This window comes from Eschscholzia californica, unplaced genomic scaffold (assembly GCF_041429995.1).
Source record: "Eschscholzia californica isolate CP2 unplaced genomic scaffold, dmEscCali1.0.p SCAF_4, whole genome shotgun sequence".
NCBI classification, from domain to species: domain Eukaryota; kingdom Viridiplantae; phylum Streptophyta; class Magnoliopsida; order Ranunculales; family Papaveraceae; genus Eschscholzia; species Eschscholzia californica.
Window position 1 is genome coordinate 12,145,031 of NW_028238461.1, and position 108,760 is coordinate 12,253,790.

Genomic DNA, 108,760 nt, shown 5'->3' on the forward strand with positions numbered 1-108,760 from the left:
CGGTGGTTAACAACTATTAGTCTATGACCCAAATGCTAATACCGGTACTTTACGTTGACCCTAACCTAAATATCCAAAAAGTAAATTGTAATGCCAAAATAAAAGCATATAAATCAATCTAGCAAAACTATAATGTAATTCAAAATCATAAATATTCATCGAACTTAATATGTCGAACGTAAAGGAAACATGTTTTATTATGCACTTAATGAGCGTCTTCAAATAGTTGGGTCTTTCTGATGTTAAAATATTTGTGCCAGTGCTTCGAAATGTGAGATTTTTTTCCTTACAAATTCTCTGGATCAATCTCTCTTTGTTCTCATGACACTGATCTATCTTAATGTGTAATTCTCTATATATACGTTCCAAATATTTTTCACAAATATCACATGGACTTAATTTTCTTTCCGAGCGTTTGATACAGTTGTCCTATGGCCCTATGGCAATCTTTTAAAGACTATTTCCTTCATACATTGAAGGGGTTTATGTTAAACAGTAGATCCATCGAAATGTGTACACCCCTGAAAGCAACACATCTTTCACCAATTTCCCTTAAGAAGTCCATGTTCCAATGATTAAAAGGTAAAGTTAGCGTTAGGGTCAATGAAAAAGTACCGGTATTAGCATTTGGGTCACAAACTAACGGTTGTTAACGACCGTCTCCAGTCAACTGGGTCAACGGTTAGTCTGTGATCCAGATCCTATAACGGACAAACTCTTAACCCAAATGCTACTATTGGTATTTTTCTTTAACCCTAACGCTAAATGTCCCTACTTTTATAGGCATCGATGACGTTTTTGGGCTTAACCTGTGACAAGAGAAGAAACACACGTGACCGTAAGATCTTTGGGGGACAGCGGGATGGTGCCGACCAAAGAGACTCCGACAATCAAGCCAGTAAGCTTGCAAGAGAGATATAGACACGTGAATATCCATAGAATGTTATCGTCAAGGGGGATGGTCGGAGTACGGCGCGACTCGTAGTGTGGCCCAACCTCTATCTCTACGGGTTAGACTAACTTAAAAAGAGACTATGACAACTTATGAGCTATGTCGTTTAGTGAGGTAGCCCTTGTAAGGCCTGTCTTGACAATAAATTGAAAGGGGTGTTACCATAAATAAAATTGGATGCCTGCCTTAGCGAAGGGTCGCCCTTGTATAGGAAATCACGTGGATGATGAAGAAGTCTGACCTTCTAGCTAAAGTGGGCGTCTCTTGGGAAAGATAAACTAGGTTGCCTCTCTGGAGAGATAAAGTGACCTGCCTCCTTGGAGAGATAAAATTGGCAGCCCCTCTGATAAAGTAGTTGTTTAAGTGAGAGAGAGAAAGGTCGATCTCCTTGGTCGCCCTCTGTTGATAAAACGGTCATCAGGAGAGAGAATGTTGTAGATCGCTTGCCTAAAGTTTGGACGATCGTTGAAAGAGAAAGTAGATAATCAGTTGATTGGCCGAGAATTAGATGTATTCGGTGATAATTCCCTAATAATGTCAGGCGAATATTGGATGTATTAGTCGATAACCATATGTGTTTGTCGATGGTCCGATGCTCTATCATCTTCTTCTCAGTCATTTTATAATGATGCTGGTTGACTGTCACCTGACAGTGAGTTGTCGTCTTTAATGTGGTAGCGCACGGAGTTGTCACCATACATACGGATATCTAAACCCCCTAACGGGTATATTCGAGGTATTGTTATCTTGAATGACCGTAACGTCTCCTCAACAAATATACGAAAGGAGGAACGTATCCTCAACGGATATACAGAGGGAGATCTGCTAAGGAGGCGACGACCGCCCTCTTCATTCATGGCTAGATTTTTCGTGAGTGCTTGTGCACTTTACTATTGTTCCGGGTGTTCGAAAGTAGATGGGTCGGGCCAATCAATCGTTGAATTCTGGACGCGCTCTTGGTGACGGATTTTGACGCATACATACAACGCGTGAAATTTCTTTAAAATGTTGTTTAATGTCTATGCAATGAAATTCGGTCTTTGAAGTGAAAATTTCTTAGGTGAAGTTATGGATCTTGACCAAAAAGTGATTTACATAAATGTTCTGAATTTCGTACTATGGATCCTCAAAATTCAAATGCGATGACACACTAATTTCGTCTTAAATATGGCTTTAATGTCTAAATAATGGAGTTCGGCCTTAAACATGAAAATTAGTCATGGTGAAGCTATGCATCTTGATTGATATGTAAATTTACATAATGTTTAAATCTCGTAAGATGTCAAAATCGGTAAAAATTACTTCAAAATTCAAAGGCTAGCCCACAGCTTTCTTCAAAACGTGGTTTTGAATGTTTAAATTGGAATTAAATATGCGATTTTAATTCAGCCTTAACTTCTTTATAGAAAACCTATGGACGAAAAGTCATTTTACGTGAAGGGAGAGAATTTTCGAGAAAAACGAAATTTCCTTCAAAATTCAAAGGCTATTGCCCACGTATTTTTTAAATGCTGGTTTTAATGTTTGAATAATGGAAGTCAGTTGTGTACATACAACAGATTCCTGCGCTATTTCTGAGCGTTCTCTCTGGAACCTAAGGTTCCTACTCATAAACTTCGATTAAAGGATAATGGAAGAAGGGGAAGACCATAGAAAATCAATGACAGGAAAGGAATATAATTCAATAGTTGCACTGATGGAAAACCTCGTGACAAATAAGAATAATGGAGAAGTGAAGTTCACTAGGAAAGACACCACATCAAGGGATGAATGGAGAAAAAGCCTTGTGATTGGGGGGGGGGGGGGGGGGGGGGGGGGGGTGTAGTGGATCGAGACTTTCACAGACTTTCATAGACAAATTGTCCCGTTGACATTTCAAGACATTTCGGATGACTTATTATAGACAACATGTGTTCATAGACATTTTCAAGACATTGAGAGTTTGTAGACAAAATGTCTTTATAGACATTTCAAGACATTTGATCCATAAACAAAATGTCCTGGGGACATTTTAAGATCTTGAGTCCATTGACAAAATGTGTAATGCATATTATATTTGTGGTAATCAAAAATATATTTTTCGACTTTTGTAGACATCTGTGAATATTTGTGGACATTGATGGATATTTGGTAGATATTTATTATTTTAATATTATTATTATTATTGTTTAATCACATGAAATAATATGTTTATACTAACATTTCAAAAATATATTTTTCGATTTTCGTAGACATCTGTGAATATTTGTGGACATTGATGGACATTTGGTAGATATTTATTATTTTAATATTATTATATTGTTTAATCACATGAAATAATATGTTTATACTAACATTTCAAAAATATATTTTTCGATTTTCGTAGACATCTGTGAATATTTGTGGACATTGATGGACATTTGGTAGATATTTATTATTTTAATATTATTATTATTGTTTAATCACATGAAATAATATGTTTATACTAACATTTCAAAAATATATTTTTCGATTTTCGTAGACATCTGTGAATATTTGTGGACATTTGGTAGATATTTATTATTTTAATATTATTATTATTGTTTAATCACATGAAATAATATGTTTATACTAACATTTCAAAAATATATTTTTCGATTTTCGTAGACATCTGTGAATATTTGTGGACATTGATGGACATTTGGTAGATATTTATTATTTTAATATTATTATATTGTTTAATCACATGAAATAATATGTTTATACTAACATTTCAAATATATATTTTTCGATTTTCGTAGACATCTGTGAATATTTGTGGACATTGATGGACATTTAGTAGACATTTATTATTTTAATATTATTATTATTGTTTAATCACATGAAATAATATATTTATACTAACATTTCAAAAATATATTTTTCGACTTTCGTGGACATCTGTGAATATTTGTGGACATTGATGGACATTTGGTAGACATTTATTATTTTAATATTATTATTATTGGTTAATCACATGATGGACTTCAAATGTCTCTTGTTTTTTGAAAGACATTTTGGCTTCCAAATTTGTCCCAAATCCTTCACAAATCCATCAAACTATGAAGTCCACCAAAGTATGAGACATTTTAGAAGACAAATCGAATGCCTCGGACTTTCATAGACTCTCAAATGTCTGGATTTGAATGCCTCAGACTTTCGTGGACTCTCAAATGTCTGGATTTGAATGCCTCAGACTTTCGTAGACTCTTAAATGTCTGAATTTGAATGCCTCGGACTTTCGCGGACTCTCAAATGTCCGCGAAAGTCCCAATCCAATACCCCCCCTAAGTTGATCTCAGGCAAAACTTTTAGTATTCCTACCTTGAAAGAGATGCTAAAGACGACGTGGAGACCAATTGGCGACATAGCTATCAAAGAATTCTACGAATCAGCCTATGTACTACAGTTCGAGAAGTCAATAGATCAAGATAGAGTACTGGAAAACTCACCATGGTACATTCATGATGATCTAATCCTAATGGAAAAGTGTAGTGAAAACAAAATCCCAAAAGACTATACTCTGGAGAAAGCAGAATTCAATATTCAAATCCATGGCTTACCAATTGAATATCTAACAAAGGCTGCAGTAGAGAAAATTTGTAATACAGTAGGGGTCTTAAGAGAAATTAAAGATGAAGATGTTACAAAATGGGGGAAATATGCAAGGGCAAGAATACAGATTGATATAAATGATCCTATCCCTACAGGGATTACTGCAAATCTTACAGATAATAGGAAGAGCCGGATCGAGTTCAAATACGAAAAGCTTAACAAACTTTGTTACTACTGTGGGAAAATTGGGCATTATTTAAAGAATTGCAAGATTAGATCAGAAATTAGAGATGCTATTTCTGATGAGTGGAATGTCGAAATTCAAAACAAAGCAAAATTACTATTAAAAGCCAGATTTGATGAATCTATAAAGGCTGAATTCCGATCCACTAATAGAGAAGAAGTACAACAAAGAGTTGCCGGCGACAATGATAAAGCAAATCGGAAGTATTCACCGGTACAAAGGGTAGTTCAGGAAGAGTCAAAAAATGATCAAGCACAATCAAGTAAATCAAGAAACAATATAAACCTACTCATTATAGATAGAGAAGAATCGGGGCAATTAGCGGAAGCAATATCAGAGGCCAATAAATCACTGAAAATCGTTAGTGAGAATAAAGATGATTTTGTTGAAGAAATCGGCGAAAATATAGAAGATTTACCAGCCACAAGATTTCCTACCAAAACTAATAAAGTCATGGAAGAAGCTTCCAAAAAAGGGATGGAAGTAGAAGATATGATGGATTTTGTGCTAAATACTACAGGAAAATCGGATGGTGAGAACTCGAATACACCTAAGGGACATGAGATGGAAATAAAATTTCAAGCCCAACAAGACCCACATATTACACTCTCTTTACCCATAATGAAGGTGAGGAATAAGAATCATGAACATACTGTATCATCTCAAACAGAGAATCCATACACTCAAAGTTTGAACTTAACAGGGGAAAACACAAAGAGAAAAGTTGCTTGGAAGATATTAGCTAGAACTCCAAACAATTTAAATTTCGCAAAACCAACTGAAAAGGCAACTAAAACAAAGAGAGGGCGTAATCCTATTAGAGAGATGGAAGAAATCACGATCAAGAAGAAAGCTCGTCCAACCACAGATAATTCTGAAAATACCAGGGCAATGGCGGCCAGCCCATTAAGGCCGCAAACTCAATGATTGTTTTCAGCTGGAATAGTCGAGGTTTGGGGAATATCTCGACTATCCAAACACTAAACTCATTCCTCCGGGCAACAAAGCCATCTATAGTTTTTTTGTCCGAAACAAAATTATCACAAGGCTCTGCAGAGAAATGGTTACAGAAGGTAATCTATAAAAACTCATATATAGTCCCTTCGACAGGTCTGAGTGGTGGGTTATGGCTATTGTGGGATGAAAGTACTCAAATCAAGATAGAAAGTAGCTCTCAAAATCACATACATTGTAGAGTAACGAAAATAAGTAATACTCAAGCATGGAGCTTGTTGGGAGTATATGGTCCACCAAATATACAGGAACGCAACAAATTTTGGGACTTCATGAGACAATTTCACTCACTAACAACTGAGCCATGGTGTGCAATTGGTGATTTTAACTCAGTTCGATTAAGAAGTGAAAAATGGGGGGGGGGGGGGTAATGGACTCAATGTGAGAGCTACAACTGCATTTCAAGATATGATTACTGATTGTGATCTAGCTGATTTAGGGTACTCAGGACCAGCATATACTTGGGCCAATGGAAGGGAGGCAGCATCACACATAAGAGAAAGATTAGATCGAGTTTTAGCAACATCAGATTGGAGGTTGCAGTTTTCGGAGGCGCATGTCAAGCATCTGCCTAGATTTGACAGCGACCACGCTCCAATTATTCTAAAATTGAAGAACAAGAAAGTTCGAGGAAAGCCGCCATTTCGTTTTGAAGCTCATTGGGTACAACATGAACAATTTGATGAATATATGAAACATGAATGGAAGGATATTAGGGGAAATATCAGCGAAAAACTTTCGTTGCTGGCTACACGACTGAAAGAATGGAGCAAAACCACAGTGGGACACTTGTTTCATCAAATTGAGGAGCACAAAAAGAGACTGTTAGAGGTTCAAAGTGAAACACCCACAATTAACTCGATTGAAGAAGAAAGAGTCATACAAGCGAAGTTAACAACTCTTTATCAGATGGAGGAGAAATTTTGGAGTCAAAGAGCAAAGAAACATTGGATTCACGACAATGATAGAAATACTAAATACTTCCATTTATCAGTCCTAAATCGGAGGAAAAAGAATACTATCTTTGCCATAAGAATGGAGAATCAAACTTGGACAGCAGACCCGGTTAAAATTTCTAACAGATTTGTTGACTATTTTTTCAGGTTTACTAGGAAGGAGACAGTTATAGCAATACCATCGAACCTGGTAGTGACGGACAACCCCTTACAAGATGAAGTTAGCGTCAATCTGAGTAAACCACCTTCAAAGGAGGAAATTTATAAAGTCATTAAAGAAATGAAGGCATACAAAGCTCCGGGGCCTGATGGTTTCTCTACCATATTCTACAAAAAGTGCTGGCATATAGTAGGAGATGAGGTAACAGAACAAATACAAAACATATTTGAAAATGGAATTCTACCAAACACTCTGAACCACACCCACATTGCGCTTATTCCGAAGGTTCAAGCACCTGAAAATCCAATTGATTTTAGACCAATAGCTTTATGTAATGTTTTATATAGAGTTATTACTAAAATCATCACAAAACGGATTAGTCCCATTCTTTCAGGCTTGATATCACAGGTTCAGAATGCATTCATTCCGGGGAGGCAGATCACTGATAACATTACAGTTGCACAAGAGTTGTTCCATTTCCTAAAGAATACTGCAGCAAAGCAAGGGGCATTTGCACTCAAAGTAGATATGGCGAAAGCCTACGACAGAGTTGATTGGTCATTTTTAAAGGAGGTATTAAGTAGATTCGGCTTTAACGGGAAGATACAAGACCTAATAATGTGTTGTGTGACAACTACTTCTTATTCGATTTTAATAAATGGAAGACCTCAAGGATCCTTTAGAAGCCAAAGAGGGTTACAACAGGGATGCCCGCTCAGTCCATATTTATTCATATTATGTTCGGAAACACTAACAAGATTGATGAACCAGGCAGAACTAACAGGTTTATATAATGGATTGCGGATAAACAGGTATGCTCCTAGCATTAGCCATCTCATGTTTGCATATGATCTTTTCTTTTTTGGACAGGCAACTGAAAATAATATCAATGAGCTGAAGAGTTTACTAGAACAGTATGCGGCTTTCTCAGGTCAACAAATAAACTATTACAAGTCATCTATTCAATTTAGTAAAAATTGTCCAAGGGAGAGAAGAGAGACATTGATGAAGACTCTAGAGGTAAAAGAGATGGAACTAAATGACAAATACCTAGGGAATTACCTATTGAAGCCAAGGAACAGATGCAAATCATATGACTTTCTCCTACAAAAAATGGCTAGTAAACTGACCGGTTGGAAAAGAAATACGCTCTCTCATGCCGGAAGAACTACTTTATTAAAGAATGAATTGTCGGCGATCCCAGTGTATTTTCTTTCTACCAATTTAGCACCAAAAAAAGCGCTAAATGATATAGAGAAATATCAACGAAATTTCTGGTGGGGGTATGAATTTAACAACAGCAAAATGCACTATATAGGTTGGAAACAACTACAAAGAGATATGAAATTAGGGGGATTGGGAATTCGAAACATGAAGGTGGTTAATATGGCATTGGTGGGGAAATTAGTTTGGCGATTCCTGACTGAAAAGGAGGCTTTATGGGTTCGGCTATTACAAGCGAAATATCTCAAAAATGAAGATTTTTGGTTACACAAAAATAAATCGACGGCAACAAGTACATGAAAAAGTATGCTAGAACTGCGTCAATTTATAGAACCGGGTAGATGTTTTATTATAGGGAATGGAGCTAAAATACGTATTTGGGAGGATCCATGGGTTCCCACAATTAACAATCACAGACCGACTAAGAATCAAGAAGAAATCAACACACCAAGTGTGTATCGGGTACAGGAACTGATTGACACTCATACAAAGAGATGGAACCGGATGTTGATTAACCAAATATTCGACCAAATCTCAGCGAGAGAAGTTTTGAAAATACCTCTAGGGAACTCAGAAATGGAAGACAAGCAGATTTGGATACACACGGAGAGAGGTAATTTTACTTCAAAGTCTTTATACAAATCGATATTGACAGGTATGCCTTCTACCTCTAGATCTAACAGTGAGGAAGTAGAAGATTTTCCTTGGATGAAGCTTTGGCAACAAAATGACATAATGCCAAGAGTTGGGATGTTTATATGGAGGCTTCTAAACGATGCCATTCCAACAAAAATTAAATCATTACGATTTAATGTTGTGGAATCAAGATTATGCCCTATGTGTAACACTTTGGAGGAAGATATCAACCATTTATTTAAAGAATGTCAATTTGCTAAGGAAGTATGGTTTCGCTCACCTCTTGGTTTACGATTCACGGATAACAAGACTTTAAAGGAAATCATTAAGGAATGGTTCATAGAAGATGGTGGAAACAAACGAGTTAAAATGAGTTGTTATATTTTATGGTCTCTGTGGAAGGCTCGTAACAGGAAGATATTTGATAGAATACCTCCTAATTCTATGAACATCATTAATGAAGCTGTTAAGTTGTTTACCGAATTTCATATCCAACTCGATGTGAATGCTGATAGAGGAGTATAAGACAAGGCACTGGTGGTTTTTCAAAATAGATGGGAACCCCCTACAGGTGATACAATAAAGCTAAACATAGATGGAGCCTATAAGAATGGAAAAGGAGCATCTGCCGTTGTAGCCAGAAACTCGAGAGGAGTATGCATACTAGCTATCACTGATCATTATGAAATTAGTAGTGCTATAGAAGCTGAAGCAAAGGCTGCTCTCTTGGCTGTTCAAACAGCAGGCAATTGAATATGACAAAGGTGATTATTGAAGGAGACGCCGTAAATGTTACTGGAGCCTGTTTGAAGGAAGAAGACCAAATTCCATGGAAGATTCGACATATGGTACAAGATATCAAAGATGAGATCCCAAAATTTGAGTCGGTAGTCTTTCAAAATATCTCAAGAACAATAAATGGCGCAGCGCATAAATTGGCGACAAATGCATTAGTCTCTCAGAATAGTTTCAGATGGGAGGATAAAGAACCCCCACCATTCATTGTTAAATTATTAGTTTCAGAACAAACTTTAGTTGTATCCGACAATTTTATTGAATAAATAAGGCCAAAGCCTACTTACATAAAAAAAAAGAATAATGGAAGTCAGCCATAAAAGTTTAAATTCTATGGAAAAGTTACGGATCTTGATCGAAAAATAATTCACATTACAGTATGAGTTATGTCTGATTCCTTGACAGGCGAAAGTTCTTTCAAAAATTGAATGGCTATAGCTCACAAAATTTCTTCAAAATGCGATTTTGAGTGTGTCTAAACCATGAAATTTGGCATTAGTTATGAATATTCCTCATGGCGAAGCAATGGATCTTGCTGAGAAAGTGATTCTACATAAACTCTGATATTCTTGCACTTTCGAGGTCAACAAAATTTCATTCAAAATTGAAAAGCTATAACACAAGAATTTTCTTCAAAATTCCGCAATTGACTTTAACTGGAAAATTGACACTACAAATGTCAGAATTGGACGAAATTCTAAACATTGGTGCGAAACAATGTTTCGCACAATCGTTATTGATAACGCCACAACCGGTTTACTTTGGGTGTCATTCCATCGTTAAGCCTCCACAACCGACTTTTAGTAGTTACTTTTAGTAAGTTTTCTTTTACAAAGTTTTTCTTAGGTAATTTTCTATTTCTTGAGATTGTACCATTTTTGGTAGGCCTTTAAATCCGGATTTGCATGTGCTCGGTTGAGTTAATGTCAAAAATCTGCACCATTGAGTGATTGAGTCCCATAATCTCAGTCCTGGCTTCTGGAGTTAGGGGTGTGGAGATAACATATTAAACCAATTGGTCAATTTTCTTCCAAGAAGCGAATTTCGGATTAATGGCAAGGGTACCATCTAATTAATGTGGAGATATGGCGACTGTTGATCGAACAAAATTGTTGGCGATGGAGGGAGATTTTGATATCGAGATATGGCAATAATTGTTGTGGAAGAAGAACAACTATTAAAGGGATGATCCGCGCAAGATTGTTTCCAACGGAAAGCGGAAAAAAAATCAACCGAAGACCTTTGATTATATAACAAAGCTCAAATACCATAGAAAAATTATAATTGATGGAGGTGACCAATGTGATTCCTCCTCATATGTATATATGTTAACAAAGGTGTTTTACAATATAGAAACTTTTACATGAGATAGAGACATGAAAAGTTATTTACATAAGAAAAATAAAATATACCAGAAGTACGATAAATTATAAGTTACCTAATTCACTTGTGTGGTCGTGTGGGACTCTTTCCCTAGAGTCCCATCGCCATTACTGATTTACTGTTAATAGGAGATTTTCCAACCAAAGTATTACTTGATTAATCTCTGTTCTTTAAAGGGTACAGTTGTCGTTACAAGTTGTTTTTTTTTTTTCTTTTTTGGAATTTTCGTACCACAAATAGGTTTAGATGGCATAATCTTCACAGTTTCTCATTCAATGTAGTGAAAGTTCAGACTTTTTTTGTTCATGAAGTATGTTTGAAATAATCAATTCCAAGGAAAATGGTACAAACTTTATCAACCGTCACAATTGTACGTGTCTAAAATGTGGTTAATTACTTCTTTTTGGTAATGGGTGTGTTAATAACTTCTTTTTGGTAATGAAGTATTTTGCGTAAACTTGATTATTAGATGATACGACTTAAGTTATTCTCGGTATCTTTAAATATCCTTCCGTTCTTTTCTTTCCAAATGCCCCACCATATTGTTGCCCGTAGCACTTGAGTAAGAAATCCCTTTCTTGTATTCTCTTTGAACACTTTCAATCTTCGTAGTTGTCCTTTAATTGAAGTTGCCAAAGAGCTGTGATTATTAGATAAATTTATGCTCCGTTCACCATGTAAATAAGTAAAAAAAAAAATACCCAAATTTCATAAATCTTGCCAGTCCGACGTTTTGATGGTTTTCGAATTGGGAATGAAATTGTGGCGGTGGTTCAACACTAAAATGTAAGTGTAAGTTGAATGAAGTTCAACGACTCTTCTCGTGCATAAAGAAAAGACAGAAATGAAAGCATTATGTCAAAGAAATGGCTGTTCTTTGATGATACTGAATAAAAGGCTTAACCATGCTCTTATTTAATCTATGCAAAAGTATAGGATTCCATCCGAAGGCCCGAGTTAGGTCAATCGCTGCAATGTGATGGCTAGTAGAAGTAGGTGAGGTTCTTGTAGCTCTAAGAGCTTTAAAGTGTGCGTGAGATAACACATGAATATATATAAACCAACTGGAATAGTGTTGGCTTTCGCATTACATATTTGCAACGATTTTGGTTACCAATGCGACAAGTAGTTGCTAACCGTTGCGATTAACTCTTCGGCAGAAACAAATAGCCCCATAAATTGAATACAAAGCTATCAAAACAAACTAAATACCATCTAAACCATAACAAAAAAAATCTAAATTATTTTCTAACAACAAAGCGAAAAAAAAGGAAACAAAGATACTGATCAGTACTTGAAGTCTTGAACATAAACTGAAACCTTGTCAAGCCGAAAACACAACACGGAAGAGAAGGACTCCAAGCAATATCACTTAGGTTCAATCATCGGAATGAACGGATACGCCGATACAAAAGTCTTCTCGTCTCCATTTGACTTAAAACACTCGGGTAACGTGGACCATTTAGGGTTCTTCAGCTCATACATAACTACCCGGTGAGCACAACAAGAGGAAATGCATATCATTATGTGATCTCCATGACCTGCACAATTAATATCAATTCCTCGGGTACATGAAAAGTTAGACATAGACTCTGGCATTGTCGCCCGAAGTTTCCAACTCGGTGCTTCTTCGGTTGGGTCTAATGTCAATATTTTCACACAAACAAAGTCTGGGTCGAAGGGTATGACAACGAGAACGATAACAAAAAGTCGACCTCCACATTCCACTAAGTCAAATGCCAACTCATTCAAATCCGGGAAAAGAGTTGGATAGGAAACGGAAGTACGTTTGTTAGAGTTGTACCCTATTAGTACTCCACTACAACCTATCAACACATACAGCATTGTGTCCCCATTACTTCCAATTGTTGTCACTCCTGCTATCTCCTTCTTTGATTTCCATATGGGCCATATCTCATCAACTCCAAATTCATCATTGTTGTCAAATCCATATATGTCATTAGGGTTGTTTTCTGCCTCACCGTTTCCGTTCTCCTCATCATTTTCGTCACCACCACCCTCATGGTTGTCATCACTCTCGTTATTCGCTTCATTGTCATTATGGTTGTTTTCCTCGTTATATTCATCGTTTTCGTCACCCTCACTGTCATCGATGTGGTTACCCACTTCGTTAATGATGTCACCGGCTAAGATGTCCACGTTGTTTATGAGAGTGCCTTGCCCCACCTTGATAATTGTTGTAGTCCAAGCATTATCATCTGATGAGAATGCAACAATATGAAGAACACCAAGTGATATAAGAACAACCCCAAAAACAGTGAAAGCCCAAGAACCTGTTTTTGAACTCATAAAAACTGTATCAAGATCATTTCTGTTCTCCATCTTAGGTAAAACCCTAGATAAACCAGTTAAGGGATTACAAACCATGAATGAACAACCATCACGTCTAGTGTTACAACATATTAGACTACCAGAAGATGCCACTGGTCTTTCATAGCTATACTCACTAATAGGCGGGAGGCAAATTTTACGCCAATCGGAGATGTCCATATCATATACTACATTAGTAGGAAAACAATAATCCATCATGAAGAACCATGGACGACGATTAATTTCATTGTTTTTTGCGGAGAAGGTAGGAGAACGTATCATGGATTCCCATCTCTTCGATACAAATTGACATCTAAAAGTATCAGCTATAGGAAGTAGAGTAAATATTCTCTCCCATAATTCACTAAAAACTTCCCCCTCATGAGTTTTTTCTTCTTTCTCACTTGATAAGTTTCCTTTGTTAGTGCTTTTCCGTATGCCGCTGATGCCGTTTAGGTCATCCATTGATTAACAGCTGAAAATGAAACAAATGCATTATTGGTTAGGACATCGATTAAGAAACACCAAGAGACAAACAGATAGGTCTTTGTTTTTTTGTCTTTGCTTTACAATCTTTAAGTGATAATCTTTTTTCTCATTTTCGCATTCGGAATCGTCTAAACCAACTGAATCCAGGATCAATCCAAATCAGTCATTCAGACATGACAGATATCATATGTCTTACAAAATAAACAATCTGAAAATATGACTCGGGTCAATTCAAACTAAGGGTTAGGCTTTCAGAAATTGACTTAGAGGATGACGCCCGTGACATCTGCTTGATAACATAGTACTTTCATCAAAAGTTTATAAAAATCTCATTGATTCAAAACCAAAAATAAAATTGAGTCACTGATACATCTAATAAACCTATTGGTCAAATTTTAAGTGATTATAACATTCTCTTATGTAAGACGCCTTTGATTTCATTTTTGCTTAGGGCACAAGAGACCAGATATCAGAACTGATATGATGTTTACATGTCTCAAAAACATAAAGCTGACATTATGGGAAAAAAATTTGGAGGATTTTTAAGGAAAAGAGTTTTCTTCTTCCTTTTTTTTCTTCCTCCTCTCATTCCACTACCACCTTTACCTCCATTTATCTTTCTTTTCTTCTCCTCCTCCTCCTCCTCCTCCTCCTCCTCCTCCTCCTCTCTCCTCTTTTATTTTTCTCCTCAATCCAATCAACGATTGTTTTGGAGGATCTCCCACCCAGATCAGTTTTCTGATGAAAGGGATATCCCCTTGACCGGAATATATAGTGGAGAGAAAGGGGTGAGGAGAGAGACAAGATCGTAGAGAAAGGATGAGGAGAGAGATAAAGAAAAGAGCGAGAGAAAGAGAGAGAAAATGATAGATAAGAGAAAGATAAATGGAGGTAGTGGTGGTGGAAGGAGAGGAGGACGAAAATGGTGATAGTGGTTGGAGTTGGTGGTGGTGACAGGTGGTGGTCGAAGATGAAGAAGATGTTATATGTACTTTTAAAATTTTATACACTAGAAAATTTGATAAAATTCACAAGTCGTCTTTCAAATTTTGTATTAGATTTTTTTTCTAAATTTTTCTTTTTTCGCCAAAGCGCTGCCCTAACATAAACATGAAAAATAAGTCCATCGACCATATGTTTAGAAGGCTTATTCGATGAAACTCATTTTACAAACACAATCAACATGTAAATAACTTACTTCGGCACTAAAGCTAAAATAAATAAAAAAAAATACATAGTTTTCCTACGAAAAATATGGAGCAGAAAGATTTGTTATAAGGGAATTAAATGCTTAACAAGAACGTGTAGTTTGTAATAAATACGCTAATATGAAATTAATAGAAGCGATTTCTACTATTACCTTTTTGAAATCTCCACAAATTTGTCTCTCTGTAATCACTTTGCAAATTCTTTAGTACTATCACGGGCGGATAACGCGCGTTATCACTGTACAATGGAACTACACATTCAACTTATCTCACATTAGGATCACATATACGAGTAATTGAGAGAGAAAATAAGGGCAATGATCAAATGAAGAATTACCAATTAGATGAAGCTTCTCTTGGGCTAAGACTCACAGGACTGAGGAAAACTACCACTCCACAACCAAGGATTGCTCCATATTGACATCTTAAGCTTCTCTTGTGGTCAGTTAAATAGAAAAACTTGGTTCCTAGTCATTGACAACAAATTCCATGATCACTATAGAGTTACTCAAAAATGGAATAGAATCAAGTATATCGGGGAGAATCAAATTCCATCATAATTAGGTTGGATGACATTTGATTTTGGGTTAATTGTGTTTGGCCCCTTATGATCAACTTCCCTGTTTTGACTCTAGTTACGCATTAACTTCCGTTTTGACCCGCAATTATGGCTGGACTTCAATTTGGCCGTCAATTACATTTTTGCTTCCATTTTGGCTCCCTAAAATGATCTCAATTTCCAATTTAACCTTATATCCAGGATAATGAATCAATTCTGGGTGTTTGCCCAATCCCCCTACATTTATTAGTCAAAAGAGGAAATGAATCGATTAATTGGTTAAGATATTGCCTGAGTGAAAATGGACAATATAAGTAAACTAGTAAGAGCAGCTCCAACGTGCATGGGGCTGGGGCTCCCAATTTGAATTTGGGAGCCCCAGCCCCAAGCCTCACCACTCCAACCCGGGAGCCCCGGGGCTGGGCTCCCGGTGGGGCTGGGAGCCCGGGCTGGGGGGCTCCCAGCCCCAAATATGGCCGTTGGGGGTCTCCCAACGGCCATATTTGGGGTGGATCCCCTAAAAAGGGGATCCACCCCACTTATTTAGTTTTTTTTTAATTTTTTTAAATTTTTTTTTTAAACTAAATTTTTTTTCAAAAAATATAAATTGTTTTAAATTTGTTTTTCCAATCATTTGTCTAATTTTTTTCTTTTTTTAATTTTTTTTCATCTTTTCAAAATTCCTTCTCTCTCTAACATAATATTAAATTTCAATTTTATATTTGAAATTAATAATTTATAGTTGAAGATTAAAACACAACCCTCACACACATACACCACACATGTGCATATTTTAGATTTGGGAGCCCCTCTTGGGAGCCCAACGTTGGAGTTGTGAAAAGCCCCGGGGCTCCCAAAATCCAGTGGCTCCCAAAATTGGGAGCCCGAGCCCCACATTGGAGTTGCTCTAAGGCATGATATCTTTAAAAGTAAACAAATGTTATAGTAATCCATATGATTCGGTTTTAATTGAAATATATTCCACATCCAAATCGTATCTAAAACACTTAATGATGGAATAATATTGTGCAATCATCACAAAGGAAACATAGTATTGAAAACTTCTTTTTGTGGGAACATAAGAATGACCACGTACATCAAAATGAACTAAATCAAAAGATTTAAGTAAAACAGACACCCTCTAAATAAATGAAATTTTGCAAGTTCGCAATCAATACAATAACAAATATTACCTGTAAATCTCCTAATGCACCAATAGACACTAAATATTTCAACCGGGATGCTGCAACATGACGAAGACGAGAATATCATAGGTAAAAACTAGAAGAAGAATGACTCGATTGAAAAGATGACAAGTCAAAAGTGGAAGCTGCAACATCAAGTACTTTGAACTCCTCTACAAAATATAATGCCCCCTGCCTACGACTTGTCCCAATCAGCTTTTGAGATTGCACATCTTCCGCATAACAACTGGTGGAAGAAAATAAAACCAAACTTCTGGAATCATGCAACTGATTAATAAAAGCAAGATTTAGAGTAAGTTTGGAACGTGAAGAATATTTTGAAGAGATAGATTAGATGTGACAACAAAGCCAATACCACCTAATGACATTGGTGTGCCATCAACGGTCATGACTAGAAGATTATATATATGTTTTAATAAAACAAAAGATGATAAATTGGGAAACATATGACAAAAGACTCCTGAATCTAAAAGTCAAACTGAAGAAGGCATACTTCAAGAAGAAATAAGAAAAAACAAACCTTCAGAAGAGGAAGGCATGTGATTGCATGACTAATAATATCCGAATCTAATACGAGAGTGAGTCTAATGTGGTAATAGAAGACTTAGGATTTTCAACAAAAAAAAAATAGAAGACTTAGGAGCTAAAGGGCCTCGTGGAGCAGAAGTGGACATAGCATGTGGCCTTCTTATTATATTTCCAGGGTTGTAATTATATTTGTCGATGTCTCTTTTATGTATAAACTTTTTTTTATAGTTATGACCTGGTTAAGTCCCCATTTATTAGTATGTATCTAGTCTTCATCTTATGTTAGTTTCTTTTGTGCAATTAGTTTTACCTCTCTATGTTTTATCTTATATTAGTTTCTTTTCTCTTAGTTTTACCTTTTTGTGTTTTAATAAAATAATAACTTTTTATAGAACAGCAAAAAAGAAAACTAAATGCAAGAGCTAACATGTTTATATTTATCGTTTTGGTAGGGTTGTTAACGGTTTGGGCAAGTGCAGATCCAAGCCAACTTGAGACCTTGGTCCAACTCTGATTGCGTATGAAACCTATCATGTCGTATTTGTTTATCTTTAATTGTAAAGAGTTGAAATGTATTTAGGGATCCTGAAATTAGTTCAGTTTTCCTAAAATTGTTACTCAATTAACAATTATCGGTTACCTACGAAACTTAATTGACATTCTCAATTAGTTTATTAGTTTATTAGTTAATTTAATTTTGTTTGCGTTAACTTGTTGAATCGATGATGATCTTATTTAGTTTGAGTTATCTTGTTAGGGTTTAATATTTTCTGATTCTCAACCAGGGAAAAACAGTAAAGAGCAAAAAAATATTGTGGCTTTTTACTGATTTTCCAATTGTTTTTTCTATTAAAATAACTATTTGTAACGGCTAAATTTCTTCTAAGCCGTTATAAATAGTCATCCATATTTGGTGAGAAAATCTTTTATAACGGCTAACAGTCGTTACAAATGTATTAGCAACGAGGTTTTTTATAACGGCTTATAACAATTTTGAAACGGCTCCAAGCCGTTGCAAGTGACTATTTGTGACGACTTTCCCAGTATTTGTAACGACTTCAGCAGTTACAAATGTGACGTATTTTTGTAGTAGTGTTTTCGCCATCAATCTGTACATTGCTTGTAGTTTATGTGCTGGTTTGTGCGTCTCAACAATCTAATGTAACAAACATGGGTGAGGAAAACATCCTAAAGCTACTTAACCAATCTCACCACACACCTAGGTCTTGTAGCATGATTCCATATATTAACTCAAAAAAAGGCCAAAAAGGAAAATAAACCCTGAAAAGCTAATGAGAGAACATATAATTTATAGAAGATACATTTTAAAACTAACAAAGATGACGTTGAGATATTCTATTATGTCTTCACATTTGATTTCTAAGTGTTTTATATATATGAAGATGAATCTATGTCGTTATACTAAGAGAAAGTAGCCAGGTTTAAGTCACCTTGTTATATAATTAACGTAATAAAATATAGGTTAGTCATGCCTGCGATGATGAACTTGTAGTATGTGACTGCATGAATCTCTTAAATACTTCCATCTCCTAAATCATAGCCTCAAATTCATCCATCTTCACTTTCATAGCCTCAACTTCTGTCATTAATATTTTGTTTTCATCCGTCAAATTCTTAATGACGCTCGGAGATGACTGCCGACCAAATAAATCTTTTGATTTTACCATTGTTAGGCATCGAACACGGCCACCTCACTCACGTCCCATGATGGTGCCAAATACGTTATTCGGACTTGGCAAGCCGTCAAAATCTTCTAGAGTACTCTGGACAAATCTATCTCCTTCTAATTCATCCATTTGTCTCTGCCAAGCAATATAAAGTTGATTAGTGTCCACATATGTCATATAAAGAAACTTATTATTTTTTCAACAGAGTCTTCATTTACAATCCCTTTACCACCTTTAGAAGTTCAAGTGACTTTAAAATTTTTACTCGACTAAAGGTTTTGCCTTCTTCCATTTTGACCTACAAAACGAAAAATACTTAGCAAGTAATAACATTACAATATAACAATAAACCATGACAATAATGTAAATCTGCCAAAGTATTTTAACAAACTTATAGTAAGTGAAAGATGAAGTTTTACCTATGATATAGCTCGTGCAAAAGATTTAGAACCCATGGTGTAAAGAAACATCGCGACCACCCTATTTTTGCTATTTCTTTCAGGAACTATCTATATTTAAACAAAATGATAATACTTTAGACAACACATCAAACTTTTACCTAAATGTGTAAGGAAATACTTTTTTTTTACCTTTGAGTCATCAGTTCCAAAATCTCAGGCAACGATAACCACTGAGTTGCAACACTTCCTTCAGGTACAAATTCACGACATCGATTTTTGACTTCTTTATTTTTGTAATATGTAGTTTTCAAAACAATTTTGTGATCTTTCCATCGCAAATTTCATCTTTCTTTTAAGAATCTATCGCAATTATTAGGAATTTCAAACAACACCTAAATGAAAAAGAAAAATGTCTGAAGTAAGAAAACAAAGAAAGAAAAACACATGTAATGTTCAAACCGTCGGAAAAACTCGTCACAAATAACCCGTCCTTTTGTAGTGTTCCTTAGTGTCATTTTCAAAGTAATATACTTTGATCTTCGATGAAACACTAGATTTGTGGTCATTATAATTTCACTTGCATTATCACATAGTATCTGAGTCAGACTATTAACCTTGAAACCCAACTCTTGAAGAACGATAGTAGTGGTTATGACATTAGTAATAGTGGTGACAATATTCACACGATACTAACCTTCAATACTAGGACAAGATACCGTGGGTTGCGTTATAGCGCGCCAGGCTATTGAAATTGGAGCTTGAAAATACAAAAAATTCAGTAGTTGGGCATGTGTACGAAGACAACTTACCAGCCGCCATCCGTATTAGAAATAATGGCCACTGTTTTGGAGAAAGCATTAAAGTTTCCGGGGAAGACGGTGGAAAACAAAAAAAAATTAAACCAAACACCCCTCTAATGTCGCCGGAAAAGTCGCCGGCCGGATGTTGCCGGCGACTTCACCATCTTCTCTTCTCTTTCTCTCTCTTCTCCCTCTCTTCTCTCTCTCTTCTCCCTCTCATCTCTTTCTCTCTCTTCTCCCTCTCATCTCTTTCTCTCTCTTCTCCCTCTCATCTCTTTCTCTCTCTTCTCCCTCTCTTCTCTCTTTCTTCTCTCTTTCTTCTCTTTCTCTCTCTTTCTTCTCAATGACTCCGGCGAAGGAGAGGAGCCCCTTCGCCGGAGCTCGTCTGGTTTGAACAACCAGACGAGATCTGGTTTGTTCAAACCAGACGTGTCTGGTTGTTCAAACTATAATCTAGAGGTAATTTACCTGTTGACACTCTGGACCAAGGTCTTTGAGGTACCAAAAAAACTTTGTCTTCCTCCCCTCCAGATCTCCCAATCGCTGCTAAGGACTACAAGAGCACCCGAAACCGAACTCCAATGCCCATTGCACAATAAACTAGGATTGAGGAGATGACCGGTGTAGACGTCGTAGCAAATCCTTCACACAACCTGAGCCGATTTTAAGATAATCGGTGCGGGTCTCTTTCCCTAGAGTCGTAGCAAAGGCCTTTGATTGTATAACCTAGTTTTAATACCAGTTATAATTGACTTAGAATTAAAAGTTATCTAATTTGGGTGTGTGAACAGCTAGGTGTGTGTCTTTCCTTTTTGGAATTTTAGTACCACAAATAGATTAAACGAGCGTTATTCTCGTAGTTCCTCATTAGTATGTCTGAAATAATCAATGCAAAGAAATACCGTACGAATTTTCTCAATCGTCACGATTTACATAAATATTTATTGATGCCTTTTATTTATCATATATGAAAAAGTATATAATGGGCATGATGGACTGTGGAGATTTAAACAAATCCAAATTTTTGCCATCTCCCTTGCAATTATTCATGTTCTACTTCCTCACGGTTTACTGCCCTTCTTCTAACCGAACCAAACCATGAGCGAATTGGCTTGGATTGAGTTTTCGAAAAACCAAACTGTTCGGATTGGTTTGTGGATAGGGCTCAAAAGTCTGATACCGAACCAATGTACGACCCTATTTGGTGTAATATATTTGCAACGGCTTTGGCTGCCAAGGCGACAAATAGTTGCTAAAGGGTGCAATTAACTCTTTGGCTGAAAACAGTAACCCTATCAACTGAATATATATAAGCTAACAAAACAAACTAAATACCATTTAAACCATAACAATAAAGTTCATTGAGAAATCCAGAAGCTAAATTATTGTCTAACAACAAAGGGAAAAAAGGAAACAAAAGATACTAATCAATACGTCAAGTCCTGAATACGAACTGATGCACTTCCAAACAGAAAACATAACACAAGAATGAACTCCGAAGCAAAACTACTTAGGTTCAATCATTGGAATGAATGGATAAGCCGCTACGAATGTCTTCTCAACTCCACTGGCATTAAAACAACCGGGAAACATGGACCATTTACGCTTCTTTGGCTCAAACATAACTACCAGGTCCTCACAACAAGAAGAAATGCAGATCATTATGTGGTCTCCATGACCTGCACAATTAATGTCAAACCTTCGGGTACATGAGAAGTCAATCGCTGGCATTGTCGACAGAAGTTTCCAATGCGGGTCTTCTCCGTTTGGGTCTATCGTCACTATTTTCACACAAACAAAGTCTGGGTCGCAGGGTACGACAAGAAGAACGATAAGAAAAAGTCGACCTCCACATTCCACGAAGTCAAATGCTAACGCATTCAAATGTGGGAAAAGAGTTGGATAGGAAACGGAAGTACGTTTGATAGAGTTGTACCCTACTAATATTCCACTACAACCTATCATCACATACAGCATTGTTTCCCCATTACTTCCAATTATTGTCACTCCTGCTATATCTTTCTTTGGTACCCATAACTCATCATCGCTGTCAAATTCATTAATGTGGTTAGGGTTGTTCTCTACCTCACCGTTTTCGTCACCACCACCCCCAAGGTTGTCAACAATCTCGTTGTTCGCTTCATTTTCATTAGGGTTAATGTTGTCCTCGTTGTATTCCTCATTTTCTTCACCCTCCTCATTGCCTCCTAAGACGGCCATGTTGTCAACGATATTACCTTCTGGCACATTGATGGTTGTTGTGGTCCAAGCATTGCCATCTGATGAGAAAGCAACAATCTGAAGAACACTAAGTGACATAGGAACAACCCCAAAAACATTGAAAGTCCAAGAACCTGTTTTTGAACTCATGAAAACTGTATGTAGATCATTTCTGTTCTGTACCTTAGGTAAAACCCTAGTTAAACCAGTTAAGGGATTACAAACCATGAATGAACAACCATCAAGTCTTGTGTTACAACATATTAGACTACCAGAAGATGCCACTGGTAGTTCATAGCTATACTCGCAAACAGGCGGAAGGCAAATTTTACGCCAATCGGAGATGTCCATATCATATACTACATTAGATGGAAAACAATAATCCATCATGAAGAACCATGGGCGACGATTAATTCCATTATTTTTTGCCGAGAAGGTAGGAGAACGTATCATCGATTCCCATCTCCTCGATACAAATTGACATCGAAAAGTATCAGCTATGGGAAGTAGAGAAAATATTTTCTCCCATAATTCGTTAGGAACGTTTCCCTCGTGAGTTCGTTCTTCTTCCTCACTTGATAAGTTTCCATTTTTGGTGTTGTCATTTTGGTAATCCATTGATTAACTGCTGAAAATGAAACAAATGCATAGGTTAGGACATCAATTAAGAAACACCAAGAGACAAACAGATAGGAATTTGTTTTTTGTTTTTGCTTTAAAATCTTAAGTGATAATTTTTTTTTTTCATTTTCTCAATCTGAATCGTCTAAACCAACTGAATCCAAGATCAACCCAAATTAATCATTCAGACAGGACAAATATCATAAGTCTTACAAAATAAACCGTCTGAAAATATGACTCGGATCAATTCAAACCTAATGTTAGGTTTTCAACAATTGACTTAGAGGATGACGTGACATCTTTTTGATAACACAGTACTTTCATCCAAAGTTTTTGAAAATCTGAATGAGTCAGACATAAGATCGGCGTTTTGGGGAATAAAAAAATTTCGAGAGCACAAAATTTTTAAGGGAAAGAAAATATCTATTTCTTTCTTATCTCCGACCACCAAGTCCAATCACCGCCAACTACTCCGGCCATCATCACAATTTTTTTGTCTTTTTTTTCCTTCCTCCTCTCATTCCACCACCACCACCACCACCACTACCTCCATTTATCTTTCTTTTTCTCTCCTCCCCTCTCGGCTCTCTTATTTCTCTCGTCAACCCAATCAAAGATTGTTTTGGTGAGAGATCTTATCTCCGACCACCAAGTCCAATCACCGCCAACTACTCCGGCCATCATCACAATTTTTTGTCTTTTTTTTCCTTCCTCCTCTCATTCCACCACCACCACCTCCATTTATCTTTCTTTTTCTCTCTTCCTCCCCCTCTCGCCTCTCTTATTTCTCTCGTCAACTCAATCAAAGATTGTTTTGGTGAGATCCCCCGCCCAAATCGTTTTTATGGGGAAAGGGATATTCCCTTAGTCAGACTATGTAGAGGAGAGAAAGGGGTGAGAAAGAGAGAAGAGGAGAGAAAGGATGAGGAGAGAGAGAAGAAAGATAAATGGAGATAGTACTCTACAAAACTTGACAAAATTGACAATTTGTCTTTCAACTTTTTTCTAATTTTTTTTTTGCCAAAGCGCCGCCTCAAAATAAATTTGAAAAATAAGTCCATGGATCATATGTTTTATAAGTGTTAATGGATGAAACTCACTTTACAAACACAATCAACTTATGTAAATAACCTACTAATCAACTTATGTAAATAACCTACTTTGACAATGAAGCAAAAATAAAAAAAACAAACAGTTTCTCAGCGCAAAATATGGAACAAAAAAAATTTGTTTTAAGGGAACTAAATGCTTAACAAGAACGTGTAGTTTGTAAATAAATACGCTGATATAAAACTAATAATAGCGATTTATACTATACCTTTGTTAGATTTCCACAAATTTGTCACTTCACAGATTCTTTAATACTTTCGCGGATGGATCACGCGCCTTATCACTGCACAATAGAACTACACAATGCAACTTATCTAACATTAGGATTACATATACGATAGTACGAGTAACTAAGAGAGAAAACAAGGGCAATGATCAGATGAAGAATTACCAATTAGATGAAGCTTTTCTTGAGCTAAAACACAAAGACTGAGGAAAACTACAACTCCACAACCAAGAATTGTTCTATGATATCTTAAGCTTCAATATTGTGCCCACTTAAATAGAAAAATTTGGTTCTCAGTCATTCACAACAAATGCCATAAATCACTATAGATTTACTCAAAAATCTAATACAATCAAATAGATTGTGATGAATCAAATTTGATAATAATGGTTGGATGACATTTTATTTTGGGTTAATTCTGTTTGACTCCCTAATTTGTGACCAACTGTCCTATTTTGTAGAAAAATATAGTGCTCATCCTATAATTTATTATTAGTTAAAATACGAAACCGAATCAATTAATTAGTTAAGATGTTGTCTCAGTTAAAGTGGACAATATAAGTAAACTATTAAGGAATGATTTCCTTTTAACTAAACAAATGTTATTGTAATCCATATGATTGAGTTTTAATTGAAAAGATTGTCTTTCCTCAACATCACACAGTAGGCAAATTAGTTAAACTTTTAATTTACCACAAATATATAACTTTTGAAATTTAGGTCCAAAATTTGACCCCAACTAGGACATATGATCCACCCACAATTAGAAAAAAAAGTGTAAGTCCAAAATAAAACTGAACAATCTGGATCAAGTTTTTTCAAAATACCTAATATAACCTTCTACAAATACATTAACCCCAATAGAAAGCTTTCTTAGAGCAAGTCCAGTGAGTCCCGGTCCCGGGCCCTTAAATTCACCTTTTCATTCAAATTTAAGGGTCCGGGCTCAGACCCTCAAAATCAACTCCAATAGGGAGCGGTCCCGGGCCCTTAAATTTGAAGTTTTAATTTCTCAATTTACTTAAATAATTCGATTAAACAATATCGATTACAAACTTAATATTTGATTAGAAATTTAAATCTACGACAATACGACTAAACAACAATAAAAAAGTTAAAAATAGCTAGAAGGGGTGTGGATTACTACCAAACCAAGCTTCACGCGCCTCCATAAGCAACCGTGCACCATGTTCGTCAAGAGAATTAACATCAATCTTCATTAAGTCTATTCCATATTGTCGGTCCTTCGCTTTTTTATCGGTTTCAAGGAACCTCTTTTGAATTTCTAAAGATTCTTTCATGTGTACCATTTTTTGTTTCCCTTCTTCCATTCTATTTTGCCAATATTCCGACGGAGCATCACTGGCTACTACTTTGTCTTTAGCGGTAGAATTTGTCGAATTTTCTCCGACTCTTGTATTTGTTTTGGCTTGTTTACGACCTATTGGTCTTTCCTCCGATGGATTGGTATTAAAATCTCTTTTCCCAGATGTTGACTCTCCTGGCATGTCAGCCATCCACTTGTTATGCGGCATCAAAACTTTGTAAACATGTTGGAATTTAAACATTTTTCCTTTGTGATTGTTTTTATAAATATCAAGTGCTCTTTGAATCTGAAAAGGATAAAAATTGATTTAAAAGGATATTATGAAATCAAAAGATAAAAATATATAGATTACAAGTAAGAAAAATTACCCGGTCATAGTCGTTCTCTCCGCTTTTTGGAACTTTATTTACTATCCTCAAAGTAGAGATGAAACTTTGACACTCGGTATTTATGTCACTGAAACGAGATTTACAACCCTTTTTCGTGCGTTGAGAGTTTGTAAGTTCATTAAATTCATCGGTTACTTTTTGCCAAAACATAGTAGATTTTTGGTAATTTCTGACAACCGCATCAAATATGAATTTCAAATAAGAATTAGTAAGTATTATATCTTCATTGGTAGTATACGCAACCCGTTTATTAGATTTCTTGGTTGAAGTCGTTCCTTCAAACTCGCAAGAATCATCTAAAATTTCGTCTACCACCGAGGGAACTCGTGAAGAATCATTAAAAATTTCATCACTTTCAAATTGGCTAGATTGATATCCGGGATTTTGAAGGAGATTCATAAATAACTCATTATCATTGAAGGAATCCATTGAAAAAGATTGAAGAAATTAGTAAGAGAGTTGGAGAGATAAAATGAAAGAGAAAAAGTTGAAATAGAGTGAAATGAGAGAGAGATGAAGGATGATTTGGGTTCAACCCCTATTTATAGTTGGAGAGATAAAATGAAAGAGAAAGAGTTGGCTAGAAGATGAGGTGGCAGAGAGAGGTTATGAGATGAAGGAGAGAGAAATGTTGACTGGGTAACGGTGTTATAACGGAATCTTAAAAAGGGGGGCTATATGAGTATTTTGCTAATTTAGGAGGCTAGGCAGGAAGCTGGGGGCCATTTGGGAAATAACCCAAAATTTAACTTGTTCTTTCAACTAAAAAAAAAATTTCAAATTGGTTCTTCGGCCCAAATTCCTGTAACCTTATTTAGTATGGAGTAAATGTAAGTAGTCATAGGTTACTTTCAAGTCCCTAAGTAATAGCAATGACACTTCCTCGCTTACATAAAACATATAGGAATTTTAAAGGCGCCCTTTAGAAGAAGGGGCCTCCCTCGTGGCCAAATTTGGAGGGACGATGGCGCCTATAACACTTCTAGCACTTACAGGGTCCACTTTTGCAACTTTCCAGAAATATATAGTGCCAGTAAACCAAAATAGTCAATTCGTCGGCGTAAAGATAAGGGAAATGCTAAATGTACAAAGAATCTTTGACAAGATTCTTGACAAAATGCTAAATGAACAGTCCCGATCAAAGTCAAACTTTGAAAAACTTTGATTAACTTTTGTTTTTTTAGTGAAAATGAGTCATTAAGTCAAGAATTTTGTCAAAGACTTTGTACATGTAGTCAATTCGTCAGCGTAAAGATAATAATGTGACTAACATCGCGTATTGTTCTTAAGTTGTATCATTAAGAATAACAATAACTGGTATCGTACTATTATTCTTAAGTTGTATCATTACACTTTTATGCGGTCCAAACTGTAGTTGGCAAAACATAGGAGATTATTAATGTGATTTTGCGGCCCACATGGCATTTGCTATGCAAATCACAGTTCTCGGTCTAATCCTAAATGATCTAGAAATGAATTTCACGACGCAAAAAATGTTTCGGTATATGCACCGCCCGGGTATACGTGTGCCACTGAGACATACACGTCTCAATATATGCACGACCCTAAGTACCTAAAGTAGTGGCGTTACACCACTGGACACCCAATATATATGTATATTAACAAATGTGTTTTACAATATGGAAACTTTACATAAGACATGAAAACATATTTAAGAAAAACATAACACATCAGTAGTATGAGAAGTGCAAACTATTTAATTCCGTTTTGTGGTCGCGTGGGACTCTTTCCCTTGAGTCCCACCACCGGCATTACTGTTAACAGGAGATTTTCCAAACCAAAGTATAACTTGATTATTCGGAATTCTTTAAAATGTACAATTTTCCTTACCGGGTGTTTCTTTCTTTTTTGGAACTTTCATACCACTAATAAATTTAACGGGCGTAATCTTCGTAGTTCCTCATTCAATGTACTAAAAGTTCGGATGTAATCAATGCCAAGAATTATTGTACGAACTTTATCAATCGTCGCAATAGACATAACCATGCTCTGAGTTAGTTCAATCACTCCAATGTGATGACTAGTAGAGGTAGTGAGGTTTTTGTAGCTCTGGGAGCTTTAAAGTAGGCTTGAGATAACACATGAAAATACAAAGCCAAGGCAACAAATAGTTGCTAAGAATATAGTTCATTAAGACACTTGAATTGGATAAAAGTTATTAAGACAAACAAATTACAAATTCCATCTAAACCATAACAAGGGCGCCTCTATAGGCGCCTCCCCGAATTGCTATAGGGGCCTCTCATAGCTGTTTGACCAGCAGTCAACACCCGACACCTATAGGCGCCCCCCATTCGGGCAGACCAGTCCGAGGCCCACAACTTTGTCTCGGACTGGCCCAGTCCGAAACAAATCGGAGTGGAGAGTCTGACAACCGTCAACTTCCAAAAACTTGTTTCTAATATCAAAAAGCATTTTGATTCATCACTTTTTTTTACTCTTTCAAAATCAATCAAAATCAAAATCCACATTTTTTTTTACTCTTTCAAATATAGAGATTTGGTTATTTCTTATTGTTGGTTTGATCTTTTTTTATAGATTAATGGATCTTTTTTTGCTTAATTTTTGTTTTAAATCTTCACATTTTTTAAATTGGACAACATATCTAGAGTTTTTTTCACCAAATAGAGAGAGAAAGAAGCCAAAGGACATAGAAAATGGATAAACAATTTGCAGGGTACTTATCCAATTTCTTAGTGTTGGTTAATCTTTTGTGTTTAATCTTTTGTGTTAAATCTGATTGTTGGTTAATCTTCTTCCTCTCTCTATCTTTTGTGTTTAATCTTATTGTTGGTTAATCAGGGTACTTATCCATTTCCTCAACAAAAATGCGAAGATTTAAGTAGAGATAGAAAGAAGCCAAAGGAGATAGAAAATGGATTATCGTTTTGTGTTAAATCTTTTTGAAGATGAATGAGTTTTAGTTGGTTGATTTTCAGATTTGGGATTAATTTTCAGATTGAAAGTAGAGAGAGATGAAGAGAAAAACGAAGAAGAGGAAGAGAAGAGGGAGGTGCTCGGGAGGCCCCTATAGTCGGTTAGGGAGGCACCTACAAAGGGGAGGCCCCTACAGTAGTTTTGGAGGCGCCTATAGACGCACCCCCATAACAATATAGTTGATTAACAAATTTAGAATCTAAATTATTGTCTAACAACAAAGTAGAAAAAAGGAAACATAAGATACTTGAATACAAACTAAAACCCTGCCGAACCGAAAACACAAAAAAAACCCAAAAAGAACTCCCAAGTAAAACTACTTGGGTTCAATCATGGGAACGAACGCATAAGCCGATACAAATGCCTTCATGTTTCCATTGGAATCAAAACACGTGGGCAACACGGACCATGTATGGTTATTCGGCTCGTACATAACTACCCGTATAGCAGAAGCAGAGGAAAGGCATATCATAATGTTGTCTCCGTGACCAGCACAATTAATATCAAATTCTGGGATACCTGAAAAGTTAGAAATAGACGATGGCATTGTCGCCAGAAATTTCCAACGTGCTGCTTCTTCTGTTGGATCTAACACGAATATTTTCACAGAAACAATGGCTGGGAAAGGAAATTTGTGACCCAGAACGACAAGGAAAAGTCGACCTCCAAATTCGACTAAGTCAAATTCAAACTCATTCAAATGTGGTAAAAGAGTTGGATAGGAAACTGCAGTACGTTTGTTAGAGTTGTACCCTATTAGTACTCCACTACAACCTATCATCACATACAGCATTGTGTCCCCATTACTTCCAATTGTTGTCACTCCTGCTATCTCTTTCTTTGATACCCATTCGTCATCATCCCCAGATTCATCATCGCTGTCAAATCCATTAATGTTGTTAGGGTTGTTCTCTGCCTCACCGTTTTCGTCACCACTACCCCCAAGGTTGTCTTCATTGTCATTAGGGTTAATGTTGTCCTCCTCATCACTCCCAGAGTTGTCATTGAAGTCGTTATCGACTTCGTTATTGATATCACCGACTCCTAAGATGGCCATGTTGTTAATGATATTACCTTGTGGCAGATTGATTGTTGTTGTAGTCCAAGCATTATCATCTGATAAGAAAGCAACAATCTGAAGAATACTTTCGGACCTAAGACCAACCACGAAAACAGTGAAAGTCCAAGAACCTGTTTTTGAACTCATGAAAACTCTATCACCATCATTTCTATTCTCCACCTTGGGTAAAACCCTAGTTAAACCAGTCAAGGGATTGCAAACCATGAATGGGCAACCATCAAGTCTAGTTTTACAACATATTAGACTACCAGAAGATGCCACTGGTTTTTCATCATAGCTATTCACATTAATAGTCTGGAGGGGAATCTTACGCCAATCCGAAATGTCCATATCATATACTACATCAGTCGCATAATAAAAATCCATCATGAGGAACCATGGACGACGATTAATTTCATTGTTTTTTGCTGAGAAGGTGGGAGAACGTATCATTGATTCCCATCTCTTCGATACAAATTGACAACGAAAAGTATCAGCTATAGGAAGTAGGGTAAATATTTTCTCCCACAGTTCATTAAAAACGTTTCCCTCGTGAGTTTTTTCTTCTTCCTCAGTTGATAAGTTTTCATTCTCAGTACCCTTCTCTATGTTGGTGTAGTCTTTTACGGCATCCATTGTTTAACTGCTGAAAATGAAACAAATCGATTAATTGTCACATCAATTAAGAAAGACCGTGGACAAACAGATAGATCTTTGTTTTTTGTCCTTGCCTTATTGTCTTAGAAGATATTTTTTTTTCCTTTTTTTTCAATTTGAATAGAAACGGATTGAATACAAGATCAATCCAAATCAGCCAATCGGACAAGACAAATATCACAAGTCTGACAAAATAAACAATAGGAAAATAATACTCGAGTCAACTTGGACCTAGGGTTAGATTTTCCGAAATTGACATAGAGGATGATGTGACATCTTCCTGATTAAATAGTACTTTCATCAAAAGTTTTTTGTAAATCTCATTGATTCAAAATTAAAAATAAAAGTTGAGACACCAATACATCTAAAAGACCTCTTATTGAAACTTAAGTGATTGTAACACTCTCCTATATAAGACGGCTCTTGACATTTCATTTGCTTGGGGCACAAGAGACGAATAAACATGTCTCATAATTTTCTTTTTTTTTGATGAAAAATGCCTCATAAAAATAAATAATGTATTTTGATTAAGGCTAAAGATTTAAGAAAATAAATAGTTTTTAGACAAAAATGCGGAGCAGAAATGTCAATTTAAGGGAATTAACTGATTAAAAGAACACGCAGTATGTAAATAAATACGCTAATCTGAAATTAATAGAAGTGATTTCCACTAATACCTTTTTGTGATTGCCACGAATTTGTCTATCTATAACCTTTTAGTACTTTTAAGTACGGATTACGCGAGTTATCACTGCAAAATAGAATGACACCGTGCAATTTATTTCACATTAGGATCACATATATGAGTAATTGATAGAGAAAAATGGAGGCAATAATCAATTGAAGAAGTACCAACTCGATGAAGCTTCTCTTGCGCTAAAGCTCACAAGAATGAGGAAACTTTTTTTGTTGTTGTTGTTGAAAGCTCACAAGAATGCCCACTTAAATAGAAAATTTTTGTGTAAGGCATTTACATCAAATTATCTGGATCACTACAGACTTACTCAAAAATGGAATACAATCAAAGAGATTTGGGTGAATCCAATTTGATAATAATTAGGTTTGGTGAGATTTTATTTTGGGTAAATTATGTTTATGTCCCTGATTTGTGACCAACTGGGCTGTTTTTACTCCAATTTTGCATGGCCTTTCTTTTGGCCCCAAATTGTGTTTGGACTTCAATTTCGGCTCTCAATTGTGTTTGGACTCGCACTTAGCCCCCTAAAATTATATCAATTTCCAATTTAACCTTTAGGTTGTTGTGATTTTGTTTCTTTTATTTCTTTTCAACATTCTTTCTCTCTTTTATTTCATTCACTCTTTCGCTTAATCTCTTGCCTCCACCTCATATCTCATTCAGCTCATCTTTCCTCGTCTATTTGAACAGTCGACGCCATAGAGTCATCATATTTTAGAGAGAGATTGGAGTGGTGATGGTGGGAGTTGAGAGAGAAAAGGGAGAGGGCAAAATGGAAGAGATAAACAGAAAAAAATCGTCAGCAGAGGGTTGCTAGCTAACGACTCTATGTCACTAAAATGTTCAAATGAAGGAGGAGAGCAAAGGAGATGCGAGAGGAAGAATTTTCAAAAGAAACAAAATAAATTAATTAAATAGAAGTAAACGAAGGAAAAAAAAACTAGAAAATGTCACATAAATTTGGGCCCAAATGGAAGTCCAAACAAAATTAAGAGCCAAAACAAAAACTCAACATAATTGGGAGCCAAATTAGAAATAATATTTTACTAAACTAATATTTTAGATTTATAATTAATATTTTAGGAACAATCTTAAACTAATTGTTAATAGATACATTTTGTACATATAACAAAAGTTTACAGATCTTATCCTCATTAATTATTCAAAAGAGGAAATCAACCAATTAATTAGCTAAAATATTGCCTCAATTAAAATGGAGAATATAAGTAAATTATTAAGCCATGGAATGTTGCAGGATTTCTAAGTAAGATTCGGACTAAAAGTGAGATTTGATAGAAATCAAGATTCTTCGATCTATTTGGCTATCAAGAATTTTAGGACTCTTAAATCTTAAAGATTCCTAAGTCCAAAATTTGTATTGGACCAAAATCTCACCCTACCCTTAAGATTTGTTGGGGTTTTGAATTAATAAACTCAAATATCAACCTTAAAATCAACAAAGAAATATTCCCTTATAACATATTTTTCTACAAAATTATTGTTTTAAAAAATATAACGTTTTTATTTTGAAAAAACTGTTTTTTTTCGAAAATCATTTTTCCAGGAAAACTGATTTTCAAAATCCGTTTTTTTTAGACTGTTGTTTCTAAAAAATCGTTTGTTATTTCTGAAACGGTTCTTTCTCAAACCCGATTTTTTCGACAACCGTTTTTCCCTGAAAATCACTTTTTCCCCAAATAAATTTTTTTCGAAAACGCTTTTTTTCCCGAAAACCAATTTTCGACCCAAAATGTTTTCGAGAAAAAAAATCGTATTTTCGAGAAAAATAACAGTTTTGGAGAAATCGATTTTCGAGAAAAATGGTTTTGGGAAAAAAAACTTTCGGGCAATAACGTTTTCCAGAAAAAAAAAACAATTTTCGGAGAAAACAGTTTTGTAGAAACAAATTTCGAGAATAGATTTCTTCAATTTTTTTAAAGACACGTTAAAAAAATAAATAATAATAAATCATAGGATTCTTGTTTTTATTTTTGAAAATTGACTACGATCAACGATAGTCATTACATTTGGCATTGATACATCAAAGATGTGATAAGCTCGCTCATTCAAACTCTTACAAGACCGGCCTATAGCCCAACTAAATTATGGCCTAAAGCCCAACTACATTATTTATACCTTAATAATCACAATTCAAATAACCAAAAATTTCACCTTCTCTGGGATTCGAACCTGGGACCTCCAGGACTTTCTGGAGTTTATGTCAACACCTTTGAACCACTTGGGCTAGCAACTGTTGACCATAGAATTCTTATTAGTTACCAAACAAACCAAAAAAAAATTACTTGAACTCATGAATCCGTAGAATCATGAATCCGAAGAACTCATGAATCCGAAGGACTCATGAATCCACGGATTCATGTGATTCCGTCATCCAAACACACCATAAGTTCAAAACAAAACTAAAAATGTAGATCAAGTCTAATTTATCATCTCTAGACCTCATTTTTTTGTTCTGCATTCTGCCTCTCATAACCTGCTAGAAACAAAGAAACTCGTCGAATTCCACTTTTGTTCTAAACTGAAATAGGTCGACCCAAACCATTTAATCTTTCATATTCATTCCCTCCTTGTTTTTCGATTTTACAGCAACTCGTTTTCTCGTATCTTCTCTAAAGCTTGTTTTGAAGCTTAACAAGAAACTGCTTCTTTGTGTTTTAGTTTTCATGGTGTTATCATTGTGTTTAAATTTATTTGCATAATTTTTTTCATGCTGATTTTTGTCGTCATGGCGTTCTTTTCAAAAGTTTCAAAATCATAAACTCTAAAATAGATTCTCCTTTTGCCTTCAGCCTTTTGTCTGTTTCATACAAATAGTTCTTCCATAAAAGCAAAAAAAGTGCAAGTTATACTCTTATATCTCGATTTTTCTTTCATAAATCATGTTTTTCAGCATAGTTCGATTTTAGACCACCACACTGCATCGTGAATGAATAATTTTTAGTTTTACCTTTGGTAGTTTACACACAAATACATCGTTTTTAGTTCGACGCAAACATAAACTTACTTGTCCGACACCCATTAGTGCAGTGGTTTGACATTGACTCCAAAAACTCGAAAGTCACAGCTTCGATCCTCATCGGATCCGGAGGTGGAAATCTATGATTTATAGAAACTGTGTTATAAAATAAGGGCTTGCGGGATAGTTTGTATTGTCTTTAGGGTGTATGAGTAGCTGCTTTTATGATAGTTATGAGCATATTCCAATCTTATAAATCCTATTTTTTCTAAGGGAGATGCTAGAGAGCCCAAATTATTTGGGCATTTTAATGCCCAGCTGATGTGGAATCACTAAAAGACAAGGTTTTTTCAAAGTTTGACTACGGTGGGGACCGCTTTTATTTCTAAATGAGGAAATATGTCACCCTCTAAGTACCAATTTCTAAGTCACTCTATCATTTCCCTTTTTCTAAATAAAAAAATAAAATAAAAAACATAAACTTCCTTGCTCAGTGCAGTTTTGTTTTGTTTTACTAACTTAAGCACATATAATAGTTTGGTCTCACAACATACAAAACAAACTCAACTAATCTCGAGGCAAAATAGAACATGCATGTTATAGGAATGCTTAATTTCATATTTTACCTGTAGTTTTGGAGTTACTACTGGAATTCACAAATTATTCCCACTGCAAATAATAATGCATATATATTACTGTATCACATCCTCTTCATATTTGAAAAAATGAAAGATGTGAATAATGGTAAGGAAAAAGTACAAATGATAGACGCAGATTTACGTTGGGTTTTGAAGACTCATAATGGTGTTGTTCCTTGGCGAATCAAGAGCTTGTTGGGGGATATTACGGCTCTTATGTTGGGTTTAAAGAGTGCAGTTGTAACTACACTTATAGGAAGATTAATCATGCTGCTGATTATCTCTCCAAGATGAGGACTACGGGTACAGTGCTCCTTGATGTTTTGCACTTGCCTTCAGAGTTGCTAATCATTCTGAAGGAGGATCGTGAAGGGGTGATTAGATTACGAAGACATTGGCCTAAGGATACTTGATTTCTTTGTAATTTTGTTCTATTGTTTGTGGGATTGTTGCTCCTTTTGGTTGCAGATTGGAACTGTTCTTGGTTTTGTTTAGGGGGGAGGGGCCTTAAATCCCGCTTACCATTGCAAAAAAAAAAAGTAGACGCAAATTTAGAAAGAGAAATATCATGTGTCCAGGGATGTTTGGCAAATGTAAAGAGTAAAATACATATCATTTTGATTTCTCCCCAAGGCAAATTGGAAAGTGCATAAGGATTAATGGTGTTTTTTTTTTTTTGTTGAAATATGGATTAATGGTGTTGGTCTACTTACAGGTTTGTCAAATACAAAGGGATAAGGAATAACATATTGCTTTTGTCACAAAGTAAATTTTTTTTTTCTTTTTTGTTGAACATCACAAAGTAAATTTTAAAATACATAAAGAGAAATGTAAAGGGTGAAGATATTTCCTTCCCCCACAGCAAAATTAAAATGCATGAGCCAAAATGTACTTTATGGTGTGTTTGGTTGCCAGATTCCTAAGTAGGATTCATATTAAAAGTGAGATTTGGTAGTAATCACGAATCTTTAGTTTGTTTGGCTACCAAGAATCCTAAGACTCTTGAATCCTAAAGATTCCTAATTCCAAAATTTGTATTGGACCAAAATCTCACCTGCACCTTAGGATTTGCTAGGATTTTAGATTAATAAACTTAAATTTCAAACTTAAAATCAACAAAAATGATCTCCGTCTACAAAATAATTATTTTTAAAAGTATTTTTTTTTTCAAAAATCATTTTTTTTCAAATATCATTTTTTTCCCGAAAATCATTTTTTTCTTCAAACCTGATTTTTCTCAAAAATCCGATTTTTTCGACAGCCATTTTTTCTAAAGAAGTGTTTAAAAAATACTCAATTAATAATAAATCATAGGATTCTTATGAGTTGTCAAACAAACCAAAAAATATTACTTGGATTCATGAATCCATGGAATCATGAATCCCAAGGACTCATGAATCCACGGATTCATGATTCCGTCATCCAAACACACCATTAATTTATTTGTTTTTTCTACTGGACAAATTGAAAAATGCATAAGAAAAAAAATTGTTCGTCTAATAATATGTTTCTCCAGTGCAAAGAGTAAAATGCATAACATGTTTATTTTAGTAGGGTTATTTCTCAAATGGCCCCCAACTTTGTGACCAGCTTCTTGCATCTGGTCCCCTACTTTAGCAATAATTCTCGTATGACCCCCTTTTTCCGTTATCTTTAACATTCCGTTACTCTCTCTCTCTCTTCCATCTCATTTTCTCTCTCTACCACATCATTTTAGTAAGCCACATCATCATCTTCACCGGCAGGGTCGCCAGTCGGCCAAATTTCTGGCCAGCGACCTTCAAATTTTTTTCTCTCTCTCTCAAATTTTTTTTTTATTTAAATTCTCTTTCTCTCTCTCTCAAAAAAATTTTATTTAAATCCCTTCGCCGGAGTTTAGAGAGAGAGAGGAGACGATTTAAAAAAAAATTAGAAAGAGAGAGATAACAAAAAAATTTTAGGTCGCCGGTCGACGACCCTGCCGGTGAAGATGATGATGTGGCAGAGAGAGAAAATGAGATGGAAGAGAGAGAGAGTAACAAAATGTTAAGATAACGGAAAAAGAGGGTCATACGGAAATTATTGCTAAAGTAGGGGGCCAGACAGGAAGCTGGTCACAAAATTAGGGGCCATTTAGGAAATCCTACTAGGTAAACTGAAAGATACATTAGCCAGAAAGTAATTTGTTAATATTTTGGTAAATGAAAATGGTAAAAGTCTAAACATCTAACTTTTCCACAAGTTAAATTAGATATCACATAACTTAAAATATTATTTGTTGGTTATTGTGTTTGTCAATGCAATGTATAAAATATGAATACATTATTTTTTTACAAGATTAATCAGGAAATACACAAACAAAAATGTTGTGTGTCTGTCACTGTTTTGTCAAATGCAGAGAGTACAATGCAAAATATATTTCTTTTTCCACAATGCAAATTTGAGAGGTCGATGTTTTTGGTAAACAAGAAAAATTTTGAAGGCACAAAATTTCATAGGATGGGAAAATTAAAATTTCTTCCAGAAACATTTTTCTTCTCATGTCTCCGCCAAGGAGACGTCGGTTTGCGACCTCTCTTTATTGGGTTATAGTGTCACCTAGTGTTACTAATTAACGGAATCTCAGACATTAGTTCCGCCCTAATGTCTAACACTAGTATTGCCCAGGATCTCATGCTTAAGCTAATAATTATAACTAAGTTAACTAGTTTGATGATTACCTTAATCGCTGGTTTTCCCTTGAACCTTTCCAATCGAATGCGAAGCCCAAGAGCTTCAATTGTTGCTCCTCTACTCAAGACACCTGAATGATCAACTTGATCTCCCACCTTATTGCTAGTTAAAACACCAATGGTGGTTTGGTTAGAAGAACACTTCTTCTTTAAGACTAAATAGATAGTTGGGAATAATCTCTCTTTCTTTCTCTACTTGATGTTGTAGAGAAGAAAGCTCCTTGAGAATTCTTCCACACCTTATTCAAGTCCCTAAGAGACATTATATAGAATCCTAATCCCTTTTGAATAAGATTAAGGAAATAGTCGAAAACAGAAAGTAGTTTCTATTTTCTATTCCGTTGCTCTTGGTCGGCCATATCAAGCCCATCTTGGGCAGATCTGGCCGGCCCCTATAGGTAGGTCGGCCAAGCGCCGACCCCCATGATGGCCCTAAAACCTCTTTTAAGCCTCGACCCCAATTCCCCTCTTTTAGGCATTTTGCACTATCTTTGCCTAAACTTCTTTTAGACCTATGGGACATATTTATGGGACTCTCCCATGTTTATACGTCTCATCCCACTATTCATATCATCCGATCAAATAGACATTCTTTTGTGCAACCCGATGTAGGATCCGGTCGAAGTTAGCCGCGAATTACTTAGTAATTCGACGATCGTAGTTGGTTTCTAGCTAAACACTACGATCCCTAAATCGTCTGGACTTGATGATCTTCTTCATCAATTGTCATATCCGATAAATTGCTCGCATTGCATCTTTGGTCGAAGGACATCTCCTTCATTCTCATTCTCATCTCTTGCTTTCTCTCTCTCTCTCTCGCTCTCTCCCCCTTCTCCCCTTTTTCTCGCCCTCTCTCTCTCGAATCTCTCTATTTGATCTTACTCGCGCTTTCATATCTCTCATTGTCTCCCTCTTGAATCTTTCTCTCCCTCTCGACTGAAATTCTAAGGTTCCATTCGAGATACAGCAAGAGAGAAATAAAGAGATTAACCCGAGAGAGAAATCGAACAGAGATAGATTAGATATAAAGGAAAAAATGATGGTTCTTCTGGTGAAAGGTGGTGGCAAGAGTTGGCGGTGGATGGAGGAAGAAAGAACTGGAAAAAAATATTAAGTGTAGGTTGTGTTTGGAGGAAACAAATGATTGCAAAGTTTTTTTTATTTCCACCGAAAACTTTGTGATTCTGAGAAAGGAAAATTTTCCTTTAAAACTCAAAAGCTATATCACACTAATTTTCTTCAAAGTGCGGTTTTGAATATATAATAACGGAAATCAACCATTGAAGTTAAGATTATTCATGGTAAAGTTAGGGATCTTGATCGAAAAGTAATTATATCAGATGTCATAACGAATGGATTTTTTTCAAAATGCGACTTGAATATATACACAATGGATATTGGACTTAAAGCTGAAATTCCTCATGGTAACGTTATCGATCTATACCGAAAAGTGATTTTACCTAAACGGTTTTAAATTTATTATAATTTCGAGATCGATAAAATTGTTTTCGAAATTAATAGGCTAGCACATGAATTTTCAATTTTGAATGTCTATACAATGGATTTCAGTCTTAAGACTTAAACATTTTTTGGGAAAACTATATTAGACTTCTGCATTTCGATTTTGTAAATTGTAAATCGTTTCATGAGAATTATCTGAAAATTGTTTTTAATTTGCTTGCTATTTAACTTTGTAAATTTAATTAAGTGTTATACATGTGAGTAAACATGAAGATGTGGTTTTTCTTATTTACAAATGCATTGAATATATCGATACGATGTCATAAACACGAATGCATGAATCACGATAACGATCGAATTACTAGTAACCTAAAACCCGACGAAATTAAATGGTCTGAAGCCGACTAACTAAATAGTCTAAACACATTTTGTCAATGAATGTCCCTCAAAATCTCTATATCCACTTTCCCTATAATATTTGGGTAAAAAAATAGAGCACGCGCGCGTCATATTTTGTTTACAGATATAGACGTCTATGGTTAAGAATCAAACTTTCGATATTTTTCCTCCGTTTTTTGTTTCTCTGTTATTATCAAATTATCTCACTTAAACGAGTGGAGCTCAATTGGATTCCTTCTATTTTTCCACTCAAATTCCAACTCTCAATCTGAACAAAAATTAGGGTTAACAATGAATGTTCAAGCATCAATTTACAGTATTGGCATCCCAACTACCTTCAATGCTCCACAGAAACGAATCACCCATGTAATCCGAGCAAAAGGTAAAACAATCTAGGGTTCTTTAGATCTGTATCTGTTTGATTTATTTCCAATTTTGACACTAACCCTAATTTCTGAACCATTCATTTATTTGAGTTTGAGCTTTTATGGGTAGTTTTGATTCATAAAAATTTAGTTTGAGGTAGTTAAAATTTGATATTAGTAGAATGTTTATCAAGTATCTTCAGTTCAGTGAAGAATTTGCCCTAACCCTCTAATTTGTATAAGAGTAGAAACATATGTTGGGGAAGTACCAATTTGTATTAGAACAGCTCACTGGAACCTCAAAACATAAACTTTTGATGTAATTGTAACAAAATTTTCCAATTTCGTAGTTATGGTAAAGAAATTTGCAGTAGTTGGGGATATAGTAGCTATCCCGAGCTTTCTTTGAATCAGTAGATTGTGAGGAAGATTGAAGAACATTGGATTTACAGAAAATCCAACTTCATTTCGAAAGAGAAATTATGTTGATCAAAGGCCTTCCAAGTTCCAAAGGTTGAAATGGGAAGGCAATGCAGATCGTAGAATATTGGGGTAGATAAACACTATGGTGAATTCTGGAGTAGGGGAGTTTAAGAATTCAAGTGTTCTCATATTAGGGACCTCTCTTAGCAAGATTTGTGAAAGTTCATTTTTCTTTTCCCAGGCGATTAATGACTCCTTCGTTCTCTTTGGTCCTTTAACTTGTAAGTGTTGATTGGAGCACAATCGATCTGGTCTGAAGGAATTTCTGATTTTGTCTACTATAATACGAGATTCCGAGATATACTATTCTTTTGATAACAAAGTTTCTTTAGTCTGTGAAGCCCATTTCATTAGGGTGGTAACATGTGTTGTTGTCCACAATGTTGAGCGAGGTTCGATCCTTGAAAATGAGGTTCTTGGTCCTCTTTGAGAATCATGCTGACCTTTAACGAAAAACGAAGTTAATTTTTCAACTCTTTCTTGTCAGAGATAAAAGAGAAAAATGACCTATTGGCTGCTCATTCTGTAGTTCTTTCTATAAAGTTGTTTGTCACATTTGTTCTATGAACATGATTACTCAAATATATTATTTTTGGTCTTTTTCAGTGGAACCTTCAGAGAAATCTGTAGAAATAATGAGGAAGTTCTCTGAGCAGTATGCTCGTCGCTCAGGAACATATTTCTGCGTTGATAAGGGAGTCACCTCCGTCGTCATCAAGGTAGAATTAGTTGTGCATTCAAATAATTTTGGTAATAGTCTTTACGTGAATCGGTTACCTTGTTTCTTGGTTCGCTTTGACTTTGATATTCCACCATCTAATGTACGCTTTTACCAGATTTGTAAATCTTTAACTTTCCTCTATTAGTTCCTCTTTCTCTAATTCTGCAAATTTTAATCGATATTACTAACTTGTCGAACTACTGTGAGATTGGCAAGGATCATATGTTGACATTGTTACACTGTGCCATCATGCTCATATACATTATTGCAACATATTTGGGATTCCCAACTAAAACAGTGGTATCCCAAACCTGAGCATCAGTCGAAACAATAACAAGATACTTTCAGTGGAGTATCTCTAACAATCCTTAAAGAAATATAAGCCATGTTTCTTACAATGCCGAGAACTTTTGGGCTCAGAAAATTATGAAGGCTAAGGTTCAAGAGTGACCCATCAGGTGATGCCACATTCCTATTTATTGGACTTCCCTGGAACATGAGACAGGATTCCTAAACAGACGGATCTCGTGATTTTTTCTGTTTTCCTTACCAGTCTTCCCTTTTCGTGCTACTTAAGATCATCAAAAGAAAATTTTATCACCGTAATGAAGCTAAATGCAATGTCATATATCCTATAGTGGAATCCTTAAGTTTGATTATTCTTAAACTTCTCGATGTAGTTGTAGTTGTTTATTCTTATACATTAAGATCTGGAAACCGACTAATGAAATGAAGACCACTATACATCTCACCTAGCATTTCATTACCATTATGCATAGAACAGTAAAAAAGGTTACCTTTGTTTTCTTCTGCTTGATTTGAGTTTTCTTTCCTAGAGACCTATGCAGGTTACATTAACACTGTAGATTTTAGGTTTTTTGTGTTTCACATCAAACCGAAGCATGGGAGTACCGAGTTGGTTAAGCGGAGAGCTTCTCAAGAAAAATATTTAGAAACTAGTAAACTACCATTTACAGTTGAATATACAATATGGAGCTCATTTCACCAAAAACAGACATAAATCACTCTTAGCTCCCACTTGATGATATGAAAATGCATTAGATAATTTTCATTCTTGAGCGCTATAGTTTATATTAATGTTTTGATTGGATATGGATTTAGAAAAATTTGATAGCCAACACCTTCTGGATTTCGACAGAATCTTCCCTGTTATCATTGAGTATGTAATCAGGATAGTTTATATACGAGCAATTCACTCTGCAATTCTAACAGGGATTAGCAGATCATAAAGATTCACTGGGAGCTCCACTTTGCCCTTGCAGGTATATCTATTTTCTCAAAACCTTAGTTCGTTTGTTATGAAATAAAGAAATTATGCCCGTTTATTTTAAAGCCTTGTTGTAGTGTTTATATTATAACTGCAATTTCCTGCACCCTTTATTCCAGACATTACGATGACAAAGCTGCCGAGGCAGGGCAGGGATTTTGGAACTGTCCATGTGTCCCCATGAGAGAAAGGTAGACATTCGGGTTGCTTAATTTGGCTCCTCCCCAAATCAGAAGAATAAACATATTCTGAATTTTATCCTCCTTTTTAGTGAAAAATGTAGTTTGGGATGTGAGTATAGACTTTTCCTTTTAGTTTATAACTACAACTTCAAAACCCTTGGGCAAATTCCAGCTTGTTGTATACTATCAACTCTGTGGTAATTACTGACTAGCTAGCTTGATATTTTAATGAAACTTAGTTCACCCGTTTTTCGTTGAGTAAGCTTTCGTGCAATGTGGGTGTCTAAACTCTTAAATGGCTAGTATACTGAAATTCTCTTTCTCGACGTTGATGTCCATGTAAAAGGAGACCTTTTTGCTTATCGTTTAATTAATTAATCTTTTCAAGAAAATGTAAAATAAAATGATTTAATCCTTTATTGCTTGCTATAAGTAGTCATGGTTTAATCCAACCTTCTCTTAACAGGAAGGAATGTCACTGCATGCTTTTTCTCACTCCCGATAATGATTTTGCCGGTCAAGATCAGGTAATATCCTTAATCATAAAAGGTCTTGTATTATCCTAATTCTGACAAATCAATGTTCCAACATGTTATTTTGTTTTCTCAAATGGTGGTAGTGCCTTCCAAAATTTGAACATTTCCCTCACCGTCGATCTAGTTAGCAAGTTAAATACATATGGTGTAATCACATGACCAAGAGTGGGTCAGCCCGAGTTCTGATCCACGTAAAATCGTGCATATTTAGCATCATTGCCCTTGAGATTATGCACAAGGAATATGTGAAAATATAAACCAGTAAAGTGCAAGCCACTCAGCACTCGTGTCTGTGAAGATGAGGACTACCCGCACCTGGATAAAGAACCCTATGAAGCTTTACTGTTCGCTTGGATTGGCTTTGGGCCCTCGCTCAGCAGCTTAGGTGGAGGGTGACTAAGAAACCGCTCGGAAGAGCTAGAATTTGAACCTTGTACGAACTTGGACCGAATTAAATTTACGTTCTATGGTAGTATCTTTTTCATACACTAGATATATCAAGTAAGGTTTTTATATATCACTATACGCATTTCATCACTACAATTCACATAAGCTATTGAAGACACTGAATTGAGGTTAACCTGTTCCAAATCAAAGGTAGTAACAAAAATTTCAGAGCACAAGAAAGTTTTGTTCTTACTAGTTGCAATACCTTCACTGCAAATTGGGTTATGATGCTTACGATAATCGTTTCTCTATTACTGCAGCAAATCACCTTGGAGGAAATCAGAGAATCAACGTCAAATATGTAACTCTAGTGTGGCTAGATTTATTTCGTTGAACAAATCTTACTTGTAAGCATGTTAATATCCTAGTCATTCGAACGTATATTTTTGTTGGTTCCTGCAATTTCTGTTGTATTATCTCTTTCACCGGGCGGTCGGTTGTTATGTGACTAATTCAGATAGCTTGCAAATAAAAGTTAAATATGATGGGCTCTCTCTTTTATTAATAGTAGTGGTGAATAGGTGAAGAACAGATTGAAGATTACAGACTTGGTTTTTTCAAATTTTACCATTTTAAGTTTAATAAGCTTCTAGCTTGTCCCATCAACAACCCTTAACATTGCTTGCTGCCAGAGCAATAAGATCAAATATTGTTTTGTGGTGCTTAACTTTTGGATAATGAGATAGTAAAAGAGAAAGTTCAACAAAAAAAAAAAAAAAAAAAAAAAAGATAGTAAAAGATAATGATAAAAAATATAAAAACAAAAAGTTTAGCTAAAGGTTGCTTTTCATTTTTTGAGTGGGAAAGGAAAATTGCAAGTATAGGTGGTCCATAAAACTGAAAAGTAAACCCCATTCTAAACCAATCATGGAGTAGTAGATAGAAGATTGAGTGAAAAAAGACAACTTAGGAACTAAGTAAAGATGCCTCATGGTCATTCATGTTCAAGTGATTGTTTCCTCTTTGTTGAAAAATGTTCAAGTGATTGTTGTTGTCAAAGATATGTTTTTGTGGGTCTTCACCATGACATATCATTATCATCAATCTAATTAGACAAGTCTAACTAGATCTAGGATTTCTTTCATGGGCGGATGATAAACAAAAATAACTCATTATTCTAGGCATAATAATAAATAAAATATTTTGTTTAAGTTGCATTTCTCGTCTGAAAAGAGTTACTCCAGCATTTAGGAGAACAATACATTATATAGCTTGAAGAAAGAATTCTGAAAATTGCCCGTTCTTATAAGAAAAAAATGATGACGTCTGAAAGTGATATCCCGAGATCTTCCTCGTGATCAATTTTTTTTAATCTCAATTATGAATGTTCTCGTTGGCCTGGTTGAACTCAAGAGGAAGAAGAGCCTGCAAAAAAGAGTAAAGAAACTCAGACACACATGTCACTAAGGTATATTTGCAGTTTAAGGACATAATACGAGTGAAAGTGAAGAATATGACCTTCGATTGCTTTGTATGGCGGACCTACGCTTATATAGGTTTGGAGAGTTGTGGCGATGCACAGTTGAGATGATGTTCTGGTAAAGCACTAGTTTTGGTTATGACTATGATTGTATTGTCGTCTGTAGATTAATATAGGGTTAATTCCGTTTTGGCCCCCGATTTGTGACCAACTGGCCGTTTTGGCCCCCATAAGTGTCCGGCAGTTCGTTTTGGCCCCAAAAAATTCCTAAATGGCCCCAAATTTTTTCAACCTCCCAATTTTACCCCTATGGCATTTCTGTAATTATCTTTTTTTTCTTTTTCTTTGTCCACCTCATCTAACAATCACCACATCACCTGTCCACCTCACCCTTCTTCTCCGGCGAAAGGTTGCCGGCCGGAATAAAAAATTCCGGCCGGCCACCTTTACCCAAAAAAAAAAAAAAAAAATTTTTTTTTCTTCATCTTCTTCATTTCTCTCTCTTCTTCATCTCCTTCTTTCTCTCTCTTCTTCTTCTCCTTCTTTCTCTCTCTTCTTCTTCTTTCTCTCTTCTTCCTCTTTCTCTCTAACCCCTCTCTCTTCTCTCTCTATAACTCCGGCGAAGGGGCGGAGCCCCTTCGCCGGAGAACCAGACCTTGAAGGTCTGGTTGTAGAAACCAGACCTTCAAGGTCTGGTTGTAGAACCAGACCGAGTCTGGTTCTACAACCAGTCCCGGTCTGGTTGGAAACCAGATCGGGATCTGGTTTCTAAAACCAGATCCCGATCTGGTTTCCAACCAGACCGGGACTGGTTGTAGAACCAGACTCGGTCTGGTTCTACAACCAGACCTTGAAGGTCTGGTTTCTACAACCAGACCTTCAAGGTCTGGTTCTCCGGCAAAGGGGCTCCGCCCCTTCGCCGGAGTTATAGAGAGAGAAGAGAGAGGGGTTAGAGAGAAAGAGGAAGAAGAGAGAAAGAAGAAGAAGAGAGAAAGAAGAAGAAGAGAGAAAGAAGAAGAAGAGAGAGAAAGAAGGAGATGAAGAAGAGAGAGAAATGAAGAAGATGAAGAAAAAAATTTTTTTTTTTTTTTTTTTTTTTTGGGTAAAGGTGGCCGGCCGGAATTTTTTATTCCGGCCGGCAACCTTTCGCCGGAGAAGAAGGGTGAGGTGGACAGGTGATGTGGTGATTGTTAGATGAGGTGGACAAAGAAAAAGAAAAAAAAGATAATTACAGAAATGCCATGGGGGTAAAATTGGGAGGTTGAAAAAATTTGGGGCCATTTAGGAATTTTTTGGGGCCAAAACGAACTGCCGGACACTTATGGGGGCCAAAACGGCCAGTTGGTCACAAATCGGGGGCCAAAACGGAATTAACCCATTAATATATGTTCAGTGTCTATCTTCTGACACTGACAGATCTTCTAACACATAACGGCTTGTGTCTGAAAAGTGGATCTTCGACTCTATATGGTCTTATGTGTTATTGATGTTCTCTTCATGCAAATCTGAGATCGGGGGATCGAGTTTTCTCTACTTTAGGTCTCTGACTGGAGCAAAGCTTAGGTTACGGAGTTGACTCAGATACACTTTTTTTCTTGCATCGAGGTCGAGTAGGACTCAAGGTGCCGAGCTAACCTCTGCAAGCCTCCCTCAATTGTTCAGTGACCAAAGCAGAACTCTTGCCAGATTTGGTTCGGATTCACCTCTTCGCTTGTCTCCGATTCAGTGTGTGATTCAAGTGTTTGGGACACTTGTACTGACGTTCCGTGTCAAGGCTCGAGTGGGAGAGTTCCGTCGGATCCACCTACTTACGAAGGTATGCTAACGTACCATCCCAGTCAATGTGTTGACTTCTTGACTTAGGTCAAAGCTAATCAACATTTGGATATGCAAAACCTAACAAATTTTGAATAGGAACAAAAAAAAAAATCGTCTCACTCAAATTAAGGTAAAACCTAATTCATTTAATAAACAAATCCCATAATATATGACAAATCAGTTCCCGCGACTGACAGTTGGCTAGTTCGGTCAGACCCAACGAATAAAAGTAACAGATTCTCAAACCTATCTATCCTTCCTTTTTCTTCTCAATCTGGATTTCTGGAAGATTGTAACAGACCTAGAGAGAGAAACTAAAAGACTAGGTCTTCTTCTCCCAGCCATTAGGTAAACCTAAAGAACAATCTCCTCTCTTACTCTGTTTTCGTACATGATCAATTAGAGAGAGAGAGAGATTCAGTGTTGGTGATGGTAGAGAGAGAAAGAAAGGGTTGAAGAGAAATATGGGTAGTAGGAAAAACAGATGGAAAATCTTTCTTCGCCGATCTTCATTAAAATCAGAAACTAAACAACCACCAAAAGAATTCATTTGTCCAATTTATGGGTCTTTAATGGCGGATCCAGTTATTGTTTCTTCTGGTCAAACTTTCGAAAGGAATTGTGTTATTATCTGTCAAAATCTAGGTTTTCAACCTATCATTTCAGATGGCTCAACACCAGATTTTTCAACTGTTATACCAAATTTCGCCATTAAATCAACTATTCATAACTGGTGTGATAATCATGGGATCGAAAAACCTAAACCCATTGATTATTTCGTTGCTGAGAAGTTTCTCCGTTCATTAATGGCGTCCCAAGAAGAAAAAAACCCTAAAAAAGTTGAAGAATCGGTGACGACTCAGTCAAATCAACGACCGAGTCAGCCGAGTCATTGTTATACGAGTTCCGAAGAATCGGTAATAACAACGATTTCAACTACACTTTTACCAGTATCAACTCAACCAGCTCGTTCTTCTTCTTCTTGTTCTTCGTCATCAGAAATCGAAACCCTAAACCCTAATTTATCTGAAGATGAAATAGATGAAATTGTGATTAAACTAAGAAGCTCTCAAGTAATTGATCAAGAAGAAGCTGTAATCTCACTACGAAGAATCACAAAAACTAGGGTTTCGATTAGGGTTTCAATTTGTTCATCTCGATTACTCTCAGCCCTTCGTCCGCTTTTGATTTCCCGGTACAATTTAGTTCAAATAAACGCGGTAGCAGCGTTGGTGAATCTCTCGCTAGAGAAGATCAACAAGGTGAAGATCGTACGGTCAGGATTTATTCCTTTATTAATTGAAGTTTTAAAGGGAGGATACCCTGAGTCGCAGGAGCACGCAACTAGTGCACTATTCAGTTTAGCCCTAGATGATGAAAATAAAACGGCAATCGGTGTTTTAGGTGGGTTGACTCCACTTCTTCATATGCTCCGATCCGGAAGTGAACGAACTCGGAACGATTCATTACTCGCCTTATATCATCTTTCACTTGTTCAAAGTAACCGATTCAAAATGGTGAAACTCGGAGCGATTCCAATGTTATTAACAATGGCGAAATCAAGGGATTTGGGGAGTAAAGCTTTACTAATTCTGTGTAATTTAGCTTCTTGTAGTGAGGGTCGTGGAGCGATTCTTGATTCAAATGGAGTTGAGTGTTTTGTGAGGATGTTGAGAGAGAAAGAGATGGAATCGGAGTTGACTCGGGATCATTGTGTAACGATTTTGTATGCACTGAGTTATGGGAGTTTGAGGTTTAAAGGGTTGGCAAAGGAGGCAGGTGCAGTTGAGGTGTTGAGAGAAATTGTAGAGAGAGAAAGTGGGAAGAGGAGAGAGAAAGCTAAGATTATATTGGAGATGATAAGAGGAAGAAGAAGAAATGATAGAGGAGAAGTGGAGATAGATTGGGAGAGCATGTTGGACTAAATTGTGATGTTTTTATATCTTTAGGTATGTGTTTCTTAGTCTTTTGGTAGAAATTGACTTGAGTTAGATTTTACGACGTTCATTTTTGTTCAATTTGTGATATTCTTTAGTTAGAGAATGACGGATAGGAATTAATTACTAATTTATATCAATCAAACGAGTCAGATTCAAACAATTAAACGAAATTATTATCCTTCGAATTATATTCTGAAGGAGAAAGTACAATGAAGATCAGATTATATAATTAAAAAAAAAAAAAATTATGAGATAATTAAAATAGAAGCTCTATTTGTAAATCTTTTTCTTCGTGAAATTACTTATAGATACACAAAAATTACATTTTTGGTACCACCATACTCGTAAGAATGAAAAAAGAAATGAAAGAGGTAGAAATTTGAGCTAATCCGATTTTAATCTGACATAAACACTAAGGATTTTTAGTTGTCTTCAAATAATTATAACTTTTTTTTTGTTGAAGAAAATAATTATATCTTGGGAAGTTAAGTTTGCATACCATTTATATCCAACAACAAAAAAGAAAGTTTGCATACCATTTTCTAATATGACCTATATGAAATTCTTATGGTGCCTTTGGTGGGTTGGGTTATTAACAAGTCAATGGTGCCCATAGCTTGGTTCTTGTAAAGAATATTTTTTAGGCACCACCTATTGGGGTCCATGTTAAAGTCCCTTATTCTTTGGAGTCTCCAGCTACTGCAACCTCTATCTCACCCCACCTATTTTTTTTTTTTTTTGGAAGTCGACTATGATCTACGTATGTCGTTACATTTGGCACTTGATACATCATAGATGTGATAAGCTCGATAACTGCCAACTCAAACACTAACAGAACCGGGCCTATAGCCCAACAAGACGTGGCCTAAAGCCCACCTATTTTTGTGCAAGTTGATATTCCATCAAGAAAATTGACAACTATCAGAAGTCTAAATAGGAATCAATTGTCTGATTTCGTATAAGTCTGGAAGATTTTGACATGTAGACTCTTGGAGCATTGCTCTTCCGTCATTGAATGACAAACAAAAAGAAAAACACAATCCATGAGCAGAATCTTAACTGACAACATATAGAACCCTTTGAGCTCCATGGAAGGCAAGACTAGAAGATCGTTCAAATACTCGCCCTCTACAGTAGACCTGAAAATGAACAAGATGAAGCTTTTTTTTTTAATTGTTCGGCATGCCTCGAACCTTGATTTGTAAGGAGGAAGAATAAATCTCTTACCACTCCAACCAAGGGTTATTGGCGACAAAATGAAGTTAGAGAAGTTGAGAAAGCAATACTCAATACATCAACTAGAAAAGAATAACTATTCAAAAGACACTCGAACTATGAACAAATTCTTCTACAGTTTTAGCTACCAAGTAGAAACATTTTGAATTAGACAACCAAAGAGCTCGACCAACTTTCGGGACATTTGACCCGTAAAGTAAATTAGAAATTAAAATAAACTTTGGATAAGGCAAAGTTTGAGAATAGTCCCACATGGGAGAATGAGTAACTAGCAACCAAGAATATAAAGTATAGGTCCTCTCCACTCATTGCCAATTGGTTTTGAGTTAGATAGCCACAAACTTAACAAAAGTTGTTCGTTCATGTTCACCTAAAATCCAAAAAATGTTTTCCTTATCACACCTATACCCATGAATCACATTTCTATTAACACAAACAAAATGTAGGTCAAATCTTAACTCAACCCGAAGGACAAAGACAAGAAACAAACAATACCAGCCTTTAACTATTCTAAACTTCAAAGGGAGATTTTAAAAGGCCTCCCCGTTTTTGTTAAAAGGCCTCCCCATAGTTTCGTTGACTTGGTAAAACACGTTTGACTTGGCTTGGTTAAAGGGCCCCCTCTTTGAATGGGTGAAAAAAACCCCCTTTAAGGGTGTATTTCACCCACATCATTTGACCACGCCACATCATCACCTTCTCCGGCAAGGTCGCCGGCCGGCCAAATTTCCGGCCGGCGACCTTCAAACCAAAATTTTTTTTTTTTTTTTCTTTCTCTCTCTCTCTCTCTCTAAGAACTCCGGCGAAGGGTTCCTTCGCCGGAGTTCTTAGAGAGAGAGAGAGGAGAGAAAGAAAAAAAAAAAAAAAAAAAAAATTTGAAGGTTTGGCCGGCCGGCGACCCTGCCGGAGAAGATGATGATGTGGCGTGGTCCACATCACCGGTCTTGGGTTAAGTTTGACCTAACGGCGTTAACTTTGCCGTTAGGTCAAATATTGATGAAGGAGGTGCTCTTTTGTAGAGGGGGCCCTATAACCAAATGGGTTATAATGAGAGGCGCTTTTAGCGGGGAGGCCTTTTAACAAAAACGGGGGGGCCTTTTAAAATTTCCCAACTTCAAATTACTATTTTTTTTTGAAACCATTGAAACCCTTTTCATTCATAAGTGAATAAATCACTGATTTACATGGCAAATTGTAATTCCTCTCTGTTCAGCGACATGAGAGTTACATAAGTAAATTCTAAGAACTTCGAATGTAAAGTACCTCATGAGGTGAGAGAACTTGGACTAGACTCTGACGAAAAAGATAGAAAAAGATGAAAGGATCCTAAAGATCACGAATAAAAGGACCCTAAAGGTCAACAAAATATTAAATAATACAAAATAAGAAAATACTAATTTAAATCCCCGTCGCTTTCACCGGAAAACCGCTATTTTCGCCGGAAACCGTCGCCTGAAAACCGCTGTCATCATCGGAAAACCGTTACCACCATAGAAAAAACCGCCGTCATCATCGGAAGACATAATTAACTCAGCAAGTCTCAACGAGTCAATCCCTTCTTCTTTGTTACTGATGAAAGCGATTCCTTGTTCTTTCAACCCAGATCTGGAGGAGTTAGGGTGGCACTAGGAGAAGGGACTTTGACCGAGGCTTGTTTGCAAAGATTGGTACCAACAGAGACAGCACAATGTTTAGGAAGTTCAAGGGCTCGGGTAACATTAATACCCATAGATGATAATAAATTTGGATAGGTGTAAAGTTTGCATAAACATGGAAGTTGTTTTTCTACTGTTTCTCTAAGCGGTTTACAACATGACTGGTGGTTTAGTTGAGTTCAAAAAAGTTGCACAAGGTATCAAACCAGAAGTACAATCTCCTTGTGCTCGTGTTTTTTCCACCATAGAAATACCCAATACCACCGTCATCATCATCATCAAAACACTAATCCTTGAAAAACCCATGTTTCTATTCTCTCTCTAGAACTGATTTCTCTCTTTCTCTCTCTAGAACTGATTTCTCCAAAGACTAAGATTTTATGGTATGAAACTTTTCAAGAAAAGAAATACAGTTATTCTTTTTAGACGCCTATAAGCGCCCGAAAATTTTGTCACATGTCCACTCTCTCTATTAGGGCTAATCGGGCTGGGCCTGTTCTGGGTTGGGTTTGAACAAGCTGGACTCAGGTCGGTACGATTGTTGTCTGATTACTCTTTTGAAGGCTACGGATTGCTCAGTTCTGGGCTCACATGAAGTGTGAAGAAAAAGACGACGCTATAGCAAAATAACTATTTAAGTCTCTTTCTCATTTAAATTTTGTTTCCTACCAAATAACTAGTCTTTTAGTAACAACACTAGTTTAATTGAGTCGATGTTGAAATAGTATTTGTTTGCTATTTAAATAACAATTTGTTTTATATCGCAAAATTTTAATTAGCTAAACATTTGATTAAACAAAAAGAAAATCAATATTGACATCATAAAATAAAATGCATACTTAAGCATTTTCCAATTTAAAGACCACATCATAGTTAAAGTCAAAGGCCTAAATCTCGTGTTTTCGTATTTACTGGTTATTTCAAAAATAGTTCTTTAAAACCCTAACTTTCTCCTTAAAGTGGTGAACATTATTCAACTCATAACCACCTTAGCCCACCAAAATCTATTTTGAGATCTCTCATCTATTACTTTCATTTATATATATTGTTTTCAAGATTGCCCAAGAAACTTGTTAAGTGTGTTTTGTGTTCAAATGGTGCATAAAAATTTAAGACGAAGGTATCAGTTTTTCACCATCAACATGATACTTTAAAAGACAGTTTTATAGACTAAACAAAGTTGATAGAGGTTTCGATCGTTTTTTTTTGTCTGAATCTGATTCATCGTAGATACTCCCTTCTGCTTTGGGTCTTCGAATAGACAAAATAACCCTTAAGATCACCTGAAATTTGGCAAAAATATTCTGAGTAAGATGTTTTAGAATGCAATTGACGAATAGGGAATTGAAGAAAAAATAAAGAACTACTCAGGTGTCGAATTAGACCCAAGTCAAATTTCAAAATTCAGATGAAGAAAAGAACACCTGATGAAATTTAAAAAATAATACCAAAATGATTAAAGACAAACAAAGAAGATCTTGTAATGAACAACCCTATCCTTAATCAGATTACCTTTGTTCAGCACTAATTAGAAAATAAACTAATGGGGGTTCTAATCTAATTATCTCTTCAAGTCAACTATTTGGCCTTATAAAGTCAATGTTGTCATTCTTAGGTATTTGGTTGGTTTCTTTTTTTGTAGTGTCTAAATTGGAAAAACACAAAAAGGAGGAAAAGATTAGAGTTCAGGTTTATGATTAACCCAATTTTAGGGTCCTGTTTTGATTCTCCACCATCTAATAGAAATGCTTAAAAGATTAAATCAATTGACTAACCGACCCACTTGCACACCTTAAATAACCTAATTCTTACATGTGCTACTTTCAATTTCGCATACAACTCTCTTAACATGAGTAAGCTGCATGCAGGTTGCATCCTAGGAGACCCGCCTACAACCGTCTAATCTAACAGGGTTGTATGTACAGAGAGCTACCCTTTTGTAAACACAATAGCTCCAATATATACTTGTCACTTGGAAATGGCTTAATAAAGTCTAAGAATAGAAAGTTGTCTTTGACGACATAAACACAATATATCTTCAACCAACCGACACTCAACTCAATGACCTAGTTTCTTCCTAGATAGGTTAAATTCACATGTTTTCATAAATGGTGAATGCTTCATGACTTGGCAAGCAAACTCAAATGGGAATTCTCCCCATTAACCCAAGTGTAAAAAATAAGACAATATAAAAGTAATTGCAAGGAAAAAAGGCTAAAAAGGTGGGAACTCAAATGGAAAGTGAGGAAATGGGGTATTGGTAAAAAGAAGTCTTACCATTGGAAGATTTAGTGAGAGAAAATGGAATAACAACATAATCCAATAGTGTTTCAAAAATGTCTCCATAGTTATAAGAAATGGGAAGATGGTCCAATAAAAGAACAACTGTCCAACACAAAAATTCCATTTCCCATGTCTATCAAAACATTAAAAATGCTTTGTTTATATCAATAATAGAAGATGATGACTTCATTCTTCTCTAAATCTAAGCTTTTAGGGCATAAAATATAAGACTTAAACGGCTCTAAAAAGATATGCTTAGATCTCATCTGTAAGACCCTTATCAGTATATATGCTTACATCATATTCCACTTCTAGTATTCCTTTTTAAATCTTTGCTCTCTCTAGCTCTCTCTCTCTCTAGCTCTCTCTGTCTCTCTCTAAAATTATCAAAAGAAAAAATGTCAAATCTCTAATGTTTTCTATAATTTTTTGTTTAGGTTAAAGAAGGGGAGGTTATAAAGCAACTTATTCTAATGTGACAGATAACCACATTACTATAGAAATATTATAATCATAACAAATATAATTATACTAAGTTGTTCCAATTGAATGAACCTTTTTTTTTTTTTTTTGTTGAAAGGAATGAACCTAGACTATGACCTTTGGATACCCACAGAGCACAGACTCAAAGATGTGATATTTTATAGCTTTCATATATTTTATCATAAACTAAGTTGCAAGAAGATGCATACTCACTGGTTCATGAGTTGGGTCAAGCATAATAGTTTATACTAATCTTAATTTAAAACATAATTAATAAACAAATCTTGAGTTATATTATAGTTTATTTATTTGGAGGGATCTTTCCTCCCAGGTGATTGCATACCCATCTCTTTTTGACTTTTATTTTGGTTATTTTTTGTTTTGAGATTATCATAAAGTTTCCACTATCATGCTCTTCATCTTTTAAGCATGGAATATTTGTTTTAAATTCCAATTTGTACTAGTAGTTGCCAATACAGTTCCCTGAAACTAAAATATAAGAATCCAAGTGCACATAGATTATGAAGTTTATTTTCATTTTTATAAACAGACTGAATCCTCTTTGATGGGTAAAGTTTAAATCGTATCTAATATAATAAGCTAAAGTTATAATCTAATGCTGCATGACGGCTCCTTCGGTCTTGACTTTTTAAATTTTTTCGGTTTTTATTTTGTGTCTACTTGGGTATCTCTACTCTGTTCATGAATATAAAACTAAAGTATTTGTTTAAGGTGCAATTCATAGTTGGACTCAAGTTTCGATTTCTATATAAGGAAGAGAAACAAACATAACTAGTAATGTGAATTAGTTTTTTATAGATATTCTTTACTGACCTCTGGGATAGAAATGGATATGGATGAGGTTGAAAAAGCAATGGCTGCTTCTGATCTCCTCTCGCCGAGATGGAGCGGAAATAACGGTGTTCTCGATAAGAAAATCCATGGTAAAGAGAAGAAACTCCGACTGTTTGGATTTGAGGTGGATCCTTATACGAATAACGGAAGGTCTTTAAGAGAGGATGGAGATGGAAGTGTGAGTTCTTCAAATACAGTTTCCATTCAAAAGGAGAAACCTGCAAAAGAGAAGAGTTTAGTGTGTGATGTGGATGATAAGAAATATGAATGTCAATTCTGTTTCAAAGAGTTCGGGAATTCACAAGCACTTGGTGGTCATCAAAATGCTCATAAGAAGGAAAGACTGAAGAAGAAAAGATTGCAGCTTCAAGCAAGGAAAGCAAGTATAAATCATTACCTGCAACCATTCCAAAGTCCTCATAGTTTCGGATTCTATGGTTCTCCTTCGCCAACTTTTTACGAACATGCTTCTTATGTTCCAGAGTTCGCTTCTTTCGGAGAGGGCCAAATTAGTTTCAACCCTTACGATCAAAATGCTTACCTTAATGGCTACATGAACGGGCCTCTTGTCTCTAAGTTATACCCTGTGCCTTCTCATGTGCCTGTACAACAAAATCATTGCAAGTTCAACCTGATAAAAACTCATGGTTCCCATGGAAACAAACCTGCCGTTATTAAGCCTTCACCTGTGCCGGTTCCCAACCAAAGCTATAAAGGTTTGGATCTTCAGTTAGGCCTTAACCCGCAGTCTAGCCGTTCCTCTAGAAACGGATTATGACATATTTTGATAAATATAGACACAGATCATCTTCACTATATTTACATTCTTGATTGCAGAAATATATTATTGTGTAATAGAAGCAGTAAATAGAAATGTAATACATTTAAAATCAAAACAGAGTACTAGTCTAAATTCAAATTTGATATCGGAAGTTTCTCATGTACTCCACCAGGCTTCTTTTCATACTAATAGAAATATAGGTTATACTGCTAGCTAGTCTTGAAGTAGATCTCGAGCCAGTTACTGTATGGAATTAGTATAGGTTGAACTAATAGTGGTCAACGTGAACAAGATTTCAGGCTACCCATGAGTTTCGCGTTGCTATCAGTAATATTTTTTTTTCACAGATTGACGTTCGTGAAAGATTGTGTCAGTGACTTTTTTATCAAGCTAAAACCGAATTAAGAATTAATCACACTTATCACACATTAAACTAAACAAAAAGAATTGTTGAATTTCTAAGCTTTATTTTTAGTGAATTTCTTATGGATTTTTAGTGAAAGGACACCGTCTGCTACTCTGCTCGACCCTTTAGCAAACCTTTTCTTGCCTGCAATTGCATTTCAAATCAAATATATCAACATCTCGTGCCATCTAGAATAAAGCAAGTTCGGCTAACAAGTTAGGGTTGGAATTAACAAGGAACGAGCAGAAAGTGGAAAGTTCTAGTAGTTCGAAGCATATAATATGGGAAACCCGTCTTAAATTTATTTTCTCAATTTATGTTTAGTGTTGCGAACTAAATTACAGTTTTAACAGTAATAATTTGATCGAATTACACACTAACAATTAACAAAAAGCCAAGTTTTCGTGATACCGATATGAGCAACCGGTGTCACAACTTGAATGCCCGAGGAAGCCTCCCACAACTGCTCTGGACTCTCAAAATCTCCTTTGCGAACTCTTGGTTCCCAGTAATCAAGAGCCCATTCAAGATACGGTTAAAGGTGAACTTTCGAGGCATAAACCCTTTATCCACCATTTCCATTAACAACTTCCCAGCTACCACCAAATCATCTGACTTCTTCCTCACAAACATTGCACTTATCAAAACATTATAAGTATCCAAATTAGGCAAACAAGCTCCACCATCCATTTTATCAAAAATCTCCAGTGCCTTCTCAATTTCACCATCATCACAATAATACCTAATTACAACATTAAAAGTCTGCACATTTGGTTCGCACTCATCGTTCTTCATCCGCCCCATAAATTCTACCGCTTTATCCATCTGCCCATCATGACATAACCCTCGAATCAAAACATTATAAGTCGTCAAATTTGGCACATACCCTTTACTAAGCATCTCATCAAACACAACAAGAGCATTCTCGACATTATCTTTCTTACACAAAACCTGAATTAAAGCATTATAAGTTGCCACAGAAGGAAGACAACCTTCTTTAACCATCTGATTAAAGACTTTCCTAGCTTTATCTATCTCACCCACAACCCCAAATCCATGAACAACAGTAGTATAAGTAATCACATCAATTTCACAACCCCTTTTCTTCATCTGCAAGAAAAATTCCCAAGCTTTTTGAATCTGCCCAGACCTAAAAAACCCTTTGAGCAAAATATTATAAGTAGTAAGTGTTGGTTCAATTCCTCTCTCTACCATTTCCTTTAAAACCCTTAAAGCTTCTGGTGTTCTTTTAATCAAACACCAACCATTAGCAATTATATTATAACTAATAACATCAGCTTTAAATTTACCTCTAATAGCTTTAAAGATATTTGAAGCTTTTTCGACTCGATTCGACTTACAGAGAATATCAAGCATGGTATTGAAAGAATGTAAATCTTGAAGGCATCCATGTTCATGCATTGATAAGAAAATTTTCTCAGCTCGATCAGGTTTACCAGCAGATACATACCGTTCAACAATGATTGCAAAAGTTTTAGGGTTTGGACCAATTCGTCGTTGACGCATTCGATTGACGAATCTCCATAGGGTTTTGTAGTCTTTTAATCGACCTGCTATGTCAATTGCATGATCAAAGGAAGATGATGAGTGTTGGTATGTCGGGTGGTGATCGAGAACTCGGAAAAAGTTTAGGGCTTTTGGTCCGTCGTTCCAGAGGCGTTTGAGGATTCGATCAACGAGTTCGGGAGACCATGAAATTGGGTATTTTTCTAGGATTAGGTTTAGGGTTTCTAAGTTGTTTGTTTTTAAGACGATATCAGCTATAATGGAGTCTTCTGGTTGCGGCGGCGGCGGCGGCGGTGGTGAAGGGTTTAAGGGAGGTTTAGTGTGGTAAGATGAGGGTTTGATTGGCAATTTGAGCAATTGGAGATGATGAAGAAGAAGAAAACGGTTGATCAGGGAGGAGGTTGGTTTGAATTGAAGGAACATTTGAACTGACTCTGTTTCCAGTCATTTTCGCCATTTTGTGTTAAAGAATCGGATCAGACCACTGAGTTGACTCGAACGAGTGACGAGCTAAGACGACTTCGACTCAACTAGGGGAGGGAATATGCGGTATGGATGCCCACAGGTAGACTAGCTTGGGGCTCGGACTGGTCGGGTAGATTAGGTGCTTGGCCATTAGGGCAGCCGGGTGAATCGAGCGGGCACTTTTCAAAATTCTCTTACGGTCTTACCTACAGCCCCCTTCCCACACCCACAAATATAGTCGGGTCATCGAGGTTCTGACAAATCGGACATCGGGAATCTATATATATATATACACAACCCGAACCTGGGCTATAGAAGTGATGCACACTTCATTCTCATAGTTGGGTTCGAGCAATTTAGCTTGATTGAAGTGGTACACCTCCTACCATTTATAAAGCTTTGAACTAGACTCACTTGTATTCGGACAACGTGAGACACTGAGACTATGTGAAATCAATGTGGAACTAGACTCTCACTAGCAAAGGGACAATGTGGAACTAGACTCTCACTTGTAAAGGACATAGTCTAACATTGGCAACACATAGGAAATGTTCCATGGAGATAGAGTTATAAAGCCAACACTCGACTCTTGACTTAATTTGAGGTCTACGGTAGTGGGCTAGCTAATGAGTGTTGGGATTTAATCTTAGTGGGGTTATTGAAGCCCAGTTTCATTATGCCGAGATCAAATAAGACATATCCAACACTAAATTTTGCGGGCGCTCGATGGGCAATATGATGCGGGTTCGGTTGTGGGCGGGGACGCGGGTAAGCCCTTACACCCGAGTCCACCCACTATTTCTCGTCGAGACGGGCTCGGTTGGGACGCGGGTAAGCCCTTACACCCGAGTCCGCCCACAATTTCTCGTCGAGACGGGCGGGATATGCCCGTCTCGGGCATGGGCGCCCATGGACTATTTCGGACCCAGACGCCCGTAGTGGGCAGCCAGGTAAAAATCCCACCCCTTGACTCAACTACTCCCAAATTGGTGTCGAAGTCTCTCACAGACTCAGGGCTCAACATTTATCTGTGTTGTCTTTGGTTTAAATAATAAGAGTCAAAGTCTAACGAGTACACAATTTTGTTCCAAGCGAGAACTCTACCAGCAAGTATTGAACTTTTTCAGCTTAAATTTGCCTGTATAGTTCAAATTTTGCATGCTTGCCCAAATGACGTGAGAATATCGAAGAAGAAGAAAGAGTAAAGTACTTTCAATGACGAAATTTGAGATCTATCTAGTGGTTTAAACTTCTCCACATATATTCTTTGGAGCTAGCCAAAGGTCAGGAAATTGAGACTCTTCAAATGCACCATCTTTCTCAGCTAAGTTGGGTGTACTTTTTTTTATTGATATGTTGTGTTGCTCAGTAAGTTTTTGTATGTCTATTTGAATTCAATATAGAGAAAAGTGGCGCTAGTTTTAGATAAGTAGTATAAATTCTCGTATATCTGAAAACAAAGTCTCAAAATGTAACGTGTCAATTATCATAGTGTACCGAATTTTACGAAAAAAGAAATTGCAGCACACTAAGTTTTTTATGAAGAAAATATATGCTGAAATTGAGACAAATAGAAGTAGATATTAGAGCAACTCCAATGTGCTAGGGGTTGGGCTCCCGGTGGGGCTGGGAGCCCGGGCTGGGGTTTCACAGTCCCAAAAATATGGTTGTTCGGGTTCCAACGACCATATTTTGGGTTGGATCCCCTAAAAAGGGGATCCTCCCCACTTCTATACTTTTTTTTTTAATTATTTTTTAAAAGAATTTTTTGATTGATTATTTTTAATCTTCTTAAAATGTTTCGAACTACTTCTTTTTTATTTTTCCTCTTTTTTTTTGTGTTTATGTTTTTGAAATTATTTCTCTTGAATAATATCACACTTTAATTCATAGTTGAAATTTGAAACACAAATCTCACACAATACTTCTCACACGTACATTATTTTGATATGGGCGCCCGATGTTGGAATTGAGAAAAGTCTTAGGGCTTCCAAAATTCAAGGGCTCCGCCCGAGCCCCACATTAGAGTTGCCCTTAGTCTACAAACAACTTTGTTTGACTTCAAACCTCTAATCTTACTTCTCACTTTCTCAAGAGTTATCGTATAATCTGATCTCAAATGTCCAACCTCAAATGTCCAATAAATCTCCACCCTTGCAAAGTCACAGTACTCACTACTTCACTAGAGAAAAACCATTGTGATGTAGACGCAGCGGAAATATAAAAACGATAAATAAAGTAAAGGAAGAACGGTAAAATAACTGAATAAACTTAATAAACTATAAACTTTGATTTGGTTTTCTCTTCAATCTGAATAATAAAATAGACTAAACCTCCTTTTATAGGATAACAAACTTTCCTAGATAGACTCAAACTAGGATTCCTAAAATAATAAAATACTCAAAACATAGAAACTTCAAAATAAAGAAATATCAAATTAAAGTAACTTCCTAATCCTATACTAATTAAAACTACTATTATGGCCGAATAGGATGTGGGCACGCGTGGACGTGGGCCCACATGTTATGCGCCTGCATCAGCACCCTGTTCCCCAAAAGGTTCGTCCCGAACCGATTGATTAAGGAAAGTTGGATGTATCTACATAAGATGAATACCAACAAGGCGATTCGTAACGTCCACTTTGCACGAAAGGTGTAAGAAAACCAAAAGACACCAACATGGACTATATCCGTAGCTTCAATCTCATAGTTCAAGGAATCTCGAAATATCGATGGTGGGAAATAATCCTTCAACAAATTTCTACATCTCCCGTCATCTAGTAATTTGAAGAAGAAGATTACATTCAACGCAATCGAAAAACCCAAGTCAATTAATATTCCCATGTTTGGCCTCCCGTGTGGTAAGGTGAAGCTCCATCCACCTCCTTTCATTAATGCTATGTTTCTCAAGTAAAGACTTTCATGTGATGAAGTCATTGAAGATGATGATGATTCTCCGTCAATTACTTTGTATGTAGGCATGTTTGTAATAGTTTCAGTTGATTTTTCCCCCCTCTCCACTGAATTTACAATTGACTTCATAGTAATATATTGTGATGAAGAAATTGTTGATGGAGAAGATAACAAAACATAACTATCATTGGCATCAGTGTTAGTAATAAGATCTTTGAGCAGGAAACATTTCGTCTTCATCCAGTAATCTTCAGACGACGATGATGTTGATAGATTGCCTTCATGATGATTTTGATTGAATTTAAACTGTCTACTTGAGAAGATTTCATTAGGATAAATATGAAATACAAAAGCGAATTTAAAGTCAACATCGAAAGTGGGATGATCTTCAATCTTTGTGTTATGATCACTCGATGAAGGATCATAACGAAATTCTTCATTATCTGTTAACATCTCAAGCCAAATTAGTTGAGTTTCTGCATATAGTTGAACTCCCCAATACCTGTTATCTGTTGAAATTTTGCTTTTAAACCTCGTAGAAGTGGTAGCATTATCAAGTTGTGATCGTTTATTTGAAGACCATGGGGTACTTCTGATATTTGAATTCGAAATAGGTTTCTCCCGTGATAATGAATGAAGGTTTGTTTGATCATGGGGAGTCGAAATTGTCAAAGCTCCTGGATCCCAAATAAAATCAAAATTATCTTCTTCGAGAGAAAAGTCGTGGTCTTCCATGAGCAAAGGAATGCCTTCATAAGGCCAACCCCAAAATATAAACCTCATAAGAGAAACATCGTACGTTTGAGTTGGATCAGTGCCGACTGCTTCCCTAATGTTTTTGACTATTGATCGATTCTCAAAGTCAGCTTCTTTGAGAGTCTCAATTAACTGGTCTTTTCCACACGATTCGAGAAGCTTCCTCTCATCAGCTTTTCTTCCTTTCACTTTGACCTTTTCTTCTTCTATTGCTGAGGAAGATTCATCATCATCTTCTTCAGTTTCAAGGGAGTTTGGCAGATGGTAGGATTGGGGTCGGTTTATTGGGTTATCGTTTTGGTTAAGTTGTGGTGAGAAGTTGGTATGTTCCATGTGGACGGTATTAGAGTATGGATTGGGTACTGTTTGTGGTGGTGTATTAATTGTAGGGTTGGTTACTGTGGGGTATAAGTATGGTGTGGTAAGGGGTAGGTAGGGTAAAGATTGGTGATTGATGATTGGAGGGCTTATATTGTAGTTGGCAGAACTGTGGTAGGGTATAGGAGGTAAATTATTTAGTGGTAAACTAGTGTTGTTAGGCCCTATTATGGTTGGGTGAATAGTTACTTGATTAGGCTTATGGGTTTGGTGAGAATAATCAGTATAGGAAGGGTGGAGGATATGGCCGAGTGGGGAGATGGTGGTATGGCCAGTTAGGGTTTGGGTACTAGGTTCTGTTTGGCTAGTGTGGAGGAAAAAGTTTCTTTGATTTTCTAAAGAAAGAGAAGTATTCGATGGAGTGGCGGTGGTGGTAGAACTTTGTAACGAAGATGGTGTAGTGGGTTGATGTGAAGAAGTGTGATTGAAGATAGTGGATGGTTGGGTTGTTGTAGAAATAGGAGACGAGTTTCGACACATACCTTCGATTTTGACTGATAAATTCTTGATGGAATCATTGATTTGTTCAAAGCGACGATCGATATTGTCGAATTTTTCCATATTTTCCTTCTTGTAATTTTCGAAAGCTTCTTCCAATTTTGTAACCGAGGATAACTTCTTGTTGATGTTGTCCCATTCGGAGACAAAAGTTGGTGTCCTCTCTTTAATTGTTGTAGCAGGAACGGTAGTATTAACCATTGTGATTGGTTAAAAAAAATGGCTCTGAATACCACTTGATGTAGACGCAGCGGAAATATAAAAACGATAAATAAAGTAAAGGAAGAACGGTAAAATAATTGAATAAACTTAATAAACTATAAACTTTGATTTGGTTTTCTCTTCAATGTGAATAATAAAATAGACTAGACCTCCTTTTATAGGATAACAAACTTTCCTAGATAGACTCAAACTAGGATTCCTAAAATAATAAAATACTCAAAACATAGAAACTTCAAAATAAAAAAATATCAAATTAAAGTAACTTCCTAATCCTATACTAATTAAAACTACTATTATAGCCCAATAGGATGTGGGCACGCGTGGACGTGGGCCCACATGTTATGCGCCTGCATCACATTGTGTGCCATATAGAATGAAAAAATGAATTTTGATGTACCCATCAAAATTTAGCCTCCCATCCCTCATTATACAAATTTGATGTATCCACTTAGACTTTTTAACATAAAAAGAAAGGACAACACACAAATAATGGCAATAGACCCTACCTACATATATAGTGAGGGGAAGAACCAAAGAAGAAGGCAAGTCAGTGTGGAGATGAGATGTCTCTTTCTTTTTCTATGTTGATACCAAATTATTCACATGAGACAATCTCTCTTACCTTATTGAAGCTGTCTAGTCTCTTTCTTAGCACTTTATCTGAACTTATTTCAGACAAATCACAAACCCCATATGCTTTTCCATCCTTCAATGTCCCTTTCATCCATCAAGTGAGAGGTTAGATGTAGGAACCCACCCCATGACATTTATGTTGTTCAAGACATACATGCATCGAGCATAAACGATCTAGAGATTCTTTGGCTAAAGTATCAAAATTCGTACGCTACTTCTTTTCTCATGCTGGAAAGTCTAGAATTCGAAAAAAGAAAGTATTGATGGATGATAATCTCTCTTACCTTATTCTTAAACATCTAGATCTCAACAAAAAGAAAATCACATCTAAAAGATCTTGAATAGCTTGTAAAGTGATCACAAGTTTTATGGTAACAACATTCATTTTGTACGTTATGATGTGTAATTTGTGGAGTGACAAACTATACAACTAGTAACATAAAAATATTACCAAGCAAGCATGCCTAAAACTTACATAAAAATAATCATATTACAAATAAAAGGAGAATGAAATTTTATAAATAACAGTGTCCAATGAATTTCAATATCTTATACTATTTATTTATGTTCTACAAATGAAAAAAAAAATCTACAACAACGTTGTGTCTTGTCATGGATCCTAATATATTACGTTACTTTGAGAAGACGCTCAGATAACTCCATCAATTGTAAGATTCCATCGAATCATTTATATAATCATGTAGATAGAGATTTATGTTGAAATATCTTTCTATATGTTAAAATATCCCATAAGATTTTCTTTACTCACCCGTTAAACTCTAAAGTTTCACATGATATTGCATCTTTCTAATCACATAGTGATTTTGATTCTTCTTTCCCACTTTTTTATTTGTCTCTTTCTAATATTTGAACTTTGAAGTGGTCTTATAATACGCCTATTTCTCTTGTAAATGCTATCGTGCGCACCAAATTCTCAATTTGAGAGTGTTTACCCTCCATTTTCCTCTTCTCTTCTTCCCCTTTCTCCCTCTTTTCTTTCTCTACTTTCTAGAGTTCTAATTTTCAAACAGATTAATTAAATGGGTGTCTCTTAAAAATACTAAATTTTTTAGTAGACTCCATTTGGGAGCTCATATTCAAGGAGAGATTTTTGAAGTACCTGCAAAAAAATCACTTTCTTCCCTTTTTTTTCAGTTTAATCAGAGTAAAGATGCCAACTAATGGATTTTCAGCAAACCCAGAGAAGAATGAAGCATCAAAACAGCAAGTGAGAGACCCTTATGAAGTTCTTGGTGTATCTAAGTCTTCATCAGATCAAGAAATTAAAAGTGCTTATAGAAAATTAGCACTTAAGTAAGCTAATTTTCAACTCAAGCTATATAACTTTTTGAATTTATGCAGTTGTGAAGTTTGAAACTCAATCTTACCCTCAAAAGATTCAAATTGATTTTCATTTAGGTTGATATCTAGATTGTTCATCAATATACTATACTTGTTAGCTTGGATGTTGTATAGTACATTGTTTTTGCTTTTTTAGGAAGGATTTCTTGTGTTTTTGCTTTTTCTGTAGACCCTGTTCAAAACTTAAGATAAGAAAAGACTACCACAAATGATACTCTTCTTGCTTGTGTCTCTGCTGAAAGCTTGAAACTTTTGTGTCTAAGACTTCAAGTTTCGGGCTAAATATGATTCGTTGAGCTCGAGCTCCCAGAATAAGGTTCGAGCTCTTCTTAATTTACCTTGGGTTTCACAAGATATGGTAGAAATTTCCCGTATCCGCTATATCATGTCATGATTTATGGCTATTAGGTCGTGTGAGCTAGAGCTAGAGCTCGTCCCGGAGCTAGAGCTCGTGTTGGAACATTTTTTCGACTTGTCATTCATAAACGGATAATAATTAGGAAAAATCTAACTCATCAAACATGTTAAGCCAGTGATTAGTGTCGACAATTATCATTATTTTCAAATCTTTTTGTCATAATATCACTCTCATGCCTCTATAACTTTAGTGATCCTTGATCAATTGGATCATATATAGTAGAATGGATTGGATCATATATAGTAGAATGGAAGGTATAGTTAACAATGTTGAATACTAGAACTAATGATTTTTCTAGGCATTTTCATACTAATAAAAACATGGTAGTTTTGATGATTGCATATGGAAGTGAACTTGGCAATACAGAATCATTTAACTACTATTATGTGGTTAACTTATTACTTCCTATTGTTAATATTTTCAGGTATCATCCAGATAAAAACGCAAATGATCCTAAAGCAACTGATATGTTTAAAGAAGTTACATTTTCATATAACATTTTGTCCAACCCAGAGAAACGACGTCAGTATGACACCGCTGGTTTTGAGGTACAGTAGATAGGCAAGCATGTAAATAGTATGTCTAGATTTTACTTCTCACCTTCGAGTTCACCCAGAGGTCTAGATTCCTACTACATGCTGAGATTCACCAAATTTATATGTTAGCTACAAGTTATTCGTATTCCACATTTGATTGATCTAAGTTGCTTTCGAATTTTCCTTTTAACTTTGAAAGTTGATACTAGACATCAATATAAATGGCTTCAGGCTGTCGAAGCTGTAGGCCAAGAAATGGAGCTAGATCTTTCAAGTTTGAGTGCCGTGAATACCATGTTCGCAGCTCTTTTTAGGTAAGCCCGTCTTGTGATTCTCCATTATATATATATGTATATATATATATATATATATATCCATTGAGCCTCTAAATGATCTACGCCATTCTGTTTCATGTGTAACGATATAGTAAACTTGGCGTGCCCATTAAGACTACTGTCTCGCCGACTGTGTTGGAGGAGGCGTTAAATGGTATCGTAAATATTGATTCACTTCAACTTGGGAAACCTTTGGTTAATAAGGTCAATTATCTAAACTCTCAGTTTCCCCTTAAGCTATTATTATCCTAAATCTAGTAGGCGAAATTGAAAATAGAATGGTCTTATCTTTCTACAGGTTGAAAAACAATGTGCTCACTTCTATTCTGTAACATTAACAGAACATGAAGCTAAAGAAGGATTAGTGTGTCGCGTGCAATCACCAGATAAAAGCAAGTTCAAGGTTTGTGTGGTGTACTGGTCTTTGGACACAAGTTTTGTACGGCATTAATCACACTTTCGAACCTTCTACTAGCTAGTTGAAGTATACTTTCCCTTTGCTTATTTCGAGGAACACCATAATGTCGTTCCCATTATTAAGGGTGTTTTCCAATATGATTCAAATTTACGCCATTGTCCCTGACAAGTTATTGCCGAAGTTCTCTGGTTTTGGCTATCCTCTTATCATTCAAACACTCTTTGCTTTTTGACGGTAGAAATCAAGATAAGTGAATTTACAAGCTGGTAGCTTAAACTTGGAATATCTCATTTCATGTGTTTTAGTTGCACCTCATTAGCCTAAAGCTACTAGTCCTCCCGATTTCACTAGCTTTTTCCGTGTTTATACAATAATTCGATTAACTCGGCATTTTGCTCTATCTTGCTAAACTAAAGAAATGAACTCGTTTTTGTGTAGCTATTGTACTTTGAGCAGGACGAGAATGGTGGACTAGACCTCACACTACAGGTTTGTAGCATTCTCAGAAAAGGTGTTCATCTTTGTCATCATCACCAAATTATCTTCTTGAGTAAACTGCGACAATGACTACTAATAATCCATACCAATTGCATAACTATATATAGATATGAGCAAAGCTATTATTGTATCACGATTTAACTATATATGGATAATCCACATATTTGTGGCTTTTAAGCAAATGGGTTAGAGTTATCTCTTCGTTTTAAAAATTCGAAGTGGGATTTTTCAATTGGTTACCAATTACCATTTGGGTTGGATATTGAAGTACCAAATTTATGTCTATTGGATGTCTAACCTAACATTTTATTTTGTAGGAGAATAGCGTAAAAACAGGAAAAATTACCTCTGCTGGGATGTATTTTCTTGGCTTCCCTGTCTACCGGTTGGAGCAAGCAGTCCATTCAGTGAGTTATCGGTGCTCTAACTAATATACATATATATGATATGTATACATACAATTTGCTCAATCTTCGACTTCATTCCTTACACACTTCTGTATGGATCTAGATGACAGCTTCCAAGGATCCTCATGGTACCTTCTTCAAGAGGCTGGATGGATTTCAGCCATGTGAAATAACTGAGCTAAAAGCCGGCACCCATATATTTGCCGTTTATGGTTAGTTTCACGACTTCATATGACATCACGAATCTAATTAGCGAAAACCCACTACTTGATTTTGCATTGTTGTTTGTCTATAAGCTGAGACATTATTACAGGTGACAACTTTTTCAAAAGTGCAACCTACAAAATTGAAGCTATTTGTGCCAAAGCTTTTTCAGAACAAAAGGAAAAACTAAAGTCCGTCGAAGCAAAAATATTGACTAAGAGGGCAGAACTCTCTGAGTTCGAGAGCAAGTATAGAGAGGTTTGGAGATTTGTGTACAAACATTTGGTTTATATAGTTACGCTTTAAGTTCACCACGATTTGAAATTGACAGGTTCTGGCACAATTCACAGAGATGACCAATAGATATACAACGGAAATGCAGACCGTGAGTTCCTTCAAACCTTATCTGTTTATCTACTATTTTTGCAAAAACTTGAAAGCTAAGACGAACCCATTTTCGCCTAATATTTGAAATCAAACTTTTAGTCTAAATGTTCCTGCAGATATTTTCCCGTTTCGTCAAAGGGAAGTGTATTATCTATCATTCATTCAATGAACTTTAAGGTTACATAACTCTAGCCTGAATTGAAGCAGACAAAAAACAATCTTGATTACTTCATCTTTTTTTGTATATAGATTGATAACCTTCTTGAGCAAAGAAATGAAATCCATGCCTCATACTCGAATTTTCCACCTCCGAAAAGGAGTAGTAGGAAGATCAGAAGTTCGTTCAAGGAGTCTAAAAGTGAAGAAGAGCATCAAACGAGATCCAAGAAGGCGGGTTCAAGAGATAAATCAAAGAAAAAGAGATGGTTTAATATTCGGTCGAAGGTAGAGAGGGGAAAGCCCTGCTAAGACCGATAAGCTAATATTACACGCGTTCAAGTTCATCGACTTTTTTTATTCTATTATGTCTGAAGGATTACAGGATGCATCAAAAAGCTCAAACTAGCAACCCTATAATGGTAGATCCTTATTGTACTACTAGAATTTCTTTTTCAGTCTTCTTGTATGTAAAAAGATTGAACAATTCAAATCAGCTAAGATTATAAAAAAAAAATATCCTCTTTTATATGCATATTTGGCTTATCTAGTTAAAGAACTCCATGAGGTTTCACACCAAATCATTTCTCTTTCAACACATTCACTAGATCTGACAGATTTCATGATCAAGAACTCCATAAAAAGTACCACCAAATGAAACAAAGGACCTAAATCTTCACTTTTGCTTTATGGGGTTTTTCTCTTTTATCTTTTGACCCACCCAAAAGGGCAACTGATTTCAAATCATATTTACTCTATATCATCTCTCTCTCTCTCTCTCTCTCTCTCATCCATACATGTGTGAATCTCATAATACTTTCATGTTGTTTTTGGCTGAAATTGTCACAAGATTGTGCAGGAAAAAGGCTTGCAAAGTATCCTTGTTAAAATCAAGTCCACGACCAAGACATTCAAAAACGGCACTACCGTAGGTTCTATCGGATCCCCCTATTTTGGTTCAAGAGTACAACCTACCAAAGGAAGACCTTACTTTTTCAATTTATCTCTCTCAACTTAGATAACCATGATTCATGAACCAGACATTCGAAAGTTTTAACATAAGCTAGAGGAATTGACAGATCTATTTTCGAGACGTAGAATTCGTAGCGCTTTGAATATTAATACATGGGTCAACAAGAACTCAAGAAGAATCTGTAGAAAAACAAACCAAGGGTTAAAAATCAACCATCCCCTTTGTAATTAATGCTGAGTTGCAAATTGCAACTAATTAATCACTCATTAATTTCATATACAACATAAACAAACATCAAGAACCATCAATAAATGCACAAACAGAGGAAACCCATGGAGAGAGATAGATAGAGAGAGAGAAACACAAGAGAGAGAGAGAGTAATTGAAAATTGAGAACCATGGCCATTGTTTCAAAATAAGAACAACAACAATAACAAACTACATTCTTCCTCACAATATTGATAGATTTTACAAATACCCAATTCTCTAAAATATGTATATAATTATACTTATCTTCTTCTTCTTCATAATCATCATAATAATTTCACTTTCTCTTTAGTCAAAACCCATCAACCATTGAAAATCTCAAACCAAAGAATTAATAACACAACCCACTTTCATCTCTTATCTTGATTATTAGATCAAATCATTCAATAATGAATGATTTATCTCTAAGTCTTAATGTTATTAAATTGATCACATCTTCGACGAATCTCACCATTTCTTCCAACCTTCACTTCTACCCTACTAAGCTTCTCCATTGCATAAGCAAAAGCTTCAAAAAATGCAGTTTGATTTGCTGCAAATCTCTCAACAAATGGTCTAGTTCTTAAATCCCCAAATAACCCTGAATCAGATGATAATAACCCTAACCCTCTTGGTAAATTTTTATAATACAAGTTATCAAAATTCCCTGGTGTCATAATATCATTAAAAGCAGACATTGTTGGATCTTTCTTGTAATTAGCACAAGCTTTCTGTAATCCATTAGCATATCTAGGGTTTAATGTTGGATCAACTTTTGATTTCTTACTAAACCCATAAATTCTATTAGCAAATTCTTTACAATGTGAAAACCCTATAGTATGAGCACCAGATAGAGCTACCATTTCTTCAACATTAAACCCTTTTTTAGCAAAAAGATAGATCATTTGAGACATACTCATTGTGGGTAATGGAAGATTTCCTTCAACATTTGAAGCTTTTGATAAAAACCCATCTTTTCTACCTAATCTAACATCATAATAAGGACCACCCACCATTACAACAAGATCACGAGTAGCAGCAGATATAATATCAGAACAAGAAACAATACCTGGGCATTTGAGTTCAAGTGCAGTTTTAGCCCTAATAATGACATCAAACCCATCACCAGGAAGAGATAGATTTAAATCAGCATCTCTCTCTGCTTTATTGAAACTGTTTGAAGTGATGAGAATGGAAGCATCACAACCATTAACAATACAATCATGGAAGAACAAACGAAGGGTAGCTGCAGCTGTTGTTGGACTTTTGATTTGTTTATCAGTAATGGTTTCTTGAATGATTTTGGAAAAATCTGGGCATGATTTGTCATAGTAGTCTGTTTTGAGCTTTGATTGTGAAGGTACAAAAGTAAGAGAGAAGATTAAGATGATAACAAGTAAATGATGAGACATGGCTAAACTGACCTCCCTCCTTCAAATGAGAGAGAGAGAGAGAAAGAGGTAGAGAGGTAGAGAGAGAGAGAGAGAGAGAGAGAGAGAAGGGTAAACTGTGGTGGTGGGTTTTGTTAGTAGAGAGAGAAAGTGAGAGAGTGAGAAGAAGGAAAGGTGAAGAAAGGTTCTCTGTTTTTGGTGATTTCAAGTAGATTACTTTATGTTGTTGGAAGTGGTGAGTTTGATGTGTTATAGAGATAGCAAATTTGATGTCTTGGTGATTAGAAGAAGTGGGGTTCCAAATCTGGTCAAAGGTCATGGAGTAGATTATAGGGATTAGGAAGAGCATTGCTAATGCAAACCCTAAAATTTGAGTTCTCAAATTACTAGATATATACTTTAAAAGGAGAGTCCAAAGAGAAAAATGTGAATGAACAATATTAGGGAATAAAAAACCATGCAAATTCTATTGAGAAATCTTGTGTGTGTTCACCTTAATTTGTGTTTCTTTTTTTATAATTTTGATCTATTAAACCACGAATTCTTGTTTTCTCAAAACACCGCGAAAACAATACGAAGGAGGTTTATAGAGATTTTTCTTAGATATAAGGAGCTCTTTACCTATTTATATATTTTATTTTATTTTTTAACAGTGCTAAAATTCAAATTCTGGTCTCTTGTGGAGTGATATACATATGATCACTCAACTAAAGTGATTTCTGCCGGAAATTTAGATATGTATTTTTCATATTTAAATGCCTCACATAAATCAACCTACAAATATCTGTCGAAGAAGGGCCTTCGTAATTCATGAGATGTAACAACTTCTGAAAACCCAAAGGTGAAGTTACAGTGAAAATATCTTGCCATCTCCATCTCTTATGACCCTCTCTATCTTTTCCTCTCACTCTCGTCGTAAGAAAAAATATGAATAGAAAACTCCTTTTATCTGTGGTTCAAATTCCAACGAAGAGGTATCTTTTTTCCTCAACATAAAATTCTAGCAAATTGAATAAAAAAATAAAAGAAATTAGATATTATTTTGCTCTTCAAATTTTTATCCTACTTTCTAAATTGATCAATAGACTATGCGTCATCGTGAGAAATGCTATTTGGCTTGAAAAAAATGGACTAACCTTAGACCGATAACAATATTATCAGCCCCTAAAAGTGAGTTTTTGTTTCTCTAATCGTTCAATTAGAGTCGGTCACATCATGTAACGCCCCAAGCCTTAGCAGTTGCCGATATTGTCCCCGCTTTAACCACCCAGGCCCAAGCCCACACGGGTACGGGGTTTTGTTCTTGGCGAAGGCACCACAAGCCTACCCAAAAGGCCTCGGTATGGGCGACGACACACGATTCGCCCGACCATCAGAGTACGCAGCGACACCGTGGACCCCCCACAACGATTTTGTCCTCACTTAGTCACCGCTCACCGTGGTGTGAGGTTTTGTCTTGGCGAAGGCACCACGACCCTCCCAAGAGGCCTCGGCACTTACTAAGCTTGAGCTTACACATATAGCCCAGTCTCTGGACACTCTTGTGAGCAATGTGGGACTATTACAAATCATCTTTGACTTGTAGATACCTCTTTTTATCAGTTTTGGTGGGACCATAGCTAAATGATGGGGGAGAGAGAACGGAGCGTGGATTGAGGCGTTTCTCTTGTGAGAATGGTGAATAGCACATGCAACAAAAAGAAAATGGAGCGTGTTGTTCAAACGAGAAAAATAATTTAAAAGTAGAGAGAGAGAGAGGGAGAAGATGTGAGTTTTTCAAATGGGGATTGAAAAACTGAAAGGGAAAGCTATGAATCCAAGTGTGACGATTGTTACTAAATGTGGCCAGAGAAGACATAACCGTTAAGCTGTCATATTTCCATCACAAACTCACTCTCGTGAACTTCTTTAACCCAACTAACCTAATTTGGCCTTTTGCTTATCCCTTCTAATGTTAAACGGTCCACATAAAAGGGTTTGTCCATGAGGACTACCAATTGCCGTTTGTTTCTTCATATGAACAACATTGTTAGAGTGTCCATAAAAAAAAAAAAAAAACATTGTTAGAGTCACTTCTTACTCAAGGACGGATCCAAAGAGTGCAGCCGCATCCCCTCATCCTCCCAAAAAAAAACACAGATTTGAAGGGTTTTCTTATGACCCACAGTCGTAGTAAACGAACAAAAATCCGTAGCAAATAGACTTTGGGCTACAGGTAGTTCATAATTAAAACACAAGCTCTTTGGTTATGTCTACCGAGTAGTACACACTAAGCTTTTTTGTTAGTTTCTGTTTTTTACAACAATCTAATATTTGTGTATTATGTATTAGTGTCGAGAAAGATAGTTGTTGTTTGTTGTTAACGTGTCAAGTGGTTGCATGTGTACGGAACAAATTTTTCAGAACTGTCTCTTTTTTTGTTCTAAACTTGGTTACGATAACCAAAGAAAAGTTTTTCATAAAATAGAAGCGAGATAAAGTGAGTCTTATAAGACCTATCTAAATTTCGTTATCCGCTTTAATATACAATGGACACGCTTTGGAATGTATAAATGGAAGCCTTTGGGACGTATAGAATGGAAGCTTTTGGAATGTATAGAATAGACTTGTCTTGAAATAAATTTGTAACGAGACGGATCAAATTATAGTGGATGTTACGGCTTTATTATATTCATGGGTACTACCCATAAATAGCTGGTGAGATGTGTTTTTCTTCAGTTCTGTTGGGGATCGCTTATGATCCACATATGCTCCAATTTTCATTTATCATTTGTGCGTTCTCTGCACAGTGATCAATATGTTAGCACTTGGGAGAAAACATCTTTTAATGAAGAAAGTCATTTATCAACACTTTTTTGAATTTTTTCAACCACAACAAGAACAAATATTTTAAGTTATAAATCTTTTACTCACTCTTCCACGTAATCTCGTAGAACAATAACACTTCCCTTGGCATTAGAACTTTTTTTTTTGTTGAAATTAATGGGGTTAGAACTAGTATTAGCATAACAAGTTGGGGGCACGTCTATAAGCAATCAAGGTGGCACCATAATTGACCAAGTAGGATAGGTGGCATTGACAGGACCGACCATGTGATAGTTTTAACCAAATACATAGGTTTTGTTTAATTAGATATAGAAAATGTGTTTGGTTATCATTTAAGAAAATTGATACAAAAAAATAGAATTAAAACTTAAGTATTTTTATCATTTCTCTTTTTTGTAGTAACCCCATCTCCATATCTACTAATCTGCTTATTAGTGATTGAGAAACACGAGCTTTCTACTTACAGTCGTCGTGAACTTATTTTTATCTGATACATGTTGAAGATTTAACACATTTTTTTTTTTATATATAGAAACCATCCAACTCAAAATAGAATTGGGAGGAGTATCATCAAGTACATTTATGAATTCATACTAAACTCACCCAAAAAAAATGAATTGCCTAAGTGTGGGCGGAGTTACCATTTTCAACTTTGTATATTGTGTGGAAGGACAGAACTTTGTGATAGAGATCATGATTCTATTTTTAAATAAGAAAGGTAAATTCTTGGGGATATACAAACAAAAACTTAAATATTAAAAATTTGCATATTTTTCAGAAAAAGGATTAGTCCAACCATTAATTTGATTCTCTAACAGATAAAAGAAGATTAAATTAAACCAAGTTATTCTATGTGTTTATTTTACAACTTCTATGAATGTCACATGCTCCTCTATTTCATGAAAATGAATAAATTTTAGATAAATGTCAAAGAGAAGATTACAAGAGTTTTCAACGGAAGAGAACAAGCACATTCAGCATTTTTATTTGTATGGTTAGACGTATAATAAAAGTTGTTATTTTCTATAATAGAAGAATTTTAACAACTCTACTTCATTCATTTCTGTACTTCGGAGTTTGTTAAGCCATAGTACGCATATTCTGAAAATCCAAAGATCACATATTTTACTTTTGGTGGAGGTGATTATTTGTTGGGGATTTTATTAAAAATATTAAACAAGAGTTTGTAGAGTAATTTGTATGACTTTTAAGGGGTTAGAGTTCAAAAGCAGTTATGAACATATTTTTACGGTTTCAAAGTCGAAGTATCATTGTTCATTCTACTGATGCAATTTGTTTAAACATCTCATTCATCTTTGATAATAAAATTTGCGACTCATTATTGCTGTTTTCTCTTTTTCTATACATATTTTATTCTGTACATATTCCCTTATCCTATATATAAGAGTCAAAGTAGAAAAAAATGTCCCTAAGCAAAATTAAAAGTTTTAAATATTACTAAAAGAATTTATTTGCGTGATTAAAATATTCTGAAATAAGATGATTCAACATCCACAACCGTTATGTAGAATACATTTAAATCTTGTTAGTATCGTTCACTTTTCAACCAAATTGTCATTTTCTTGATATGAATTCGAACTTTAGTAATGTTTCACTATCGTAAAACAAATATCAAAGTAGAAAAGGCAAAAAATAACAGAAATGCAATAATTTATATAAAAAGCATATCTTGATTATTATCATCTAAACATGATTGAAACTAGAAGTTGAAAATAATTGTAAAATAATGAAATTTGAAAAAGGAGAAATCATAATAGAAGGATTTGGGAATACAAAAGCATGTGAGATCTGGTCCCGCCAAACGCGGTGTTAATAAGTGGTGACTTGTTACAGCTCATGCCTTTCAATCCGGCTTATACATCAACTCCCCCCAATTGTGGGTTTAGATTGATAGCACTTCCTTTGACATAATATCACTTTTTTTTTATGTTGAGAAGACATAATATCGCATACATGATATTCAAAAAGTTCTTAAAGGGTCACATAAATAAACAATCACCATCAAGAAAAAATGGATAGATTTAGACATAAAATTTTGTAGTTTGGTGTGAAGGTGTGATTCATGATCCAGTACATCAGTATAATTGCAAATAGGAATCACATCAAACTATATAAAATTTCTATTCTGAATCCACTTAATTTTTCTTGATTCGTAACATATTCAATTAATATTCACAAGAACATCTTGACTTGGTCGACAACCCACAATACCGTTACAAGATTAATGTGGATGCGGCATTAAAATCTATTAAGTAGGACTTTTGTGTGGGCCTCATCATCCATGATCACGTTTCAAAATTTATTCAAACTCATAGCGAAGGAAGTAAACAACGAATAAACAACGAAGAAAGAAAAGTAATATGAATCCTCTAACGAATGCAGTAGGTAAAATCCTTCAATAATGAAGGGGATAGTGAGACAATCATCCATTATTTTCAATGGAAGCACACTAATAGTCACTAGGATCCTCTCTTCACTCTCACGAAAACCGAAGACATGAAAAGTATTTATGTTATTGTCCTAGGAATCCATATAGGCAAGCTCATAAATAAGCTAAGGAAGCTTGTAATACTCTTGATGAACGAATGTGCCACTACCTTCTATCTTTCTTTTCTCATATGTACCCAATCTCTTCTTGTTTATCTTAATAAAAGAAAAATCTAAAAAAGAAAGATGCCTAGATGATGGTACACTCTTAAAAAAATGGAGAAACTTAATTCTTGTTTTTTTTCCTAAAACATCATAACATCTATTGATTAGAAATAGTGTTAGTTACATGGATGTTATGGTGCGAATTGCGATAGAGAGTAAGTAGGAATACAAAGTAAAGTAGATGAGTCCCTGTTTCCTAGGGCTAAGAGCGACATACACTATAACAATGTGAGGGTTGGAGTCTGTAGAAATTTTTTTTTTTTTGTGGAATGGACTACAATAGTCATTACAAGGCATTGATACATCCTCAAGATGTGATAATCACGATAACCGCCTGAAATTAAACACTCTAATTACCGGACCTAAAACCATCTCAATTACCAGGCCTAAAACCCATCTAAACTACCTTTAGTTATACCCAAGCTCCAAAAATCCTGAATTTGCACTTCTAAAAGATCGAATCTGGAGTTTCTGTAGTGCGGAGGAAATGCACTATCAACTAGACTACCAGTTGTTTGCCTATCATTTTCTTAAACCGAAAACATTTAGGTGGTGTTTTATATAGGGCACCTACACCCGAATGAGGTATTAAGTACTCTAACCAAAATTTGGTTGAAGGCTGAAATATTCATATCTGAAATAGTAAATATCTAGGTTAGCTGTGAGGTATGTTTTAGATGGGCCAGGTAAAGCCTGTTTCCCTTCAATCCAGAGAGCATAACCACTCTACTCGTGGAGCTTCCTTCAAACTTTATTCCATATGGTTCACAAAATCGAGCCCAAATATATATGCAAAAAGGTAAATCGATATCTATCACTAGCGAACCGAACCTCAAACTTTTTATGAGGTATGGACTTGGGCTTGCCTTGAGCTTGGACTAGGTTGGGTTTAGAGGCTCAAACACATTGTGGCCGATATAACCAGGGGGTGGGGGCACACCCCCTTGAAGTGCCAGATAAAGACTAATGGGGGATGCCCATCGCCACCACCAAAGAAGAAAAACCCCAGTTATAGTAAGGAAGAAAAATCCCAAAGTGGGAGCCAGATTGTAAAGAGACGAGACGAGGGACTCAACTTAAATTTCGGGAAAATAACATTATTCTCCCTCCATGAAATGTGTCACGTAATGCGTCTCTATTTTCATCCACCTGATCTTGAACTACAATATGTAGTCCCTTCTTCAACTTTACGTGAATCTTGGACTTACACCCTTCGTTATTATTTCAAAAAAACTTTCGTTGTTGTTACAGTTAAGGAATAAAATGTCGAAATATTTCGATCAAAATTGACGAAATGTTTCGGTTTTAGCAATAACCGACACGAAATGTAACTTACATAGATTTTTTGTAAGATTTCGGCCAACATTTAAGAGATTTCGGTCGAAATCCAAAACTAACCTAAAATACAAACATGAATATGATAAAAACAGAATCGTAATCTTCAAATTTCCTGGTTTATTTCTTCTAAATTTCTTGTTGATTTCACGAATTTTCGTCTTGATCACCATAGAAACCCTAAGAAAATTAGACAAAATGTTGAGGGATATCAAGATCACCTTGAAACCTTAGAGAGAGAAAGGGAGTGGCGGCTGAAGAAGAAAGGACGGGATGCGGCTAGGGTATCTGATATTTTAAAAGCATATCTAAAAGCACCCCCAAAAGATTATTGGCACCCCTTTCCATCGCCTAGGGTGCCAGTAATACTTTTGAGGGGCACCTTTAGAACCTACAAAAACTAATTTTAATTTCTTTAAAAATATCTTTTTTACTAAATTCCTAAACAATTTTTAAAATGAATATAGCCCCCAAAACTAACAGAATGGTTAAAATATGATGCAGTTTAACCCCCTAACTTAACTGTTTTTTTTTGCAGATTAGCCCCTAACTTGGCTGTTTTAGAGTTATTATGGGTAAAATTTTAAATTTAAGACCCTAACTAAACTATTTTATTGCATGTTAGGCCCCTACTTCATTAACAATTCATACTAAACAATATATTAACATTTCTGCAGATTTAAAATTTCCGACTGAAACGTTCTCACTTTTGAACCGACCAAAATTTTAACTGAAACCAAAATTTAATTCCTTGGTTACAGTTTCAAACCTTCATAAAATAACATAACAAAAATTATTGTCTTCTTTCTTTGGAGAAAGAATGATTGAATTTTTTTTGTTTCTTTAAACATCCTTTTGTAATAAAGGATATTGTCTAGAAGTCCTTCTCAAAATTTAAAATATAGTCTTTCTTAGAAAATAACTAATTTAAGAAAAAAAGAAACAAAAGAAGTTGTAAGAGTTAAAAAAAAATCTCGCTCTCAATAAAACTGTGTCCTTCTTAGAAATAAAAAAAATTAATTTAAGAAAAATGAAAACAAAAGAAATTACAAAGGTTAAAAAAATTGAAATCTCTCTCTCTCTCTCAATAAAATAATTAATTTAAGAAGAAAAAACAATAAGGAGAATACCAAAAAGTTAGGGTATCCAGAATATAGCAATAATAAATATGAAAAAATCGGGTGACATGTTTGGAAGTAACGCCTAGAGCAATACTATGGGGCACCTATAGAAATACTGGGTTAAAATTCGTCAAATTTAAGTGATATAACTGTTCATGCCCTGGAAGACGAGATATGCCCTAGTGTGTGTGTATATATACACGATAAAATTGTAATCTTTTGAAATAGCTCTTTCTATTAAAGAGCAAATATGATGGTGTTTGTTTTTTGTTTGTTAATGTATTCATCGAATATTTATACTATGTATGTCTACCTCTACATTAGGGTTAGAGTTTATTATGTAACGAGGGTGTAACCCGTGCCCATAGGGCACGGACAGTATTTTCAAACGTTACGTGAGATGTGTATTTTTCTCTTTCAGATTGATGGTATAAACTGACAACAAAAATAAATAAAAAGTAGTCGTGTTCTATTACGTCTAACAAAAAAAATAGAATACTTTAATGGTTATAGTTAATACAACAATTAACTCAACACGTTAGAAAAATCTAGATTTCAATTTACACAATTCAGTATTAGAAATCCACATAATCACAAAAACTGAGTACCACAAAATACACTCTAATGGAAATTCAAATTAAGAGCTACATTTCAAAATAATTTGAAACAAATTAGAATACACGACCCTTTTGAATCTAGTTTGTCGCTTCTACAACTGTACGATCTTCTGGAAGAGGTTCTTGTGACAAATAAACATTACAAATTAGAATACAGGACCTTTTTGAATCTCGTTTAGCGCTTCCCCAACCACAACTGTACGATCTTCTGGAAGAGGTTCTTGTAACAAATCTTTTGTGATTCCTTCCGCTACCATAGTCGTACAATCTTCACTCTTGTAGATATACTTGTGAAGATATTTAATTGTTGAACTTCGCTCAGACGAATTATGAACCCCTATGAGTACTGCTGGAGGTTCTTTCTGTAATAAATCCATTCAATAATCCCTCGAACAAACCGTAAGTTGAGTTGATGAGTAAAAGAGAACCTAATCACAAACACAAAAATGAGTAATCAATCACAAATTCAGTAAGCCTAGAGTTTGAATCAGTAACACATAGAAATTTGAATAATTTCAGGAGACAAATCAACAAATAGTAAGCTTAGGTCACACAAATTTCTTCAAAGAAAATAACCCAGCAAGATGCAAGCTTCAATATATAGATTTCTCCTAAGTTTTACTGAAGTCTAAGTGCCAAATGATAATAGAACAACAAAATAATGACTTAAATCATATTGAATCCTAAGAGGCCAAAAATTCAGTAACAATGTTACAAAAAAAAAAGTGATAAAACCAACAAAATGACATTAACATTGACAGACAAAAAATTTCACCAAAACTGTAAAGAGAAAGAGGGAAAAATTTAGCAAACTATATAAAGAGAGAAGTGACGACATTAGAGATGTGAATGTGAATCTATCTAATAAGAAGTTCAACCATTTTTATACCTAAGTTCAAGCATATTATGCAATTCGATTCGCATTGAGTGAATGTGAATCTATCTAATAAGAAGTAAAGAAAAAACATTAAGAATTAGCTACTCCAACCATTATAAATACCAAATTTCGTAGACCAAACTTCATTAACCAAGTTAGAAGAAATTACTCACTCGTAGCAGACTAATTTGACGAACAACACTTATAGAAGATCATTCGAAGTTAGAAGAACCTGTAAATTAACAAAAAAAAAATTAACATGGTGACATAATACGAAGGGCATACAAACTATAATAAGCCAAAAAAATCCAGCTATAATAATGCAAAACATTTTAGCAACCAAAATCACACAGTTCAGATTAACATGGTGAGATAGACAAAACATCAACTAAACACAGACAAATGAAAGAAAATGAAGTAGAAGGAACAAATGAAACAATTAAATATGAACTAAAAGATGACGTATATCTCGGTCTGGAGGCCTTAAACCGAAACCTTATGTTGAGAGAGAGAGAGAGAAAGAGGTTTTGTTTAGAAGCTCTTAATCAAAGACGTTATGTGTATATGTGGGAGAAAGAGATACGACTGTGAGCGACAAAGAGGAACAAAGACCCATGGGTGGTGAGAGGAAGCCCAAACTCAATTTTTTGTAAGAGTGTGCATGAGAGAGGGTTAGGATGCTCACACCCGGTCTAATCCAAACCCATGCTTCACCGAGGGCTGAAACACATACCCAGGCTGGGCTACTTCGCGCAGCTTGTGATTAGGGGCTGACATGTTCAACCTACACTTAATTATCAGTCCAACGGACAGGTCAGACTACTTAAAGATACCGGGCACAATGAATCTTACAGTCACATGCCTCATTTGAAAAAATACTGAAATCAAATGACAATCATAAACATTGCAGAATAAGGAGACTATAAGTAACAGAACTATGAATCATTAGGTAAAATCTCACCTCAGTAAGTTTTAGCATTCGGCATAATTAGTATTGCAAATTGTTGCTTCAGGTACTCTGTGTGGCTTGTATTATCTTAAGAGTAAAGAAAAAAGGATTTTTCCTTTCCCCCTCATACCCATATAAACTCTTCCTCCGTTAGATCACTCGAGATAAACTTAGGAGCCCATATTTGACCATGGGAGGATGGGGAAACATACGTAGTTTCCAATCTCTCAACTATAAATTTCAAATGCTTTATAAATTTTTTAATATGTAGTTTCAAGTCTCTCAGCTATATAAAAAAAAGGATAACGTAATAAGTTCAGTTGGGCATATTATCAAACAGTAAGTGTGTGTCAAATATTTGAGTTATTACCAGTAATTGTAGCAGCGAAACCAATTCGAACGATTTTCTTCAACGACTTCTTTCATTGCAACAAACCTATTAAAAAACCAAGAAGTTCCCAATCAGGGTATCCAATTCATAATCAATTTAACAACCTAAATCGAATGGTAAGGAATTTCATTCGGAGCTAATCCCGAAGCATAAAGAATTTTTTTAATAGAACTAAATTGCGAACATGTTAATGCACCAAACTAAATGCTTATGGTCAAATAAATTTTGAGAAAAATTGAACTGCAACACAATACAAAATATCAACCTAATTAGATAATCAGAGTACCTAAAAACTTATAAATATCAAGTTTCCAACCAACTTAATACTTATTGAGAACTGCAATCAGAAAATCAGTCACACAATAAAAACCGTTAAGTTGAATCATTTCAAAAGGAAAAATCAGCACATTGTAAGCTTAAACCACATAGATTTCTTCAAATAAGAAAATCAGGAAGATGAGAGCAAAACTGTAAAGATGTCTCCAAAGTTATACTGACTCTAAGAGCCAAGATAATAGTTGAACACCAAATTAATGACTTAAATAATATTGAAGCATAAGAGGCCAAGAATTCAGTAACAATGTAAAGGTGAAAAGACAATAAAATCAAACAAACTGTATAGAGTGGCAGGATATTCACCTAAGAGAGTTGCAATGAAGAACGAAGTAACACTATATGGAAAAAAAAGAGGTAATTAGATTAGAAGACCCATATAAGAAGTAACACTAACATAGCAAGTTAACCTTAAAGCTTCAATGTTTACATAACCTAAACCCAAACTATTATCAAATATCATGAAAACTAACATTGCAAGTTACCCTAAAGGCCTAAACAACAAATTTAATCTCGATTTAGCATAACACAAACAATTTTTAAGAAGCAGCACCTGAACGGCTACCCTTAAAATCCTACAGTCAGATCCAGAGACTTGAAAACTAAGACAGATTGTGCGTGAGAGAGATAGAGAGATACCTGCAAGTGGACAAATTGATGTGAGATGAGAAGATGAGAGAGAGCATGAGATGGGGAGGAAACTCGAATCAATTTTCACGTAAGAATGTGTGTGTGTGCGAGAGAGGCGAACATCAATTTTTCATGTGAATGTGTGTGTGCTAGAGAGGCGAACACCGAGTAACAAAGAGAAAGAGGTTCTATCTGGTTATTGTTTACAACAAAATTATTTACAACAAAATAAAATCACCACTAATAAGTAATAACCAACCAAAAAGTTCTATAGACACAATATCAACAAAATAAAAATCACCACTAACATGGGAGAGTAAAACTTTTGGAAGCCATACTCGATGAGAGAAGATGTTGAGAAAGAAGCAAAATAGTGGCAAAACCGTACATTGAGAGAGAAGAATTAAATTTGTGTACAGAAGTGTATTGGCGAAACCTAGAAATTTGACAGTTAAATTAAGTTCTCCTAAGTTTGACTAAAACCAAAATGTTGGCAAAACTGCAAAGTGATAGTATTTGAAAACCGAGATAACCTTCTAGTTCTAGATAACATATCAAAATTAGATGTGTAATCAGGTTGAAAACCTTAATAACATAAATCAGGTTGAAAACCTAAATAACATCTCAATCTAGATAACATATCAAATCATTTGAATCAACACCCATAACACATAACATAAATCAGATTAGACAGTTATTTAAGAAATCTTCAAAACCCTAGATTTAACATACCTTGAAAGCTTGAAAGAAGGTTAACTATCTCATTCCCAGAAACCCTAATTTAAAAAATCATCAAATTATACGAACCCTGATTTCAGAACTTATAAATTTAAACCCCTAAATCGAAGTCCTCAATCAAACCCCTAATTTCAAAACTTACAAATTTCAACATCAATCACCTGTATGAACCGAGAGATAGAGAGAATGGTTCTGTGTCTGAGCGAGAGAGGGACATCAAGAAACAGAAATAGAGAGAGAGAGAGCAGATAAAGAGAAAAAGATATAGAGAGACGTACCTGTGAGAAGAGATGAGCGGGAAGGAGTTTTGGAGATTTTTCAAAAAAAAAGAAAGAGATGAGAGAGGGAGTCAGAGAATGTCCTGAGAAGTATTGGAAGAAGAGTGGACGGGAAGATGAGGGACGCAAGGAGTTGTTTGGGAGGGTATCTTTGAAAGATGCTCTTTGCTTTCTTCTCTTCCTTTGGATGAAAAGTAATTAGATCCAGGCCTTTCAATTCTAAAAAACTCAATTCTCAACCACTTGATATACATTGGTGAGGATAAATCCTAACCATTGGGAGGAGGGAAAAAGATACCCTCCTCTTTTATTATATAGATGGTTCTGTGTCTGAGCGAGAGAGGGACATCAAGAAACAGAAATAGAGAGAGAGAGCAGATAAAGAGAAAAAGATATAGAGAGACGTACCTGTGAGAAGAGATGAGCGGGAAGGAGTTTTGGAGATTTTTCAAAAAAAAAAGAAAGAGATGAGAGAGGGAGTCAGAGAATGTCCTGAGAAGTATTGGAAGAAGAGTGGACGGGAAGATGAGGGACGCAAGGAGTTGTTTGGGAGGGTATCTTTGAAAGATGCTCTTTGCTTTCTTCTCTTCCTTTGGATGAAAAGTAATTAGATCCAGGCCTTTCAATTCTAAAAAACTCAATTCTCAACCATTTGATATACATTGGTGAGGATAAATCTTAACCATTGGGAGGAGGGAAAAAGATACCTCCTCTTTTATTATATAGATGAAATTGGAGCTTTATTTTAATATTTATAAGGTGGGTCTACAAGCACATCCCACCATCTTGTTTTTCTTGGCAATTTGTACTTCTCTTTCACTAGGGGCTTGAGCACTCCAAATTTAAATTTAAACGGATCACATTACTTACTAAGAAGAACTTGTAGAAGTTAACATAAACAAATTATATGTTATTAATAATTTCATTTATAAGTGACTGCTTCCTTCCAAGTCTGTCCGTCATCCTTCAGCGCCATCTCACTCGAAAGCAAAAGCATCTTCACCTTGTTTTTTTATTTTTTGTTGAAAATCTTCACCTAATTATCCTTTAAGTTTAATTTCAACAATAATGAGATAAAATCTTATGATGCTTGACCATAAGATTCCTCCTCTTAACCTCTTCATGCTAGGAATAGTGTGATGCACTATTTAAGTATTCCTCCATCATCTCAATTGCTGCACTAATTAAGTATTCTTCTACTATCTCAGTTGAACCTTGCAAGCATTTACCAATCATTTCAATTAGTTGGAGCGCGAGGATCATGAGTAGACGAACAAGTAGGAGTAACATCAAACAAGAAGAATTGAATCTGAAGATAAAGTCACCATGAATGGGTAATATATATATATATATATATATATATATATATATATATATATATATATAGAGAACAAGTAATAAAATGAAAATTGTATGTTCCGAACTTGATAGAAATCTTTCGGTACAAAATTCATTTTTATTCATCTTTCAATCATACGTTAAGTTTGACTGCAAGAACGTTCCAAAATTATCATAAATTCCGTCTCTCGTTTTTTTATAAAAATGTTTCTCTCATGATGGTTCATGAGACTTTTAATTGAAATTTTAATAAGTGTCACGTAACTGATACTTTTTTTTCGTTGAAAGCGTAGATGATACTTCAAGAGGATGAAAAAACAATGAAACTAAATCAAAAGACCTTCTTTCATCTAAAAAAAAAAAAATCAAAAGACCTTTTTCTTTCATTAGGAACAAAGAACTTGAAATTGTTGGATAAACAAACTCAAAGAAAAGTTTGATACGAAATTCCATTGTAGATTACAGAAAAAGAAAAGGTAGTATAAAAATTACGTCAGTGTAAGGAACTGATTCCAACATTTGCCACAAATCATCACTTTGCACCATGACATTTATACATCAAGAGGTAAACTCTTAAACCGCCTTAGAGACAACATTACAACCCTTGAAGGTTGTAAACATCACCGTTAACCCTAAGGGCATGTTTGGTGCGTTGGTATCACGTGAGAATGGAATGTGATTCCTGAAAATTACAATCCTGATTACTGTTTAGCTCACGGGATAATAGCAAACCCATTGGATAATAGTAATCATGGAGGAATAGGATTCCTCCTAGCCGGGGTATCGCAAACCCACGGAGGAGGGGAGGATTTGTGGTTTTCATTCCCGGCCTACCTGATAATAGCAAACCCATGAGATAATAGCAAAACCTGGATGACTCGAAAGCTGGTTATGTTTTAATAAAACGTAATGGAATCCTGACTCGGACATGAAATGTTTGTTTTTATAAGGAATAAAAAACAAATATTAGTGTGAGATTGAGTTAGAAGTTTTTTTTTTGATGAAGGGGATTGAGTTAGAAGTTGAACCCCATCAAAGTATTTTCTGTCGGAATGAGATTGGAGCCAAACCAACTTCAGATAATCGACATATGCATGAAAGGGAACCTAATTCACACATGAAATAATACTCAGACTTATATTCTTAGTTTTCATGCTTAGTTGCCTACCATGTTTTTCGGAAAATAATCTCATATGAACAAATAAAAATCGCATACAAAAAGCGATTACACGAAAGAACGAAAAGAACTTCAATTTTTTTTTTCACAGTTTTATGAGTGCTACATGTACAAAGTCCTTAACAAAATTCTTGACTTAATGACTCATTTTCACTAAAAGAGAAAAGTTGATCAAAGTTTTTTAAAATTTGACTTTAATCGGAACCGTTCACTTAGCATTTTGTGAAGAATCTTGTCAAAGATTTTTTGTACGTTTAGCATTTCCCTTATGTTTATGTTAACAAATACATAATGCTTTAAATTTTAGTAGTTATTGATATTATCTTTTTTTTTCTTTTAATTGTGCATTTTACCGACTAATCTTATAGGTTGTGTTAGTTGAAGGAGGAGTTGTCTATCATATCATTTACTATTAAAAGAGTAGCTGGATTTTACGGTAAGATCTGGGTTAACCCTAAAATTACCTTCTCATAATTGGATGGGGAGACGAATAGACGATGGATTTTGACGATTCATATTCCGTAAAAGGGTATTTTAGTAATTTAGAAATGGCAAAATTACAGTATAATGAAAATCTATAAATCGTGAACCCCTAAAACTCTCTCTCTCTGGGTTTTTTGTATTCACATTTTCTGTACAATTTCTTCTTTTCCCTTAGAAAGAGGGGTTGTTTTCTTATTGGTGTTGGTCTAACAGGTCGGGGATGTAGGGCTCCAGGTTTCTTCCCACTCTTGTGCACGCCTGATGTCTGACGAACCTGACTCTTTTGCTGAGCATAGGCGAGTTTTGAGCATGAGAGTTTTGCAAAAACTCAATCGATTCTGAGTGTGTTAACAACATAATAAGAAAACAACCCACTTAGCTTGATCTCACAACGTCACTATATGTGGACGTCCGTGCCCGTCTGATTCTCACCCGTATTCACAATAATAGTTAAGTATATAGGATCCAACGCGTATGTAGTGTTCCCAATGTGGTCACATAATGAAACCTAGTTATGAAAGGCCAACGCTTTGGGGAAAGCTAAAAAGTTTCCGGGGTGTGAAGACTTGGTCAAAAATTGGTCAAATTTGTTTGACAATTTTATTTAGGGGAAAGCAAAATAGCTTCTCCACCTCACCTCTCTCTCTCCACCTCACTTCTCTCTCTCCACCTCACCTCTATCTTCTCCGATTAGGTCGCCGGCCGGAAAATTTTCCGGCCGGCGACCATTAAAAAAAAAAAAAAAAATTTTTTTTTTCACTCTCTCTCTCTCTCTCTAAACTCCGGCGAAGGGGTTTCCCTTCGCCGGAGTCCCGGTCTGTTGAAGAACAGACCGGAACTGGTCTGTTCTTCAACAGACCGATCAGGCCTGTTGAAGAACAGACCAGATCTGGTTTGTTCTTCAACAGATCCGGCCTGTTGAAGACCGGATCTGTTGAAGAACAGACCGGACTGGTCTGTTCTTCAACAGACCACTTCCGGTCTGTTGAAGAACAGACCGATCTGGTCTGTTCTTCAACAGGCCAGATTTGGTCTGTTGAAGAACAGACCAGTTCCGGTCTGTTCTTCAACAGACCGGAACTCCGGCGAAGGGAAACCCCTTCGCCGGAGTTTCTAGAGAGAGAGAGAGTGAAAATTTTTTTTTTTTTTTTTTTTTAAAGGTCGCCGGCCGGAAAATTTTCCGGCCGGCGACCAAATCGGAGAAGACAAAGAGGTGAGGTGGAGAGAGAGTGAGGTGAGGTGGAGAGAGAGTGAGGTGAGGTGGAGATAGAGTGAGGTGAGGTGGAGATAGATTGAGGTGAGGTGGAGTGTTTTTTTTTATTTCCCCTTAAAATTTATTTCCCCAGAAAATCTCTAAAATTATGCATATTCCCTTTAAAATTTCACACCCCGGAAACTATTTAGCTTTCCCCAAAGCGCTGGCCTTATGAAATTGCAAATGAAACTTTAGGACTAATCCAGCTAGAGTTAGCGGGTTCGGCACTGACACAGTGCACAGCCTCTCTCTTTATCCCCTCCCTCCTCATCTCTTCTCTCTCTCTCTCTAACTTCAACAGCTGAACCAGACAGCATCAATGGCTTCTCCTTCAACCATATCACTCTCTACACAGCCAAAGGTATCTCCTTCTTCTCCCCTCTTTACCACTTTAAACTCTAACTTCACTATTCTACTCATTCAATTCCATTTGAACTTGTGATTTCGTTTGTTTTTTCAGATTGGGTTTCATCCACTTTCAAGAAAACATGGCTTACAAACCCAAATCTTCATTAGTTCCCCTTCCTCAGGCTATTCTACTCAATTTCTCTTATTACCCAGAACTTCAATCCACTTTACTCAGACTAGAAGATTTCTTAAACTCAGAAGTTTGGTTCCTAGGGCATCATCAAGACCTGTTGGTAGTTCGAGTCGATCTTCTGGTGGTAGAAGGGTTTATAAGCAATCTCAAGCTGAACCCTCTTTGCCAGACTTGAGGGTAAAGGAGGTCGTCTCCTTCGTTGTACCCGCAGGCGTTTTTGTTGCTGTTACATTTGGTATAGCTTCCATTTTTTTTAACCCATCTTGTATAATGTAGTTTAATGCACAAAGTCTTCTTAACTTCAGCAATTTATGTTTGAATTCAAATTGGTATTAGAAATGGAAAACCAGGAATTAATGTAGATGGAGGGCTGATTAGCCTAAGTCCTATGATTCTTTGGTTAGTTGGAATTGGTCCGAAAATTTCGAAACATCTTAGGCCACTTAGAGTTCTGCCTCTAGGTATTAGCACTTGAAAAGTGGAACTTCAATTCAAACTGCTCTTGTGAAGTTTTATGTGTTTCTTGGATCTACTATACTTGCCCATTTTCGCAAGAAAGTTTTGTACTTCATTTAAATTTCGATTGGACCTTTGTTTAAATTCATTTTGTTTAAAGTCATTGGGTATCTATAATGTTAACACATATTTGAATACCGAAGAGTTGATACTGACATGGAAGTGTTCTGTATCACTTGTAAGTTAGCATCTGTCTATTGTACTACAAGTGTATCAATGGCGTCAATAGTTGCTGTGTTGATTTAAGACATGGTTTTGCTGGTTGAAACAATTGATAGGTTTACTCTTTAATTTGGTTATCTTACGAGGGTATAGAGTGGTAAGTCCATAATGTGTAGAAGTACAGCTTACTTATACTTTCCCTGGAAAAAATGTGGTCTGATACTCTGATGAGTTAATAACTTCTTAGCAATCTTGGATCTTGCCACTCTTTATTATGCTGTAATCTAAAGTCAAACATTAAAAGTTCCACTTAGTGGTTTTTTTACCTTTATCGAGGCTTAGATTTCTCAACGAAAAAGGTGGTCAGTTTTTCCACCGTCCATGGGCTTCCACGCATATATAGCTGCAAGTCCAATAAATTCAAGCAAATATTTTCTCGGAGAATATGGCCCATCTCAAAATTATCCCCATTAAAACCAAACAACCATTTACATTTTTATTCTTTTGCCTCTGATTCTTGTCCTATTTTCAACAAATTTATTTTGCACCTCCTCAGAAATGACGTTGATGGTTGTTTCCACAAAGTTATAAATTTTTATTTGTCAGTTTCGTAGTTGTACTGTTTCTCACAGCAGTCCCTCTACTAGGTTTAGGTTCTCTAGCTGGATTTGATTCTCTCGTTTTCTTAAATTAACAGTTTCAAACAAAACGGCACTAGGAATACAGGGGACTGGACTTTCTTTACTAATTTATATTTTTCAGCTGACAGTTTTATGGAAGCTGGTTGAGAAAATGCTTGTGCCGAAACAAGGGAAGGCTTCATCCTCTCCTTCTACTTCTTCCGAGGGAAATAGATTTTCTTTACCAGGAATAAAGTGGTCCTTTGCTCCTGGTACGAATTTGTCATCAGGTCTTAGTTTCACGGATGAGAGGGATCGTAGGGAGAAAAAAAAGCTGCTCAATGACTTTGCTAAAGAACTCAAGTCATTCAGAAGTGTAAACATGTCAGGTATGTTGAAGAGTTATACCGTGCTTCAAATTTCTTAGACTTTACTAGTTAAAATCGCGGTTAACTTTTGTGAAGAGTCTAGAAACAAATAGGTTTCTAAATTCTTAACTCCATAGTATACACATTTATAAAGCGCTTCCTACAAGATTTGGTTTGGTTTCACAAGTGACAAGTTTATGATAGGTCACAGATTTGGAGATGATGGTCTCTTCTTTCTTGCCGAAAGCTTAGGCTACAATCAGGTTAGAGCCCCTGTCGTCTTTAGCTTTCCACGTTTTTGACTTTTGAATGTATCTCTGTAGGTATTATTTCTGTAGTACCTTCCCATGTCTGATGAATGTATTTGCATCATTTTTTAGATTGCAGAGGAAGTAGACTTTTCCGCAAATGATATATCTGCTGCTGGACTGAAAGCTTTTGATGGAGTTCTTCAATCGAATATTGTATTGAAGACCCTTAATCTTTCTGGAAATATTGTTGGGGATGAAGGAATTAAGGTCCGGACGAATATCCTTTCACCATATAATATGTATAAATATGTTATTCTAATGGGATTAGTAAATGTTTCCATGTTAATTGATTCGGTCTTACCGATGAACAATATCTGTATTCTGTCATGGTATTTGTTTTCTGTTACATGTAATTAGACGGGCCTTCTTTTTGTGCAGTGTCTTTGTGATATTTTGATGGGTAATAGTGGTATTCAAAAGCTCCAGCTAAATAGTACCGATGTCGGAGATGAGGTTTGTTATTTTTCCCGAAAAAATATAGTGAACTTTCCGTGTAGTGGTATGGCTGCAATTGAATGGACTTTAGCTTCTTAAGCAATGATTTGAGTTTGTGCAGGGAGCAAAGGCAATTGCGGAGTTGCTGAAAAAAAATTCGAGCTTGCGTGCTCTTGAACTTAACAACAATATGATAGATTATTCTGTATGCCATTCTGATTCCTCTCCTATTTTCCATTAATATTTTGGTTTCCATTCTAAATTCACTTAAGCAATAAAGGTCATTCTGCTGTTTACTGTTTTGAACACAAATAGGGGTTCACAAGTCTTGCTGAAGCGCTTCTTGAGAATAATACTATTCAATCCATACATCTTAAGTGAGTGATGGTTTGATCGTGTATACTTTTCTTATTCTACACGAGCATAATACACATATTCCTGTACAGATCAAGAAAAATAATAATAATAATAACGAATCTTCCTGGTCGTATATCTCATGATTTAGTGAATGAATTGCATTTTATAATTTAATATGTATTATATTGAGTGACTTCTCGATTTTCTTCGTGATCCCCACTCTAAGAAACTTATGTGAGATTTGGGGTTATTTTTTTTAGTGGAAATTATGGCGGTGCTCTTGGGGTTGCTGCTCTTGCTAAAGGAATTGAAGGAAACAAGTCCTTGAGGGTAGTTTCTTTGTTTCTTTAGTCCCTCTTGTTTAAGGGTATCTCTTGCTTTAAACTGGTTTGAAATTTTTCATGGTTATGGAACTTATGAGTGAGAGTTGGATTCAGGAACTTCATCTGCATGGAAATTCTATGGGTAATGAAGGTGTTCGTGCTTTAATGGCTGGTTTATCTGCAAGTAGAGGTCTGATTTCACCAGTGTCCCATTTGTTCGTATTTCCTTGATGAACATTCTTGAAAGCTGTAAATTGAGAATGTTATATGTGGTTCGGGTTTGCAGCGAAAATCACACTTTTGGATATAAGCAACAATGAAATTGGTCCGAAAGGGGCATTCCATGTGGCCGAATTCATCAAGAAAAGCAAGAGTTTGTTATGGTTGAATATTTACATGAATGACATTACCGATGAGGTACTATCTTACTATTTAACGAAGAAAATTCAACTTCACCACATACATATTATATATCACCTTTAAGATATGTCAATGCTTTGAACAACTTCGTATAAACAACACCTGGAAAATGCATCAGGGAGCTGAAAGGATTGCAGATGCATTGAAGGAGAACCGTTCAATATCTGCCATAGATTTGGTGAGTATGGTAATTGTCTTCGGAGATCATATTGGCGATCTCATGGTCTAATATTCTTACTAGTCTCAAATTATCGACGGGTTTCTTCCAGGGAGGAAATAATATCCATGCCAAGGGGGTAACTGACATAGCCCAAGTTCTGAAAGATAATTCCGTAATTACATCTGTGAGTTCTCTATCAAGTGATATACAAATTCCACATCTTACTAGTACGGAGATCTTCTCTCATGGTGAAATCTTATTCGACAGTTAGAACTTGGGTATAACCCCATCGGGCCAGACGGGGCAAAGGCTCTTGCTGAAGTACTAAAGTTTCATGGGAAAATCGAAATTCTCAAACTCGGTTGGTGTCAGGTACGTATTATATATAAACCGATTTCAGGCCCCCCTTAAATCAACCATATCAACATTTATGACTTAGAGAAACAATATATTGCAGATTGGAGTAAAGGGAGCAGAATATATCGCCGATACTTTGAGATATAATACAACCATATCAACACTTGATTTAAGAGCAAATGGACTAGGAGATGAAGTGAGATCTTATTCTATATATTTATCGGAATTGGTTTTGTTTTCGTATTGGTTTCTTCTTATTCTTCTTCGATCCATTTTCTTCTCAGGGTGCGGCTTGTTTAGCTCGAAGTTTCAAAGTGGTGAATGAAGCTCTAACTTCACTTGATTTAGGCTTCAATGAAATAAGGGTATCTACTAAAATCTGCTTATGGAATTCTTAATCTTTATAGAAAAATCATGTAAAGGCGAAATTTAGATTTTGCTTTCTCGTTTTGAAAAACAGGATAAGGGTGCGTTTGCAATTGCACAAGCACTAAAGGCTAATGAAGACGTATCGATCACATCCATGAACCTTGCGAGCAACTTCGTTACGAAATTAGGGCAGGTAAAAATGAAAAGATTTTCTTTTCTTTTCGAAATCTATTACGATATTCCGAGAACTAAAAGAGTTATGTGAAAACCAAACAGGTAGCTCTCACAGATGCAAGAGATCATGTATATGAAATGAGTGAAAAAGAGGTCAATATTTTTTTCTGAATTGACTTCCCCAGATGGAAGAAAGAAGATCCAAAACTTGTGTAAATTCCTCTAAATTCTAGGGTCATGCAAAACTTTGAGATTCCCCATTCTTCCATCCTTTTTACAGGACCTAATTGTTGAAATTGAGTTGAGGGTTGGAAATTTTGACTGTGAGACTAAAAGATAAAGTTATAAAAACTTACTAACTTTTTGTTGGATTGAATAGTATTCTAGTAAGATATATTCATGTTTGAAAGTTCTTTGACTAAAAGTTATTATTTTCTTCCTCGTGTTTGATTCTGATTGAGTGTTTTGATTCTGATTGATTAGATTCTCGACTTGACTTAGGTGTTGTTTGAAAGAAACAGGACATACTTTTATTTTGTTGTAGAATTTCTTGTATTTCTAAAGAAAAGTTGCAAATAACGCCAAGTTAGTTTGGTAAAACACTTGACTTTTTATCTTTCTATGTTATTCCTCGAGACACTTGATTCTATTATCATGCTCTATATTTTACCTTTCAACAACAAAAAAAAATACTCTATTTTACAAAATGAAGCCATACTATAGTCGGCTTAGATCTCATCCCATGAACTGGGCGAGTAACATGTTTACTGTCTCCAATATATTAACGGAACTTTGTTATTGCCAATAAGTTACTATCTTCAAGTCTAAGGTGTCGTTCGGCAACACTAAAATAAATTCCAGAGAAGGTGGAATCTTTGGTTATTTGATTTGGGATTATTAGGGTGTAAATAATGTAGTTGGGCTTTAGGCCATTGTCATGTTGGGCTATAGGCCCGGTTCTTGTATCAGTTTGAGTGGGCAGTTATTGTGCGTATAACATCTTTGATGTATCAATGCCATATGTAACGACATACGTTGATCGTAGTCGACTTCCAAAAAAAAAAAAAAAAAAAAAAGTTGAAAAGTGAAGAAACTTTTGATCTTAAAGGTAAGCAACTTTTCTTCAACATATGCACAAATTTTACTTTACCAAAAAAAATTCTTTCATTATTTCCGTTTCACCACCACAAGTAAACTTCCACCACACTGTTGTACCGCCACTACCAACCACCACTATACACCTCCACCACCACCTTACATCCACCACGACCGTACCTCCACCACCGTTGTACCTTTCCACCACAGTAACACCACCACCACACCTCAACCACTACCACTATTTGTATCTCAACCACATACGCCACCATATGTATCTTAACCACCTACATCACAATTGTACTTCCACCACCATTATACATCCACCACCACTATCTGTCGTGTGACGCCCCAGGCCTTAGCAGTTGCCGTTATTGTCCTCCCTTTGTCCACCACCACGCACAGGTGGTAGGAGGTTTTGTTCTTGGCCAGGACTCCAAGAGTCCCCCCAAAAGGCCTCGGTACTTACTAAGCGCCAGCGTACACCTATAGCCCAGGCTCTGGACACTCTCGTGAGCGATGTGGGACTATTACAATCCCCTCCCCCCACCCTCAGCGAAGAGCCGTCCTCGGCTCTGATACCAAATGTGACGCCCCAGGCCTTAGCAGTTGCCGATATTGTCCTCCCTTTGTCCACCACCACGCACAGGTGGTAGGAGGTTTTGTTCTTGGCCAGGACTCCAAGAGTCCCCCCAAAAGGCCTCGGTACTTACTAAGCGCCAGCGTACACCTATAGCCCAGGCTCTGGACACTCTCGTGAGCGATGTGGGACTATTACATGTCGTACATCCACCACCACCACCATACCTCCACCAACATCCCTATACATCCACCACCACCATCTCATACCTCCACCACTACCGCCGCCACCACCATCATACCTCCACCACCACCACCGCCACCGCCGCCACCACCACCACCACCGCACCACCACCATTATCAATATCACCACCACCTCTTTCAAAAGAGTTATCATGAAAATTATACAGTAAATAAATTTAATTGAAATCAAGTGTCTATGTAAGAAAAAGAAAATAGAAAAGTAAATTACATTACCAAACTAATTTTTCGACTTTTTTTTACTTATAAGTAACATTTATGCCAAACATACTTATGATAATTTTTTACTTTTTTGAAGCAAAAGAACTTCTACTACAAGCAAAAGGATTTCTATTTTTGGTTGCCAAACGACACCTAAACCAAAAAAAAATAAACTCTAATATAAAGTCAACTTTTGACTTAAGTGGAGTCGAAATGTTTTACTTATTAGATTGTTTTCCTAATTTATTGATCTGTAAAATTACTTATTTTTGTATTATCAGATGTCATCTTAATGTATTATATCTTAATTTGATGCATCTACTTATGTGGGACTTATCACATTCATATGCGGCAAATAGTAATCACTACTCAAGAGGCCTTATTGCACTTTCAACAAAAAAAGAGGCCTTATTGCACTAATAATCAAGCTTTTCTTTTCGTGGTTGTTCCTTTACGATGAGACCTAAGGCAATTCCTCTCTGCGCCTCTTCATTTCTCTTTTCACTTCTCTTTCTCCTTCTCTTGTTGAAAATGATGAACTTCGAACATTGGCCTCTCTTGGGTGTTCGCCTTTAGAACCTCTCTTTTGTTTTTCTTTTTCTCTTCAAAATTTACATTCATTCCAATTTATTGATCAATGGCTTATATGTTTTTACACACTAAAACCAAGCTAACAATAAATGTTTTAAAAAAATTATCCACACAATTGATTAGACAAGGCTAAGAGCCCAAGATGGTATGGGATGGAGCCATGGAGATTTCTGTTTAGCCATGATACTTGTCAGACATTGGACAAACCCAAGCTTGTGCATTTCATGTCTTTTCTCATGGAAATGGGACCTCTTCCATTTTAAGTTTTATTGGATATTAAATAATTGATCTAGAGAAACATTTTATTTAATCCAACAGCAAACTTACAAAGAACCTGCATAAAGGAATGTCTGACTTTCTAGATTTTCTGTAATAAATCTATTAATAAATTGATAGTAATAATAATAATAATACTCTAATATAATAATAGTTTTTTTTTCTATAAATACAAACCTAAACAAATGAGAAATATAAAAGTTAATGATATGAAAGATTTGAAAATCATAAATATTATCAAAATTCACATAGGAAAGAAAAGATTAACCTATTTAATTTATAAGGGTTCATAAGTGTAATGTTACTACTAATGTCTGAAAGTTTCACGATAAAATCGATCTTTTCCAATAGGCAATCTACTTATTGACAATCTAAGAAAAATGTGGTTACTTAACAACAATATATTGAAGTATATAGTAGATAAACAAAGACACATCGATTTTCTATTGTTTAGTTGGGCAATTTGAATGTGAAAGGTGATTTCTTACAGAAAAGATATGAGAATTGTCCAAATAATTTTACCACTCTTTAGAAAAAAAAAGTCACATCCAAATGCTTTCACACGAACCAAACAAACCATGTGTTATTTTCACTAGTACTCCATGAAAGTAAACTTTTTTTTTTTTTTTTTATTGCAATAGAAGGATAGTTCTTGTAAAGCATATAACTATCTTCGAGTAGTGATTGCCAAGGCCACAACCACACTTCCCATGACTCTTAAACATGTCATGTCGTGGCCAAGTCCCACTGGTTAGCCATGGCCACGACCAATGGTCACGATAAGGCTCGTTCAAAAACTCTTAAGGGTTGGCTCTCTCAAAAAAAAAAAAATCATCACTAAACACCTCTGTTTCATCACTAGTGGCATCATTTTAGATAATTGTGGTAAATTGGCATAGGATTCTTGTATCAAGAACATTGAAACAATCGTATAGGTGTCTCGAAAAAACTTGTTAGATGTTGATAAGCAAGGATAAAATACCCTAACGGCCATAAAATGTGTAAAGAGATCACAGAGTAATCATCTTGGATCTTGCAAAGAAGACAATCACGTGAGTTAAATTTTTAGCTTTCGGAATCTTGGAAATTATTGATGGAGACACTTCACTCTAGCAAAATGACATAATAATTTGTTTTTTTTTTTTTGCAAATATTATTGCATAAATTTGTTTTAGGTCTTATTCGTAAAAACAAGTACTCTTCATTGTCCTTTTGTTTCGATTGAATTATATGAATTTTGGTGAGTTTCCTGGAAACTTCAATTGATGTTATCACTTTTTGTTTTCAAAAATCATGTCTATCTTTTCTTTTCAGAATCGCTACAATTAACAGGGTGCAAGTGAATTTAATCAATCTATTTTCGTAAGCCTATGATAAATATTAAAGGAACATGACACAAGTAGGAAAAGAGTAAAAAGATGTTCGGTAAAGAAAGAAGAAATCTGTCATAGATGATGAAACTAAATTTCGAGAGCGCAATGAACAACCCTTCTTTGGAAAATGGTTTTCACCGCCAATTTGGTTCAATTGACACAAACATGTTACCACAGTTAGTTTTTCACTGACGAAACACCGATTAGAACTTTGTAATCGTATATCTGCATGGAGGAAAAGTGTCGACAAACATTAACCCTAATGTCAAGAGGGGATACTAATAGTACGAACCCACGTTACCTCGAATTTAGTAATTGTAAATTCAATAAGAGAAATTCTATTCATCCTTCTATTTTGGTCCCTCCCCCAACCCTCCGTCGATGTGGCAACATATTACTTGAGTGTGGAGCAATTGGAGAGAGAATTGTGAGAAAATATACTCCAGTGATATGTCGCCACATTAAGAGAAATTCTATTCAATAAACCTGTGACGACTCTTTTCCTGTAAGTTTGGTTTTGAGAGAGAGTTAGGTAAATCAATTAGCAGAAAGAAAGAATTATATGGAATTTTGATAGTCAATGTCAGTGAATGAGATTTCTTAAGACTCTAAACGTATCCAATGTAGAGAGAGAGAGAAGTGTGTCTAATCAACTTGGCATTTTGCACTGGATAACCATGTGACTTTAGCTAGGTTTGCAAAATTCAGATTTGCAGATTGAGACATTCTCTTGTCTCTAGGTTTTATTTCGGGGACCCTTATTTTCCGACTAAAAATGAAAAGTTTATCACAATTTCATAGTTAAATTATTTTAGGTTGTATTAGATTACAATCTGACAAAATTGAGTGAGTTTCGTGGAAATTGTACTTGCATCATTTTAGATAACATTCTCTTGCTCAAGTAGACACCCACCATACATTTTTGGGTTTATATGACCAGTTTACAGTGAATGTAGGGCTTAAACATAACTTGTACGTAAGATAAGTTTTTCTACAATCAGATGTTTTTCTTAACGTAAATGAGTTTTGCAATAATTAGCATTTGTCTATAAATATAACAAATGGAGACTCTAAAGAGGTCAAGAAAGAAATTTAAACAAGGAACAAAAGAGAGATGAAAAATTGTATAGAAGAAGATTAAAGTAACATAAAGTTAGAGAAGATTAAAAAAATATAAGAAAGTTTTAGAAGAATAAAAAAGATCCCAAGACCTATGGTTCTGCATAGCTAGTCCAAAGGTCCGTAATAGTGTGAACTAATGGGTCCGAGCATCTACTAGGGTAATTGGAAATCGGGTTAAACAACGGTCACTCACCTGGTATAGGGTCATTGACTACTTCCCGCACGCTAATTACTTGTCTGATGAGTCGGGTACACCAATGACGGTTACTGTATACAAGCACACCTAACAGATTCAGACCGACCTTCCAGAAACCAGTTTTTCTGGTTTAATTTCCTATCCTGTAATTTTTTTTTGTATGGACTTCAAGAGTCATTACACGAAAAAATACATGAATTGAATAAAACCGATAGTTACTATCATTAAAGACATCTTGGGTCATAAACGTTATACATAAATGCCTAAGACCGTCCTAGGATCATCAAAGCCTACTTCACTGTCAACCTGACGTGTTACGTCATCAAGCCTACTTCATTGAGAAATCGACTACGATCTACGTTAGTCATTACAAAATATCGATACGTCATCAAAATGTGATAAGCATGATTACCGCCTAAGGTTAAACGAATAATTAAAGGGACCTAAAGCCCAACAACACACAGCCTGTGGAATCGAACATGTGACCTCTCAGAATTTTAGAGTTCATCTCCAACACTATTAACCACTTGTTACCCTAACTTATGTGTATTGTCTGGTGGCCACCTCAAAAGGCCCTAGGTGGAATCCTTGATCGTATCTCTGAAACCCAAATCTCTGAAACCCAAATCCTCTCTCTCTCTCTCTCTCTCTCTCTAAAATTTCAAATTTTACTGTGGCGTATCCTTCTTTGTCTCAGAGGTTCATTTTCTCATCTATCTATATCAATTCATTAATTTCAATGAAACAATAAATAATCCATTCGTAGAAATCATCCAAAATTCAGACATGGGTAGATGACAAAGTTTTAGAATTTAGTAAATTAAAATAAGTTTGTTGATATTCTCTTCTACTTCATTATCGTCCTCATACCATTAATTGCTTCAGCGAATGTTCTCTGAACTTATTCTTGTTCTTGTTGTTGTTGTTTATGATCTTCGTACCCTAATCTTTCTTCTACCCAAAATCAAGTATGTCTCAGAAACGCCAACCTGAAGATCAAAAATTAGGATCGGAGGAAGATGAGGAAGTTCGTACACCTGATGAAAAACGTCCAAAGCTTCCTTCTTTAAGAAAGTATGATAATCATCATCACCATTTCTCTCTCTATATATACTTGATTTGGTTATTCCTAATGATTGTAATAGAAAGAAAACCCTAATTTGATTGAACTAGGTTTAGCTTTTAATCTTCTTATGGACTAAAACTTATATGGGTGGACTTGTTTTTGTGAATATGAAAATGGGTTGATATAGTTTCTTTGCTTATGGTGGTTTGAATATATGAAATGAGAGTCATGTTCTTAATATCTATAAGCATAAAGGATTAATGGGTATGTTTATAATCTTGAAATATCATTTTTGTTATGAAATTCAAGTAGGTTGATCTGAAAATTTTAATTGATTCAAGTGTTGTTACACAAGTAAATGAAGGAACTGGGTAGCTTTGCATGCATCCATGTTATATTTTGATAAAATGGTAAAGACTTGTTATCATGAAAAGTTAAGTACCTATTAACCGAGTTTTTCAGTTTGGTGATTTAGGTTCGGGGTAAGTAGGAAGAATGCTTGATATCGATATTTAGTATGCTAATTTTTATTAATTTTTTGTTTTTGGTTTAGTGTGGTACTTGAAGCATGGAGGACGCATGCCTTTCAGAAGTTTTTCTCGTCAGTGGAGCCATTGATTCGTAGAGTCGTAAGTGTAACTCCATCAAATATTTTTCAGGCATTACAAAAACACAGTGACAATTATTTTAGTCGGTAAATCACGGTAATGAGCTAGAATAGGGGAATCCTCCTAATGATAACTCGCATCATAAGAAATGGAAGTATTGATAGGTAATCACCACCACTGAAGTGATTGAGTAGAGCATGAGGAATTATTTGTAGTTATTAGGCTCCCTAGCTTATTTTTGTTGTCTAGATTTTATTAAATGGAAGTTAAAAACTCTTGAGGTGTGTCACGAGGCGCCTTGAGGCGTACGTATTTTAGAACCTTATACTATTGAGAAGAAGAACTCTTTAGAAGTTTTGGTTTTTCTTTTTGCTGTTATTTTAGTTATTTTGGCAACACTAGAACTTCATACTATGTTAGTGATGTAGAAAAACTTGTTATACTGTGTTTTTACATAATTGATGTCATTATTTTTACCATTTTTTTTGTATTTTACGCCTCAGAGGCACCACCTCGCCTTGTGAGAGCAAACCGCCTTGAGGCGTAAAAACGTATTTTATAACCTTGAATGGAAGTGACCAAGATAATGTTGATTTTTTTCTTATTATCTCGTCGATTATGCTTTAGCTAAAGTAATTTGTCTATATGATTTGTAAATGCAGCAAGAATAGTCCGTTGACGAGATTTCTGTTGTTTTAGGTGAAAGAGGAAGTTGAAATGGCCTTGAAGAAGCACTTGCCAGCCATGAAACAGTATGAACTAAATTCCCCTGTCAATTTTATTTTTCGTGCTGAAAAACTTTTGTAGATGAATGTTGTTTGGCAAGAATCGAGAAAATTATTTGATGGTAAATAATTTTTTTTCTCATTTTCAGAAATTGCGAAAAGCAAATTCATCCTTCTACATCAAGAAGCTTGCAGCTAAAGTTTAAGAAAAAGCTTTCACTTCCAGTTTTTACTAATGCTAGAATTGAAGGAGAGGAAGGTTCTATCCTAGAAATTGTTCTGGTTGATGCTTTGACTGAGAATACTGTCAATTCAGGTCCTGAGTCCTCGGCAAAGATTGAGTTAGTAGCTTTGGAGGGAGATTTTGAAGGTGACGAAGCATGTAGCTGGACGATTGAAGAATTTCAAAATAATATTGTTAAGGAACGGGAAGGGAAAAAACCACTTCTTAGTGGAGATGTATTCGTTAATCTTAATGAGGGCAACTGTGTAGTAAATGAATTGGTTTTCACGGATAATTCTAGCTGGACTAGGAGCCGTAAGTTCAGATTAGGGGCTAGAATTGTTGATAATGACTTGGAAGGAGTTAGGGTAAGAGAAGCAAAATCTGAAGCTTTCATGGTCAAGGATCATCGTGGAGAATGTGAGTACTTCCCTAATTTTTTTACTCCTTCCCTATAGATATCTTGAGTATGTGTCGAAAATAAACTGAATATTCAAGGTGATGTTTATCACATCGATGATTGAGGCATACGCTCTTTTTTCTTTTTTACGTGAAAGCTTTTACTGTACTGTATATCGATTATCTTTTGTTTGTTGGAGTTATTCCACATTGGTTGTGGGAGGGATGGTGGTCAAGTTATAAGTGTGAGAGGAAGCCTCACCTTTTGAGCTAGCTTTTGGGGTGAGAAAGGCCCAAGACCACCTGGGGCACAAATGGGCCAAAATCACACCCACAAATGGTATTTGAGCCCAGGTTTACCAAAGTATTTCTGTTCCCATTAATGGTGGGGGAAGATACTCTTCCAGGTCCTAATGTGTGAAGGGAAAGATTGTTGGAGTTAGTCGCACATTGGTTATGGGAGGGGGTGCTGATCATTTTAAATGTGTGTGGGAAAGGCTCACTCTTGAGCTAGCTTTTGGGTGAGATAGGTCCCAAGACCACTTGGGGGCCAAGGAAAGCCTAAGACCACATGCGCAAATGGTATCAAAGTTGAGGTTTACCCATAGTTTAATGAAATCCTCTAATATTTATGACTCTTTCTGTTTCCATTCTGAAGTTTCCGAATTTTGGGTTGTTTGCAGTATACAAGAAGCACTATCCTCCATCTTTGGTTGATGATGTATGGCGCTTGGAAAAGATTGGAAAAGATGGAGCTTTTCATAAGCGTCTAACTAGGGAAAAGATCACAACTGTGAAGGATTTTCTGACATTACTCAATTTAGATGCTCCAATGCTCCGAACTGTACGGCTTCTTCTGAATATATTTCAAACCCCGTTTATCCTTGACTTTTGCAGATTCAGTAAACTTTGTTGTTGCCTTGGGGATAAGCTACTTGTTATTGTGTGACATTAGTAAGTCCTGTTATGCTTGGTATTTATCATGGTATTGGTTATATTATCTGCAGATTCTTGGCACAGGAATGTCTTCTAAGATGTGGGAGGTCACTCTGGATCATGCTAGGACGTGCATACTTGATAAGCGGATGTTCGTCTATTATGCCCCTAGTGATCAACAGGGAATGGGGGTTGTCTTCAATATTGTTGGGCAAGCTCTAGGACTCCATGTTGAAAACCAGTTTGTTCCCATCGATGGTCTCTCCGAAACTGAAAAGGCATCTCTCTCTCTCTCTCTCTCTCTCTGTATATATATATGTGTGTGTGTGTGTGTGTGTGTTTGTGTCTGTGTAACGTTCTAACTTTTAGCTCGTGAGCCGCTGCACCAGGATGAAGCACTCAAGCTGATCAAACTCGCATACGATCATTGGGAGGAAGTACACAATTTTGAAAATGCAGGCAGTATGGGTGGCTCTTCAAACTCGGCAACAATCTTAGTTCCTTCTACTTCAACTATACCCGAGAGTTCCTACACCAGTGAGTTCCCGGATCCTGACAGGTTCCTTGAATCAGATGATACCCAACCAAGTACTTCAGCATCGGATATCGTTTCATCCATATTATCAATGGGAGGCACAAGAACTTTGGACAATTACTCTTCTTGGCAAGGAATTGAAGACGTCGAATTTAGATACGATCATCCTTCAAACTTTCAAACACAAATAACCAACTCTCTCTTATCTGATATGGAACCAATGACATCTTCTCTCTGTAGCGGAGATTTTCTTCCATATTTTGATCGAGAAATCGCTAATCAATCACAGAACCTCTACTTGGATGCTTGTTCTGATTTAGGAACTGCTGTCAGTGGGTTTCTTGGTATGCCATCTCGGTCGATTTCAGCTACAGTCACAGACAAAGCAAAGACTAGCTGGACTATGCTTTTTACTGTACTAAGATGGAGATTCTCGATCAAAAGGATCATAGCATCGAAGAAGAATAGCGTCAGAGAAACGGAAAGATACGGTAACAGAGTTTTGCTGGAAGGATTGAATTATAGTTCTGAATATAATTAGGTTTTTTACTTTCTACTTGTAGAGAAAAGAAAGAAACAAAGCTGCCCGAAATTGATTTCAGTGTGCAGATATGGATTCGCAGAGGAGTTTGTATGAATGTGACTCTTTCTTCTTTGACCTTTCAATTGAATTTATCTTTTCTTCGATTCAAGAAGACTTCGGTTGTTCAAGTGAAGTTTCTGTGTTCATTAAACGAATTCGAACTGAACGAAGCAAATTTATCAAATAGAAATGATAAATAAAAAACTAGGTCAGAGTTTTATACCTGTTCTTGATTTATGGAAACCAAATTCTGCTCATAACCAAGAAAACATATATCAACCATGTCAGGTTTTACCTTGTTTGTTGTGATGAAATGGGATATTGCTATGAAGATCAGAAAGTGTTTACTCTAAGATGTTGAATATTGAAAGAGATCTAGGGTTTTTCCTGTTTCTATACCTCAAAATGCAGAACTTCTGAAGGATTTCTTTTGATACCAGAAAGTTTAATCTGTTTTTCTATGGTTAGTATTTTACATGGCTGTTGTTACCTGAGGACTAAATTGATGGGCTTTAAGATAAGTTTATGTGATATGGGCCAACTGGCCCACTTATGGAATTTTGGTGTTGCGGTCGATGTTGATGTTGAAGACGAAGAACATAGTTTTCTTTGAGCTTTCGGTGGTAAAGCGAATTTATTAGAAGTAGTCTCATTCACTTGAGAAGAAGAAGAGGAAACCAAAAACTATTAAAAAAAATTTCTATCTAAAATCCTCAAATTTTTTGCCAAAGGCAGACATTTAGTTTTCATCAGGAAAATAAGAAAAACATTTGAGGAAAATACTTTTGAAGAAAATGGTGAAAAAGAAATGAAGAAATTAACTCTTAACTAACAAAAGTATATATGATGTTGATGGCATTTTAAAATGTCGGAGAAGCATGGATGACAAATTCGAAAATTGATCAAAATTTAGGGGCCAATTGAAACTAAGCCCGGAATAAAAGAGTTGCAGCTTTGGAGTGCGTTAGGGAAATTAAATTAGATTGCTTTAGGAAGACTCGGACCTATAGTCTCAGACTCGACAAACTTATAATCTTACAGTTGAGTCATACCACATTTTATGCATCTTTATTGAATAAAACCTATAAATTTTTAAACTGGAACTTTTTTTAGTAGTCAAGTGGGTGAAGTCAGGGGATGCACCCACACCCCCTTGGATCCACCCCTGGTGTTCTCGGATCTCTCTCACTCCAAAAGCCCCCTTGGATCCACCCCTGGTGTCCTCGGATCTCTCTCACTCCAAAAGCTAGATTAAGAGGTGAGAGACTTTCCTTCACATTAACTTAGCTTCAATAGACTATTTTTATATTCCGGACTTCCATACCAACGTTGGATGGTCTTGAGCTTCTCTCCTCTCCACGTTGATTTCTTCTCGTTTGCATCCTCTCAACCTTCAGCCCTTCAAGATATCTTCCATAGGACTTACGGAAAGTTTTTAAAGGCGACTACTCTAAAGTAAATTTCTGAAAAAGTTTGTAAAGAATTTTAACACATAGAGGGGGGCGTCTTTAAAACTCCCTAGACTTATAATTTGGTCAAGAAACCGAATTGGACCGAGTGGTGTAAGTGAGTTAGTGTCACACTTAGTTTTTTTTTATTTGTTCAGCGTGCCTCAAACCCTTGACCTCCAAGGTGAAAGACTATTCCTCTTACCACTCCAACCAAGGGTTGTAGGCGTCCCAATTAGTTGTTAAGTTTAAATTTGTAAAGACAACCTTAAAAGAGGATATGGTTCTTATGGAAAATGACAAGAAATTAGGGCAAGGCCCTGGATTTGGGTCATGCGAGTGAAGATTGAATCATGTATTTCTAAATATCAGATACTTTGACCCAAAGATAAGGTAGCCGAAAGTGGTCCGACATGTTGAGGTGGTCGGCTAGGTTGCGGCTCTCCATCGCTCTTTTTCTAATATGGACGATCCATCCTGTTCCTAGCCATCCACCAAATATTTCAACCTACTTTTTTTTGGCCGCGACTTTGGGGCATAAAGAAAATTCTCCAAGGAATAAAGACTTAGTCGGTTAATGTTGACTTAAGGGTCATATTTATATTTTAACCCAAAACTTTACTGGATTGGATTTTAACTCTTAATCTTCATCTTCACTCACTGGATCTAACTAGAAAACTTGTTATTCAGATTTAGGAAATTAAAATCTATTTTCCCCTTCACTCATCAGGTTTCATCAATTCTACTTCCTTCCTCAATCATAACAAAACCTACTTCTTCCCCTTCATTATTCTTTTTCTTTTTCGCTTCAACTATCTACTTCTCTTTCATGTTCTACTGACAGTTGTCCCCCAATGATCTTCTTCTCTATATTAATTAATCGATTTCCCCTTGAAATGTTTGAAAGTTATAGATTCAAATATAATTTTGCCGAGAAGAGTAGGCAAAGACTCCTCCAGAAAAGGGGTTTTTCCGAGTTAGGGTTTACAATATGGTTGATAATGGAGAGGGTGGAGGTCGATATCGCTATTTTCGTTCCTCCTCAGATTAGTTCATTGACACCTGGAAAAGTATGAAAGAACTTCTAGTAAAGTCATGACAGTTAGGTATTGCCCATCCAAAGGGATTCATATTCGCTGCTAGAATGTGGCTTGCTCTTGTTATTATCTTTGATTGTTTTTTCGAAAGCCCTTTCAAGATGTCGACCGCTACTTTGTTTGGGATATTCCCATTGTTGTTGTTGCATTGTCTTCGAATTTAGCATTGGTAAACTAATAAACCTACTATTGTTGAGAAGTGTGAGAGAAGGAGAGAATGAGAAGATAAAAGATTTAGGAGGCAAAGAATAACAAAGTCAATTTTTGGACCCAAAATGAAGATGATTCCAAAGTCAAATTTTGTTGACAAAAATCTTTATTCTCCGGAGAGTTTTGTTTATGCCCCAAAACCGCGGCCTTTTTTTTTTAAAGTCAACCTACTTTCTCAGCACGAATATAATTAGGAGTTTGATTCGAAGAAGAACTACTAATAAGCTAGCCTCCTAAGTCACCTAACTTATTAGGTTACCGAAACTATTAACAGCCTGATAAAAACTATAATGTGGGTTTGTTAATTAGTGGTTCGGCCTTTTATCAATAAGATATCTCGAATATGAATGATGGATTGGAGACTTAAAATACTAATCGATAGAAATTATATGACAGAAACACAAAGTACTTCGCGTTCATAATTGTATATCATTATTCTCTCGGAAAAAAATATTTCCTCAACAAAATCCCACTCAACCAAATAGACAAAAATCATGATTTAGTTGTAAACAAAAAGTAAAATAAAAAAAGACAAAAGAAAAACTAAACAGAAAGGTATGCATGAAATTATTGACATTCAAAACCATACAAAATTGAAAAACCAATTTATTCCCCACTATAAAATAATTGAAAGGCAAACACTTTTTAAAACTACTTTCATATCTAATCTATTCATTCCATCTCTCTGTCTAGAGAGTTGATTATTGCCTTAGTTGTACAAGTTTGAAGGTGATTATTTATATAAAACACTTTATACTATAACAATGACCTGTTCTTTTGACCTTTTCTTCTTCATCCCCAAATGGGTAATCTTTTTACTCCACCTTTTTTTTTTTTTTTTTTGTTGAACTACTCCACTTTTTTCTTAGTGGGGAGGGTGTTTTACTTTTCTTTTTTATCCTCCTTACAAAAGATTGGATGGTTTAATTCCATTTTCTTTTTTATTACATTGTCATTAGCTTAATCTCAACTTGCTATGATCATACCAGCACTATCTTACTAGTTTCCGTCAAAATTCCGCGATTAAGTGCAATTGCAAGATAATAATATAATGAACGACATTCTGAGAAATTTGTTTGTTACACTCTTCTTCGTTTAGATAGAATCTCTCAATTTAAACCCCTGTAGGAAGTAATCTAAGGATATTTTTTTTACCGAACTTAAGTAACATGTGCTTAAATGTGTACTATATTTTTGTCCCCGAGCCATTTATGTTATTTAGATCTGTAGTACGCTATGATGTATCATGTTGTAACATTAGTACATAAGTAGTTAGAGGGAAGACTCTTAAGTCTTTTCGCACGTTCATTCTATTTAACATCAATATGAGAGTGTCAAATCTAAGCAAGATATTTTTAATAGTACATATCACAAATAAAATTTGTTCTACATGAAACTAAATTCGACAGGAACATATAAACAAATTGCTCTATTAGAAAAGAGTTAATTCCTATATGGCCCCCTACTTTGTGACCAACTTCCTTTATGACCCCCTTTTTTTCGTAAATTCAAATATGCCCCCCTATTTTCATGGAAATGTCTTAACTACCCTTCCTTTAAATTTTTTTTCAAAATAAAATAAAAAAAAACAAACATAATTCCACCTCACTTCCCTCTCCACCACTTATCTCTCTCCACCTCACCTCTCTTTCCCAATCATCTTTCTCTCTCTCCAACTCACCTTTTTCTCTCTCCACCTCTCCTCTCTCTCTCTCCACCTCACTCTATCTCTCTCCACCTCACTCTATCTTCTCCGATGAAGGTCGCCGGCCGGAAAATTTTCCGGCCGGCGACCTTCAACCTAAAAAAAAAAAAAAAAATTTTTTTTTTTTTTTACTCTCATCTCCCTCTCTCTCTAAAAACTCCGGCGAAGGGGTTCCCTTCGCCGGAGTACGGGTCTGTTGA

The 108,760-nt window shown here is 35.8% G+C and overlaps 10 protein-coding genes, 2 long non-coding RNA genes and 1 pseudogene across 17 annotated transcripts; 6 read left to right on the forward strand and 7 right to left on the reverse strand.

The window, feature by feature from the left end:
- Positions 1-12,284: 12,284 nt before the first annotated feature.
- On the reverse strand, positions 12,285-13,712 carry LOC147542761 (F-box only protein 13-like). Its single transcript, XM_086635335.1, has one exon. The coding sequence runs from the start codon at positions 13,710-13,712 to the stop codon at positions 12,285-12,287; it is 1,428 nt and encodes a 475-aa protein (XP_086491461.1).
- A 7,919-nt stretch (positions 13,713-21,631) lies between these two features.
- LOC147542762 (F-box only protein 13-like) lies at positions 21,632-22,963 on the reverse strand. Its single transcript, XM_086635336.1, has one exon. The coding sequence runs from the start codon at positions 22,961-22,963 to the stop codon at positions 21,632-21,634; it is 1,332 nt and encodes a 443-aa protein (XP_086491462.1).
- Positions 22,964-29,292: 6,329 nt separating this feature from the next.
- LOC147542763 (F-box only protein 13-like) lies at positions 29,293-30,672 on the reverse strand. Its single transcript, XM_086635337.1, has one exon. The coding sequence runs from the start codon at positions 30,670-30,672 to the stop codon at positions 29,293-29,295; it is 1,380 nt and encodes a 459-aa protein (XP_086491463.1).
- An 8,928-nt stretch (positions 30,673-39,600) lies between these two features.
- LOC147542764 (ferredoxin thioredoxin reductase catalytic beta chain family protein) lies at positions 39,601-44,080 on the forward strand. Its single transcript, XM_086673011.1, has 6 exons — positions 39,601-39,958; positions 41,031-41,143; positions 42,379-42,428; positions 42,553-42,624; positions 43,082-43,142; positions 43,859-44,080. The coding sequence occupies exons 1-6, from the start codon at positions 39,868-39,870 to the stop codon at positions 43,901-43,903; spliced, it is 432 nt and encodes a 143-aa protein (XP_086529137.1). The 5' UTR covers positions 39,601-39,867; the 3' UTR covers positions 43,904-44,080.
- Positions 44,081-47,041: 2,961 nt separating this feature from the next.
- LOC147542765 (U-box domain-containing protein 40-like) lies at positions 47,042-48,854 on the forward strand. Its single transcript, XM_086673006.1, has one exon. The coding sequence runs from the start codon at positions 47,301-47,303 to the stop codon at positions 48,759-48,761; it is 1,461 nt and encodes a 486-aa protein (XP_086529132.1). The 5' UTR covers positions 47,042-47,300; the 3' UTR covers positions 48,762-48,854.
- Positions 48,855-55,280: 6,426 nt separating this feature from the next.
- Positions 55,281-56,184, forward strand: ZFP5 (zinc finger protein 5). Its single transcript, XM_086673008.1, has one exon. The coding sequence runs from the start codon at positions 55,281-55,283 to the stop codon at positions 56,064-56,066; it is 786 nt and encodes a 261-aa protein (XP_086529134.1). The 3' UTR covers positions 56,067-56,184.
- A 572-nt stretch (positions 56,185-56,756) lies between these two features.
- On the reverse strand, positions 56,757-58,442 carry OTP43 (Pentatricopeptide repeat (PPR) superfamily protein). Its single transcript, XM_086673005.1, has one exon. The coding sequence runs from the start codon at positions 58,423-58,425 to the stop codon at positions 56,905-56,907; it is 1,521 nt and encodes a 506-aa protein (XP_086529131.1). The 5' UTR covers positions 58,426-58,442; the 3' UTR covers positions 56,757-56,904.
- Positions 58,443-64,585: 6,143 nt separating this feature from the next.
- On the forward strand, positions 64,586-69,122 carry LOC147542768 (chaperone protein dnaJ 16-like). Of its 2 annotated transcripts, none has more exons than XM_086633981.1 (11): positions 64,586-65,180; positions 66,071-66,194; positions 66,414-66,496; positions 66,610-66,721; positions 66,816-66,920; positions 67,374-67,424; positions 67,751-67,840; positions 67,944-68,052; positions 68,154-68,302; positions 68,376-68,429; positions 68,681-69,122. In XM_086633981.1, exons 1-11 carry the CDS (start codon positions 65,038-65,040, stop codon positions 68,897-68,899), a joined length of 1,239 nt encoding a protein of 412 aa, XP_086490107.1. In that variant the 5' UTR covers positions 64,586-65,037; the 3' UTR covers positions 68,900-69,122. The 2 variants fall into 2 exon arrangements, with proteins under 2 accessions (XP_086490107.1, XP_086490108.1); XM_086633982.1 differs by lacking the exon at positions 64,586-65,180 and adding an exon at positions 65,466-65,544.
- Positions 69,123-69,939: 817 nt separating this feature from the next.
- On the reverse strand, positions 69,940-71,491 carry LOC147542769 (peroxidase 41 pseudogene; annotated as a pseudogene). The gene has a single exon (XR_015223315.1). The product of XR_015223315.1 is annotated as a peroxidase 41 pseudogene (transcript).
- An 8,199-nt stretch (positions 71,492-79,690) lies between these two features.
- On the reverse strand, positions 79,691-84,080 carry LOC147542770 (uncharacterized). Of its 4 annotated transcripts, none has more exons than XR_015223317.1 (7): positions 83,966-84,080; positions 83,682-83,725; positions 82,873-82,958; positions 82,626-82,657; positions 81,966-82,031; positions 80,820-80,878; positions 79,691-80,197 (listed from the first exon to the last, which is right to left on the reverse strand). It is a non-coding gene; the product is annotated as an uncharacterized LOC147542770 (long non-coding RNA). The 4 variants fall into 4 exon arrangements; XR_015223319.1 differs by lacking the exon at positions 83,682-83,725 and adding an exon at positions 81,608-81,881 and having other exon boundaries at positions 83,966-84,057; XR_015223316.1 differs by lacking the exon at positions 83,966-84,080 and adding an exon at positions 83,849-83,905.
- A 4,307-nt stretch (positions 84,081-88,387) lies between these two features.
- Positions 88,388-93,755, forward strand: EMB2004 (RNI-like superfamily protein). The gene is made up of 18 exons (XM_086632342.1): positions 88,388-88,579; positions 88,679-88,994; positions 90,207-90,446; positions 90,630-90,688; positions 90,806-90,943; positions 91,115-91,189; positions 91,293-91,376; positions 91,487-91,548; positions 91,789-91,858; positions 91,966-92,041; positions 92,138-92,268; positions 92,390-92,449; positions 92,541-92,615; positions 92,699-92,803; positions 92,889-92,984; positions 93,073-93,153; positions 93,249-93,350; positions 93,434-93,755. Exons 1-18 carry the CDS (start codon positions 88,538-88,540, stop codon positions 93,500-93,502), a joined length of 1,881 nt encoding a protein of 626 aa, XP_086488468.1. The 5' UTR covers positions 88,388-88,537; the 3' UTR covers positions 93,503-93,755.
- A 5,708-nt stretch (positions 93,756-99,463) lies between these two features.
- On the forward strand, positions 99,464-104,324 carry LOC147542772 (Calmodulin binding protein-like protein). The gene is made up of 8 exons (XM_086634178.1): positions 99,464-99,724; positions 99,995-100,099; positions 100,645-100,720; positions 101,399-101,451; positions 101,574-102,067; positions 102,730-102,890; positions 103,054-103,260; positions 103,372-104,324. The coding sequence occupies exons 2-8, from the start codon at positions 99,996-99,998 to the stop codon at positions 104,056-104,058; spliced, it is 1,782 nt and encodes a 593-aa protein (XP_086490304.1). The 5' UTR covers positions 99,464-99,724; position 99,995; the 3' UTR covers positions 104,059-104,324.
- Positions 102,654-104,562, reverse strand: LOC147542773 (uncharacterized). The gene is made up of 2 exons (XR_015223338.1): positions 104,324-104,562; positions 102,654-104,237 (listed from the first exon to the last, which is right to left on the reverse strand). It is a non-coding gene; the product is annotated as an uncharacterized LOC147542773 (long non-coding RNA).
- Positions 104,563-108,760: the final 4,198 nt, after the last annotated feature.

Coding starts and splice junctions, on each gene's coding strand:
- LOC147542761 (XM_086635335.1), bottom strand. CDS start 13,712: ATGGATGACCTAAACGGCATCAGCGGCATACGGAAAAGCACTAACAAA.
- LOC147542762 (XM_086635336.1), bottom strand. CDS start 22,963: ATGGATTACCAAAATGACAACACCAAAAATGGAAACTTATCAAGTGAG.
- LOC147542763 (XM_086635337.1), bottom strand. CDS start 30,672: ATGGATGCCGTAAAAGACTACACCAACATAGAGAAGGGTACTGAGAAT.
- LOC147542764 (XM_086673011.1), top strand. CDS start 39,868: ATGAATGTTCAAGCATCAATTTACAGTATTGGCATCCCAACTACCTTC. Junction 42,625..43,081: donor TGTGTCCCCATGAGAGAAAG/GTAGACATTCGG, acceptor TTCTCTTAACAG/GAAGGAATGTCACTGCATGC. Junction 43,143..43,858: donor ATTTTGCCGGTCAAGATCAG/GTAATATCCTTA, acceptor CTATTACTGCAG/CAAATCACCTTGGAGGAAAT.
- LOC147542765 (XM_086673006.1), top strand. CDS start 47,301: ATGGGTAGTAGGAAAAACAGATGGAAAATCTTTCTTCGCCGATCTTCA.
- ZFP5 (XM_086673008.1), top strand. CDS start 55,281: ATGGATATGGATGAGGTTGAAAAAGCAATGGCTGCTTCTGATCTCCTC.
- OTP43 (XM_086673005.1), bottom strand. CDS start 58,425: ATGTTCCTTCAATTCAAACCAACCTCCTCCCTGATCAACCGTTTTCTT.
- LOC147542768 (XM_086633981.1), top strand. CDS start 65,038: ATGCCAACTAATGGATTTTCAGCAAACCCAGAGAAGAATGAAGCATCA. Junction 66,195..66,413: donor ATGACACCGCTGGTTTTGAG/GTACAGTAGATA, acceptor AAATGGCTTCAG/GCTGTCGAAGCTGTAGGCCA. Junction 67,425..67,750: donor GACTAGACCTCACACTACAG/GTTTGTAGCATT, acceptor TTTATTTTGTAG/GAGAATAGCGTAAAAACAGG.
- EMB2004 (XM_086632342.1), top strand. CDS start 88,538: ATGGCTTCTCCTTCAACCATATCACTCTCTACACAGCCAAAG. Junction 92,269..92,389: donor TGAATGACATTACCGATGAG/GTACTATCTTAC, acceptor AAAATGCATCAG/GGAGCTGAAAGGATTGCAGA. Junction 92,985..93,072: donor CAAATGGACTAGGAGATGAA/GTGAGATCTTAT, acceptor TTTTCTTCTCAG/GGTGCGGCTTGTTTAGCTCG.
- LOC147542772 (XM_086634178.1), top strand. CDS start 99,996: ATGTCTCAGAAACGCCAACCTGAAGATCAAAAATTAGGATCGGAGGAA. Junction 102,068..102,729: donor CAAGGATCATCGTGGAGAAT/GTGAGTACTTCC, acceptor GGTTGTTTGCAG/TATACAAGAAGCACTATCCT. Junction 102,891..103,053: donor ATGCTCCAATGCTCCGAACT/GTACGGCTTCTT, acceptor TATTATCTGCAG/ATTCTTGGCACAGGAATGTC.